The sequence below is a fragment of the Microtus pennsylvanicus genome, chromosome 7 (assembly GCF_037038515.1).
Source record: "Microtus pennsylvanicus isolate mMicPen1 chromosome 7, mMicPen1.hap1, whole genome shotgun sequence".
NCBI classification, from domain to species: Eukaryota; Metazoa; Chordata; class Mammalia; order Rodentia; family Cricetidae; genus Microtus; species Microtus pennsylvanicus.
In genome coordinates, this window is record NC_134585.1 from 62,503,919 (window position 1) to 62,607,039 (window position 103,121).

At 40.3% G+C, this 103,121-nt stretch overlaps 1 protein-coding gene and 1 pseudogene across 1 annotated transcript; one reads left to right on the forward strand and one right to left on the reverse strand.

Moving 5' to 3' along the window:
- Nucleotides 1–6,300: 6,300 nt before the first annotated feature.
- Efhb (EF-hand domain family member B) lies at nucleotides 6,301–81,117 on the reverse strand. The gene is made up of 13 exons (XM_075978952.1): nucleotides 80,284–81,117; nucleotides 76,109–76,171; nucleotides 75,111–75,254; nucleotides 72,641–72,821; nucleotides 52,128–52,238; nucleotides 43,529–43,658; nucleotides 34,295–34,378; nucleotides 33,612–33,679; nucleotides 20,820–20,974; nucleotides 14,847–15,054; nucleotides 11,518–11,730; nucleotides 10,843–11,024; nucleotides 6,301–6,474 (listed from the first exon to the last, which is right to left on the reverse strand). The coding sequence occupies exons 1-13, from the start codon at nucleotides 81,115–81,117 to the stop codon at nucleotides 6,301–6,303; spliced, it is 2,547 nt and encodes an 848-aa protein (XP_075835067.1).
- On the forward strand, nucleotides 39,452–41,031 carry LOC142853538 (regulator of nonsense transcripts 3B pseudogene; annotated as a pseudogene).
- Nucleotides 81,118–103,121: the final 22,004 nt, after the last annotated feature.

Here is a 103,121-nt window from a genome sequence, read left to right on the forward strand (position 1 = left end):
ATAAGGGCATTTTTTACATGTTGTTTAAGGGACTCTATTGCGTTCATAAAGTCAATTTTTTCCACTTCTTCTGTGTTAGATTGTTCAAATACTTCTGTTGTAAGATCCTTGGGTTCTGGTGTTTTCATGTTGTTTTTCAGATTATTGGGTGAGTTCTTGCCTTGGCTTCTGCCCATCTCCTCCTATTAATCCTATCTAATAGGTCTTTTAAAAACCGGATCAGGTTTCCCTGCTGGCCCAGGGCTCCGCTTACAAAATGCCCTCGCTCTGTTTCCTGGTTTCTGCCGCAGGCCAAGAATCCTCTCACCCCTCCGAAGTGTCTTCCGGACAGGACCAGGCTCCCCATTTGCCAGTGACCTGGCCAAACAAAGGCTTACCTTTTTGATTTGATTGTAGTAGGGCGATCTGCTCTCCTTATTGCCCGCCTGACTCTGCTGCTTGCGTCTGCTGCCGCGCTGGTCTCCCAAAGCCTCTTCCTGAATGCGGTGTCGCTCCGCTGCGTCTGGCCGCCGCCGCTCCGCCTCTGTGCGTCTGGCCGCCGCCGCTCCGCCTCTGTGCATCTCTTTGAGCAGTCTTTTACAGCAAATAAAAAAAGAAAGAAAGAAAAGAGAAGAAATAGGAAAAAAAAGATGAAGAATTTGAGGGACCCTGGGTCCCCAGTCTAATGCACCACACAGAGTTTTCGGTGCTAGAGCAGGCTGACTAACTCAGGGTTAGTCCAAAGACAAGTTTACTTAAGGGAAGCAACCATAGCAGAACAGAACAGGGAAGACGCACTGATGAGCCGGAGAGCCGGTGGTGGGAATAGGAAAGAAAACTCTGGTTCAGGATCCCAATCTCTGGAGATGAACTGGAGTGGGAGGGCCTATCCAAGTCATGGGGCACCAAATGTTATGGATTTGTAGCAAGTCCCCAGCAGCTTGCTGCGGGGTCCTGGTGGTGGCAGGTCCACAAACCAAGGTGACTGGTCCCCAGCCACATGGTGGCGGGCTGGTCTCTGGCGAGCCCAGCAAGCAGGGTAAGCAAGTGGCAAGTGGGAGGCACATAAACAGGCACATCGTACAGAATAGAACTGGATATTTATTAGTTGAGTTATGGAGGGGAGGGAAGAAGGAGAGAGGGGGTGAGAGACAGAGAGAGGAGAGAGGGGGAGAAAGACAGAGAGAAAGGGGAAGAGAGAGGGAGAAGGATGGGGAGGAAGATGGAGGAGAAGGGGGCTGAGAGAGAGCCAAGATGGCGAGGGAGAAAGAGAGGCTGCAGGGAGTGGGCGTGGCTTGTCTCTTAAAGGGACAGAATATTACAAACATAACCTGGCTTGGGTGTATACTCATGAGACTGCGGCAGGAAGATCAAGAGTTTGAGGCCAGACCACACTACAGAGCAAGACAGTCAAGAATGTAGGAAGGTATCCAGGCACGTGGCACATACCTATAATTCCAGGAAACTAAAGCAGGAAGGTTAGGAGTTCAAGGTCATCCTCAGTACTTAACAAGGTCAAAGTCAGTCTGGGCTATATAAAACCAGTTCTCCAAAATAGGAAAAAAAAAGACAGCCAAAAAAAGGAGGGAGGAAAGGGAATAAGGAAGGAAGAAGGGTAGGAGGGGAAGAGGGAGAGAGGATAAAGTTTTGTTTCACTTTGTTGCATTTTGTTCAGACAGGATCATTACAGAGCCCAGGTCAACCTTGGACTCAGTTCTGTTTCAGTCTCTGCATGCTGCGATCACAGTGTGAACCACCACATTCAGAAATAAATAATATTTAAAATATAAATTTATCAACTGGGCGGTGGTGGTGCACGCCTTTAATCCCAGCACTTGGGAGGCAGAGGCAGGCGGATCTCTGTGAGTTCGAGACCAGCCTGGTCTACAAGAGCTAGTTCCAGGACAGGCTCCAAAACCACAGAGAAACCCTGTCTCAAAAAAACAAAAAAGTAAAATAAAATATAAATTTATTACTGTGTGTGTATATAATGGGATGCCACACATGCCACTGGCCACCTTTACATAGATGACAAATCAAACTCAAGTCTCCAACCTTGCAAGTCAAGTGCCTTTACCCACTGAGGTATCATTCAGTCCTGATAACTTTTTAATGAAAAGGAGAAAGGAAGTTGAGTATGGTGGCTCACACTTGTAATCGCAGCACCCCAAAGGCTAAGGCAGGAGAGTTCCAATCTAGCTTAGGTTACAGAGTAAGATCAGAGAGAGAGAGAGAGAGAGAGGCAGAGAGAGGGAAGGAAGATGGGAGGAGGGAAGACAGAGAGAGATAGAGAGAGAGAGAGAGAGAGAGAGAGAGAGAGAGAGAGAGAGAGAGAGAGAGAGAGAGAGCACATATGTACAAATGAAAGTGGAAGCTAGGTGCTGTCTTCCCTGTTTTGAGGAAAGGTCACTTTCGAGGACCTGAAGCTTATTGATTCCATTAAGACCCAGGGTTCTGCTTGTCTCCCTTTCCCCAGCACTAGATTTACAAATGCACACCACAGTGCAGTTGGAGACTGAATAATTCTGGTCTTCATGCTTGCATAGCTGAGCTGTCTCTTCAGCCACAAGACTTTGCTTTCATGGTTTTAATTTTCAGTCCAGTATATAATCAATAATGTACAAGCACTTTTTTAAATACCTGTAATGTAGTGCAGTTAAAAAATGACTGAATTAACAAGAATAACACATTATGCTGTACACCTAAAATGTCTAGAGGTAGAGCTAGCTAATAAAAGTAAGACAAGGGATTTACAATGGCATAGTCATCAGAAGACAATACTGCTGTCCTCAGACCACATGAGCTCTTCTTCCTCTCCTTAAGATAGGAAGATTTACTTGCAGCCATGGGCTAGCAATTGAATTTTTAAGCATTACTTTCTCAACAGTCTGACAATATTTCAGTATTTAAAGCCCTATGTTCATCATGAGCTGAACAAGGATAGCAACAGGCATGCTAAAGAAGACCACAATTTTCAATCCAATACAAAAAAACTATGGGTCACTAAAATGATCAGAGTAGGAGAAATAGTCTTCCCTGGGGAAAAGCACACCAACTGATCATCTAATACCAATTGGTCAGTCCTGAAAACATGAAGACAAATAATATTATACAGACTGAGTAGGCTTATATTTAGTAATATACATATATGCATATAAGCACAACTAATGAAAAAAGAGCATAAACTTGAAAGAAAACAAGGACGAGTTTATAGAAAGACTTAAAGAGAATGGCAAAATAATGCAATTATATCATAATCCAAGAAAATAAAGGAAAAATATAGTCTGTACTCAGATGCCCATCACTGAAGCACTCACAGTCATCCAAAGAAGAGCTCATATACCCACATCCAGCTGACATCACATGCCCTGACCTGGAGTAGCAAAGGTTAGCGTTAGCAGGCCACATTGTTCAAGAGCTAGGGTGCTTTCACTAGGAGAATGGACAAGTATGCTTAAATGCCCACTTCAAATGAGGATTATCTTTCTGTTCACATTGTCTGCTCATAATATTTGGATTAGAGTTGGTATGTTTGTAAAGGGGTTTTCAGTAAGCAAAACCCCAAGTGTCTTGTATGATTCCACCTCTATAGTGTAATAAATTGCAACAGTTTAGAAAAGGTACTCAGGATTGAATTAGGGGCTTTGAATATGCTGGGGAAAAAGATCGTCTCATCATATGGAAAGTTAGCTAGGAAATTAAACCTCAAAGAGAGAATGGCACTCTTAATGGCAATGTCATTGTATGTATACCTCCACCCCTACTTTTTATTTTTGACTTTGAGATGGGTCATGGTAAATATATTTCCTAGGTAGAACTTGAATTCATGTTGTAGTTAGGGCAGACCCTTGAACCTGGGATCATCATAACCTCCAGAGTAGCTGGAATCATGGGTCTGTGCCACCAAGAATCACTACATTAAGACACGGTCTACAAAATAACTGACAATTCATAAAAAGCATCAAGAGTTACAAAACTTAGCCAGGCATCATGATGCATGGCTTTAATCCCAGCATTTAGGAGGCAGAGTCAGGCAGATCTCTATGAGTTCCAGGACATCCTGGACTACCTAGTGAGTTCCAAAGCAGCCAGGACTACATGGTGAGACCTTGTCTCAAAATAAAGAGTTAAAAAGCTCAAAGATACAGGATTACTTCAGATTAATGGAAACCGAAGTAAGCAACTAAATACAGCATATAGTTCTAGATTGAATCTGCCCTAAATCAAGAGAAAAATGGTTGCTATAACATTAGAGGAATTTAAGTGAGTTCTGTAGATTAGATAATAATTCCAGATTCAATGGATAGTTTTGGTTGTCAGCTTGAATGCACTGAAAGTTAACTAAAATGCAAATGTGGATGGCACACCTATGAGGGTTTTTTTTTTTTTGGCTTAATATGAAGTTGGTAGATTCACGTCTAATCTTTGAGCCATAACCCAGATCTTGAGTCAGGAAGACACACTTTTAATCTATGTCACACCTTCGGAATACAAAATAAGGAAGATTTGCTCTTTGCCTGCCTGCTCTTGCCTTGTTAGCAAGGCCATTCGTTCCCTGACATTAGAGCCTATTTCTTCAGGACTCCAGCATATACTGAAGACTAGCTAAGACATCCAGCATCGTGAACTGAGCAACTACTGGAATCCTGGACTTTCCTTTCACAGCCATTGCTGACTTAGCTGGACTGCAGCCTGGAAATCATTCTAAGAAATCCCCTTTTCTAATATAATGAGAGATTCATTGTATATGTTTTGTTTTCCTGAGAATTCTGACTAACATGCCAGAGTTTTCCTGATTTTGGAACTTCCACATTGATGGCTGAGGGCGTGGTCCTGTGGTAGTTGGCCATCCAGGTGTACAAAGGTCCTGGGTTAGACCCAGCACCTAGAGAAGGAGGAAGAAGGTAAAGAGGGAAGCAGAGAGATAGGGCACCATCGTCCTGTTTTCTTGGTATTGAGAAGTGAAGCACAATAGGCACAACTTGCTCTGACACAAGAGTGGGCAGGTGGAGCCACGTAAGTAGCTGGACTGGTAGAAGCAGTAATATTTGGTGTTTACTTAGTAGAATAATCTCGCTACAGCTGCTATCAAGCTACCAATGAATTCAGTACTGGAAAGAAAGATTCACATTTGAATTTTGTGGGCTGATTTTTGTGTGTGTGAAGGGCAGGCTCCAGCACACTCCTGTGTAGTAGTTATTACTCGTTACTACTTTTGTTAGTTTTCTGTAGTTCTTAAATTACTCCAAAATATTTTTTCTGTTTTTGTTTATGAAACAGGATCTCACTTGATAGCCTAGCTTGGCCAGGAAGTTACTATGTATCCAAGAGTGGTCTTAAACTAGGAATCATCCTCCAGACTGCATTCAGGGTCAGGAAGCAGAGAAGCAGGAAGATGCTGCTCACAGTCCGGTTGAGTCTTTACTCTCTGGTTAAACTTTCTGGAAACAGACTGTTAGACCCATCTAGAGACACGTGCCCATGTAGTTCTAAATCTACTACATAAGCTGACAAGGAAAATCAACCGTCAAACCATCCCTGCCCCATCCTGGCCTGTGCATGGAATGTTTATCAAGAGCCAGGGTCTGAGTGAAGGAGTGGGTGAGCAAAGTCTGCTGCTGGTACCCTCCTGAAGCCTGTGGCTGTTGTGGGGCAGCCATGTCCTCTTCAGAGCATCAACGACAATGTGCTCTTTGTTCATAAGAAGGTATTAAGAGCCAGATGTGGGAAAAACTAAGGCAGGGCAGGAGGTCTTAAGCTTGGGCCAGACTTGGCTACATTAATGAGACCCTGTCTCAAAATTTAAAAAAGAACTAAAAAGATATTAACCTAGTGGCCATTAAGCAATCAATTGTTAGGTCTTGAGACTTTGTTTCCTACATCCTGTTCTTTCAATAACCTCCTTTTCTTGGGTTGCGTGGAGACCAAAGACACCCTAAGAAGGTGGCTTCTCAAAACAGAGCCTAAACACAATAACAAATCACTAGTAACAAAATATATAAACTTGGCATCACAGATGAAGCAAGTTTCAGATGCGTTAAAATGGTGGGATTATTAGGCATGCTGAATTTAACTTTCAACATCATTCTAAGCTGTGATCATGGTGAGGCTGAAGATTCTCACAGCACTTGTCAAGGTCTTAGATGCTTTAGAATTCACAAGAAGATGAAGTCCACAAGATCTAATTTATCAGTGCTTTAGACAGGCACATGAGATACAACAGAGTGACTGCCAAGTTCCAACATAACAGCAAAACCAGAACATTTTAGATGATAACAGATTTAATGACACTTTTTCTTAAATGTGTGAATTCCCAAAATATCACATGACCGTTTTACACTTGACTAGGCCTGCATGCTGCAGCTCATCTAGAACATTCCTGATGGTCTCAACACAAACTTCTCCTCTGTGGTGTTTTTTTGACGCGAGGTTCCATACATTTTCAAATTCTTCATCAGAAAGCTTGACTCCAATGTTAGTTAATATATTTGAAATCTAGAAACAACAAATTTAAAGCCAGATCAAGATTTATGTTTTAATTTTGTATTTTAAACAATTAAGTAAAATACAATTATATTTAAAAAACTTTATAACATTTAATACAATGGACACTCCCCCAAAGTATGTGTGTCCACATATGCCTATGTGCCTATATGTATCAAAATTCTAGTACTTTTCAGGCATGGGAGGGAGTGCATTCCTGTAGCCCTGAGCCAGTGATGGTGCTTGCTGCCAGGACTGATGGCCTAGGTTTGATCCCTTCATCCCACATCGTAGAAGGAAACAACAGATTCCCACATGTTGTCCTTTGGCATCTACATATACTCAGGCATACATAAAACACACATACAAAATATAAATAGATGATAGATAGATAGATAGATAGATAGATAGATAGATAGATAGATAGATAGATAGATGTATATTTTAAATTTAACCCACCAAATAAAAATTAACTAAATTTAAATGAATAAAAACACCTGGGCATGGTAGTGTGCGTCTCTCATCACAGCACTTGGGAGGCAAAGGCAGGAAGATGCTCTAGAGTTGAAGCCCTACTGGTTTACACAGTGAGACCCTTTGGAAGAGGGAAAAGAATTATTCTATACACCCAAAAAGAAATAAAAAGAAAAGCTTAACAACCTGTTACAACCAAAATGAATATAATTTATCAAGAATCCTAAGTTTGAGGATCTATATAAAAGCTATAATTCTGAAAAGTCAAATATGGTAGTCATGGATTGGGGCTAGGACCAGGGTTAGAGCTGGGACTGAGTTGGTAAAGCTCTTGCCTAACATGCACAAAACCCTGGATTTGATTCCCAGCCTGACAAGTACCAGAACATACATGTGATCTCAACACTCAGGAGGTGGAAAGAAGGATTAAAAGTTCAAGACTACTCTCAGCTACATAGCTGCTTTGGAAGCAAGCCTGAATCACCAGGATGATGATGATGATGATGATGATGATGATGATGATGACGACGATGACGACGACGATGATGATGATGATGATGAAAATTAATAATAATAATAATAATAATAATAATAATAATAATGTGAATAAACCTAAAAGCAATACCATATGCCTGTAATCCCTGCACTTAGTAGGATGAAGCAGGAGGATCATGATTTCAAGTATAGCTTGGGCTACAGAACAAAACCCTGATATGAGATGTCTCTCTATATGTTGTGAATATGTTTTATTACCATTGGTTAATAAAGAAGCTGCATTGGCCAATGGCAGAGCAGAGTATAGCTAGGTGGGAAATCTAAGCAGAGACAGAGGGAGAAAGAAGGCAGAGTGAAGAAACATCAGCCAGCCACCAAGGAAACAAGACATGTTGAAAATGTGGTAATACTACGGCCATGTGGCAATACACAGATAAATAAAAATGGATTAATTCAAGTTGTAAGAGATAGTTGATAGACGCATGAGCTATCAGCCAAACAATTTGTAATTAACCACTCTGAGTGGTTATTTGGAAATTGGAGGGCAGGAGAGAAATGTCTGGTTACAAATGTGTCAATGCAAGGCACATGCATCCACATAAAGCCTGAAAAATCTTTTTTAAGGATTCTAGACACACAAATACAGAATGAGAAACAATTTCTTAGTAGTCACATTTTTTTCAGATAGGCTGTGTTTGCTGACTGTGAGCAGCTGTGTGACTCCTTTAGGAGACAGCTTCCCAGTTCATGCTTGTGGCCTGGATGGCTCTTTTGCAGGTCCTGCTAAGGAGCACCTGAATGTGGTTTATGGGCAGTATGCTGCAAGTTACTTGCTGATGGCATGGACCCACTGCTTCTGAGTTGGGTCAGTAAACATGGCTCCCAGAATGGGTTGTAAACATACCTCTGTCATGTTGGAAAGCCTAGCGGGGCTGAACCAACAGCTCTGGTTGTAGCCATGCCTGCTTCACATTTTTAAACAGTAATCAAAAACTGATTACAGATATGCAATAAAGACAGATTCAGACCCCCCAAAAAAACCCTCTAAACAGTAATAAGTCACATAAAGATGGAAGATGGAAAATACACAGAGACTGAATTATGTACAATATTGTGTTTTCTTTGAATTTTTTGACTATTAATGAACTAACTACAGAGAGAGACATTTGATTGTGGGGACTGCTAACTGAAAGCAACATAAAGGTATCTTGATATCAAAATTTGGGTCTAAGACATATTACTTTGGAAAAGAGGTTCTGCTTTTGTGTCCATAGAAGGTGAGAAGCTGTAGATACCTTCCAGGCTAATATGGTTTGAACAAGGAAGACTTCCCTGAGATGTCTCCAATAAGAATGATGACCCAGGTTATCCAAAATCCAAAACAACTTTAAGGCAAATGGCTGGAATGATGCAGCCTCATGGACTATAGCTTAATGTAACCATAATTCTAAATTTTCTAAGGATCCCGATAAGAATACAAATGCCCCCAATCAGCAGGAAGTAGTATAGAAAACTATGTCCAAATTCTGAAATTACTGTTTATAGATATTTGTTTTCATTTAAAGGGAGTTGGTTATAAATAGTTAATGGTTACAGTCAATCTCTTTCTAAAGAAAAAAGGGATATATGATATAGAAATGAGGTAAAAATGGTAGATTATTAAATCTACTTTAATCCAATAACAAATGTTAATCTCAAACTACATTAGTATGGATTTTGGTTTATTGATACAAATTTAAGGTCAATTTTTTATACTGTATATATATTTCTACTCTTGTTTAAGGTATTATGTTTATGTAGTTCATTTAAAAATGCAATGTATAATTAAAAATACAGATTAATAGTCATCTGTAATAGTCAAACTTCTAGTCATGTTAATTAAGTCTTCTAGATATGCAGAGAGATATTTCAGATGGATAAGTAATCTTCAAACACTTAGAAACCTATAGAATATGACATTTACAATGTTTTAATAACTTAAAATTTGTTGGCCATGAGATATCTGCTCCTGGTAGTGCTAATTACTTCAAGAGAAAGATGGGCATTGAAGAAGCTCCTTATGAAGTTTGCTTTCAGTGTGGCAAGGCTGGCCATTTGGGCAAGAAACTGCTCTTTCCTGGATTGATGACAATATGCTGTATAAACTTTTATTTTTTTTTTTAATTTTCAGTGATTCTGAAAATACCAGGCGTGCTGAGATGAGCTGATGGGCTGTATGTAAGCTGACATATAGGACCCACAGTAAAATGACCGCCAAACTTGCCAAAACAAAATGGGACAGTCCTTCAGGGTTCCTGCTTCACAAAAAAAACTGCCAGACATTCTGCAGGAAAGTGATTGACAAACTGCCAATATAATCAGGGCAGTCTTTAAAATTTCCTGCTTCACTGAAAAGTCTGCCAGTTGCTATGGGCCCAATATTGCAGAGGAACTTTGGGTGACTATCCAGGCAGTTGGATGTCTCTGTCATTTTTAGAGTTTTGGAAGTTACTCAGGTTATATTATATCCTTTTTAGGGTATTTCATGGAGTTGACGACTAGATAACCATAATTGTAGTTTTCCTTAGTTATGATAAAAGATAAATCAGATATGAAACTTTAGACTCACAAAGATAGGGCAGATGCTATATTATTTTCTTTAATTTTACCAAATACAAATAGACTAAATGTTATATCTGTAATTCTTTCTTGATATCTGTTTTGTTATATGTAATTTTACAATGTTAAAGGTAAAACATTCCTTTTTGATTAGACAGAAAGGGGGAAATTATATGGGATGTCTCTCTGTATGCTGTGACTATGTTTTACTACCATTGGTTAATAAAGAAGCTTCTTTGGCCTAATGCAGGGCAGAATATAGCTATGTGGGAAATCCAAGCAGAGATAGGAGAAAAAAAGTCAAGTCAGGAGACATCAGGCAGCTCCTGAGGAAACAAGACGTGTTAAAAATGAGGTAACACCATGGCCATGTGGCAATATATAGATTAAGAGAAATGGGTGAATTTAACTTGTAAGATCTAGCTAATAGAAACCTAAGTCTTTGGCCAAACAGTTTGCAATTAATATTAAGCCTCTGAGTGGTTATTTGGGAACTGGAGGGCAGGAGAGAAATGTTTAGTTATAAAACCCAGTCTCAAAACAAAATAAATAAAACACTAGCCAAGTATGTTGGTTCATTCCTATAAATAAATGCAATACTTTGGGAAGCTGAGACAGGAAAACTACCAAGAGTTGTAGACCAATATGGGCTACAAAGTGAGTTCCAGGCCAGAGTAGGGGTAAGAAGAGAAATGCCATCTCAAATAAAAACAAAAGAAAAGAACAAAACTGATCACAATAATAATAGTAGTCACTGCTAAGTCAAAACTTTTGTCTTTGTATATTTGCATAGGACTGGGGTGATTTCTGTACCTCTTCCTTTGATCTGGACTTGAAGAAGTCCCTCTCAAACACGCCTTTCTGGGAGAAGATGGAGGGATGCAGCAGGGAGTAAGCATTGCCGTCTTCACCATAGTTATTTCTGTCACTGACACGACGAATCCGAGGAGCGGGAATGTCAGATCGAACAGTCGGAACACCATATATGGGGTAACCTAGGTCATCAGTGAGGGCAAAAAAGACACCCTGAAACTCAGTTATTTAACAGTAGCCACCAGTTACCTTTGACCACTCAGCACTTGCAATGTAAATGGTCAAACTACAATGGTTTATGTGTAAAGTTCACAGACTTTACAAAATCAGAGTGTGGCCAAGCACAGCAGGCTCACCTTGGTTCCAAGGACGTGGGAAGCTGAGGCAGGAAGGATAATGCTTGAGCCCAGAAGACCAAGCCCAGGTTAGGAAAGCATTCAACACGCTCATCCATCAGTCTCAATTTTATTAATATAGGTTTCTTTTTTAACTTGGGTCATCATGAACAGATCCGTAAGACATATCTGTGAGACCCCTGAGTACATAAGTCCCAAGGCCTTGAGAAATGTATAATCTATTGCAGAAAGAGGCTAGGAACAGTACAAAGACACACTATGAACATTACACGTCCAGGTGTACTAATTACTTAACTTGACAAAAAAGTGACATGCTTACATATAGAAGGAACAGCTCCAACAGCTGCACTGATCTCAGAAGAAGTTGTCTTATAGTGGTCTGAAACTTTGTCACTTGGTCTCAGGAGTACCCGGAGAGTCTCTTCTGAACTCCCTGGTTCTTTTGGGATGATATCTTCAGGCCGTATCAGAAGAGTTGGTTCAGCTTCTCCCATGCTAGTCTCAGTATTGTCTTCACAGTCTGGTTTACTAACTTGACCTTGAAGCAAAACCAGAGCCAGAGGACAAGAAGGCATAGGAAGAGGTCACTTCTTGGTGCTTGCTGTTCTGTAACAAGCTGGATTATTTGGACCTGCAAGGTGACTCAGCGGGTAAAGGCATTTGCCACCTGCCACCAAACCTGGCAGCCTAAGGTGGCGCCCAGGGACCCACATTGTGGAAGGAAAGAACTGGCTCCCTCAAGTTGTTCTCTGGCCTTTACGTGGGCACTGCAACATGTGCAGCCACATACGTAATACACACGAGTAATAATAATCATAAATTTTAAACTTTGTAACCTCCTCCTAACAGTGGAAATGAGCGCCTGTGGAGCTGTTGCCAGTGCCAATGCTCCACTGTGGAACAGCAAGTTCAGGCCAATGTCAGGTGTGATCCCAACATGACCTGGCGTCACTTTCTGCTATTCCATGGACTTTATTCAAAAAAAGAGTCTCTTTGTTTCGGAGAACCAGAAACAAAGGATCCTTTACCTTTGTTTCTTCCTATACCGAGTAAACACAGAGTCTCATGGAAGCAGACGAGAGCTCCAGCTCCCTCTTCACTAGAGCTGGGCCTCCTACTTAGCTTGAACTATGCAGCTTCCCCCAAGACTGAGTCCTAAAGGGGGGTGTAAGACATACTTGGAACTGAGACGTTCACAAGGAGATGGCTCAGTGGGCAAAGGTACTTGACAATAAGCTTGACAATCGATCTCTGAGTAAGCCCGAGTTCAATCTCTGGGCCCCACATGTAAAGAGACAACTGTTCCATACTGTCCTCTGACCTGTGGCACACATGTGAAGCACATACACACTACATATGTTGTTTTTATAACTAGGTTTTCTGCCTGATATGTATGTATATCAGGTGTGGGACTGGTGCTGCTAGAGATCAGAACAGGACATCAGCTCCCCTGGAACTGGAGCTCCTAATGGTTGTGAGTCACCATGCGGGTGCTGGAATTAGAACCTATACCACAAAGTCATCTCTCCACTCCCCAATATAAAAAGTTTAAAAGATACTCCCACATATTCTTAGTCTAGGTCGGCAGAGCATGCCCCATCCAGAGAAAGGATAAGAACATACTGTGAGCTAGGGGTCCGCATCTCTAAATAACTTCCTACAAGTTAGTGTACAAAGAAAAACCCAGTACTGTGACTGACAAGGCGGGAGCGCGTGCAGTTAGTATGCATCAGGCACTGGGCCCAACCCAACTGCCAAAAGGTGAAACAGTGAAGTAGAACTGAGCCTGCTGACTGACTTGTCAGTCACTTCAGAAAGCCAAGACACCACTGGAGGGCACTGTGGTGCTTCCACGGCCACAGAAGACCGGTCTGGAAATCCACTCAAGGGTTTCAAAGGAGCTCTAAGGGACAGCTCTAGGGGACCTAACGTTTAGGGAGGCATGCCTTGAAAGTTCGAAGCTCTACCCCCCTCCTCCTCCCCGCACCCCCCCTCCCCCGCCATCCCCGTGCGTCCCCCCCTCGCCGCCCCTCACGCGCACACCCACACAGACACACACCTCTAAAAGCAGAAAACTACATCGTTTGGCCAGCCAGGACAGGCTCCAAAGCTACACAGAGAAACTCTGTCTCAAAAAAAAGAAGAGGAAGAGGAAGGGGAGGGGAGGGGAGGAACTGAGTTCACTTCCCAGCAACCACATGGTGGCTCACAACCATCTGTAATGAAATCTGGCACCCTCTTCTGATAAATCAATCAATCAATCAATCTTAAAAAACAAAAAGGCAAATCTCATTGCTGCCCTTCCCCTCAGCCACACATTTCCATCTTCCTGAGTGTTCTCACATTCTTTCTTTTCCTTCCCTATTCATCCCCCACATGAACAAACACATGTGCACAGTGTCCTAGCGCCCTTCATGTGGCTGTGACAAATTGGCGGAAGTCAGAGCCTGAATTGAAGCAGGAACAGAACCAGAAACTATGGAGGAACATTGTTTACTGGTTTCTCTTGCTCATGCTCAGCTACCTTTTTTTAAGATTTACTTATTATTTTTATCTACGTGATTCTGTGTGAGGCTTCATTAGTTTATGTGCACCACGGCGCCAGAGGGCAGTGAGTCCCCTGGAACTAAAGTTACATGCAGTTAAGAGTCACCTGTGTGGATGCTGGAACTGAACCTCAATTGACTGGGAACTGGCCCCTCTGCAAGCAGTAAATACTCCTAACCATTGAGCCATTGAGCCATCTCTCCAGTGTGGAGGCCCAAAAATGTGAGCCTATTTCCACCTTGTCAGAGTTTGGAGGTTGCTTAAAATAGTTGACAAGCATAGCTGCACATCCCAATTCAGGACGTGATTACTTGGTTTTTTGACATTAAGATGGCTCATACAGGTAGATCCATTTCATCCTGACAGATGGTCAAGATATGCAAACATATTTCTGCTCCTTCTTTTGTATTATGAGGTTACCTGGGGAGTGGCTGCCTTCAGGATACTTAGTCTAGGGTAGCTTCACTGCCTAAACAACAGAATGCTAATGATTTGGTGCCTCAAGTGTTAAAGCAATTAATTGTTCAAGTTGTCCTTTGTATTATGTTAAAGAAGTCTTTTGTTGCCTTCTTCCCCTTTTGTATTGGGGTATAAAAGTATATGGAAAATTAAACACAGATGGATTTCAGAATTCATGGGAATGTATTCCTGGTACTTTCTAGGGTTTCTGTTTTTATTATTTTCACGTGTCTTCGTATTCTTTACTAATATTTCTAAATCCTTCTGCCCCTACCCTGGTAAGATGTATTTTTGTCAAGGCCAGTCCCCAACACATCAGCCCCTCAGATAATTTTCTTATACAGCCCAGACCCACCTACCAAGGGAGGGTATTACCTACAAAGACTGAGTCCTCCCCTCATTGGACTGAGTTCTTCTCTTCCTGGACTGGGCCCTCTTACATGAATCATCAGCTAAGACAGTCTCTCACAGAATCTGATCTATGGGCAATCCCCCAGTTTAGAATCCCTCAAATGATGCTGCGCTGTGACCAACTGACTGATGAAGCTAACTAGGACACACAATATTAAAGTATGTTGAGATCCTAAAAACTACAAAAATATAAAACTCTACTTAAGAATTCAGCAAGTTTTCAAGCCATACCTTTAATAATGACCCTCTTCTCATACTCTGTGAGAGGTACTTTGTCTTTCCAGTTAAGGAAATTGGCAAATTCCAGATAGTTAATCAGGCCATCCTGATCCACATCACAGTAATCAAACAGCTGGTTCAGAAGCACCTTGTCTAGATGCAGGTTTGCCTGGTCACAAGCTTCATGCAGTTCTTCTCTGTCGATCATCCCATCTCCTTTCTGTCGACCAGTAAGCAAAAGAGGGTAATATGAGTGTGGTTTCTGATTAAAAAAAAAATGGCTCTAGCACACACACTTAGCAAATTCCAACCTCCACTAAGAGGAATCAAATATTACATATGTAAAGCAAGAGTTATCCTCATTGACTCAACCTGATAGATACACTTCGCAGTTTGTGATCCTAGTATAAGCAGAGTATAATTCAGAACCCTTTTGTTATTGGTCCTGATGATTGATTCCAGGCCCTTGCACACACTTAACACATATGTGCTATGCTCACAATCCCACTTATTTTGATCACCTTTTTCTTTTCTTTTCTTCCTCTTATTTATTTATTTATCTTAGTATTTTATTGTTGTTTCGAGGCAAGGTCTCATGTACTCTAGGCCAGCTTTACGATCAATTATGTAGCTGAGAATGGCCATGAATTCTGGTCCTCGTATCTCTGCCTTCCAAGTGCTGGAATGACAGGCTTGCTCTCACACACCCTGCTTAATCATATCCTTTAAACCAAACTGTGTGCCCTGGAATGTAGCTGTCATAATCATAAAACACGCTTGGCATTTCACTTGAGCAATGTTTTTGCATGTCTGACAGCTCATTACAATTTTTCATGCTGACAGAGTTAACACCTATTTTCTCACCAGGGCCACAAATTGTCCTCTACTTCATTGCTTACCAACAAGGAAAATAGAGATGATATTACAAAGCAAAGAGTAGGGAGGCTTAGTTTTGTTTGATATTACTCCTGCTAACAAAGGAGAGAAGCCACTAACCCCTCAAGTCTACCCTCATTGTAGCATTGTTAAGATTCATTCTTCCAGAGAGGAAAACACCCTTAGTCCCCTTACATGTAATGGTTGAAGGCATAAATGACTACACTACATGTTACTGGAGGGAAACTGATGACAGAGTAAAGAGAAATTTGAGTGGTTCCCTTGGGAGAAGAGGGAGCAGAGTAGAGAGTTCTTGTTAAGGAAGATAGTCCACAGCTAGAACATCTTAACCACTCAGTCCCTCATGCGTTCCTTCAAGCCAACCTTAGATGCACTTAGAGATGATGCTATGGAGCTAAGGATTTCATTTTGTGCTCCACCCCTGTGGGAGGTGGCTTTGAGCAGTGAATTCTGGGTGCTATAAGTGGGAATATAGCTCAAGAGTAGAGTATTTGCCTCAACTGTGTGAGGCCCTAACTTCTATACTCAGCACTGAAAAAAAATAAATTAAAGAGAAAAAAGAATATATGAATGTGTTAGCCCATTAGAAAGATTTAGGTAAAGAATTTGCAAGAGAAACTACTTATGAATGAATCATTGAGCATTACTGGGGCTGTAGCTGCTCAAAGTTGAATTCAGTGCCAAAAATGGCCCAGTGAGACAGACCAAGTGAATTCTAAATAAATTACTGTGACCCTGGAGAAGTTCTCTATGCCTCCTGTTGTTAACACATATTACCTTGACAATGGAGTTATAAGTGGCCTAGATTAATGTAAACTCCTTTATAAATATCTGTATGGTAAGCCCAAGCCAATCAAACCATGAACCTACTATCCTGTCAGGAAAGCAATGTAGTAGCTACTGATGGAATCAAAGAGTTCACAAAGTTAAAATAGATGCTGTCAATATTGACAGCTTTGCTGCCTAATACAAGGCTTGTATCCACCTAAAGCACAGACATTTTATTTTCATTAAACTCATGTTACTCAAAGCTCAAGGGAATGGTGGGGCTACAGGGAGCATAAAAATTTGCTTTATGATTTATATAGACAATAGTGAAAAGCCCAGTTGTAACTCTTAGTCCCGCCAAACTCTTAGCTGTCCTTCTATTCCAGTGCTGTGTACTGTGCACGTTTAACAGCTGGCTCTCAGGTAGGTGGAGAATAAGGAAATCCTGATTCCATTTTTTAGGGTGAGAGTTGTTCAGGTCTTGGTTTTTTGAGACAGAGCCTCACCCAGGCTTGTGTCTATCATCAATCTTCCTTACCCTGGCTCCCAAATGTTGGGACTTAGGCATGTACTACCACACTCCTCAGAAAGCCCTGAGTTGTAACAGTTGCTACACTCCATGGTACAATTCTTTTCTTTCGTTGGGAACATTTTGTAGCTGCCAATATGATACCCTTTGGCTTGCAAACATGGTGGCATGCTCTCTCAAGCCTGCTTATGCTCAAGTGCCATCATGCTGTCACTCCTATGGTTACATTTTCAAGCTCTGAGTAAGTTAATGTCTACAAATATCCAGAACAATGCTTAACGGGACAATATACACTCAATGAATGATACTTATAAGCAAGAATATTCATTTAGGAAACCAAAGTTTGTTTGCTGTCTTGATTATTTTTCTATGAAACTGAATCAGAGCATTCAATAGTTTTGGATTCCATTGCACTAGATCCACATTGTCCTGGCTTCTCAGTAAAACATTCCTTAAGGATGCCAAACACTACACAGTACAGATTAAAAGTTGATGGTTTAAAAGACGCATCGTCATTAAACAATGCTCAGGGATGTGATGTCATCATAAGGAGCCTGCCTAGTGGCTTACTTAGATAAACAGCAGCTATTAAGATCGTATTTCTTATAACTGCATTCAAAATTAACTTTTAAAAAGCAAAGGCAGATGTCCTAGTTAGGGTTTCTACTGCTGTGATGAAACACCATGACAAAAAAAGGGGGGAGGAGGAAAGGCTTACACATCCATATTGCTGTTCATCTTCAAAGGAGGTCAGGATAGGAACTCAAACATGGCAGGATCGTAGAGACAGGAGCTGATACAGAGGCCACAGAGAGACACTGCTTGCTGGCTTGCTCCCATTGTTTCCTCAGCCTGTTTTATAGAAGCCTGGACCAGCAGCCTAGGGATGGCACCACCCACAACAGGCTGGGTCACTCCCACATCAGTTACTAATTAAGAATTATCCTATATCTGATAGAAGCATTTTCTCAATTGAAGCTCCCTCCTTTCAGATAGCTCTAGTTTGTGTCAAGTTGCCATTAAGACTAGCCAGCACAGCAGATTCTGTTATCCGTATTTGTGAGCTGTTTAAAACTGACTGAAGGTCATAGATCTAAATACAAAAAAAAAAAAAAACTGACTGAAGGTAGCTAGAGTCTAGTTCCGTGACCAAGCACTTGCCTAGGAAGTATGATGCCTGAATTTCATCCCAACAGTGCACACACACACACACACACACACACACACACACACACACACAAATTACAACATATTTGAGTCGGGTATCATAGTGCATGCCTGTAATCTCAACTTGGAAGTGGAGACAGGAGGCTCAGAATCCAAGGGCAGCCTGTGCTACAAGTAACCCTATCTAGCCAAGTTTGTATGGGTGTGGGGGTGCTCTGTCAGTCTCTCTCTCTCTCTCTCTCTCTCTCTCTCTCTCTCTCTCTCTCTCTCTCTCTCTCTGTTTCTATGTGTATATGAATAAAATTTTAAATCTGATTACTTTAACTTACATATTTTTATATTGAAAATCATCTTGAAATTGAGGATACCCAGTAGTCATTAAAAACCAGACAAAGCATCAGATATATTTTCTCTTTCTTAATTTAATCAGTAATTATGTGTATGTGTCTGTATGAGGGAATGTGCACATTGTGCAGGGCATCAGATTCCCTGGAGCTGGAGCTAAAACTGAGCCAATTGCAAATACTGGGAACGAACTCAGGTCCTCTACAGGAACTAAGAGCCATCTCCAGAACCACACATACATTTTATTTACTTTTCATTCTTTTCTTTTTCTTTTCCTTTTATTTCTTTGTTTGTTTGTTTCTTCTATTGTGACAGGGTCTCTCTGTGTAGTCCTAGCTGTCCTGGAACTTGCTATGTAGATCAGCCTGGCCTCAAACTCACCTGAAATGTGCCTGTGCCTGACTACCCAATGATGGGATTAAAGGAAGGTGCGACCTTGACTCACTTATACTTTCTTAAAACACATTTTTGAGGGCAAAGCAGTGACTTATAGACATCTGTTGTCACCTATGTGGTTATCATAACTTCTTTACAAAGGGTGGGAGACAAAGACAAAACAGAATTTTGCTAGACAGCCCTATCAACAGGCCTCAAAAAACTTGATTCTCCTGCATCAACCATGGAATACTAACCAGTCCAACATTTGATGCCTCGAATTAGTACAATTTTAAGTGAATATGTTTTATTTTCTGTTTATATTTTATTTTATTGATAATGAGAAGTATTACTCATTAGTGCACAGTTATGTAATTCCCAGGCCTAAAACCAAAGTAGTTGTTCTTAAATAAATTAGCCAGTGAGCAATGGATATTTTTAATTAATTTTTAAAATGAAAAAAAAAGCACACACAAACACTGTGATCAGCACAGGAAGAGAAGGGAGACAGAAATATTTCTTTTTTTTTCTCTTTTTAAAATTATTCTGCACACACACACACACACACACACACACACACAGAGTGTAATTTACAATTTAACGAGATACTTGTACTTAGGAAATACATAAACCCATTAAGGATCAGAAGGAAGAGAAGCTAATGCAGAACTAAGATTTTTAAGGTTTTGTAAAGACTTTTAAGGTTTGTTTTGTATTTCACTCGGCCTTATTCATATCTCAATTAGAGCACTATGCAGTGACATGATTTAGATTCATGTTGCCCTGGATTCTTTATAATTATTTATTGCAAACTTGTGGCTGTTTCTATTAACTTTCTTCTATATGAATAATGGACACAAATTTCTTAAAATTTTTGCTTATTTAATTTTGAATAAAAACTAAATTCATAATTAAAATGGTTGTTATACTCTATACCAACACATATCGTATGTATTGATATCACACTCATTCAAAAATGGTTTTTAGGTTCAGCAAAAAAGCTCAGTGGGTAGGGACACTCATGCCAGACCTGATGACCTGAGTTTAATCCCCGGATCCTACAAGAATCTTTTTAAATCCTCTTAATCTGCCTAGAAAACCAGATACAGTGAGGCACAAAAGGGAGTAGAGGAAAATCAAAGCAAAGTAAGAATGAAAAATAAATTCAAATGCCCACAAAGTTGACTCTGAAATTATTCAATGGGCTGTGAGCTTCCTGAAAAGCAGGGCAAAAAATTTGAAAAGGAACTGGAAGTGCAAGTCAGAGCATGCCACATGCTTAGCATATGTAAAGTCCCAGGTTCAACCTCCAGCACCCAAAACTAAATGAACAAATTACATTTACAGTAATTTAAAATGTTTTAATCATGGCATGGAGGTGCAGCCCAATTGATATGGGGCTTGATTAGCACATTCAAAGCCAGTTGCTAAATCCCCAGTACCACATAAACCAGATGTGGTTTTATGTAAAGTCTTTGATCCTTACATCTTGTGCTACAAAACAACAACTACAAGAGACCCTGTCTCAAAAAAAAAAAAATCAAATGGTCTTGCACCCATTGGCTGGATATCAGTTCCGAGTCGATGGAATTCTATGATTCAGTTAGATAAAGATTGACGTTTCTATGTATAGACACCAAAACTTAAGTATAAGACTGTCCAGTGTCCCCTGCAGATCCGCAGAGCTACATTTTCCCTTGTTCTCAGAACACTGAGAATTACCCAGTTCTGCTTATGTGGAGGACAAAAGTAGCCATTGACCATGCTTCAAACCACACAGTCATAAATGCATTTCAACTAAACTGCACTCACCTCCAGGCCATAGTTTACTAACCCCCCCATCTGCACCAGTCTGCTGGAATTTACCTATGCACCATACCCCCTTGTTCTGCAGGACTACTGGCCTTATCATAGTGCCTGAAAGCCGACAGCAAAGTGTTAAAGTGCTGGTAGTTAAATTTCTTCAAGTGATGACGAGCCGCGGCAATCATGGCTTGCTGGCGGTCTTTGCCACGAAGATATTCACCAGGGTGTCTGTAATGGATGAGATCACCAGCTCCTATTGAAGAAAGAAGTTGTCTTACATTGTGAATCTAAAATATGTCCCTAGTGTTTCCAGAGAAGGAAACAGAGGCAGAGATAGACAAAAGCAGAGAGACCTAGAAACCTCTAGGAATGAAAAACACAAAAACCAATCACATCTAATGCTGGCACTTCCCACCACTACTTCAGTTTTGTAGACAAGGTCTCATGTAGCTCAGGCTGGCCTCACTGAACTCATGGCAATCCTTTCAGTCTCCTAAGACTGGAATTCCGGGTGTACAGAACACACTCGCTCTGATACTATTATGCAGAATACTTCTGTGTATAAAAAGTAGACATAAAAGTTAATGTTTCTGTTTGGTCTTTTTAAATAAGGATGTAGTGCATGCACGGCTGTATGCAGGAATGTACATTCATGAAAGTGCAGGCAAGAGGCCAGAGAAGAGCTTCAGGTATCTTCCTCTATCATTTCCCAGTAACTGTCTTAAGCCAAGGTCTCTCAGTGGGCAGGCAGCTCACATTTACAGGAGAGATGTCAGTAAGTTCCAAGGACCTACTTATCTCTGGCCCACAATGCTGGAGTTACCAATGAGGAGTGCCATTCCTGGCTTCGTACATGGGTGCTAGAGATTCAAACACAGGTCCTCAAGCTATTACAGCAAGCATTCTTACTTCTGAGTTATCCGTACCCCCAAGTCTGTGATCATGAAAACCTCTACTGAAAGTGTAAGTCACAAACAATGCCACACCAGTTTGGAATTATGATTAATAGGGTGGTATTTATTTAAAGGGGAAAAACTTACAGATCACAGCCCTCTGTGCAACCAGGAAGGGAGTCTAGTCGCCGGCGGAGCAGGAAGTGAAGAGAGAGAGCAGAGGGAAGTGGCCACTTTTTTAAATGGAGAGAGACCACGCCCCAATGGGCTGGTATCTCAGCGGCTATAGGCTGGAGGAGTGGGAGGACCTTCCGCAACACCTCCCCCTTTTGTTTAAATAAAAGAGTTCTAAACCTACTATGAAATTATATACAATAAGTGCAAATATCCTATTCTAACTAGCTTAGGTCTTGTATAATAAATAACTTGGCCAAGTCATGAGAAAAAGTAACTACATTTATAATAGTCTTCAACCCCATCGAAGATCTGAGAAGGGAAATAATGTTACCTGGTTAATTAGGAAGTTCAGTAAAACAAGTTCCAAAACATGCAACAAATCACAGAGACAACTGGCTACCTGGGCAATCACCCAAAGTCACGTTTGCAGCGTTGAAGCAACCAACTTTGGCTAAGGCCTAACATAACTGACATACCATTTTCAAAGGCAAGCAACTTTTCAAAACTATCTTACCCTGTCTTGGCAGGATATTACAGTCCTGTTTTATCCATTGATGCATGCTCTGTATCTCTGTCAGTGGTTGAGGTATGGGCATTTCTTTGCGCAAAGGCCAGTTCTGCCAAAAGGAAAGGCTCCAGGTGGAGTGTCTTTGGTGCTCAACATTCTCTCGGGAATAGAGTGGTGTTGCCAGGAGCAATTGTGTCTCACTACCACAAAACCCTGAGTTAGATTAAAGGCCATTTCCTACAGCTCTTTGAAGAAGTTGAAGATTATCTATATATACTGAGTATAATCTCTATATATCTAAAGAACCAGATTAGTCTAATTATATATGACAAACTTAGATGACTATTAATCTATATAATTCTCAATATCTATCTAACTTAAAGACTAAGACAATAAACGACTGTGAAAAAAATGAGGACAATGACCTCCAAATATAAACAATGTATAAATATACATTGCAGTAGGTAAACATATATCAATACACAAACATTATATAAGTATCTTAATCAGAGGTAGAAATGTACACTGCAATATGGTAAATATATACAATATATATCAATACAATATATGTCAATACATAAAAAATATTTTAAACAGAGGTAGAAACATGCATGCATACAATAGTCAATATAATTTAACTTTGTATCAATATACAAGAATCGATACCAATATATTTGTCTAAAAACAGTAACTCACAATTACAAATCTATTATCCCATCATCCCTCTTTTTTTTTCAAAATGATCCCTGAGCTTATAAAATTCCTCTGCCAACCCTCAATTGTATACTAATTATAATCAACCCCTAAATGATGTCCCTAAACCCAGGGGCAAACTTTACTGGGAGAGGGGACGTCGTCCTATAGAATTACTTTCAGCTGTCATAGGGGCGACGTTCTTTCTGGGGGATCCTGTGAAAGTAAAATGATGGTTAAATTTCAAGATCAATGTCTTTTAAAATTGGAAATAGTCTCTGAGTATTTTGTGGAGGTCTGGCCAAAATGTTGTATAAGATGTGCACCATTTCAGCTAACCAAGTTGGAACTGTCTTGCACAGCTGATACCCAAACGAGGTCTTGTAGTAGCGCTATCAGTATCATGACGTCATATCAACCAGGTAGAGTTGTTGTTATGGGGACCATCTTCTTCCTGGAAATTTCAAATGTCACTTCAGGAAAAACTCATTGTTCATTGTGGAAAACTTAAACATTAATCATATAGACATATATATATTCACTGAAAGGCATGATAGATATATTCAATGAAAAGTATGATAGATATGAAGAAAAGCAAAGATGTTTTCTAAACTCATATTTCTTTCTGTCCCATATCATGGCTCCTGACATGAGACAGAAACTCCAGAAACTCTGGGTTTTTCTCTTACTAACAGGCTTGGAATTGGAGAGGGACTGAGCCAGAGTCCAACTTCAAAACCAGCTTTATAAATTTAGAAATATGGTTTAATATATTTTACTTACTCAACTCTTTCAGTTTTCTTGATATTTCCTATTGGCCAGGTATTTTTCCATCTGTCAGTATCCAAACATCCAGGGTCCCTTGAATTTTTCAAAGATGAGTGTTTTCCTGTGGAGATAAGAACAGAACCCTGCCCCCATTTTATATGTTTTTCTTACCACCTGTATGAATATCATCATTGTGGATGAGTTGTCATTTCTCCTTTCCAAGAGGTTTCTCCTCTTCAAATCGAAACTTTATTAATTTTGATGGTATCCACAATTTTTCTTCTCCTGTGGAAACAAGAGCAAAACCCCTTCCCCAACGTAGCACATCTCCTGGCTTCTATTGAGAGGTCAGCACATCTTTGAAATAAATCAGTTGATTTAGTTCAGCAGACTTTTCCATTATCCAATGTCTTTCTGCTGCTGTCATTCCTTTCTCATTAGCGTTAAGAAAATTCAAGGTTAATAAAGCATTATGTAATCTATTTCTGGGGGTATTTTCGGTCCCTTTCTGTTTGTTCAGCATATCCTTTAGAGTACGATTTGATCTTTCTATAACTGCCTGACCTGTAGGATTATTTGGTATACCTGTAATGTGTTTTATATTATAATAATCAAAAAAGCGTTTCATTTTCTTACATACATATGCTGGACCATTATCTGTCTTTATGCAGGTATACCCATGATGGCCATAACTTCCAATAAATGTGTGATTACTGAATCAGCCTTTTCTGAGCTCAGGGCAGTAGCCCATTGAAAACCTGAATACGTGTCTATGGTGTGGTGTACATATTTTAATTTACCAAATTCCATAAAGTGGAACACATCCATCTTCCAGATTTCATTTCTCTTAGTACCCTTTGGGTTACTCCCTGCAGGCAACGGTGTTTGATTATAGAAAGAACAAGTAGGGCATCTCTTTATAATGTCCTTAGCTTGTTGCCAAGTAATGGAAAATTCTTTCTTTAGGCCTTTACTATTGACATGAGGCTTCTTATGAAATTCAGAAGTCTGCAACACACTTCCAATCAATAATTGATCAATCTCAGCGTTGCCTTGTGCTAGAGGACCAGGCAGACCTGTATGGGACCGGATGTGTGTTATGTACATCGGACGAAGCCTATTCCTGATTATGTCTTGTACCTGGATAAACAATGAAGTCAACTCTGTGTCATCTGGTATAAATTCAGCGGTTTCAATATGCAAGATAACTCTTTCTGCATATTGTGAATCTGTAACTATATTAAGAGGTTCTTTAAAATCCCTTAGCACCATAAGAATGGCATATAATTCTGCCTTCTGGATAGAATTATAAGGGCTTCATTCCACCTTACTCAATTCATCTGACTTGTAACCTGCTTACCCTGGTTTATTTGCATCAGTATAGAACGTACGGGCTCCAGTTATTGGAGCATCACGTACAATTTTAGGAAGAATCCAAGAAGTTCTTTTTATGAGGTTAAGTCTACCACTTTTGGGATAGTTGCTATTAATTTCTTCCTAAAAATTAGCACAAGCTCTTTGCCATGGTTCATTGTCTTCCCATAACTTTTTTATTTCTTCAGTAGTAAAAGGCACTATAATTTCTGCTGGGTCTATACATGCTAGTTGACGAAGTCTCAGCTTACCTTTTATAATTAATTCAGAGACTTTTTCCACATAAGTTTTTAATTTTTTACTTGGTTTATTAGGTATAAATATCCACTCTAAAATAATATCTTCCCTCTGCATTAGAATCCCTGTAGGAGAAATTCTGGAAGGCAATATGACTAGGATGCAGCTAAGATTTGGGTTCACCTTATCCACATGTGCCTCCTGTAATTTTTCCTCAATCATTGTCAGTTCCTTTTCTGCTTCAGCTGTCAGTTTTCTTGAACTATTCAAATCTTTATCACCATCTAAGGTTTTGTTTAAATGAACTATTAGATCAGGTGTTATCCCAACAGCTGGTTGTAGACTGGAAATGTCTCCTAACAATCTTTGGAAGTCATTAAGAGTCTTTAACCGGTCTCTCCTAATTTGTGCCTTTTGCATTTTAATTTTCTCTAACCCTATTCTGGAACCTAGGTAATTAATAGAATTTCCTCTTTGAATCTTTTCAGGGGCAATTTGTAATCCCCACCTAGGCAAGACTTTCTTTACTTCTTCAAACATCCTTTCTAAAGTATCTTTATTTGAATCAGATAACAAGATGTCATCCATGTAATGATAAATTATGGACATGGGGAATTGTTTACAAATTATTTCCAATGGCTTACTTACAAAATATTGGCACAATGTAGGATGACTGAGCATACCCTGTGGGAGGACAGTCCATTGATATCTCCTATGAGGCTGAGAATTATTATAAGTAGGCACTGTGAAGGAAAATTTTTCTCTATTTTTTTCTTGTAACAGTATAGTGAAAAAACAATCTTTCAAATCAATAACTATAAGAGGCCATCCTTTTGGTAACAGAGAAGGCAAAGGAATTCCAGATTGTAGTGGGCCCATAGGTTGAATTACTTTGTTGACAGCTCTTTGATCTGTCACCATTCTCTATTTACCAGATTTCTTTTTTACAACAAACACAGGAGAATTCCAAGGGCTGGTTGATTCTTCAATGTGGTGAGCATCTAGTTGCTCCTGCACCAGCTGTTCCAATGCCTGTAGTTTATCTTCAGCTAGAGGCCACTGTTTGATCCATATTGGCTTCTCAGTTAGCCATTTTAAAGGTAGGGCTGTTGGTACATCTAAAGGTTTGGTATTTGCTGTATGTTCTTGTACAGCCTGAATGGCTGGTGACCTTTTTCCATAATACCTCATCATATCCTTCCCAGAATTATGAGTTCCTGAAACTACAGGAATGTTAATATGGGTATTCCATTGCTGTAGCAGGTCACAGCCCCATAAATTTATGGCAATATTGGCTATATATGGCCTTAGTCTTCCTATTTGCCCTTCGGGCCCTATGCATTCAACCCATCTTGTGCTTTGTTTTACACGAGATAGGGTACCAATTCCCAGGAACTGAAAATCTACCTCTTGAAGAGGCCAATTTGGATGCCAAGATTCTGGGGTAATGATACTTACATCTGCACCTGTGTCTAATAAGCCTTCAATAAAGTGCCATTTATACAGAATCTTAGCTTTGGTCTTTGATCATTAATAGAAGTCTGCCAAAATATACGTTTACTCTGTCCTACTGGGTTTTTTGACTCATCCTCCACGCGTAATTCATCATTTAGACCAGTATTACTTTTTACAGCAGAAATTGGAGCTTTTAATTTTCTTGGTGAGGCACGTTCTCCACTGTGACTGGAAATGACTGGGCCACTGTTGACTTAGGGGCCTGCGAGAAGCCCCCCAAGAAATTTCCCGATGATATCAGATTGCCCCGTCTGTCTGTTGTTGACCTGCATTTGTTGGACCAATGCCAGCCTTTACCACATCTCGTACATATACCTGAAGGCTAAGGTCTCATATTTTTGTCATTCCCAGAGGAGATATTATTCCTAGAAATTCTTTGCCTGCAATCCCTTTGCAAATGTCCTCATTTACCACAATTAAAACACCTGGTAGTTTGATGTCTCCTCATTGCTTTGGAAATCGCTTCTCCTACCCAAGATTCATCATTATAGCTAAACGTCTCAACATTCATCGTATGCTGAATCCATTCATCCATAGGTGCTGATCTAGACTTTAAAGGCCCAATTATCTTTTCGCATTCTGTGTTTGCATTCTCAAAAGCTAGAGATTCAAGAAGTATTCGTCCAGCTTCTGAGTCTGTTACCCCTATGTCCAGAGCCTTAATTAATCTTTGCAAAAAGTCAATAAAGGGTTCTCTCTGTCCCTGCCTAATTCTGGTATATGATTCAACCCTTTTTGCTGGATCTTGTATCCTATTCCAAGCATTTAAAGCTGCTTGGTGACATAGACACAGTACTTCATCGTCATAAAGAGCTTGGACCTGTGGATCAGCATATTCTCCTGCACCAAGAATTTGATCTTGGGAAACCTCAACACCTTTTGCTCTTCCTTGCTGTTCCATATGTTTGGATTCTTCTCTGAAATAAATTCCACATATCAAGGAAGGTCCATTATCTAAAAGTGCAGACACTAACTGATGGAAATCATGGGGGGTAGCTCTAGCTTTAGAAGCCCAAGTCTTTATCATTTCCTTTACATATGCATTGTGCAAGCCAAAATTAACAACAGCTTGCTTAATTTCCTTCAGATCATTCATTGCTATTGGTGTCCATCTAGCTTCTTTGACTCCCTTTGAGCCTTTAGAAGTTGACGCTTTGTCAGAATTAAGTATAGGGTATGTTGCTAGAACCGTGGGTAGCCAGTTCTAATAGCTGGTGGAGGCATTGTATCCTGTCCTTGTGCCTCCTTACTCTGTTCACCAGCTGCAATAATTTCTCCAATCTTTTCAAATCTTTTTATCATTGTCTCTCTTAAATCCTGAATCTCCTGAACTGTATATATTTCCAGTGATTTCACTGAGGTATCAATTTTTTGGTCCCCATTCTGCACCTGTGATTCCAAAGCTTTAATTTTTTCCTTCAAAGATAACATGTCCTCCTTAAACTTTTCTTGTATATCATGTAGATTCCCATCTTGGAGGTACATTTTGTCTGTTACCTTATCAAAACTTTGTGATAAAGTCTGAAGGTCAAATTCAACAGCCTGAACCCTTTCAGGTAACTTTCTAGTACCCTTGGATATGGAGTCAATTTTGTCTGTCATAGTATCCACTTGTTCAGATAACCTCTGATTTTCAATAATTTTAATCCTGTCAATTTTGTTCATTATTAGTTCGTAAAGATTCTATCATTCTTAGGAGTGCCGTATTCTTCTGTTCATTATTAGTTTGTAAACATTCTATCGTTCTTAGGAGTGCCATATTCTTCTGTTCATTATTAGTTCGTAAAGATTCAATCATTCTTAGGAGTGCCATATTCTTCCTTAATATGGAAAAGAAAACTGAAACCTAGTAACAAGCAAATTAAGGTATCCCCATAATCATATAAACCTTGTATGACGTAATACATTGTATTAATTAGTAAATATAAATTTACTAATCCATTGTATTAGTGAAAACAAAGCAGTAAAATTTGCATTAGAAACGAAAACTGCCATATTACGTATTATCCAGCAGGTGGTGCTGTTGCCAAGTCGCGATGAAAACGGGGTCCTGTTTCAGTGCCTTAGTAGATGTTAAAAAATGGAAAATGCAAGTTTCTCAACAAAGTAAATGTAATTAAATCAATTTCAGAGACGGAACCAGAAACCCAGAATCCAGGGGTAGAGAAGAGCAACCTGAAAGCCGCTTATGCCTCCACGTGACAGAGTCACCCTGAGGGGTTGCGGCTTTCAGCAACTGAGTGCTCTGGTTCGCACCACTTAAGAGCTGTGCTTGCAAGGGAGATTTAAAAACAACTCAGAAAAGAGCAAATTACGCGGGCAGAGACTACACAGGCCTGTGGAGTTTAAATCCACGTGGGGAGGCAGACGATAGGGTGTGTGGGGACTGGAAGTCAATCTGAGGTGTCTAAAGAGAAAATATAAAGAACTGCAGCAAGAAAAGCCAGTGCGTGATGATTTATATTAAGCTGCTGGCTCCACGCACAAGACACAGGCCACAAGGCCACCACCAACAGGCCGCGGCTGAGGAAGGGAGGCTCTCACCAAGCCAAACTCGCAGCTGGCAGCCGAGCAGGGAAAGGAGAGGTCCTAACACCAAACGTTGGGTGCCAACTGAAGGCATAAGTCACAAACAATGCCACACCAGTTTGGAATTATGATTAATAGGGTGGTATTTATTTAAAGGGGAAAAACTTACAGATCACAGCCCTCTGTGCAACCAGGAAGGGAGTCTAGTCGCCGGCGAAGCAGGAAGTGAAGAGAGAGAGCAGAGGGAAGTGGCCGCTTTTTTAAATGGAGAGAGACCACGCCCCAATGGGCTGGTATCTCAGCGGCTATAGGCTGGAGGAGTGGGAGGACCTCCCGCTACAATATACTAGGCATTGTGGATTGTGCCTGCAATCCCAGCACAAAGGAGGCTGAAGTTCACTAGTTTACTAAGTGAAGATCACTAGTTCAAAGTCAGTCTAGGCAACACACTGAATTTCAAGTAAGCCTTATAACTAAATCCAATATGCTTATAAACACTAGTGTATTTCTTCCCTTTTGAAGTATGCCTCTTATTTTCTGTTTACGGTGTTGAGGACTCCACCAGAGGCCACAGCATGCTAGGCAAGTATTCTACCACTGAGCTCCAGGTCTTCCTCTTCTTTATTATGTATAAAACAAAGACTGCCTTAACCCAAAGTGGAGCACACACCTACCTTGTCTTGGCTAATGTTTTATCAACTCGACACAAGCTAGAATTATCTGAAAAGAGGCAAGCCTGTGGGGCACTTCTTGACTGGTGATGGATGTGGGAAGGCCCATTCCACTGTAGATTGTGACATCCCTGGGCAGGAGGTCCTGTGCTGTGTAAGAAAGTAGGTTGAGCAAGCCCTGGGGAGCAAGTCAGTAAGAAGTGCTCCTCTGTGGGCTCTGCTTCAGTTTCTGTTTTCAGAGTTCCTGATGTGGCTTTCCTCAGTGGTGGAGTGTAAAATGTAAGCTGAAATAAACACTTTCTTTCCCAAGTTGCTTTTTTGGTCATGGTGTTTATCACAATAAAAAACAAACTGACATATACCTGAGGCCAGCCCGAGCTACTCAGTGAAACTAAACCAAAACAAAAGCTTGGCATGTTGTCACGGTTCTGTAATCCATGTAGAAGACTGTGACAGGAGAATCAGGTGTTCAAGGCCCTTTTTTGGCTATATAGCAAGCTGGAGCTCAAACACGAAGAACTTTAAAAAATATTTAAAGACAAACTAGAAGAAAGACCTCCTAACAAATGTCTTCTGCCACCTACAGATTGGTTGATGATTTGCTGGCTGAGAGTGATTTGAAATTATGCAGCTGTGCAAAAGCAGAGTGCTTATGATCTCTCTCTCTCTCTCTCTCTCTCTCTCTCTCTCTCTCTCTCTCTCTCTCATTTTTGAGGCAAGATCTCTCTTGGCTAAGGATATAGATAGAGGTAGGCATTTGTTCACATTGCAAAAAGCCCAAGTTCAGTCCCATACTGAAAAGAACAATCAAAAAAATTTTAGACGTGTTCTCTTGCTCTGTTACTCTAAGACATCCTCAAACTTCAAGCAACCATCCATTCTTAGTCTCTCAAATGCTGGGATTACAGAATGAGCCACCATCCCTGAGGAGGGTACATTACAATTTAAATGTGTTTCAAGATGGGTCCCATGGATAAACAAATGTGTTGCTGTGCACAGTGTAATCCCAGGATTGGGAGAGATAGATAAGACTTATAGCAAGTTGTACTGCCTCAAAAACAAATATCACAAAACAGTTTCTGATTCTGTAAATTTATAGTGTGGCCTAAAATTTCTCCTCTTTATTTTTAATATTTTTTGTATATAATATTTTGCCTGTATGTGTGTCTGTGTCTTACATGTGTGCCTAGTGTTCATAGAAGCCAAAATAGGGCATTGCATCTCCTGGAAGTGAAGTGAGCCACCATGTGAGTGCTGGGAATTGAACCCCAGTCCTCTAGAAGATCAAGTGCTCTTAACCATTGAGCAATCTCTGCAGCCTTCATTTCTTTATTTAATATGTATAGCACAATTAATAAAAATCCAGAGACAGATATTGGGGTTCAACATGAAGGTCAGAAAAGCAAAACATCTGCCCACTGGCTCTTAGCTCTACCTCAGCCTGAAATGGTGATCCTGCCTCCAGGAATCTCAGAATGAGACTGTGTCTGTGAGCTGTCCCTCCCATCTTGTATTCCTCTCTAGCACTGGGATTAAAACTGTGCACCACTACTCCCCAGTTTCTATGGCAACTAGTGTAGCTACTGGGATTAAAGGCATGTGTCACCACTGCCTGGTCTGTAAGGCTGAACAATGAGGCTGTTTTACTTTCTGATCTTTAGAAAAGCCTTACTTATTAAAATACAAATAAAATACCATTACCTTTCCCTTTTTTGTCTAAAATAAAATGGAGGCTATAGCTAATATAAAAAACTGCATGCAATAAGTACAATGACTGTATGCAATACACATAGGCAATAAACAGTTCAACAATGTTTAGTCCATTTGCATCTGACAAATTCAGAGCAAATATGCCATTTCTATTCTATCTTGGTGAGTCCAAAATCTTGTACCTAATTTACTTTCTATCATAATTTGCTTTCTGCCTCAAGTAAACACGGAAAACTATAACTGTAACTATCTATTCTTCAACTCCCTCAGAGACTCAAGAAGGAAATAATACGTAGCAGCATCTTATTTGTATTTTAATAAATAAAGCTTGCCTGAAGATCAGAGAGTAAAACAGCCCCACTGGTCAGCCTTGCAGGCCATACAGTGGTAACACACATCTTTAATCCCAATAGCCACACTAGTTGCCATGGAAACTGGGTGATGCATGCCTTTAAACCCAGTGGTGCACACCTTTAAATCCCAGAACTAAAGAGGACTATAAAACAGAAGGAGACAGCTCTCAGACATAGTCTCATTCTGAGATTCCTAGAGGCAGGATCACCATTTCAGACTGAGGTAGAGGTAAGAGTCAGTGGCTGGCTGTTTTGCTTTTCTGACATTCGGGTAAAACCCAATATCTGTCTCTGGGTTTCTATTAATCACGCTACAGATATATACTTACTGAGCAAGGGAGATGGCTGAGTGATTAAGAGCATGCAATGCTCTTCCAGAGGACCCGAGTTCACATCCCATCACCCACATCAGATGACTCACCAACCATTTGTAACTCCTTTGGTTTACAGGGTACCTGCACACACATGTACATATACTTCCTTACTTGTGTATAGGGTACATGGGGGACATGTGCACAGGCATGAGCACTTAGAGGCTCACAAGTGGACCATGGCACTCATGAGGAGGTCAAAGGTCAACACTTGGGAGCTGGCTGTCCTTCCACCATATGGGCCCCAAGGCTGGCACTGAGTCATCTTGCCAACCCAGATTTTGCAGTATTTTTTTTGGTTTTGTTTGTTTGTTTGTTTGTTTTTAAGACAGGGTTTCTCTGTGTAACAGCCCTGGCTATCTTGGAACTCCCTCTGTAGACCAGGCTGGCCTCAAACTCATAGAGATCTTCCTGTCTCTGCTCCGAAATGCTGGGAATAAAGGTATGCACCACCACAGCTCAGCCAGAATTTGTATTTTTAAGAGGCACCAAGAGACCTCCCTGTCACGATGTAATTACATTGAAATTAAATGAAAAGCTGGCTTATCTCACTGAGTTCACTTAATAAGTTTATATTTATTTTCTATGTAAATCCATATACAGTATTAATGATAGGACCTTTAAACTGTATTAGTTCACATATAACATAAAAATATCTTTCTCATACATCATTAATGTTATAAAACGTTAATGCTTTCACGTCAGAAGCTTCGAGGGACTGGAAACATCATAATGGTAGAGTGCTGTGTCTAGCATGCATCAAGCCCTGGGTCAAGCTCTAGCACTACAAAAATGTCCATGGTGAATGTAGCAGCATATCTTTCTGGGTATGTTTTTCAACAGTTTATTTAGTATGCGTCCAGAGTCAGCATGCTGAGCAATAACAAGACCCCAGCACCTGCAGCCCTTTATGGGGATTTGGGGAAAAGAGATTATTTCAGATATTTCAATACAGATTAAAAGCATAGGGGTTGATAGAAAACGAGACTCTCAGAAAGTCACACCCAGGACCTGGGTGTGGGCTTCTCTAAGAAAGCCACTCCATTAATGGGGATGTGTTAATTTGTCAAGAAGAAAAGTCACATATTTACCATAGTCCTCAGGCTGGAGGCAAGCTCCAAATGTGTGGCCTGGGTCAACATTCATAGTTTCTGCAATTCTACAGGAGAAAGCAGACTCTTTAGTTAAAGTTCCCACCATCTGAAGCTCAACATTATATATGTTTGCCTTAGGCCCTTAACAAACTACCATAGACTATAGTCTATAGACTCTTCTATAGACTACTGTGAAAAATCAAAGGGAAGGCACAAGAGTCTAGTGTTCATTTACATTAACAATGGCTGAAGGTTTTCCCAGCAGACGACTCCATGGGAAGGGAGGGGTGGAGGTGGGGGAGATAGGATTCAAACCAAATATGGTCAAAATATTTTTTCTTATATACAAGAAATTAAGCTTCATACAGAATTCTCTCTCCCTCTTCTCAAAATGTGTACAAGTCTACTGCTGTAGGCAGTGACAGTATTCCACTGACAAACAACAGAAGAATTATTTCCTTATTCAATAAAAGAAATTTAGTAAAATGTAAACCAACATTGGTTTTCAATGGTTAGCCTCCAATTCAATAATATAGGTAAAGATGACCTTAAGCTCCTGTCGTCCTGCCTCTACTTTTCAGTACTAAGATGTCAGATGTGTGCCATCAAGTCTATGCAGATGACCAGAGGACCTCAATTTCAAACTATGCAGATGACATGGACCTCAAGTTCAAACTCACGGGTCTAAAACTCTTCCAAGTTTGTGTTGAAACTTTTCCTTGAAGTTATCAACCCTTTGGGATGTAATTTTAGCTCCTCGTTTCCTACAAAATGAGAAAGTTGTCAGGTATCTTTATTATTAAAATGTCATCAGCTATAAAATATTCACATAGTAAAAGGTATCATAATATCACTGCGCCTTCAATGAACAAGTCTCAGAAGACATTCCATGCTTAACACTACCATGTATTGATGCTTCTATCACAAAATCTGTAATAAAAATACATTTGGTAGATACTCGACAGCATGGTCTGTATAGAAAGTGGGGATATGGTTGAGAGGAAGGTTTGTATAGTAGATATGAGGATGAGTACAAACAGAGGCTTCTAGAAGAGTCCAGAAGAGCGAGAAAAAGTAGTGAACTAAACATGACCCACAGACTGACCAGGACCATGAGAGGAAAAAGAAAGAGGAAGAAAAGAGAGGATGAGGAAGAGTTCAGGCAAAGGAAACCAAGAAAACGCATGGCAAAAATGGCAGGGTTATATAAAAATCAAAAGCTGGGGCAAGGGAAGCCCATAATGTAGAACGGTTTAGGGTAGGGACAGGTGAGAAGAACTGAGAGAAGGGTCGTCTTAGAGGCCCTAATTCACTTTCATATGCTAATAGGAACCGCAGTTCACCATTTGTCCCTTTTTCTTTTGGACCTGGCAGTCTGAAGATACAGCTTAGAGGAAGAACACTTGCCTAGCATGTATGCAGTTCAATCTTTAACACAGTAAATGGGGGGGAGGGGATGAAGAACACTTGCCTAGCATGTTTGCAGTTCAATCCTTAACACAGTAAATGGGGGGGAGGGGATGAAGAACACTTGCCTAGCATGTATGCAGTTTAATCCTTAACACAGTAAATGGGGGGGGAGGGGGGTGTGAAGAACACTTGCCTAGCATGTTTGCAGTTCAGTCCTTAACACAGTAAATGGGGGGGAGGGGGTGAAGAACACTTGCCTAGCATGTTTGCAGTTCAATCCTTAACACAGTAAATGGGGGGGGGAGGGTGTGAAGAACACTTGCCTAGCATGTATGCAGTTCAATCCTTAACACAGTAAATGGGGGGGGTGTGAAGAACACTTGCCTAGCATGTTTGCAGTTCAGTCCTTAACACAGTAAATGGGGGGGGGGGGGGGGGGTCAGAGTCAGTGAAAGAAATATGCCCTGGCCTCAAAACTATAGCCAAAAAGCTAAAATAAAAAATAAAATAAACAGTTTGACCCTGAAACCAGAGTTAAATCTGCCCTTGATTAATTAACTAAGCAGAAAACCAAATAATCCCTGTGCAGGGAAACGGACCAGTCCCTGAGCAGAGACCTAGCCAATCTGAGCTCAAGGGACTGAAATCTAACCAATCCCCCCCCCCCCTGAAAACCTTCGCCCTGGAAAAACTTTGCCCCTAAGAATTCCTATATAAGCCCTGGTTCAGTTTGAGGCTGCCCTTTTTCCACCCTGGCTGAGGCACCCACTCTTCTTCATTGTTCCCTCCCAATAAATCTCTTGAAGGAGGTTTGGGTGAGACCTTCTTTCCCTGGAGCAGAGACAGAGCAGGGTTGTAATACTTTAGCTGGGGAAACCTTCCTCTAACCGAGCAGAGCTGTTACACTCCTGGGTCCTGGAGCCAAATTGTAACAACTTTTCTGGGAAAGCCCTTCCCTGCCAAGGTAGAGTTGCTACATTGGGGAAACTTTTCCCTAGAGCAGGGCAGTAAACTGCTATGCTTACTGTGACCTATGTTATTCCCTAGCTCAAGAGTGCTGGAATACTCTTCAATCCAAGCCATAGACTCAGTATTCCCTGGTCCCCAACCACCAGAATACTCTTCCACCTGAGCTGTAACACTCAGTATTCCCTGGCCGAGTGCCAGAATACTTCTCCTTCTGAGCCGTAACACTCAGTATTTCTTGGCTCCTGACTGGCAGGATCCCTTTCCATCTGAGCAGCAATGCTTACAATATGGAACATGTGAAGGGAAGGATGCTCCCCATAGGATCAAAGTTCCTTTGATGTAGAGATATCTCAAATAAGAATGTTAAAATAATAATTGTATAACCATATACAGCCTTAGTCCTATGCCACTTAAAATGTTAAAATAATGATGAACTACTCTTAAGATCTAAGTATATACGGCCTTACTCCTTTCCCAGTTGTAAAGTGCTTAGTTCAGAGAATGTCACTAAGAAAACTATAAATGTTTACATAAAAATATGTCTTGGGGGCAAGCTCACCTTAGGATACCCACACACACTAAATAAATGTTTAAAGAAAAGCGCAGTTGCTTCTTTGCCACCCGTGATTTTACTTTGTCTGCTGTTGTTCTACTCAATGCCTCCTCGGGTCCCTGACCTCATTTACTGGAGGAAAAGGGAGAGAGAGAGAGAGAGAGAAAGAGGGAGAGAGAGAGAGAGAGAGAGAGAGAGAGAGAGAGAGAGAGAGAGAGAGAGAGAGAGAGAGAGAGAGCAACCCTTTGAGGCAGAACTTTAGAAGCCACCAGGTCACATATACAAACATTGTAAAGAGATTTAGGCAAGACTCTTTCTTTCACCCACACCTGGGTGAGTACTGCCTTCCTTTCCTATAAGTCCCCCCCCCCCCCGCTCCCCCACACACACACTTGTATTTGTATTACAGTATCTTCTTAGGGGCTACAGAAGCAGCTCAGAGGATGAGAGCAGGAGGATCTGGGTTCAGATTCCAAAGAGCCACATAAAAAAGCTGGGTCTGGTCATAAGTGCCTCTGTGAGCATGTGACAGGGGTGGGGAGGCAGATCCCATGAGCTCCCTTTGGCCAGCCAATTTGCCAAAAATGGCAAGCTTCTGTTTCAGTGAAAGACACTGCCTCTGGGGAGGAAGGTGGAGAGCGACAAGGAAAGATAGTTGACAATGTCTTCCTCTGGCCTCCACATGCACTTGGACAGTTTTGTGCATACATTATACAAGTACAAACACACACACATACCCCACAGACAACACACATAAAAACCATAACAGTTTAAAATGTTTTAATCTCTGCTAATAAGTTCAAACTCTGCTTCTCATACCAAATCATTCTGAAATTCTTTTCTGTGGCAATGTCAAAAATACCAGCTTCACTCAGAAAAGAACTCCTCAGGCTGGTGTGTGTGTGTGTGTGTGTGTGTAGCTGCATCCCTCCTGTCCTTACCATGTGTATGCCCCTTTATCTCCACCTAAGAATCAGTAATAAGAAAGCACTCCACACAGTGTTTAGAAATATGGGAAGCAGGGCTGGAGAGATGGCTCCGGGTTAAGAGCACTTGTTGCTCTTGCAGAGGACCCCTCAGAGCCCATGCAGGGGCTCACAACTGTCTGTAACTCCAGTTCCCAGGGATCTAAATCCTTCTTCTTCCCTCTCTGTACACTACATACACATGGTACACGGGCATACATATAGGCAAAACACCATAGACATAAAAAATAATGCTAATAAAACCATTTTTAATGTAGAAAGCAGTGAGGCAACTATGATTAGTTCGTCAGGAGGTTATAGCAGGGGAACATGCCAATCCAATAAACAGAAGCAGAGCCTGTCTCTCTAAAAAAAAAAAAAAGCATTTATATCACACACACACACACACATTAGCTGAGGGCTGGGAAACTAGCTCAGTTGTTCAAGAACTTGCTGTACAATCTTGAAGCTGAAGTTCAGGTGCTCAGAATGCATGTGTCAACATGCCTATAACACTAGTTTCTGAAGGGAGAGACAGGATCCAGGATTCCTAAAGCAAGCTGACTAGGAAACCTGTTAGGGAGCACAGAGTTTGACTGAGCTACCTGACCTCAAAGAATGATCAAAAAATATTATCAATACCACCCTGAGACTCCACATATGCATACACATACATGCGCACTCTGCACATTAACACATGTGCCATACACACACACACACGCACACAGGAAAAAAAAGAGGAAAAATAAGTTTGACTTGCTTAGCATGTTTTGCATGTGGGGTGTGTGTGTGTGTGTGTGTGTGTGTGTGTGTGTGTGTGTGATATAACTCAGTGGTTCATGAAAACATTATAGTCTCATTAGTTATAATATAAAAATCCAAATATTCAGTCATGACAGGTGATTAAGAACAGCCTTGCATGCATTGTAGCCTCCAGTTATGAAGACTACACACTCTTAAGTAATATTTTGTAGTAACAACGTGGCTACAACATGGGGTGGCAGTCTCATTAGAACAGCAATATTCTGCCTGGGGAGCCATACTAGAAAGAAAATGTTACTGATGATCAAAGTAAATTGACAGGAATATGAATGTTTATTGTGTTGATTTTCTGAAGTATGAGTTTGTTACTTTCATAATCATTATCAAATAAGTAAAATTAATTATAAATTCCCCGTTAAACACAGATCCTTACAGTTTCTCTGCTTTTTTTTAATTTTTTATTCATTTTACATACCAACCACAGTTCCCCCTCCCTTCCCTCCTTCCACACCCACCCCACCCCAAGTTCCTCTGATTTTAATAGCATTTCGTGATTGCTCACATTCGGGACTGAAATTCTGAAGAATAATCTTGTGGATAAATAAAAGGAGAAATGTAAAGCAGCCCATCTCTTATTCCTGCCCAAGTGTAAGAGAGGGATCTGAAAGGACAGGGAGTCATAAACAAATGGCCACAACCTCCAGGCCGAGAGGACCACCTATGCAGGAGTAGGGACAGCTGCTGAAGCCACCCTGCCCAGGTTCTCCATCTGTGAACAAAGTGTTCCTGCTTAGTGATGTTCAAGATATGACTAAATTAATAATAAAAAGAATGAGACTTCGCATTTGTGGCTGCATACAGGAACAACACTGGCAGAACAGTAGGCAGTTGGATGCCCAGCTGCATACTCCCTGAAGATGGCAGAAAGCAGAGTAAAGCCAGGTCTTCCCTGAGAGTTGGGAAAGCCGGCTGAAAGCATTGCTCTCCTATGGATGCTATAACAAGTGACCACAAACAGCGGCAAACAACGGAAGTGTGTTCTCTCACAACTCTGTAGGCAGTTGTGGAATCAGGAGGTTTAGTATGCTCACGTTTCCTCAAAGGAGAAACCATTCCTTGCTTTTTCCTGCACCTGTTGTCTGCTGGTATTGCTGGTGTCCTTGGTTAGAACCATGGCCATGAAGGAAGAGAAAGATCACAGGCCTAAGGAGAAGCAAGTGACCCTGTCCACGCCTCAGGATGCCACAGGCAGCGGTGCTGAAGCTACTGCTCAAGACGCCAAAAGGGAAGATAAGCAAGATTGCAACAGGGAGAAAGAAGAAGCTTTAAGCAAAGTGGTAATTCGAGGGTTACCTCCCACTTTGACCAAGGAGTAGCTTCAGGAACATCTTCAACATATGCCTGAGCATGATCATTTTGAGTTTTTTTCCAATGATACTAGTCTGTATCCTTTAAAAACCAAGAAGGCATTATTTTATTCAGGGACCAATTTAATGACTTTGTATTCCTCAACAATAAAGGTCAGGAATATCATGCTATAGTAGAATTTGCACTTTTTCAAAAAGCTGTAAAAGAGAAGATTAAGAAAAGAGATGCAGGGGGCTGGAGAGATGGCTCAGTGGTTAAGAGCATTGCCTGCTCTTCCAAAGGACCCGAGTTCGATTCCCAGCAACCACATGGTGGCTCACAACCATCTGTAAAGAGGTCTGGCGCCCTCTTCTGGCCTTCAGGCATACAGACAGAAAATTGTATACATAAAAAATAAATAAATAAATATTTTTAAAAAAACGAAAAAAAAAGAAAAGAGATGCAAAAGTTGGGACTATCAATGATGATCCAGAATACAGAAAATTTTTGGAGAGTTATGCCACAGACAAAGAAAAAATGACATCTACTCCAGAGAAATTGCTGGAGGAAATAAATAGAAGCCAAAAATTGAAAATTAATAGCTAAAAGGACAACCCAACTTTTGAGACTTCTGAAGAACAAGCAGTGAATGAGAGAAGAAAGGAGGGAGGAAAGGAGGAGACGAAAAATAGAAAGGGAAAGGCGGTGAGAAGAAGAGAGAAGAAAATGGAAAGAAGAGGAAAAACAAAAAGCTAAAGAAGATAGAGTTCCAGAAAGGGAAAAAAAAAACAAAGGATGAACCAAAGATTAAGCTGCTCAAGAAACCAGAAAAAGGAGATGAAAAAGACCTTGATAAAAGAGACAAAGCCTAGAAAATGGACAAAGAGAATCTGAATGAAGAAAGAACCAGTGGGCAAAGTTGTACTCTGCCCAGGCATTCTGTTGTCAAACTGAAGGATGAAGAACCAAAGAGGCCTGATGATGAGAATGCCAGAGATTACAGGGACAGGGATTGGGATTATGAACGAGAGAGGATGAAGCAGCAAAAAGAAGAACGCTGGAGGCAGAAGCAGAAGGAGCGCTATGAGAAAGAGAAGGCTTTCAAACGAAAGGAAGAGGAACTGAAGAGAGAAAAAGAAGCACTTCAAGATAAAGGGAAGAAGAGTGAGAATACAGAATCAATATGCACCTCAGAAAAAGGTGAAAGGAAAGAGGAAGTGGTTAAGACAGATTGCATAAGGAACAAGGATCATCCAGCAATGCAGCTGTACAATTGGGAGCTCAAAGCCGAAATTGACTCTGTCCCCCTGATGACAACACCAAGCCTGAATATTCCCCAGTGGACAGAAAGCAGGAAAGTGGTAGTAGCCATAGAAAAGAAAGAGGAGAGGAGAAGTACCAATGGCCATAGGTGTCCTGAATGTCCAGGCAGCCAAAGCGCACGTATTATGCTATCCAGAAGTGCCTTCAGGGCAAAGGAACAAGTAAAGGGGTCACTGTGCTGGTGGGATGCACCACAGAGGAATGTAGTGTGTCTAAGCAGGAATAAGATTGCAGGCTCAGAATCGGAAGTACAATTTCATTGTTTTTTGCAGTTTTCACAAGTTAATGTTAATGTCTCAGAAAAAGACAGTAGCAAGAACATTGCAAGTGCAACATAAGGGCTTTGTATGACATAAGTGAAAAAGGATCAGGGTCTAAAATCAACGGGTGTTCTTAATCCTGGCTTAGAGTAGCTTAGCTTGAGTGGAGCTGAAACACACAGTTTTGTCGGGGTCTAACTATTTTGCATTGTTGGTGATAACTATTGACTCTGTAGTGTAGAAGCAGCAAGCATGTAATCGTAGCACAAGTGAGTGGAAGATAGAGCAGATAATGGCTGATGGAAAAGATTTAAATAGTCATGTTACATCTATATCCTGTGTCTAAAGTTCTTGTAATTATAGCTTGTTTTGTCTACTTCTGTGAACTTAGTATCAAAAAAATGTAAATGTCTCGTTTTGCCTTTAGCAATTTTTTCCTATGAATAGGTGAAGTGCAGTCTTTGGTTAGCTGTTGACAGTTTGGTATTTGTTCAATCTTAGGTCTGATGAGTTGAATGCACTTTCTCCAGGAAGAAAACTACACTAACATATCTGTTCCTATTAAACGGCAGCTTTCAGTCTTAGCTTGTTTTGTATTGCTATCAATAAATTTTGAATGAAGAAGAAGAAGAGGAGGAGGAGGAGGAGGAGGAGGAGGAGGAGGAGGAGGAGGAGGAGGAGGAGGAGGAGGAGGAGGAGGAGAAAGAGGAGGAGGAGGAGGGAGAGGCAGCAGCTCTGGGAAGTGTTTCCTCAGGGTCAGCACACAGAAGCTATGTTCCAGAGGTGGCCAAGGCTGGCAGTCAAGTTTGGTTTAATGTAAGAATCTCCCAGGTGGTACTGAATTTGAAGGCATGAAGGGGTCATGGAAAGCAGCTGAGGCTTGGCACTGTGATGATGGAGGAGAATCATCTGTCTATGTGTTACTTTCATTGGTTAATAAAGAAACTGCCTTGGCCTTTTGATAGGGCAGGATTTAGAAAGGTGGAGTAGACTGAACAGAATGCTGGGAGGAAGAAGGCAGTGAGGCAGACGCCATGAGCTCCAGCCCAAGATGGACGTAGGCTAGAATCTTTCCCAGTAAGCCACCACCTCTTGGTGCTACACAGATTAATAGAAATGGGTTAATCAAACTGTGAGAATTAGCCATTAAGAGGCTGGAACTAATGGGCCAGGCAGTGTTTAAATGAATATAATTTGTGTGTTGCTATTTCGGGTGTAAAGCTAGCCGTGTGGGAGCTGGGCGGGACAACAAGCAGGCCTGCTCGCCTCATCACTACACTGTGAGCAGCCAGGAAAGGCCAATGGTGAAACTGCAGATGGAATAGCAGTGGAAGTCCCAAAATTAGAGGGGTTATGCGGAAGGTTGAAGATTTGCACCAAGAAGAGAGCCCAGGTGGAGCTACTGGTGAATATGAAACCAGAAGTAGACCCCAGCACTGAGATGCCAATACCATGGAATGACCACCAAGAACAGTGACAGCCCTAGAGTGCACCCAGCTGAAGCCTAGAAGACAAATAGTATGTGCTGCAGAGAGCAGAGCCAAAGGAGAGTGTATGTGAATCCCATATACCGGCACTTAGTAATTTATACTGTTGAAGTTTGGTTTTATCTTTATCTGATTGTGATTGTGCCCTGATTCTTCCCTCTTGAAATAAAAAGGTATTTGACTTCTTTTTTTTTAATTTTACTAATTTATGTATTTTACACCCTGACCAGTTTCCCCTTCCTCCTCTCCTCCCATTCCCTCTCCTCACCTCTGCTTCACGACCCCCATCCACTCCTTTTCTGTTTTTCTTTAGAAAGGGGCAGGTTTCCCATGGGTATCAAGAAAGCATTACATATCATGATGTCTCAGCCTGTGAGGTGCACTTGCATGCAAATGTGTGCATAAACACACATGCACACTTAAAAATAAAAATAGAATCTAAAGCAACAATAAAAAGTAAGTAAAAAGCAAACTAGGGTATGCCTGTAATTCTAACACTGGCAGGCTGAGGCAAGTGGATTGACCCAAATTCTGGGCTACTATAGGCTTCAGAGTGAGTCTCTGTCTCAAAAACAAATCATAAAGCAATTTCAGAACAGCACAAACAAGAAAACAGTATCATGGCTATCTCTGGAGAAACCAGACAGAATGCTGGTGGAAGTAAAGAAATAGCGAGATCAATTTTTTTCTATGAATTTTATGCTGAATGATGTTGATGTATTTAATATCTCTTAAAAATAAATTTTAAAAAAATAAATAAATTTTAAATTGATAGCTATTCAAGTGCATATGCTAAATCTCTAAGGTTTACTGCTAGACCAGGTATAATCACACTTACATTTGTAGTTCATGGAGCCAATATAAAGTTTTAGCCATCGTGCGCCCATCATTAAAATGAGGTGTTGGGACTCCATACAAGTTAAACCTATGGAAACTTTCTGGGTTATATGCTCGGTTCTTTGCTTCTCCTGTGGGTGGTAAGAGCAGGGAAGAAGACTTCTGAGTTAAACACCAAAACTAAACAAAAACAAAACCTTATCTTAGGGATAGCACACTGTGTTCTCATTGGCATTGGATGAGTGGGACAAAGAGTGCAACTGTACCCATACAGAGGGCTGTGCAGACTCGGCTGCAGATGGCAAAGACCCTTCTCTACACATGCTGCAACTCCATCATGGGATGTTACATACAGAGCTCCTTGTGTTCATGTTTGCCAGGTGTTGTGGCATATGACTGTGATCTCTATACACAGAAAGCTGACCTAAACACAAGGACAGTGAGTTCTAGTCCTGCCTAAGCCACATAGTGAAATCATGTCTCAAAAAGCCAAAAAAATAAAGTTGTAAAGCTCTAAATATACATACATACATATGTACATACATACATACATACATACCCATAAACAACCTAAAACCAGTAAGACTAATAACTGAATTCAGGAAGGCAGCAGGCTATAAAATCAACATATAAAATTAACTGTGGGGGTTTCTGCAACTACCAGGGCTGGCAACTGATGATCCACGTTCTGGTTCAACACAACTCAGTAGCCAGTGTTGGGTTAAACTTCTACTGTCTGAAACAGAACAGTTTATTGCATGTATATTTAAGTACAGTACAATTTGGAAAAAAAAGGTTTTTGGTGTAACACACTGCTGTGCTCACAAGGAGGCATAATCACATCAAAAAATTACGTGTCACTTCTTCTATAAGGATACGTGTATTATCTTAAGGTGTCTAGGAAGGATATGGTATGGCCTCAGACATACAAATACTACAGAGGTCTTCTGGGCTATTAGTCACCTCCAATCCTTCTTGTGGACAGTTAGGTATGGCCTGACCCTACAGGTATCACAAATACCTGGCTATTAACCACCTCCATTCTCAGCTTCCTGAGTGGAAAAACAGGACATACATCTCCCCCTTTGAAGAGACTATCCTAGCCGGGTGGTGGTTGCACACGCCTTTAATCCCAGCACTCAGGAGGCAGAGGCAGGCAGATCTCTGTGAGTTTGAGGCCAGCATGGTCTACAAAAGGCAGTTCCAAGACAGGTTCCAAAGCTACAGAGAAACCTTGTCTCATAAAAGCAAAACAAAACAAAAAAGAAAAAAAAAGAAAACAGGAGTTTGGAACTAGCCTGAACAATATAATGAGACTCCATTTCTTTTAAAAAATTATGTTTGCATTTATTTGTAGCAAGCTTTCTTGGTGGACAACCCCCAAATGTTGACACGGAGACTTATTATTATGAAAGTTTGACCTTTTAGCTTATGTTTGTCATCAACTCAAATTAGCCTGTTTCTATTAATCTGCATTCCGTTGTGTGGCTGTTACCTCTGTTCTGTACTGTCGGTCCAACTTCTTGTCTCCTGGCATCTCTCTGGTGTAATCTAAGTGCCCAATCTTAATAACTACTTCTAAGGTTGGTCACAATTTAGACCCCAAACCAAGCTTTAACAGATACAAAAATATTGAAATAATTCCCTTCCTCATACCAGACTACAGTTATATGAAATTAGAAATCAACAAAAGACTAATCTCAGATATGACACAAATACTTGGAGACCCAACAATATGCTTTTAAATGATCAGTGATTCGTTGAAGAAACTAGGGAGCAAAATTTTAAATTCCTAGAATCAAATTAAAACAACAGAACAGAATGCCAGAATCTCTGGAATATAGCTGTCTTAAGAAGAAAATCTGTAGCCACAAAGATCATATTTAAAAAAAAATCATGACTGGATGGCATGATGCAGTCCAGCACTTGGAACACAGAGGCCAAGTCTACATAGCAAGTAATAGGCCAGCCAGGGCTCCACAACAAGATTTTCTATCAAAAGAAAAGAGAATACAGAGACAAAAAAAATACAGCTCAACGTTCGAGAGGAAAAAAAAAAGCAACTAACCCCAAAACAATAAAATCCATCAAGAAATAACAAAATTAATGAAATGCTGATGAAAAGAATATATAGAATTAACCAAACCAAATGTTGATTCCTTGTAAAAATCAACAAGATTGATGGGTCCCTAGACAAACAAACCAAAAGAAAAAGAACACAAAAATTAATAAATTGGTAAAAGAGAAGAGTACCTTGGTAGTGGGGCGCTTGCCTAACATGCTGAGGTACTAGGTACAATCCTCAGAACCCCAAGCAAAAGTTATAAGTTAAATTTAGTTCATGACAAAAAGAAACAAGAGCTGTCATAAGTGACACCGACTTAGACTCCAAAACCTGGAAAAGTTAGAAGAAATGGGAAGTAGCAGTATTTTCAAATGAAATAGTATAAATAAAAACTCTAAAATCTCCATCAGGAACCACAACTGATAAACACTTCCAGCAAAGTAGTAAGATACAAAATTACACAAAAAAATCAGCAGCCTTTCTATATACCAATAACAGTTTGAGAAAGAAGTAAAGAAAACAATACCTTTCTCTCTCTCTCTCTCTCTCTCTCTCTCTCTCTCTCTCTCTCTCTCTCTCTCTCACACACACACACACACACACACACACACTATATATATATATATATATATATATATATACATACATACATATAGAGAAAGATAGTATTGTGTAACTCCAATGAAGCAAGTAAAAGAAAACTTTAAGACATTAAGGAAAGAGATTAAAGAATGTATCAGAAGAGGAAAAAGGTCTCCCATGCTCATAAATAGGTAAAGGTAGGAGGAATATAGAGAAACAGCCATGTTACCAAAAGCAATCTACAAATTCAATGCCATCACCATCAAAATTCCAACACAATTCTTCACAGATCTTGAAAGGGCAATTTTCAGATTCATATGGAAACACACACAAAAAAAGAAGAAAAGAAAAAAGATAGCTAAAACAACCCTAAATAATAAAAAGAACCGCTAGAGGTATCACCTGCCCCCAATTTCAAGTTGTATTATAAAGCTATAGTAATGAAAATCAGCATGGCATTGGCTTAAAAACAGATACTTTGGTCAATAAAATTGAATCCAAGACCCAGATATAAGTCCATGTATTTCTGGACACCTGATATTTGATAAAAAAGATCAGAAATAAACATGGAAAAAAAGAAAGACAGCATCTTCAGCAAATGATGCTGGTCAAGTTGGATTGCTGCACATCAAAAAATGCAAATAGATTTATATCTCTCACCGTGTATACAACTGAACTCAAATGGATTGAGGGTCTGAACAGAAGGCCAGATATCCTGGTCTGATAGAAGACAAAGTGAGAAATAGTCTTAAAATTCTTGGCACAGGAAAAGACTTTCCGAACATAACACTGATCACACAGGCACTAAGAACAACAATTAATATATAGGACTTCATGAAACCAAAAATCTTCTGTATGGCAAGGATACCATCATTCAGACAAAGTGACAGTCTACACAATGGACAAATATCTTTACTAATTACAACAACAGACTTAACTCAATACCTAAAATAGATAAAGAACTGAAAAACAGGACATCAAAGAAACAAATAACCCAATTAAAAATTGAACTACAGAAGTAAGCATGGAGTTTACGAAAGATAAAACACAAGTAGTTGACAAAGAAATGTTCAACATCCTTAGCCATCAAGGAAATGCAAATAAAAACTGCTTTGAGATTCCATCTTACTCCAGTCAGAATGGCAATGAATAATTAAAGCAAATGTCATCTCGTGCTGGGTAATTATTTATACAGTATGGGTAAGGATATGGGAAAAGGGGAGCACTCATCCATTGCTGATGGGAGTGTAAACTTGTACAGCCACGACGGAAATCAGTGTGGTGATCCAGCTATACAACTGCAGGGCCTATATACAAAGGACTCGATATCCTACTACAACGACTCATCCATTTTCACTGCTGCTCTATTCATAATAGCCAGAAACTTTAAACAGCCTAGATGTCCATCATTGGATGAATGAATAAAGAAAATATGATGCATTTGCACAATGGAATATTACTCAGCTGTTAAAAATGAAATCATGAAATTCTCAAATAGATGGCTGGAATTAGAAAAAAATCATCTTGAGTGAGATTAACACAGACCCCCCAAAATAAACATACTATGTATTTACTTATTTATGGATGCTAAGCTATTAAGTTCTCAATAATTGGTTACTATCCATATAATTACTGAGGTTAGGTGTAGACTAAGGGATTGAGGGGAGGGAAGAATCAAGGAAGGGGAAGTAGAATATTTAGTTAGGCATGGGCAAGGGGTAATCTGAATGGGAGAATTAAATGGAGACAGTGAGGAATGAGGGGGTAAGAGAAGAAAAACTGAAACTAAGGACCATTTGAGGCATCATATGGAAACCTAATACGATAGACGTTTCTTAAAATAAATATACATAAGAAAAAATGTAAATTGTGTCACCAAATAATGGAGAGACAGTGCCCCAACTGGACTTTTCTTGTCACCAAATGAAATCTCTAGTGTCAGGGATGGGTAACATCTAATTGAGTTGTTGGTCAAGAGGGCCCCAGGGAAATCACCAAACAAATCAAGCTATTTCTAAGGCTACTGGCTCTCGACAAACTGATGGTAAAGCCCTATTTTTTAAGACAATACGTATACAATCACTGAACATGGTGACTACCTAGAGCCTTTACCCCTGCTGACTAGTGCTTGTCTTAGAAGGTACTCTGCATGGTACCAAAGGACAATGGAAACATCAGCTGAGCTCGAACCTTGAGCTCTACAGTGGTGCCCTGCTACATGATCCACTGTGCAATAGTGGCACAAATGCTGTGGGAGTAGCCTACCACTGTCCCCTTGGATCTAAGAGCCACTCCGTGAAACCCACTCCTAACACTGCTAAAGTGGCCAAGAAACTAAGATAGGCCATGGGCCTAGGGTAAAATCAAATATGATTCTGCCAAAGAAATTTAACAACAAAATGGCTCCTTCTGACATCATGCTATGTTCATAGATCAGTCGCTCATTCAGCCATCAACAGAGAGGCTTCATCTTGCAGTAGATGGGATCCAATATGGAAACCCACAAATGAACAATGTTCAGAGTGAGACTTGGGGACACTCAGGCCTAAATGGGATGTCTTCATCAAACCCTTCCACTCAGGGATCAGCAATCTATGCAGAAGAGGAGGCTGAAAGACTGTAAGAGTGAGCAGGAGGGAGTACACCAAGGAAACCGTGTCTTCCAGACACAGCGGGACTAATGAACTGACAGGGCCTGTGTGTGGCAGCATACACAAGCCTATACAGGGCTACGCCAAATAGGATCCCAGCACTGAGAGGTGAAAGTAGAAACACATTCCCATCTCTAACCAAGTAGCTGTCTCCAATGAAGTCTCACTGGGTATATAAAATACACTTAAAGGCAGGCCCAGCAAAAGACAGCCAAGCAAAATAAATTCAATGATATTTTTGTATACTTTGTTGTCTCATATTAGTCTGATTGGGTATTTTTTAATCTTAGAGTCTTTTGTTTATACATTAAGGTTTATGACTTTCTGTTTTTATGCATGTGTGAGTGTGTGTCTTTTGATTTTTCCTTTTTTGTTTTATTCTGGTTTTATTTTTTGGTTTTTTATTTGCCTGTTTTCTAAAGATATAAAGAAAGAAGGCATGGAATTTAATGGGTGGGAAGGTGGGGATGATCAGGTGGAGGGGTTAAAAGGGGAGTTGATCACAATATGTTATAGGAAGAAATTTATTTTCAATACAGACTAGTGGAATATGTGCTGTACATACTAATATGAAAATATTACAAAATGTTCCATGATACAAAATAAATCGAGCGCAATCATATAAATTTATGTACATATATAAGTATATATATATATGTAGTACACTAAAGTACATACATGTGTCAGGCATGGTAGCATATACCTGTAATCTCATTAATTAGGAGGCTGAAGCAAGAGCATTCCTCATTCAATGACAGCTATACAGTGAGTTTGGGACCAGCCTGAACCACATAGAAGCTATTGTCTCAAAACAGAAAAAGAAAAAGAGAAGAAATTATTTGAAATGGAGAAATCTTTTTGAATACCATATATTCCTATACAGTTTATATTTATATAAGAATTATTTATCATTTCAGTAGTTACTTAAAGTAAGTGTATTTTAAAGATGTTACAGATCTTATTGCCTTTGAACATTGTCCCTATTTTGGGACATATCCCTATTTTGAACATGTACTATTTTTCATTTTATATGTTTATTTATTGAAACAGGGTCTTACTATATATCTCTGGATCTCCTGGTAATCACTATGTAAATCAGGCTGGCCTTCAACTCACAGAGATCCTCCTGTTTCTGCTGCACAAGTGCAGGGATTAAAGGTGTGTGCCACCATGAACAGCTTGTTTTTATTATTTCTAACTATGTGTCTATAGGAGAGTGAGTGCACATGAAGGCCAGAAAGGGGTGTTGGATCCCATTGGAACCCGAGTTATAAGTGGGTAAGAACTGCCCAATATGGGTTCTGTGAACCAAACTCTGGCCCTCAGCAAGAGCAGAGTACACTTTCAACCACTGAGCCATCTCTCCAATTCCTTAAATAAATAATTTTAAATGTATATCAGAATCCAGAAGCTTCATATCCTATTTACCCAAACCTAAATAGTTCAACAGAATTCATTGGATAAGGGCTATAAAAATGCTCAGTTTATCAGCTGTGGTTATCTTGAGTTATATGATACATTTACTTTTTCTTCATTTTTTAATATCTAAACTCTCACAATGAATTTAAGCCTCAGCACCAAAAAAGGTAAATCTGATTATGTAACTTTCAAAAGACTGATGTACTTTCCATAAAAATCAGCAAAATGAAGACAATTTTGAACTTGTTATTGTTCATTACAGTTGTTCTTAGTATAGTTTTAATATTCATATGTGTGTATGTGTACATATGACACATGTAATGCATGTATATATGTGTATGATGCATTGCATGATGTGTGTTCATGTATATGTGCATGTGTTCATGTGTGTGGGTGTGCTGTGGTGTGGCAAGCATGTGGAAGTCACAGGACAGCCTTAGGTTGCATGTTGGTCCTTACCTTCTACTTTGCCTGAAACAGGGTTTCCTTGCTATTTTCTACCACTGAATAGCCAGGCTAGGTGGCCTGTGATATTCCATGAATCATCTAGATGGAAGTTCTAGACATGTATTCCTCTGCTCAGTTGTATTTTACAGCACTACCAAATATGTATTGGTCCTTAAAATTATTCTAGTACTGTGATGCCATTAGACAAGGACACTTAATAGCTGATAATATTATTCTAGGTACCAGGCCAAACATTTTTGCATGTACTCAGTTCTCACAAGGTTACCATGCCACTAATGAACTAAGAAGGGTTGATGACCAGGTATGTAAACTCTCAAGTTCTAAGACAGGATGTGAACCTAACCTATCCAATGCATAAACCTGCACACTTGGCCAAGATTGGTGTTGCATGCCCACAGACCCAGCTAGATGGGAGTTTGAGAAGAAAGGATTAATTAAATCTAGGAGTTAAAGCCCATCCTGGGCAATACACAGTTTCTTCCTTAAATATGGTAACTGGGTGGGGCTAAGATTCTAATAAGAAATACTTAAAGCTAAAACTCACTAACTAAAATAAGAATATACAACCTTTCATCTGGTGTTTCACTTTATTACTGTTGTGTATGTACATGTGTATGTGGGGATGTACCACAGTGCACACGCAGAGGTCAGAGGACAACTTTTCATACTCTGCTTTCTTAAAAGCTTTATGTGGGTCCTGGGGAATAAACTCTGATCGCCAGACTTGCAAGGTAAGCTCCTTACCTAATGAACCATCACTACAACTGATTTTTCATTTTAATAACACATTTATGATTGCATTTCTTTTATTATTGTCCTTGCTGTCTTGAGGCAAGGTTCCACTATAACTAAGAATGATCTAGAATTCACTCTATAGGTCAGAGTCCTCAAACTTACGGCAGTCCTCCTACCTTGGCCTCCTCAATGCTAAGATTACAGGAGTAAGTCAGTATTTCTTCTCTTTATTTTTTCCTTTCTTTCTTTCTATTTATTTATTTACTTATTTTCAAGACAGGGTCTCACTATACAGCCCAGGCTGGCCTGGAACTCACTGCCTCCAAAGTGCTAGGATTAAAGACCTTTGCCACCATCCCTGGCTCTTTTATTGCTTGTTTGCTTTTTTTTAATATATACCTTCACTATGTTATGCTAACCTCACACTTGCAATCCTCTTTCAGCATCTTGATTATAATCATGTAACACCAGCTTAACAAGTTCTATATTTTATGAACTTGATTCATTAGTCTATATGTTCCAAACTACCAAGATTTGTGATGCTACAAATAATAATAAATCACCACCTATTGATCAACCTCATCATCCCTCAGGTGTGTAACTTCATAAACATGCTATGTCCTTTTCATGATAAATCTGAGGGTCCCTTATCCTCAGCCTCACTTCACAATGAGTCTTACCTGCAAAATAATCATGGTGAGAGACAATGTACAAATCATGTCCTTCCTGCCCTTCTTTAAACACATCTTCGAAGGCTTTTGGTGGATTCACAATGTCACTAGCAGACAGCTCTGAAGAAAGAATCAACAAGATCAGTATTAAGGGTTCCTGTCTATTTGTTGTGTATAGAAACTACATCAAATGACAAGTGAAGTCTGATAGTTTCATAAGCTGCACAGAACACCTTGGCGATCTCATAGCCAATATAAGTGAATATTTATCACCAAAAAACAAGATAAGCTAGACATAATGGCACATGCCTAGATTCTCAGCACTTGAAGGTAGAGGAAAACCAGGACTTCAAGGCCAGACTAAACTATATAGTGCATTTGAGGCCAACATAGGCTACATGAGACCTTGTCCTAAAAGAGAGGAGTGGAGAGGGAGACAGGAAAAAGGGAGGAGAAAGAGAGGAAGGGGGGAAAAGTGAGGGATGGAGGAAAAGAAAGAAGAGGGGAGGAGAGGAAAGGGAGGGAAGGAAAAAGGGGAGAGAATGAGTCTATGTATCATTTTTTGCTGTAGATCCCTGAAAATTCTGAAGATCAGAACTTTACTGGAACCATTCAAGTTTATCCTCCCCCATACTTCAACTCCAGGTAAGTTCTCACTCCTGAGATTCTAGACAATTTTGGCTTACATTTATTCCCAACTTCTTAAGAGAATGCAAGCAATTTTGAATTACAAATTAGCAACACTGGTGTATAAATTTCAGCAGCTGTAACTTGGAGCACAAATATTCAGTCTGTTTTAATATGAATCTCCATTCTCATCATAGCCGGAGATAACAGGGAACTCATGGAGCTGAGAAGAAATTCCTCTTCCCCCAAACCAATCCTCATTCTGCATACTGTCTTGTTTCACTTACTAGTCTTCGAATGCTGGGGGTTGAATGTGGGACCTTATGCCTGCTAGGCATGCCCTCTAACATGAAGCTGTGTCTCTTCCCCTTGGTTTTTTTTTTCAGACAGGCCCTCGATTGATAGACATATCTCCTAGGCTAAGCTCACACTTGAGATTGTCCTCCCTCAGCCACTTGAATGCCAGGACTACAAGCATATTCTCCATCTCAGTTTGAATTAAAAGTATCTCTCACAGGTTCATGTGTTTGAGTCGTCGCCCTGCTAGGAGCACAGTTTGGGTAGGCTGCCAAGTAAGTGGGTTGCTGGGCACTAAAGCCCAGCCCCACTCTACCCTCTACTTTCTCATCCATGAACATGTGGGGCATGCCAGCTACATACCTCAGCTGCCATGAACTCCACCATGCCTTACCTAACATAAGGAGCTATATGTCCTCTCAAAACTTGAAACCAAATAAACCTTTCCTTAAGTTGGTTCTGTCACTTATTCTGCCTGTCACTGTAAGAAGAATGGTAACTAATGGATTACTCAAAATGCCCAGATTACTCAAAACACTTTATTAAAAAAAAGTTTTCTTGTTTGAGATAGGATCTTGGTGTACAATGTGTTGCTTTCATTGGTTGAATAAAGAGACTGCTTTGGCCTTTTGATAAGGCAGAAACTTAGGTAGATGGGAAAGACAGAACTGGATACTGGGAAGAAGAGCAGAGTCGGGCAGATGCCATGAAGCTCCGGCCCAAGATGGACGTAGGTTAGGATCTTTCCCGATAAGCCATGACCTCATCTGGTGCTACACAGATTACTAGATATGGGTCAAAGCAAGATGTGATAGTTAGCCAAGAAGAGGCTAGATTTAATGGCCAGGTAGTGATTTAATTAATACAATTTTTGTGTGGTTATTTTGGGGTTTAAGTTAGCTGGGTGGCAGAATGCAGCCTGCTCCTCTTACAACAGGGTCTCGGGATGCCCTTAAACTCCGGATCTTCCTACCGCTGCCTCATAGATGCTGCTATTAAAGACTAATGTTGTAGTGCCTGGCTACTCCCTAATCATCTTTTAAATGTAACCCCACTCCCTCTTCACATGTCCTGTCAGCCTGTTAATCTAGATTAGTATGTTAATCTCAAAAGTCTGTTTTGACTTTTCTGTCAGGAACTGAATGAAGTCTGTGAACTGGTAGATAATGACATCAGAACCTGGGGATAGAGCTGGATGATAGACTACCTGCCAACCTTGTATGAGATCCCAGGGCTAATCTCCAGCAATGTGATGAACATATGTGCACACACACAGAGAGAGGGAGAGAGAGGGGGGAGGGAGAGGGAGAGGGAGAAAGAAAGAGAGAGAAATCATGTTCAAAATAATATGATAAAAGCCACTGTGACAGCACATGCCAGCAATCCAGGAATTCATTGGGCAGAGTTAGGAAATCTGAAGGTCCAGGTCAGTCTGGGCTATGCAGTGAAACCTTATCTTAACAAAAATTAAAGATAACTGGGGATATAGCTCAGAGTTTGTAAAACACTTGCATTACTTCTTCAAGGCCCCAATTTCAAACCCAAGTAGAGGAAAATGCCCTATAAAACACTACTTGAAGATTTTTAGATGTTTGTTTCATTTTTAATGTACAAAAACATTGTATGCCTCTTTCGTGGAATAGATATCTTGAATGATAATTCAAGCCCCACATTGTAGCTTACATCTATAATCTTAATGTTTGAGAAATAGAGACAGAATCAATGTGAGTTTGAGGATAGACTCCAGAGTAAGTAAGAGCTCTTGTCTTGAAAACACAAAAAAAAAAAATAATTAAATTGAAGATGACCACTTAGTTGAACTCAAGGATGACTATGGCCTTCAAGTGTTCTGACAGAGATACTGCACTCTGTGTTCATATTTCAGGGTCAAACTGACTAGCGTGGGAATACTGAGGGTGCGAGTGGGGTGCTCCAAGTCTTTAATCCCAGCACTCCAGAGCAAGAAGCAGATGTAGTTTAAAAAGTTTGAAGTCAGTTTGGTCTACATAATAAGTGCCAGGCCTGGCAAGGCTACATAGTGAAAGGGGCCCTGTCTCAAAAAGAAAGAAAAAAAGAAAGGAAGAGAGGAAGGAAGGAAGGAAGGAAGGAAGGAAGGAAGGAAGGAAGGAAGGAGAAATACAAAGAAAACAAAACAAACATCTAGAAAACCCCTGGAAGGTTCTCACAGAGGGTTCCAATGGAAGTAATAATGGCCTATTTTGCTTTCAGGGATTCAATGAAGCAAACAGAAACAGTGCTTTTTGGATGTATGAATCATTACGCCCATTGATACACATTCTGAAGCATTGGTTTGGGGCTTTTGTTTGTTTGAAAAGGGGTCTCATGTACAGCCCAGGCTAACCTCTCCCTTGCTATGTAGGTGACGATGCCTTGAATTCCTGGCCCTCCTGCATCCTAAGTGCTAGGATGACAAGGGTCTACCATTACACCCAAACGAGTATTAGAGACTACTTTTTCTATTTAAAAAATGTACACTAATCCTATTTGAACCCCTCTTTGCTGTTCAATTTGCTTTGGATCCCATCTTCATCCACCGTTCAAGCAGAGAATCCTGACTTTGTAAGTTTTACCCCTTAATAAATGCCTGTCCATTTCTTAGTTCTGAGCTAGTATGGGATTCCTTTTTTAAGTGTCCAATCTCTCAACCATCACCTCTTAATTTTTTTCCCAGTTAGTTTGTACTTTGACATGGTACCTAGAGAAAGACACACAGAGAATGACTCTTGAAGCACTGCATGTAAAAGTAAAAAAAAATGGTATCTCTCTCCTTCCCTCCCTCTCTTCTCTCTCCCTCTCTTCCACATTCCCACCCTTCTTGCCTTTTTGTCATTTTTTCTTCCTTTTTAGGTTCTTTCTAAACCTAAACCTTTATAGGATTTCTATGTGACAGCCGAGGCAGTAAAAAAACAGGTTTTGCAGTGGAGAGACAGTTGAATACAGCAGATATAATACAGTGACAGGAGAGACTCAGAAACAAGCATCAGGATCGACTGAGGGTCCCTGGATAGCTATCTATGTCGAGCTGTCTTTTTCTTAGTTACTGGTGATCAAGCTCAGGTCCTTGCATACCTGTGTGTTAATCTAATGGGGCAGAGTGTATCTTCAACTTTCATTGGGAAGAGAGAACCTGAATTAAGGAAATACCTCCATCATAATGGCCTGCAAGCAAATCTGTGGGGTATTTTCTTAATTCATAATTGATGTGGGAGAACCAAGCCTATTATGGGTGGTGCCACCCCTACAAGTGGTTCTGAACTGCATAAAAAAGCAACCCAAGAGGGTTAGAGAGATGGCTCAGTGATTAGGAGCATGTACTGATCTTCCAGAGGACCAGAGTTGGATTCTCAGGACCCATATTGAGTGGCTCACACTTATAACTCCTCTGGCCTCATAGGACACCTGAACTCATGTGCACATATCCACACACAGACATACAAATATATAAAATTAAAATAGGAGTAAAAAATCCTACTTATATACCAGGTGGTGGTAGCACATACCTTTAATTGCAGCACTCAGGAGGCAGAGGTAGGCAAATCTCTGTGAGTTCAAGACCAGTCTGGTCTATAAGAGCTAGTTCTGGGACAGCTAGGGCTATTACACAGAAAAATCCTGTCACAAAAAAAAAATTCTACTTATAAACTAGGGACACAACTTAGTTGGTAAAGTACTTGCCTAACAGGCAGAAGACCTGGTTGGCCTCCAGCAGCACACAAAGCAGGTGGGTAGTGCATGCTTGTATCTAAGCACTCAGGAAGTATAGACAGGAGGATCACAAGTTATTTACCCTGTCTCAAAATAACAACAGAAACAAAAACATTATTTATAAGAACTTTTAAGAATTATATGGGGCAGTTAGATGGCTCAGAAAATAAAGCACTTGTGCAAGTCTGGAGACGTGGGATAGAGCATGGGAGCCCATGTAAAGTAGCACGCCTATCATGGGCTAGAGCATGGGAGCCCATGTAAAGTAGCACGCCTATCATGGGCTAGAGCATGGGAGCCCATGTAAAGTAGCACGCCTATCATGCACATGCGCATATGATGATGACGATGATAGAGACAGCTGTAAATATATTAAAGAGTTCACAGTAGCCAGGAATGGACTATAACAAAGGTCTATTTATTTGGGGACAAAACTCACAGTAAGGATAGAGATTTGCAGTCCTCTGTGTGTGCTGGAAGCTGGGAACCAAATCCAGCAGAAAAAGGTACTGTGCACAATTTTTGCCTGTGCTTATGGTATCTCAGACCATGCCCAAAATGGGCAGATACGTAAAAGAATATTGGCTGAAGGAGTTCCCATAACACCTTCCCCTTCTGTCTAAATAAGAGGGTTCTAAACCTAATACAAAAACTATTGACAAGCTCCACCAGGAGCAAATCCAGTCCCAGAAGCCAACCCAGACCTGAGACACTGGCAGAAAAGGACTGAGCCAGTGACCTGACTCAGAGTCAGTGATCTCCACTGGAACCGGAGTGGGACTTAACCAGCTACCTAGGACAGAGAGTGAACAAGCTCCACTGGGAGCAGAAACCAGGAGCAATGAAGGCATAGGTCACAAACAATGCCACACCAGTTTGGAATTATGATTAATAGGGTGGTATTTATTTAAAGGGGAAAAAACTTACAGATCACCATCCCAGACAACAGCCCTCTGCACAACCAGGAAGGGAGTCTAATCGCCAGTGGAGTAGGAAGTGAGAGAGAGAGGAGAGGGAAGTGGCTGCCTTTTTAAAGGGAGAGAGACCACGCCCCAATGGGCTGGTATCTCAGCGGCTATAGGCTGGAGGAGCAGAAGGACCTCCTGCACCAGAGCAAATCCAGTCCCGGAAGCCAGCCCAGTCCAGGGACACTGGTGGGTCAGAACTGAGCCAGCAATAGATCCAGAGTCAGCGATCTCTACCAAAACAGGTACAGGGGAGTAACGGCTGAGTGAGTGTGCTAGAGCCAGAGATGACTGAAGGTCTGGACATGAATCTGGGACCTTCAGGTGAATAGACATAAGGCAGGACCCTAGTGGTTCTGGGCATGAGTCTAGGACCTCCAGGAACTAGGCCTGAGCCAGGACCTCTGCCAGTCTGGGCGTGAGTGAACCTGGGACCTCCAAGGGAATAGGTAGGAACCAGAGATCTCAGTGGGGCCAGGCATGAGTCTTGGTCCTCAGAGGGAGTAGGCTGAGCCAGGACCTCTGTGGGTCTGGGCATTGATCTGGGACATCAAAAGAAATAGACAGGAACCTGGAACCTCTGAGGGTCCAAGCATGAGTCTGGGACCTCTGAGGGAGTAAGCAGGTCCTCTGCGGGTCCTAGCACACCCGAGCCTGGGACCTCTGAGGCAGTAGACCAGAGCCAGAAACCTTTCCATGTCCAACTCCCACCCAAAGACTTCTATAGGAGGGGTCCCAGACCAGGATTTACAGAAACAGGGCAAAGTCAGAAACCTAGGATAAAGTAGGCCTGAGACAGCAAACTCCAAGGGAACAGAGTAAAGCTTAGGAGCACTGAGTTATCTCCATGAACACGAAGTAACCAACGGGGTAACAAGAACTGCGACACTGACTGTACCACAGGGAACAACCATCTGAGCTTTGGATCCACTGGCACCTAGAAGATTATTCAACAGATTCTCAGACAAACACCAACTACACCTATTAGAGAAAAAGATGAGTAGAAAAGGTAGGAACACAAGCAACATTGCAAAGAACAACACAACACCAGTAAAACCTAAAGAGCCTACAATAGCAAGACCTGAACAACCAAATATGAATGAAGCAGAAGAAAATGACCAAGAAAATAACTTCAAGAGAATGTTTGAAACTCTAAAAGAAGAAATGAAAAATTCCCTTAAAGAAATGGAGGAAAAGACAAACAAAAAATTGGAAGACATCAGCAAATCACTTAAAGAAACCCAAGAAAAAGAAATCAAACATAAGAAAGAAACTATTCAGGACTTGAAAACTGAAATAAAGGCAATAAAGAAAACACAAACCGAGGAAATTATAGAAACAGAAATCATGATAAAATGATCAGAAACCACAAATGCAAGCATAAACAGCAGAATACAAGAGATGGAAGAGAGAATCTCAAGCACTGAATACAATAGCGGAAATAGACTCATCAATTAAAGAAAACATTAAATCTAACAAAAGTTTAACACAAAACATCCAGGAAATATGGGACACCATGAAAAGGCCAAATCTAAGAATAATAGAAAGGAGAAGTTCAACTCAAAAGCACAGAAAATATATTTAACAAAATCATAGAAGAAAACTTTCCCAACCTAAAGAAGATATGCCTATGAAGATACAAGAAGCTACAGAACACCAAATACACTGGATCCAAAAAAAAAGTCCTCTTGCCACATAATAATCAAAACACTAAACATACAGAGTAAAGGAAGCTGCAACGGAAAAAGGACAAGTAACGTATAAAGGTAGACCTATTAGAATTATACCTGACTTCCCATTGGAGACAATGAAAGCAAGAAGGTCATGGTCAAGCATTATGCAGACATTAAGAGACCACAGATACCAGCCCAGACTACTATACCCAGCAAAATTGTTGATCACCATAGGACAAAACAAGATATTCCTTGACAAATCTAGATTTCGCCAAACCTAGCTACAACCCCAACCCTAAACAAAATACACAAACTAATGAAAAGACAGAGAGAGAATATCCAAACTCAAAAATCAGAAATGAAAAGGGGGACATAACAACAGATATGGAGTAAATAGAATCATCAGGTCATATGTTAAAAACCTGTACTCAACAAAATTAGAAAACCTAAAGGAAATGGACAACTTTATGCATAAATATCACTTACCAAAATTAAATCAAGACCAGATAAGCAAATTATACAGACCTATAACTGCAGAAGTAATAGAAACAGTCATCAAAAATATCCCAACAAGAAAAAGCCCAGGACCAGATGGTTTCAGCTCAGAATTCTACAAGACTTTCAAAAAAGAACTAATACTCCTCAAATTATTTCACACAACAGAAATAGAAGGAACATTGCCAAACTCTTTTTATGAGGCTACAATTACCTTCTACCCAAACCACAGAAAGACATTACTAAGAAAGAATTACAAACCAATCTCACTCATGAACACTGATGCAAAAATACTAAATAAACTACTGACAAATCGAATCCAAGAACACATAAGAACCATCATTCACCATGATCAAGTCCACTTCATCCCAGAAATGCAGAGGTAGTTCAATATATGAAAATCTGTCAACGTAATCTACCATATAAATAAACTAAAAAATAAAAACCACATGATCATCTCATTACATGCCAAAAAGCTTTTGACAAAATACAACATCCCTTCATGATAAAGGTAATATACATGATAAAGGCAATATACAGCAAGCCAACAGCCAACATCAAACTAAATGGAGAGAAACGCCCAGTGATTCCATTGAAATTAGGAACAAGACAATGTTGCCTACTCTCTTGATATTTATTCAATATAGTTCTTGAGTTCCTAGCTAAAGCAATAAGACACCAAAAGAAGATCAAGGGGATACAAATCAGAAAGGAAGAAGTCAAACTCTCACTGTTTGCTGATTATTTGATAGTTTACATAAGCAATCCCAAAAATTCTACCAAGGAACTTCTAAAACTCATAAACACTTTCAGTAATGTAGCAGGATACAAGATTAACTCAAAAAAAAATCAATAGCCCTCCTATACACAGATGATAAAGGCCTGGGGAAGAAATCAGTGAATCAACACCCTTCACAATTCCACAAATAGCATAAAATATCTCAGAATAACTCGAACCAAACAAGTGGAAAACTTGTATGACAAGAACTTTAAATCACTGAAGAAAGAAATTAAAGAAGACACCAGAAGTGGAAAGATCTCCCATGCTCTTGGATAGGTAGAATTAACATAGTAAAAATGGCAATCTTACCAAAAAAGCAACCTACAGATTGCCCAGAAAAATTCTTCAAAGACCTCAAAAGAACAGTATTCAACTTTATATGGAAAAGCAAAAAAAAAAAAAAAAAAAACCAGGATAGCCAAAACAATCCAGTACGATAAAAGAACGTCTGGAGGCATGACAATCCCTGACTTCAAACTCTACTACAGAGCTACAGTACTGAAAACACCCTGGTATTGGCATAAGAACAAACAGGAGGACCAATGGAATCAAACAGAAGACCCGGATATCAGTCCACATATCTTTGAACACGTGATTTTTTACAAAGAAGCAAAAAATATTGAATGGGAAAAAAGCATATTTAACAAGTGTTGCTGGCATAACTGGATAACAACATGCAGAAGAATGAAAATAGACCCATATCTATCACCATGCACAAAACTCAAGTCCAAATGGATCAAAGACCTCAACATAAATCCAGCCTCACTGAAACTTACAGAAGAGAAAGTGGGAAGTACACTTGAACGCATTGGCACAGGGAACCACTTCCTAAATATCACCCCAACCGCACATACACTGAGGGAAACAATTAATAAATGGGACCCCCTAAAACTGAAAAGCTTCTGTAAAGCAAAGGACATGGTCAACAAAACGACAACCTACAGAATGGGAAAAGATCTTCACTAACCCCACATCAGACAGAGGTCTGATCTCCAAAATATACAAAGAACTCAAGAAATTGGTCACCAAAAGAAAACATAATCCAATAAAAAAAAATGGAATACAGACCTAAACAGAGAACTCTCAACAAAGGAATCTAAAATGGCTGAAAGACACTTAAGGAAATGTTCAACATCCTTAGTCATCAGAGAAATGCAAGTTTGAGATTCCATCTTATACCTGTAAGAATGGCCAAGATCAAAAACACTGATGACAATTTATGCTGGAGAGGTTGTGGGGAAAAGCGAATACTTCTGCATTGCTTGCTGGTGGGAATGCAAGCTGGTACAACCCCTTTGGATGTCAGTGTGGCAATTTCTCAGAATATTAGGAAGCAACCTTTCTCAAGACCCAGTAATACCACTTTGGAATATATATCCAAAGGATGTTCAATTGTGCCACAAGGACATGTGCTGAACTATGTTCATAGCAGATTTGTTTGTTTGTTATAGCCAGAACCTGGAAACAACCTAAATGCCCCTCAACCGAAGAATAGATAAGAAAATTTACACAACGGAGCACTACACAGCAGAAAAAAAAATATTGAATTTTGCATGAAAATGGATGGAGGTAGAAAACATTATTTTGAGTGAGGTAACCCAGACAGAGAAAGACAATTATCACAGGTACTCACTCATAGGTGGTTTTTAAACATAAAGCAAAGAAAATCAGCCTACAAACCACAATCCCAGAGAACTTAGACAGCAATGAGAACACTAAGAGAAACTTACATAGATCTAATCTACATGGGAAGTAGAAAGTAGAAAAAGACAAGATCTCCTGAGTAAATTGGGAGCTTGGGGACCTTGGGGAAGGGTTGAAGGGGAAGGGGAAAGATAGGGAGGGGAGCAGAGAAAAATGTAGAGCTCATCAAAAAATCAATAAAAAAGGAATAAAAGGGTCAGTAACAAGTCTAAGCTATCAGCCAAGCATTTATAATTAAAAAAAACTATTGACAATAAGAACAAATATTAAGTGTTTTTCAGATATAAGAAGAGGTAAAAACATGCAAAAAAAATTAGAACAACAACCAGCATGAACAATATCAAGCAAGAAACATATGCTAGATGTACCGTCTCAGGTAATTAGCAAATAGCATAGATTATTTCAATAGTTATTCTACCCTGAGAAGTCTAAGTCTTATATTAAAAATGGCTTGGCTAAGTCATGAGAGGAAAGTAAATGTGAATATCTAGTCTTCAACCCCATCAAAGACCTGAGAAGGGAAATAATATTAACTGAGTAAGCAGGAAGTACATCAAGCAACTTCCAAATGGTACAAGAAATGACAGAGACAACCAGCTACTTTGGGCAATCACCCTATGTCTCATTTGCAACATTGGGGCAACCACCTTTGGCTGAGTCCTACAGTATATAACAGACCCTTTTCAGAGGCAGGAAAATTTGAAGACTATCTTACCCTATCTTGACAAGGTTCAGAAGTCATTTTTGCTTGTATCCTTCTTGTCCAGATTGGACTCTATGCATTTTGTCAGTAGTCAAGGCAAGGGCAGTTCTTTGCCCAAAGGCCAGTTTTGCCAAGAATAAAACAATCTCCAAGTAGAGTGTCTTTGATGCCCAGCATTCTCTTGAGAGTAATCAGTGTTGCCATGAGAAATTGTGTCTCACAGCAACAGAATCCTGAGTTATTAAAATGCCATTCTCTATAGTTCTTTGAAATGTTTGAAGATTACCTATCCATGCGGAATAAAACCTCTGTGTGTTACGGGAGGTCCTCCCACTCCTCCAGCCTATCGCCGCTGAGATACCAGCCCCTTGGGGCGTGGTCTCTCTCCCTTTAAAAAAGCGGCCACTTCCCTCTCCTCTCTCTCTTCACTTCCTGCTCTGCCGGTGACTTGACTTCCTTCCTGGTTACGCAGAGGGCTGACAGTGATCTGTAAGTTTTTTCCCCTTTAAATAAATACCACCCTATTAATCATAATTCCAAACCGGTGTGGCATTGTTTGTGACTTACGCCTTCATTTGGCGCCCAACGTTTGGTTTTAGAACCTCTCCCGGCTCGCAGCCGCGAGTTCGGCTTGGCGGCCGGAAGTTCGGCTTGGCGGCCGCAAGTTCGGCTTGGCGGGCGCTTGTTCAGCTTGGTGGGAGCCCTTGCTTCCTCAGCCGCTGCCTGTGGATTTAAACTCCACAGGCCCACGTAGTCTCTGCCCGCCTGGTTTGCTCTTTTCTGAGTCGTTTTTAAATCCCCCTTGCAAGCACAGCTCTTAAGTGGCGCGAACCAGAGCACGCGGTTGCTGAAAGCTGCAACCCCTCAGGGTGACTCTGTCACGTGGAGGCATAAGCGGCTTCCAGGTTGCTCTTCTCTACCCCTGGATTCTGGTTTCTGGTTCCATCTCTGGAATTGATTTAATTACATTTACTTTGTTGAGCAACTTACATTTTCCAGTTTTTAACAAATACTAGGCGGACTCTGAAACAGGACCGTGTTTTCGTCGAGACTTGGCAACAGCGCCACCTGCTGGATAATAGGTAATATGGCAGTTCCCGTTTCCAACGCGAATTTTACTGTTCTGGTTACCAATACAATGGGTTATATCATGCAAGGTTTATATGACTATGGGGATAACTTAATTTACTGGTTACTAGGTTTTAGTATTCTTTTGCATATTCTATCATTTAGGAAGATCATGGCACTCCTAAGAACCATACAATCTTTACTAGAAACTCATGCAGGTCAGGAGATTAAGGATTCAAAAGAGACAATAATAAAAAGACTTGAAATGATTGAAGAAATGATTGGAGCTGGTGAACAGAGTAATAAGGCACAAGGACAGGATACAATGCCAACACCAGCTATTAGAACTGGCTTACCAAAGGTTTTAGCAGCATACCCTATACTTAATTCTGACAAAGCGTCAACTTCTAAAGGCTCAAAGGGAGTCAGAGAAGCTAGATGGAGGCCAATAGCAATGAATGATCTAAAAGAAATTAAGCAAGCTATTGTTAATTTTGGCTTGCACTCTGCATACGTAAAGGAAATGATAAGGACTTGGGCTTCTAATGCTAGAGCTACCCCCCATGATTTCCATCAGTTAGTGTCTGCAGTTTTAGATAATGGACCTTCCTTGATGTTTGGAATTTATTTTAGAGAAGAATCCAAACATATGGAACAGCAAGGAAGAGCAAAAGGTATTGAGGTTTCCCAAGACCAAATTCTTGGTGCAGGAGAATATGCTGATCCACAGGTCCAAGCTCTTTATGATGATGAAGTACTGTGTCTATGTCACCAAGCAGCTTTAAATGCTTGGAATAGGATACAAGATCCAGCAAAAAGCGTTGAATCATATACCAGAATTAGGCAGGGACAGAGAGAACCCTTTATTGACTTTTTGCAAAGATTAATTAAGGCTCTGGACATAGGGGTAACAGACCCAGAAGCTAGACGAATACTTCTTGAATCTCTAGCTTTTGAGAATGCAAACATAGAATGCAAAAAGATAATTGGGCCTTTAAAGTCTAGATCAGCACCTATGGATGAATGGATTCAGCATACGATGAATGTTGAGACATTTAGCTATAACGATGAATCTTGGGTAGGAGAAGCGATTTCCACAGCAATGAGGAGACATCAAACTGCCAGGTGTTTTAATTGTGGTAAATTAGGACATCTGAAAAGGGATTGCAGGCACAGAATTTCTAGGAATATTATCTCCTCTGGGAATGACAAAGATAGGAGACCTAGGCCTTCAGGTATATGTAGGAGATGCGGTAAAGGCCGACATTGGTCCAATGAATGCAGGTCAACAACAGACAAACAAGGCAACCCGATACCGTCGGGAAACTCCTTGAGGGGCCTCTCGCAGGCCCCCAAGCCAACAGTGGCCCAGTCATTCCCAGTCACAGTGGAGAACGTGCCTCACCAAGAAAATTAAAAGCTCCAATTTCTGCTGTAAAAAGTAATACTGGTCTAAATGATGAAATCCATGTGGAGGATGAGTCAAAAAACCCAGTTGGACAGAGTAAACGTATATTTTGGCAGACTTCTATTAATGATCAAAGACCAAAGCTAAGAGTCTGTATAAATGGCACTTTTATTGAAGGCTTATTAGACACAGGTGCGGATGTAAGTATCATTACCCCAGAATCTTGGCATCCGAATTGGCCTCTTAAAGAGGTAGATGTTCAGTTCCTGGGAATTGGAACCCTATCTCGTGTAAAACAAAGCACAAGATGGGTTGAATGCATAGGGCCCGAAGGGCAAATAGGAAGACTAAGGCCATATATAGCCAATATTGCCATAAATTTATGGGGCCGTGACCTGCTACAGCAATGGAATACCCAGATTAACATTCCTGTAGTTCCAGGAACTCATAATTCTGGGAAGTATATGATGAGGTATTATGGAAAAAGGTCACTAGCCATTCAGGCTGTACAAGAACATACAGCAAATACCAAACCTTTAGAGGTACCAACAGCCCTACCTTTAAAATGGCTAACTGAGAAGCCAATATGGATCAAACAGTGGCCTCTAGCTGAAGATAAACTACAGGCATTGGAACAGCTGGTGCAGGAGCAACTAGATGCTCACCACATTGAAGAATCAACCAGCCCTTGGAATTCTCCTGTGTTTGTTGTAAAAAAGAAATCTGGTAAATGGAGAATGGTGACAGATCTAAGAGCTGTCAACAAAGTAATTCAACCTATGGGCTCACTACAATCTGGAATTCCTTTGCCTTCTCTGTTACCAAAAGGATGGCCTCTTATAGTTATTGATTTGAAAGATTGTTTTTTCACTATACCGTTACAAGAAAAGGATAGAGAAAAATTTGCCTTCACAGTGCCTACTTATAATAATTCTCAGCCCAATAGGAGATATCAATGGACTATCCTCCCACAGGGTATGCTCAATAGTCCTACACTGTGCCAATATTTTGTAAGTAAGCCATTGGAAATAATTCGTAAACAATTCCCCAAGTCCATTATTTATCATTACATGGATGACATCTTGTTATCTGATTCAAATAAAGATACTTTAGAAAGGATGTTTGAAGAAGTAAAGAAAGTCTTGCCTAGGTGGGGATTACAAATTGCCCCTGAAAAGATTCAAAGAGGAAATTCTATTAATTACCTAGGTTACAGAATAGGGTTAGAGAAAATTAAAACGCAAAAGGCACAAATTAGGAGAGACCGGTTAAAGACTCTTAATGACTTCCAAAGATTGTTAGGAGACATTTCCAGTCTACGACCAGCTGTTGGGATAACACCTGATCTAATAGTTCATTTAAACAAAACCTTAGATGGTGATAAAGATTTGAATAGTCCAAGAGAACTGACAGCTGAAGCAGAAAAGGAACTGACAATGATTGAGGAAAAATTACAGGAGGCACATGTGGATAGGGTGAACCCAAATCTTAGCTGCATCCTAGTCATATTGCCTTCCAGAATTTCTCCTACAGGGATTCTAATGCAGAGGGAAGATATTATTTTGGAGTGGATATTTATACCTAATAAACCAAGTAAAAAATTAAAAACTTATGTGGAAAAAGTCTCTGAATTAATTATAAAAGGTAAGCTGAGACTTCGTCAACTAGCAGGTATAGACCCAGCAGAAATTATAGTGCCTTTTACTACTGAAGAAATAAAAAAGTTATGGGAAGACAATGAACCGTGGCAAAGAGCTTGTGCTAATTTTTTGGGAGAAATTAATAGCAACTATCCCAAAAGTGGTAGACTTAACCTCATAAAAAGAACTTCTTGGATTCTTCCTAGAATTGTACATGATGCTCCAATAACTGGAGCCCGTACGTTCTATACTGATGCAAATAAATCAGGGAAAGCAGGTTACAAGTCAGATGAATTGAGTAAGGTGGAACAAAGCCCTTATAATTCTGTCCAGAAGGCAGAATTATATGCCATTCTTATGGTGCTAAGGGATTTTAAAGAACCTCTTAATATAGTTACAGATTCACAATATGCAGAAAGAGTTATCTTGCATATTGAAACCGCTGAATTTATACCAGATGACACAGAGTTGACTTCATTGTTTATCCAGGTACAAGACATAATCAGGAACAGGCTTTGTCCGATGTACATAACACACATCCGGTCCCATACAGGTCTGCCTGGTCCTCTAGCCCAAGGCAATGCTGAGATTGATCAATTATTGATTGGAAGTGTGTTGCAGGCCTCAGAATTTCATAAGAAGCATCATGTCAATAGTAAAGGCCTAAAGAAAGAATTTTCCATTACTTGGCAACAAGCTAAGGACATTATAAAGAGATGTCCTACTTGTTCTTTCTATAATCAAACACCGTTGCCTGCAGGGAGTAACCCAAAGGGCACTAAGAGAAATGAAATCTGGCAGATGGATGTGTTCCACTTTATAGAATTTGGTAAATTAAAATATGTACACCACACCATAGACACGTATTCAGGTTTTCAATGGGCTACTGCCCTGAGCTCAGAAAAGGCTGATTCAGTAATCACACATTTATTGGAAGTTATGGCCATCATGGGTATACCTGCGCAAATAAAGACAGATAATGGTCCAGCATATGTATCTAAGAAAATGAAACGCTTTTTTGATTATTATAATATAAAACACATTACAGGTATACCAAATAATCCTACAGGTCAGGCAGTTATAGAAAGATCAAATCGTACTATAAAGGATATGCTGAACAAACAGAAAGGGACCGAAAATACCCCCAGAAATAGATTACATAATGCTTTATTAACCTTGAATTTTCTTAACGCTAATGAGAAAGGAACGACAGCAGCAGAGAGACATTGGATAATGGAAAAGTCTGCTGAACTAAATCAACCGATTTATTTCAAAGATGTGCTGACCTCTCAGTGGAAGCCAGGAGATGTGCTACGTTGGGGAAGGGGTTTTGCTCTTGTTTCCACAGGAGAAGAAAAATTGTGGATACCATCAAAATTAATAAAGTTTCGATTTGAAGAAGAGAAACCTCTTGGAAAGGAGAAATGACAACTCATCCACAATGATTATATTCATACAGGTGGTAAGAAAAACATATAGAATGGGGGCAGGGTTCTGTTCTTATCTCCACAGGAAAACACTCATCTTTGAGAAATTCAAGGGACCCTGGATGTTTGGATACTGACAGATGGAAAAATACCTGCCCGATAGGAAATATCAAGAAAACTGAATGGGCTGTGTAAGTAATATTAAACCATATTTCTAAATTTATAAAGCTGGTTTTGAAGTTGGACTCTGGCTCAGTCCCTCTCCAATTCCAAGCCTGTTAGTAAGAGAAAAACCCAGAGTTTCTGGAGTTTCTGTCTCATGTCAAGAGCCATGATGTGGGACAGAAAGAAATATGAGTTTAGAAAACATCTTTGCTTTTCTTCATATCTATCATACTTTTCATTGAATATATCTATCATGTCTTTCATTGAATATATATATATGTCTATATGATTAATGCTTAAGTTTTTCATAATGAACAATGAGTTTTTCCTGAAGTGACATTTGAAGTTTCCAGGAAGAAGATGGGGCCCCATAACAACAACTCCACCTGGTTGATATGACGTCATGATACTGATAGCGCTACAACAAGACCTGCTTTGGGTACCAGCTGCACAAGACAGTTCCAACTTGGTTAGCTGAAATGGTGCACATCTTATACAACATTTTGGCCAGACCTGCACAAAATACTCAGAGACTATTGGCAATATTAAAAGACTTGATCTTGAAATTTAACCATCATTTTACTTTCACAGGATCCCCCAGAAAGAACGTCGCCCCCATGACAGCTGGAAGTAATTCTAGAGGACGACGTCCCCTCTCCCAGTAAAGTTTGCCCTTGGGTTTAGGGACATCATTTAGGGGTTGATTATAATTAGTATACGATTGAGGGTTGGGGGAGGAATTTTATAAGCTCAGGGATCATTTTGAAAAAAAAAAAAAAAGAGGGATGATGGGATAATAGATTTGTAATTGTGAGTTACTGTTTTTAGACAAATATATTGGTATAGATTCTTGTACATTGATACAAAGTTAAATTATATTGACTATTGTATGCATGCATGTTTCTACCTTGTTTAAAACATTTTTATGTATTGACATATATTGTATTGTATATATTTACCATATTGCTGTGTACATTTCTACCTCTGATTAAGATACTTATATAATGTTTGTGTATTGATATATATTTACCTACTGCAATGTATATTTGTACATTGTTTATATTTGGAGGTCATTGTCCTCATTTGTTTCACAGTTGTTTATTGTCTTAATCTTTAAGTTAGATAGATATTGAGAATTATATAGACTAATAGTCATCTAAGTTTGTCATTTATAATTAGACTAATCAGGTTCTTTAGATATATAGAGATTATACTCAGTATAGATAGTCTTCAACTTCTTCAAAGAGCTGTAGAAAATGGCCTTTAATCTAACTCAGAGTTTTGTGGTAGTGAGACACAATTGCTCCTGGCAACACCACTCTATTCCCGAGAGAATGTTGAGCACCAAAGACACTCCACCTGGAGCCTTTCCTTTTGGCAGAACTGGCCTTGGGGCAAAGAAATGCCCATACCTCAACCACTGACAAAGATACAGAGCATGCATCAATGGATAAAACAGGGCTGTCTTATCCTGCCAAGACAGGGTAAGATAGTTTTGAAAAGTTGCTTGCCTTTGAAAATGGTGTGTCAGTTATGTTAGGCCTTAGCCAAAGTTGGTTGCTTCAACACTGCTAATGTGACTTTGGGTGATTGCCTAGGTAGCTAGTTGTCTCTGTGATTTGTTGCATGTTTTGGAAGTTGTTTTACTGAACTTCCTAATTAACCAGGTAACATTATTTCCCTTCTCAGATCTTCGATGGGGTTGAAGACTATATAGATGTAGTTACTTTTCTCTCATGACTTGGCCAATTTATTTATTATACAAGACCTAAGCTAGTTAGAATAGGATATTTGTACTTATTGTATATAATTTCATAGTAGGTTTAGAACTCTCTTATTTAAACAAAAGGGGGAGGTGTTACGGGAGGTCCTCCCACTCCTCCAGCCTATCGCCGCTGAGATACCAGCCCCTTGGGGCGTGGTCTCTCTCCCTTTAAAAAAGCGGCCACTTCCCTCTCCTCTCTCTCTTCACTTCCTGCTCTGCCGGTGACTTGACTTCCTTCCTGGTTACGCAGAGGGCTGACAGTGATCTGTAAGTTTTTTCCCCTTTAAATAAATACCACCCTATTAATCATAATTCCAAACCGGTGTGGCATTGTTTGTGACTTACGCCTTCACTCTGTGCATCTAGAGAACCTGACTAGTCTAACTTTAAGTATGATAAACGTGGGTGACTATTGACCTGTAATTCTTAACACTATATAGCTTAAAAACTACAATTAAATAATCTTTAAACAAATATGCAACAAATGAGGACAATTACCTCAAACTGTAAATAATATATATAAATATCTTGATCAGAGATAGAAATGCAATATGATAAATATCCTAAGATTGCATCAATATACAAAATATCTTAAGCAGAGATAGAAACATGAATGCATACAATATGACATAATAATTTTATGTATATACACAAATATTGTAAACAGAAATGGGAGCATATTAAATATAACAAATATAATTTGAATTTGTATCAATATACAAGAATCTATACCAATGTAAATTTCTATAACTAATAGATCACAAGTCGATACACTAATTTACCTAAAATTCCTTTTCCATTTATTCCTTTTTTTTTTTCAAAAGAGATCCCTGAGCCTACTTCATTTCTACCCCCAACCATGTACAATTTATAACCAATCCCTAACAGATGACAATTATCCCTAACCCTGAGGACAAACTTTGTTAGGAAAGGGGATGTCATTTTCTAGAATTACTTCCCACTGTCATGGGGGCAATGTTAAGTCTATGGGATCCTGTAAAAACTGAAATGATGGTTAAATTTCACAATTATTGTCTGATACAATTGCAGATAGTATCTGAGTAGTAGTTGGTAGGGTTTTTGTTTTTTAAGTTCTTATTTGAAGTTCTGGCCAGAATGTTGTAAGAAGGTACACAACTCGCCACATTAGAGTCATCTTGAGCAGTTTATAGCCCAAAACCAATCTTAGAGTGGTGCTGTCAGCATAATGGCATCATCTGAACCAGGTGATATCATTGTTGTGGAGCCCCATCTTCTTCCTGGAGACTTCAAAGATTACTCTAGAAAATGTATTCTTCATTGTGGAAAACTTAAACATTATTCATATCAAAATGGAAAGTTTGAATTTCTATAGACATGTGTTTAAAGAAAGGTACCATAGAGACAAAAATAGGTAGAGGGAGAAGCAAAATTTTTGAAAGCAGAGTTTTGATAACCTTAGTCCCTAGGTTTTATCTTCCTTCTGTCCCACAACAGGTAGCTCCTGACATAAAACAGAAACTCATAATTTTTTTCTTTTTTAACAACGTACTTGGATTTAGAGAAATAGAGTCACCGTCCAACTCTAATGTCAGCTTTGATTTTTAAGTGGGTCAGGACTGCCATTATACTGAGAAGTAGGGAGTCTAGGTAGTAAGATTTTACCCTGCAAAGATGCAAAATTGAGCTTGTAGTTAGGGGCAGAGAGGATGTGATGTCCACCGTAAACAAGGCTAGCTAATGATGAGAATGATCCAACCAGAAAATAGAGCCTGTTTCAAGATGATGAACAGCTTTCATTCTTATTTCTTTTCTTTTTTTTTTTTGGTGGGGGTGTTGAGACAGGGCTTCTCTGTGTAATAGACCTGGCTGTCCTGGAACTCATTCTGTACACCAAGCTGGCCTCAGGCTCAGCAGAGATCCACCTACCTCTGCCTCCTGAGTGCTAGGGTTAAAGGCATGTGCCACCACCTGTGCCTGGTCGCATCTTTCATTCTTAACAATTCTTCATACCATCAAGCAAAATATACAAGTGACATACCTGATCCAATTTTATACAACATATTTTCCCACCTCCTCCCACCCCTTAGTTTTATTACCTCTGATAACTGGTGTCCCAAATGTTGTGTTGAGTATATCCATTCCTTTAGGCAATCCTGGTGTTTGATCATGAGATTTTCCCAGTGGTGCCCGTTGATTGCTAAAATATATAGATTCTTTTTTGTCTTTAATTTTCTGTTGAAATGTGGTAATGGGCTGTGGGTTTACCAATGTGCTCACCTAAAGAAATCATATAATTTACAACTATCAAAACAAGTATATGTAAAAATAAAAAGATAACAAAATATGATTAAAGTGATATCTCGTCATCATCATTGGCTTTGCTCACCTTCCTATGAACCATCAAAATCAGTAATGAAAATTTTAACACACCAGATCTAGAACATGCAGCTAGGACTATAATCTCAGTTCTTGGGGGGACTGAAGCACGAGGATACCAAGATCCAAGATAGACTAGGTTACAGAAAGAGTTCAAGGCCAGATGGAGATATGATTGAGAATTAGAGTACTCATGGTACTGTAAGTTCATGCCCTAGATTCAGAGAGAGAGAGAGAGAGAGAGAGAGAGAGAGAGAGCTCAACAACATAGCACTTGCCTACAGTCACAAGACCATGGGTTCTATCCTCAGTACTAAATAAATAAGTAAATAAATAAAATCTTTCAAAGTACTTAAAAAGTCTACAGTAATACTAAAAGGATTATGTGAGGAGTTCCCAAGTGATTGACTCAAACACTCAAGAACAGCAGGCATGACAATCACAGGACACAAACCATATGCATCCCAGAATGGGCTTGATGACACAGTACTGTAATACACTGTAATACTGTAATCCCAGCACTTGGGTAGTATAAACAGGAAGATTGAAGCCAGCCTGGACTACAGAGTAAAAAAAAATGCAAATAACAAAAGATAAAAACAATAGAAAGCACCAGGGTATGGTGGCATATGTCTTTAGTTCCAGTACTAGGGAGACAGCGGCACATGGTTCTGAGTTTGAGGCTAGCCTGGTCTACAAAGCTAGTTCCAGGAAATCCAAGGCTACACAGAGAAACCCTGTCTCAAAACAAAACAAACATACAGAAATATTTAAGAAGATAGAACGCAAGAAACAGGGAGATAGGAAGAGAAAGAAGAGAAAGACGCTGGACACAGTACATTGTCTCAAAAACAAACCAAAAAGGGCCGTAAAGATGCAGTCATAAGTAAAGGTGTTGTGGGATATTTATACACCTTGTGAAGATATATTGTTATTATTGGTTTAATAAAGACTGAACATCCAATAGCTAGACAGGAGGGGTGAGACTTCCGGGCAGAGAAAAGAAGTAAAAGGAAGAGATAATCAAGCTGGAGAGAAGATGCCAATATGGGGGAGGGGTTGAGACCAGACATATAGAATGAAAGAAAGGTAAAAAGACATGAGACAAAATGGAGATTAATATAAATGTGTTGATTTATGTTATAAGAGCTAGTGGACAACATAAGCCAAAGCCTAGCTTTCAAAATTAATAATAAGTCTCCGTGTCATTATGTAGACTGATGACCCCCACAAGAAAGCGTGATACATAAAAGTACTTGTCACAAACACCTGCCGATTTAAGTTTGATCCCCAGGATCCATGTAAAAATGGAAAGAGAGAATCAACTCTATTGTCCTCCCTACATGCATGCCCACACACATATCACACACCTCCAGTGACACACACGTAATTATTAATTAATTTTTTAAAGGTAAGGGAGCATGTTGCCAGGATTGAAGATCAGAGCTTATTCCCCAGAAATCACTTGATGGAAGGAAAAAACTGACTTCCCCAAGTTCTCATCTGACCTCCATGCATGTTCTCCACTCACGCTGTAGCACATGTATACACACACATACACACAAATGTGGGGAAAGGTTTTTAAACAAACAGACAAAAAAAATAGATTAATCAGTGTTCAAATAGAAGGTTGGCGATTGGCGTCAATAGTAAGTAGTGTATAACCAGCTCACATGTGACCCTGAGTTCCAGCTTTAGACTCACAAAAAAATAAATAAATAAAATTAAACAAAAGGCAGATAACAGATACAGAAAGACAGACAGCTGGCAAATAATAAAGTTAGACAATTATAACCAGATTGCCAGTACCAAATACTTTCTGATCCCGTGTCCACTCAGGATCTATATATACTCTCTATTGTGCCTCTAGGCAAGAACAGCCAATCCTGTTCTCTTAAAGGCTAACATGGTGTGACATTTCTCTTTACTGGGGAAATGGGACGCCACCGCCTCAGACCATCCGAGGAACAGTTAAGTCTATGGTTTAACTGTTTCTTTCACACGTTCTTAGTTGCTGCTGCTTGAAAACCCAGTTCATTGGCCAAGATTAGCGTTTTTAGAGGACAGAATGAGGAAAGAAAATACCCACAGGAATTATAAATTTCACTTATACCTTTATCTGTGCAACTTTCTAACTTGGTAAATTAATAATACAATGTAAATTAATAAGGAAGAAAAAGAAAGGTTTACCGGTATTGAAATTTTAGATCTTATTCCATGTGTCAAATAAGGTGCAATTTGGGGATCATTTGCTCTGCCATAAAATACTCTTTCTTCTCCAGGAGGTGGATATCTGAAATTGAAATATTTCTTTGCCTCTGGGGGAGTAGTAAGCTGGAAAAGGTAAGACAAGGAAATAAGACCATGAAGCACAAGTTCTAAAACACCAATTCAACTTCTCTGAACATCACCACCAAATGAGGACATGTTCCTTAAAATCTGTTTACTGATGGAAATACAGTACTTTAAACATTATAGTTTGAGGGGCAGAAGAGATGGCTCGGTCATGCAAAGCATTGTTGTTCTTATAGAGGACCCAGATTCCATTCCAGCATCCATATGGTGGGTCAAAACTCTGCAACTCCAGTTCCAAAAGATCTGGCAATCTATTCTGACCTCTGTAAGCATCAGGCACGTGCATGGTACACGGTCATAAATGCAGAGAAAACACTCATACACATAAAATAAAAATCAACTTCAAAGTACTTTTTAAGATTATAATTTAGGGGGCTGGAGATGGCTGAGTAGTTCTGTTCCCAGCACCCACATCAGGTGCTCAGACATAACCACCTACCATTTCAGCTCCAAATGATTTAATGTCCTTTTCTGGCCTCCATGGTTCACTGCATTTTATGTGGCATATATTCACGCAGGTGTGTGTGTGTGTGTGTGTGTGTGTGTGTGTGTGTGTGTGTGTATCTATGTGTAAACAGGCAACATCCAGGTTACAGCTCATCTCATTATTCCTACTGATACACATCAAATCCTAGAGTTTTTCTGGTAAACTACAGGAAATGTAAACTTTTTCATTTTCTTGGACAAAATCAACAGATATTATCAAAATACAATAAAATATAGTAGGAGTTCAAAATTGACTGCATTAAATCTGTGCACTGGTTCACGAGAAAGACGGTCCAGTCTCCTGTAGCTCTTACTCAAGGTACAAAGAAAGACTGGGAAGTGCTCACCCTGGGAAGTTTTTCCGTCAAACAGGTTGCAACTCTGTATCCAACTGGCTTAACTTTTCCTGCCTTAGAGGGAGAAAACATTGATCATTTTAGAGTTTAAAAGGTATATTAAAAGAATGGACTTGACATCAAACTTGGCCTGTGCCTCAAATACTACAAAGGATATTTTTTTAATCACGATAAAATAAACAATTAAGTAATTAATAAGCAAACAAAAGGCAGAAATTCATCCAGTAATTCTGAGACATCCTGAGGCATTTACTTGCCTCAAACAGGGTTTCTTTTTCTGCTTTGTTTAGGTCTAGGACTGGCTTTGTAGTATAGGTGAGTCTGAATTCCTAATCCTTGCCTACCTCCTCAGTGCTGGGATTGGGATTACAATTGTGTATCATGTCAACAAGGCATTTTGTTTTTTGACAGGGGGTTTCTCTCAAATTCATAGCAATTCTCCTACCTGAATCTCCTGGGGCTGGGATTACAAGCATTACCATGCTCAGCCACAAACAATCCTAACATTTTTCACTGGTTAATTTTTTCATGTCCAAATCTATGAGTGTATTTGTGTGTTTCCAATACAATGTTTTTTAAGATGCTGCTCTTCTTACATAGCCCAAGCTGTCCCTAATTCACAATTCCCCTGCCTCCGCCTCTAGACTTGCACAAAGTCTCACATAAACCCAGAAAAGACATTTTTGATATGTGAAGGCATATTATTTGTAGCTTAGTCCCTAGAGAGAAGAATAAAATCTTACTTGGCTTTGCCCACTTGTTTCTAACTTGGGTTTTATCTAATGAACTCCCCGAAAAACAACACACACACACACCCCTTTGCCTTTCATTTCAAAGTGGCTGATATTTTTATATGTACACTGCTCTTTTAAAAATTTAAAGAATTGGAGACTCAGCATGGTGATTCATTCCTGTAATTCCAGCACTTGAGAGTCTGAGGCAGGGACATTCTCAAGAGTTCAAGGACAGCCTGAGTTACAGTAGTAAAATCCTGTATATTAATAATTTGTATATTAGTTAACTTCTATTAATATACAAAACTATACCAATGTAATGTAAATTATCCATAAATAACTCACAAGTATTCACTCTATTATCCACTATTATTATTCCTTTTTTTTTCCAAACATAGTTTTCACCCCAACCCTCTATCTAGTACAAGTGATAATCAACAACCCCTAAACAATGTTCCCAACCTTAAGGACAAACTTTTTTGGAATAGGGCATGTCATTCTCTTGAATCGCTTCCCGCTGTCATGTCTCTTAATGGAATGATATTTATTTATTGTAGATTAGATCTATGTGTTCAACTATGTTCATAGCAGCTTCGTTTGTTATAGCCAGAACCTGGAAACAACCTAAATGCCCCTCTATCGAAGAATGGATAAGGAAAATGTAGTATATTTACACAACCGACAGCTCGAATTTTGCAGGAAAATGGATGGAGCTTGAAAACATCATTCTGAGTGAGGTAACCCAGACAGAGAAAGACAATTATCACAGGTACTCACTCATAGGTGGTTTTTAAACATAAAGCAAAGAAAATCAGCCTACAAACCACAATCCCAGAGAACTTAGACAGCAATGAGAACACTAAGAGAGACTTACATAGATCTAATCTACATGGGAAGTAGAAAGTAGAAAAAGACAAGATCTCCTGAGTAAATTGAAAGCATGGGGACCTTGTGGGAGGATTGAAGGGGGAGGAGAGGCAGGGAGGGAAGCAGAGAAAAATGTAGAGCTCAATAAATAATCAATAAAAAATGTATTGTTCATTATGGAAAACTTAAACATCATTCATATAAACATACATTCAATGAAGAATACGATACAGACAAAATAGGCATGGAGAAAGTAAAATTTTTCCTAAAGTCTTCCTTCTGCCCTATACCACATGCCCCCCCCCCCATATGAGACAGAAACTCTGTATGTTCCTTTTAACAACAAGCTTGGATTTAGAGAAGTAGAGAGCCATTGTCCAACTCCAAAACCAGCTAAATATATATATATATATATATATATATATATATATATATATATATATATATATATATATATTGTGGTGGGAGCACATTCTGCTCCTTCAGCCAACAGCCTTTAAGATACCAGCCTACTTGGGCATAGTCTCTTATACTGTAAAAGCAGCAGTAAATGTGTGCCCACTCTCTTGCTCCTGGCTCCTGCTTCTGCTGCTAAACTCTATTCCTATTCACACAGAGGATTGTTGTCTAGGACAGTAATTTGTATTTTTCCCCTTAAATAAATAACCCTTTTATTATTCATAATTCTGAACTGATGTGGAATTGTTTTGTGACTTATGTTATCATCTGGCACTCAAGCTACTTCAAAAGGATGATGGGCATTGAAGAGGCTCTTTATGGGGTTTTTTTTAGGCATTTGGGCAAGAAACTGCTCTTGCCTGGACTGCTTCACTGGACATGTGGTACCCACAGAGAAATGACTGCTGAACCTGCCTAAAGGTGAGATGGTCCTTCAGGGCTCCTGCTTCATGAAAGAGTCTGCAAGACATTCTTCAGGATACAGAAGAAAATGACTGAACTGTCTTGAAATTTCCTGCTTCATGAAAAAGTCTGCCAGATACTATGGGCCTGAAGGCTGAAGATGGATGCCCAAACAGTACAGAAAAATTTTGGGTGCCTGTCCAGACAGCAAGATGTCTCTGTCATTTCTAGAGTTTTGGAAGTTGCTTACAATGTACTTCCTGTTTACTTAGGTAATATCATATCCTTCTGGAGTCTTTGATGGAGCTGAAGAATTTATAGTTATAGTTGTCCTTAGTTAAGATAAAAGATAAAGTAGATATAAATATTCTAACTGCAATTCTTATTTGATACTTGTTTTGATATATATAATTTTGCTATGTTAAAATTAAAACCTTCCTTTTTATTTAAACAGAAAAGGGATATGATGTGGGAATCCCCTCTGTGTGCTGTAATTACCACTAATGAATAAAGAAACTGCCTTGATTTGTTGATAGGGCAGAACTTAGGTAGGCAAGGAAGACGGAACTGAATTCTGGGAGGAAGAAAGCAGAGTCAGGGAAGCATCATGGAGCCACCAGAGACAGACACACTGAATCTTTCCCAGTAAGCCACTGCCACGTGGCGACGATATACAGATTAATAGAAATGGGTTAAATTAATGTAAGAGCTAGCCAATAAGAAGCTAGAGCTAATGGGCCAAGCAGTGATTTAATTAATACAGTTTCTGTGTGGTTATTTCAGGGCTATGCTAGCCGGGAGACAAGAACAAACAAGTGGGCCCTCTCTAACAGTTCATCATTGAAGGAAGTCAGGACAGGAACTAAAACATGGCAGGAACCAAGAATGGATACAGAAGCCCTGGAGGAGTGCTGCTTGTCGGGAATCTCCAGCTTTGGGCTCCATTCCAAACCCCATCAAGATGTTCACCTGGACACCTGGCCCCACTCCTCCCATTCCAGGTCCCCACCCTCAGAAAGCCTACCAAAGGTAGAACGTTCCCCCCGTAGCCATCCAAGAGACAGGCAGATCTCTGAGTTTGCGCCCAGCCAGGTCTACAAGAGCTAGGACTGCAACAGAGAGAAACCCTGTCTTGAAAAGCAACCAACCCTCCCCCCGAAAATAGTAATACTCTGAACTGGCTAGTTTTATGTCGACTTGACAAAAGCTAGAGTCTTCAAAGCAGAGGGAGCTTCAGTTGAGAAAATGCCTCCATAAGACCAGGCTGTCAGCAAGTCTGTAAGGCTTATTCAGTGATGTTTAGAGAGCTCAGCCCAGAGTGGGTGTGCCATCCCTGGGCTGGTCACCCTGGGTTCTCTATAAAAGAAGACTGAGCAATCCATGATGAGCAAGTCAGTAAGTAGCACCTCTCCATGGCCTATATCACCTCCTGCCTCCAGGTCCCTGCCCTGACTTCCTTTGCTGGTGAACTGTGATGTTAAAGTATAAGAAAAATAAACCCTGTCCTCCACAACTTGCATTTGGCCATGATGTTTCATCACAGCAATAGAAACCCTAATTAATCCCAGCGAAAACTTTGTTATTTGTCTCTCCAAACACAAACAGGCCTCACCACTGTATTATTTCAGTAAGACATGGCTACCACACATACAAGAGGAAATTCTAGGAAAAACAAAAAACAAACAAACAACAACATGAACTTACACTTGGCCAGCAAGGCATCCGGTCAAAGAATTTTCCAGAATATATGGGTCTGATGTGCCCTGGAGCCTCCACTCCAGGTTCCATGGCCGTGGGTTCCTTTTCCTCCTCAGGTTGTTGGGCAAATGGGCACTCAGAAGGTTCTGTTACTAAGCCTATTTGAGGCTCTTCATTCTTGGATTCACCTGGTTCCTGGGTTTGTGGCAACCCAATGTCTACCTCCTGGGAGGGCTTCTCTGCATAGGGGTTCACCACAACACAGCTGGGCTCTTTTTCCAGTTCTTTTCTGAGTTCCAAACCCACAACAGGCTGCTTTTCTGCTATAGCCTCTGTCCTTGCAGGTCCACAGGTGACAGGCGTCCTTGCGCTCGCCGCCTGTGGACTTGCACACTCTGTGCCCAAAAGAAAACGAGGCAGAAGACCCTCGTTTTCTGACCCCACTCTTCCTGGTAACACACCCAGAGGTTTTGGTCTCTGGAAAGGGGAGCCCCTGTGGCATCCTAAAGTATCCAACTCCATAGGCGTCCTAGAAAGAGCACGTCTTTCTAATCCTACTCCAAGAGCATGGCAAGTCGGCGATTTTGTTTCTGGTGATGCCATCCTCTCCCTCCACCTTGGATTTTGTTCTAGTCTCATTTCAAGCCCCAGGTCCGTGGAAGATTTTGAATCCCCAAGTGCCCTCTCTATTAAGTCCTCCTTTTTTTCCTGGGTGAGTCCAACCTTCATGATTTCTGGTGTCCTCATCCTTCCCAGAGAACTCATCTTTAACGGGGAAGCTGTGTTTGGCTCTAGGGAAGTTTGCAAAGCTTTAGGAGACCCCACTTTAGGAGTACACATTCTCCCTGTACTGCCTGCGGACTGTGTCTTGCCTGCTGCATTACACGTCAGGGAAGGAGAGCAGAGTCTGTTTACCTCGTTACCTGGGAAACAAACGGGGCGGGGCTTGGCGAGCAATTCGCGGTAACCCAACCCGCCCAACTCTCATTCATAATGCCTCATTCCTTTTTCCCAAACCCCGGTTTCTTTTTCGTTTTTTTTTTTAAGAATATTATTTTAAATTATGTGTATACGTGTGTGTGTGTGTGTGTGTGTGTGTGTGTGTGTGTGTGTGTGTGTGTGTGTATAGATGTCCTGAAAACAGATGCGTTGGGGACTCAGACACTGAAGTTACAAGGAAGTGCGAGAGCTAAGAGCCAACCAAACTCTCCGCGAAAGGAGAAAGATTTTAACCGCTGAGCCATCTCCCCAATATCAGTCTGTGTCCACGTCGAATCCCCAACACCTCCCCCACACACCTCCGGGTTTCTTTTTTTTTTAATATTTATTTATTTATTATGTATACAATATTCTGTCTGTGTGCATGTCTGCAGGCCAGAAGAGGGAACCAGACCTCTTTACATATAGTTGTGAGCCACCATGTGGTTGCCGGGAATTGAACTCAGGACCCTTGGAAGAGCAGGCAATGCTCTTAACCACTGAGCCATCTCTCCAGCCCCCCGGGTTTCTTTTTACTATAGAAGGACAAAAAAAACTTGAGGTGATGTGGCTAATGTTTGTGGAGTTCACTTCAGTTTCCCAAGTTATACAGTCCTGTTAGGATGGTTTTAATAGACTGAGCCAGGTATGGTGGTGTATAACTGCAATCGCAAAACTCAGGAGGCTGAAGCAGAGGGGTGGTTGTGAGTTCAAGACCAGCTTGGAGTAAAAGAAACAGGGAAAGAGGAGCTAGAAACAGACAGAGAAATAGATTCAGTTCTGAAGGCTATTGGCCTCTTCACTGGTGATCTGGGATCAAATACTTTGTGGCAACAGCTTCTTTTAGGTGTTCCCTTGCCCACAATTATCTCCAGTGCTTAGAGTTATCTTAGTGTTAAAGAATCAGGAATGGGCACTGCCAATTATCACATGCCTTTAATCTCAACACTCAGAAGGAAGAGGCCAGAGGATCTCTGTGAGTTAGTTCCAGGCCAACCTGGTCTACAAAAGAGGTCCAGGCCAGCAAGGCTACTTGTCTACTGAGTGAGACTCTGTCTCATAACCACGATGCCTACAAAATAAATTTTTTTTAAATCACACACACACTCATTCTCCCTACTGTTGACACTGCAGCCAAACAGCCTCTCCTCTACTTAGCTCTATCTGCAGCGCTAAAGAAGGGTTGCAAGGCCAGGGAGACAGCTCACCACATAAGAGCATCTTCTACCAAATCTGACACCCTGAGTTCTACTTGCAGGACCCACACACTGACTCTCCACATGTGCCCCATGGCAACCTCTCTCACCCCAAAATAAATTAAAATGTAATAAAAAATTTTAGAAACAATTTTAAATTCTAGAAAGTTATATTTCACAGTAGGATTATACAATTATCTTCTTCTTATAGGAGCATTTCAAAGTCCTTAGACAACTAGGCTTCAAATTATATTAAGTGTCCCTGTTAAAATTTGAAGGCCAGGCATAGTGGCACAAGATTGTAACATCAGCACTCAGAAGAGAGTAGCTGCACATGCAAGGCCAGCTTAACCTGCATAGGAAGACCCTATCTCCACCAAAACAGTTGAGCTGTAACACAGTAACACATACTGTATTTTATAACATGACAGCTCAATTTTACTGCTTTTAAAGGTGGGATAGTCCATTAATTGGAACTGCATATTTTTTTTCCTTAGAGATGAGATATACTGTAATCCAAGCAGGCCTCTACCTTAAAATTCTGTATCAGCTTCTGAGGACTAAGGTTATACTTACATGTTGTCAGAGCTTATATCAGTTTCTTTTCTCCTGGAGAAGGGGTTAGAACCAGGGACTCACACATGCAAGGAAAGTGCTCACTCACTAAGTTATACCCCAGCCTTTTTACATTTTGAGACATGCTCTGTCTAAGTTGCTTAAGGTGGCTCTGAATTCTTTCTGTAGCCCATGTTGGCCTTGAATTTGTAATCCTGCTTCTTCAGCTTCTATAGTAACTAAGATTATATATAAGACTGCAAGATTTTTGTTTACTTGTGAGTACATACATAGGTACCTGCAGAGTCCAGAAGAGAATGTTGGATTGCTCCAAAGCTGGAGTCACAGGGAGTTGTGAGCTGCTGACTTGGGAGCGTGGATGTGCTGCAAGAGCTCTGTGAAGTTTAACCACTGAACCATCGCTCTATCTCCACACACACACACACTGCCCTTTTGTTCTGGGTTTTTTGTTTTTTTCAAGACAGGGTTTCTCCGTGTAACCCTGACAGTCCTGAAACTTGCTCTATAAACAGATTGACATCAAACTCAGAGATCTGCCTGCCTCTGCCCCACCCCCCAGAACTAGGATTAAAGGCATACTCCACCATCTCCTAGCCAGGATAAAATTTACATGGAAGAAATTGTCAGGATGATACTTATTTCTCTGCATGTTAAACCCCACATGTCAAATGAATTAAATTTCAACAGAAATTAAAAGACTGTTAACTGAATAAACAAAGAAGGAAGAAGACAGAATACCAAATGCAGCTTCCCTTCCCCTCTACCCACAGCTCCTGTGGATTCCACACACCTTCCCCTCCTAATCTCCCTCTTCCTTGCTGCTCTAACTCCAGCAGGCAGACCACTCCTGCCAGGAAAACAGGTAGGCTGTCTGTAGATCTTCCCCTCTCCTTCTGCTCCTTTAAAGTCAACTCCCAGTCTCATCCCCATCTCTATAGCACACCCTACTCACTGTCTTCCCATTCCAAGCAGACACAATAAGCAGATCCTGACTGAACACTTTGTTCTCCTCCCCACTGCAATCCCCTTCAGACCCCTAGCCTAACCCCATTCCTAAGTGTCAACTATCAATACCCAGAAACACATTTTATCTGCAACCTCCAGTGGCCACAACTATCAGGTCCAAAGAATATTTCCTATCAAGCACACAGCCATCATACTCTCCAAAAATCCAGACAAGAAACAGAAACCAAGGAACAAAACACCTAACCAACAGAGACAAATCTAGAAATCATCACCTAGACCTATAGTCATCCCTACCCCTGATGCCTAAAAGTCAGTGTAAAAACCGTCATTAATGGCCAGGACACCATGTCTCCCCTAGAACCAAGCTATCCTACCACAGCAGGCCCTAAATGCTCCAACAAAGCACGAGAAAAAGACCTTAAAACTGCCTGTATGAAGATGATAGAGGTCCTTAAAGAAGAAATTAATAAATCTCTTAAAGAAATCCAGGAAAACACAAACAGTGGAAGGAACTATATAAAACTGATTAAGACCTGACCTGAAAATGGAATAGAATCAGTAAAGAAAGCCAAAACTGAGGGAATTCTGGAAATAAAAATTTAGGAGTTTTTAAAGGAATTGCAGAGGCAAGCTTTACTAATAAAATACAAAAGATGGAAGAAAGAATCTCAAGCATTGACGATACAATAGAAGAAATGGTCAAATACATTGATCAGAGAAGATTTTAAATCTAAAAAAAGTCCTGACACAAAACATCCAGAAAAATCTGGGATTCTAGGAAAATATAGGAATAGAAGAAGGATAAGAATTGCAGCTCAAAGAATTTTTTTCTTTGCAATGGCTAAAGAAGTTCCATTTTATGTTAGGCATCCATCTTGGTACCCACTGGCTGTTTGTCTCTGACTCCAGTCCCTGAAAGATGAGTTCCCAGTAACCGGAACTCAGTGACCTCCATCCAGAAATCTATCTACTTGTTACAATATGACTAACTGCGTTTTTGGCTTCTGTAACTTGCTTACACAGATACCCAAAGATTGTTTTGAGTTGCCTTAATCACTTAACTTCGCTGAACATAGCCAGTTTTACTTACTTACAAAGATAGTGAAGGTCTTTGTGTGTTTTTCCCTTTTAAAAGTCTTTCCCCATACCCCTCCTATACAGCAATTTCAAATTTGACTCAAAGATTGTTCATCCTACTAGAAAAAAATCTACAAATTTTTAATTACAATTGGATTGAGTCTACAGTATTTTCCCAGGGGTTATAAATTCCGTTACATTTGGAGGCCCCAGTGGGATCCCTGGGAAATCCCAAACTCAGAACCAGAGGTCTGAGCTAGGCCCCAGAGGAAGCATGTCCAAGGTGGACTTGACATACCCTGGGGATCTCAGACTGCAACTGGCCCAAAGTTACAAATTGAAAAGAATTGCTGGCCAATGTACTACTGAAGTACTAATGAAGCTTGGGCAATTGGTGAGTTTTCTATTCTGTTTGGAGTCTGACATTTGAAGAGACAGAAGACAAGCTCCGACAACATTGTAGACCCAGTATCTGGGGCAGACTGTCCTTCTTGTTTGGGTGTATGAGTGAAAGAGATCACCATGTCTGGGTTCATCTGTTTATTTGTTTGTTTCCAATTGTGTTGTTGTACTGTGTTTTTCTGTTGTTCTCTGTTGTCTGTTCGATATAGGACTCAACACAACCAAACTTTCTGTGAGCTCCATGAGACATTTTCAGGATTTCTGTAAGGTAGACTGTTCCTGGCTACCTCTACACTAGCCCCACTGAAGTTTACTCTGTCTTTTCCCTCTCATTGGCTCACAGGAAGCTGCTACATAAGTTGCATGGCTATATCAGGAACTTCTCTATGCCCTCCTGTTTGAGACACTGTGCCTTCACTCTGTGTCTGAAGGATGCCTTTTTCCAGGTTGCCCTGTCTCCCATCTGGCTCCTATCTCCATCCATGGAAGTCTGGCTGAGGCTACTCCCTAACTGCTGGGCTGGGGTGATATGGGTGTCTGGTGTGCAGCTCTGGTGGGCATCATAACCCCCCTGTTCTGCTGTCTACAACTCTCTGTGCTGCTGCAGGTGGCCTGCATCCAGAATTTCTTATCTCTAAACCTTCTTTGTACTCTGCTTGCTCTGTCTCTCCCTCTGTAACTGGATTCAGTTTTGTAGGGTATGTTTAACATTAAAATATTGTTTTATGGTGTTCTACATTATTTAAAAACTGACTCAGAAGTTGGAATGTGGCTTCCCTCTTCCAACCAACCTAAGAATAATAAGAATAGAGGAAGGAGAAGGATCAGCTCAAAGACCCAGAAAATATTTTCAATAAAATCATAGAAGAAAAATTTACCTAATGTAAAGAAGGCAATGCCTATCAAGGTACAAAAAGCATACAGAACACCAAATAGATTGGATGAAAAGAAAATCCACTTGGCACATAATAATCAAGACACTAAGCATACAGAACAGAGAAAGAATATCGAAAGCTGCTAGGGAAAGAGAGCAAGTAACATATGAAGGCAGACCTATCAGAATTACACCCAACTTCTCAATGCAGACTCTAAAAACCAGAAGGGCCTGGATAGATGTGTTGTAGACTCTAAGAGACCACAGATGCTTGCCCAGACTACCATACCCAGAAAAACTCTCAGTCACCATAAATGGATAAAATAGGATATTCCATGATATCTGGGCAGTGGTGGCAAATTCCTTCAATCCCAGCACTCAGGAGGCAGAAGCAGACAGATTTCTGTTAATTCAAAGTCAGCCTGGTCTACAGAATGAGTTCCATGACAGCCAAAGATATACAGGGAAAGTCTGACTTGAAAATAAACAAAAAAAAAAGAAAAAATTGATTCCATGATAAAGTCGGATTTAAACAATATCTATATACAAATCCAACCCTACAGAATGTCTAGAAGGAAAACTCCAAATTAAAAAGGTTAATTATACCCATTAAAACATGGGAAATACATAATCTCAGACCAGCAAAATCAAAAGAATGAAAACACACACATAAACCAACAACAACAACAACAACAACAGAGACAAAATAACAGAAATTAATAATCATTGATATCTCTCAATACCAAGAGTCTCAATACCCTAATAAAAAGACATAGACTAACAGAAAGGATTGCAAAAACAGGCTCCACCATTCTGCTACATCTAAGAAATACACCTCAATATTAAGGATAAAATTACCTCAGAGTAAAGAATTGCAAAAACATATTCCAAACAAATGTATCTAAGAAACAAGATGATGTAGCCATTTTAATATTTAATGAAATGGACTTCAAACCAAAACTAATAGAAAGAGAAGAGGACCCTGCATACTCATCAAAGGAAAAATCCAAGAAGATGACATTTCAGTTCTTAACATTTATGCCCCAACACAAAGCCATCCATATCTGTAAAAGAAGCACTACTGCTGGGTACAGTGGTGCACACCTTTAGTCTCAGCCCTTGGGAGGAAGAGGAAGAAGAAGAGGTTCTCTGTAAATTTGAAGCCAGCTTGTTCTATATAGTGAATTCCAGGATAGCCAGAGCTATGTAGAGAGACCCGGTCAAAACAAACAGAGAGAGAGAGAACTACTACAGCTTAAACCACATATTGACATATTGAAAGTGGTAGACTTTAACTCCCCACCTCTCACCAATGGACACGTCACCTAGACAGAAACTAAACAGAGAAATACTGGTGCTAACAGATGCTAAAAACCAAATGGACCTAATAGATACTTATAGAACATTTCACCCAAACACAAAATAATATACCTTCTTCTCTGCACCTCATGTAACTTTTTTCAAAATTGACCACATATTTAGATAAAGTAAATCTCAACAGACACAAGAAAATTGAAATAACTCCATTATCCTATCACTCCATCACAGATTAAAGCTGGGTATCAACAACAGAAAGCTTACAAATTCATGGAAACTGAACAGCTTTCTACTGAATGAAAAATGAGTCAAGATGGAAACAAAAAAAGAAATTAAAGACTTTCTAGAATTCGATAAAAATTAATACACAATATATCCAAACTTATGGTGCTAAGAGGACACTAAATTTCTCCATTTAAAGAAAAAAAAAAAACCCTGAAGAAAAATCTCACACTAGTGACTTAACAGTGCACCGGAAAGCTCTAGAACAAAAAGAAATAATCACATCCAAGAGGAGCAGACCACAGAAAATGATCAAACTCAGGACAAAAATCAATAAAATAGAAACAAACAGAAGAAAACAAAGAGTCAATGAAACAAAGAGTTGGTCCTTTGAGAAAAATCAACAAGATAGACAAATTCTTATCCAAACTAACTAAAAGATGGAGAGAGAATACCCAAATTAACAAAATCAGAAATGAAAAGGTGAACATAACAACAGACACTGAAGAAATCCAGAGAAACATAAGGACATATTTTAAAAACATGCACCAAATTGGAAAAATCTAAAAGAAATAATTAATTTTCTTGATAGGTCTCCCTTACCAAAGATAATTCAAGATCAGATATGCAATTTAAACACCAATCTATATGCAATCTATAACACCCAGTAAAACAGAAGTAGAAATTAAGATATTAAAAGTCTCCCCCCACAAAAAAAAAAAAACCCTGGGCACCTTAGTTTTAGAAGAGAATTTTACCAGCTTGTTAAAAATAAAAGTTAACACCAATACTCTTCAGAGTATTCCACAGAACAGAAACCAAAGGAATATTGCCCAATCTGTTTTATAAGGCTATGGTTACCCTGATACCCAAACCACATAAAAACCCAAAGAAAGAGAATTGGAAATCAACTTCCCTTATGAATATAAGTGCAAAACTTCCCAATAAAATACTTACAAACCAAACCCACAAACACATCAAAAAGTGCATCCATTATGATCAAATAGGTCTCATCCTAGAGATGCAGGGAAAGTTCAATATATGAAAATCAGTGAATATAATCTGCTGTATAAACAAACTAAAAGAAGAAATCACACGATCATCTCATTAGATGCAGAAGAGGCCTTTGGCAAAATCCAGCACCCCTCATGATAAAAGTCCTAGAGCGATTAGGGATACAAGGGATATACCTCAACATAATAAAGGCAATTTATAGCAAGCCTCCAGCCAACATCAAATTAAATGGAGAAAACCTCAAAGCAATTTCTAAAATCATAAATAAGACATGGGCTGGGTGGTGGCAGTGTACACCTTTAATCTAAGCACTTGGGAGGCAGAGACAGGTGGATCTCTGTGAGTTTGTGGCCAGCCAGATCTACAAAGCAAGTTCCAGGACAGACACCTAAGCTACACAGAGAAACCCTGTCTCAAATAACCAAAAATAAATAAATAAACAAAATAAGAAAGACATGGTTATCCACTATCTCCATATCTATTTAATATAGTACATGAAGTTTTAACTAGAGCAATAAGACAACTGAAGGAGATCAAAGGGATACAACTTGAAAGGAAGAAGTCAAAGTATCTTTATTTGCAAATGATATGACAGTATACTTAAGTGACCCGAGGAACAGCTGATAAGCACTTTCAGAATAATAGTTGAACACAAAAATCAGTAAATCTAAATCAAATTCAGTAGCCATCCATATACAAATGAACTGAGAAAGAAATCAGAGACACACCTTTCCCACTAGACTCAAATAATAGTTTAAGAGGTCCTTCTGTTTATGTGTTGCTTTCACTGGTTAATAAAGGAACTACTTTGGGCCTATAGCAGAGCTGTAGGGGAAGAAAGCTAGGTGGGGGAAACTAAACAGAATGCTGGGAGAGGGAAGGCAAATGGATGGATCTAGAAAAAAAAATCCTGAGTGAATTAACTGAGACCCAGAACGATAAATATGGCATGTAATTGCTTGTATGTGGATATTAGCCATTAAATAATAATAATCAACCTACAATCCATAGACCCAGAGAGGTCAGCTATAGTGGAAGGGACTAAGGGGTCACATGGATCTCCATGGGAGAGGGGACAAATAGATTAATGTTAGATTGGTGTGATAGGCAGGGGAGATAGGAACGGGAGCATCAACTAGAGAGCACAAGGGGAGACAGGGTTGAAGAAAAGACTACAAAGACAAACAGCTGGAAGGGAGGGGAATTTGAGGGATGGTACGGAAACCTAGTACAGTGAAAACTTCCTCCAAATATATGAAGGCAATCCTAATGAGGTCTCCTGTAATGGGGATATGGAGTCTCAACTGGCCCTCTCTTGTCACAAAATTCAGCTTCTAGTACCAGAACTGAGCTTCAGTCAATTGAGTTGGCCAACCAAGTAAGTCCCATGGAAATCCCCAAACAACCAGGCTGTTGCCAAATCAATGGGTTGCTTTCTGCAAACTGACTATGAAGCAACCTTGGTGAGGATAATTATACCCACACTACCCACTGAACATGGAGAAGTTGAGCTAGTGCCTACAAGGACTCTTCGCCCCCATATTCTAGTGTCTTTAGCATAGGCGTGTATTCTGAAGGCTACCAAAAGAGAAATGTGGACACCAACCCTGCCACAAAACCTTTGACCTACAATCTGTCCTACCTGCAACACATGGAAAGACAATGGTGGCCAGCGGTTACTGGCCTGCTTTTCCAGCTCCGGCCTGACCGCCATTCTGTGTCCGCAGACAACAGCTCTGGTGCTGCCGCTAAAGGTAGCTTTAACTAAATCTCTATTCTTCTATTTATAAATAACATCCAAGATTCGAAGGCTGTGGTGAAATCCTGCTGCCTCAGAGAGACTGATTCGCAACTAGCTAACCTCCCCTCCTTGCAAGCATCTCTGAAAGACTCATGTTTCCATTCCGCCAAACCAGAAAAGTCTGTACCACTCCAAATCCCTCCCTACTACTTCCTGTCTGTCGTTTCTGTTGCCTGCCTCCCTCCCTCCCTTTCTTTCCTTCTTCCCTCCTTCCTCCCCTCTGCTCCCTCTCCTCCCTCCCTCCCTCTTTCTCACTCGCTCACTCCAGAATGCTTTTAGATGCTCAATGATTACTATCTGTCAACTGCTAATTCAGTCTCCTGACCCTAGGTTAATTTTATTTAATTAATGAAAATGCAAACTCGGGGTTCACAGTGTGATCAAATATCCTCCAACACCCAGCTCATGTGCTTCTTCTGTCATTGCTTTGTTTTCTGGCTTAAAGTTAAATGTCTTAGTTACTTTTCTTATGTCTGTGACAAACTCCCTAGCACAGCAACTTTGAGAAGAAAGGATTGATTTTGACTCGGAGGTCCGGCTTACAATCATTGCAGGAAAAGCAAAGCACAGTGGCTTAAAAACAACTGCTTGTGGGCTAGAGAGATGGCTCAGAGGTTAAGAGCACTGGCTGCTCTTCCAGAGGTCCTGAGTTCAATTCCCAGCAACCACATGGTGGCTCACAACCATCTGTAATGAGATTTGGTGCCCTCTTCTGGTTTGCAAGTATACATGCAAGCAGAACACATGAAAGAAAGAAAGGAAGGAAGGAAGGAAGGAAGGAAGGAAGGAAGGAAGGAAGGAAGGAAGGAAGGAAGGAAGGAAGGAAGGAAGGAAGGAATATAACTGCTTGTATTGCATTTATAATCAGGAAGAAGAAGGTGTTTGCTGGAACCTATTTGGAAAGTTGGGAGACATGGCAAGGAGGTATAACATTCTCAGTTCTCTTTACCTCCTCCTTATGGATCAGACATAAGCTCTTAGCCACTGCTCCAGCATGTCTGCCTGCCTGCTACCATGCTCCTCATCATAATGGTTTTTTTTTTTTTTTTGGTATTTTTCGAGACAGGGTTTCTCTGTGGCTTTGGAGCCTGTCCTGGAACTAGCTCTGTAGACCAGGCTGGTCTCGAACTCACAGAGACATCATAATGGTTTTGATGATCATAGACTCCAACCATCTGGAACCATGATCCCCAAACTGCATGCTTTCTTTTGTAAGTTGCCTTAGTCATGGTGTTTGTCATAGCAATAGAAAAGCAGCTAAGAGAGAAACTGTTGAATGCTAGTGTTCAACAAGCTTTCTTCTTTATATAGCCCAGGACACTAGGCCAGACAATGGTGCTAAAACATATAGGATGGTTCTTCAAACTTCAATTAACCCTATCAAGATAATCCTTTACAAGTGTACCCTAGAAGATTCTAGATCATGTCAACTTGATAATCTTTGTTAACTACCACACTATTTGTTTTCAGTGAAAAAAATGCATTGCCTCAAAAAAATTACAAAAAGGTTTAGCTCAGTAGTAGAATGCCTAATATGTGAAGGATCTGGGCTCCATTACTTCTGTCACAAAAAATAAAAGATGAAAATAAGTCAACTGGGCATGGTGGCTCATACCTTCAATCTCAGCTCTAGGAAAGTTAAAAACAGGGTTTGGGAGAGACAGAGAGAGAGAAAGTAAATGATACGGAAGCTCTGAGTAGTTGATAGAAGCCCAGGAAGTGGGAATTTATGATTAAGTGTCTGGAGAGTTGAAGGCAATATGCACACTAAACCCGTGTTTTAAGTCATTATAACTGCAGTGAGGTCCATCCGTTTTATAGCTTGCTTTAACAAATTCTATTAATTAGTAGAATTCCATATTAGATATTAAAATATGGGCAATTGTTAATTCTCTCTAGTCATCTGTGGTCCAAAAAAAAAGGAAAGATGGATATGATATGAATGGCAATTCAACAGCAAAACCTTATCTTGGCATTTCATTTTCTTTAAAATGATTATTAGATAGAACCCATTAGAAACATGTGGAAGGGGGGCTGGAGAGATGGCTCAGAGGTTTTAAGAGCATTGCCTGCTCTTCCAAAGGTCCTGAGTTCAATTCCCAGCAACCACATGGTGGCTCACAACCATCTGTAATGGGGTCTGGTTCCCTCTTCTGGCCTGAAGGCATACACACAGGCAGAATATTGTATACATAATAAATAAATAAATTAACTAATTAATTAAAAAAAGAAATATGTGGAAGTCTCTGCTCTAATTCAATCAACTCAATAAATACTAGACAAACTAAATAAAGACAAAATCAGCAGACAGAAATGAATGAGCATGCAATACTTTAGAACAGTGCTTCTCAACCTGTGGGTTGCAACCCTTTGGGGGTCAAACAACATTTTCACTGGAGTCACCTAAAACCACCAGAAGACACAAATATCTACATTATTATTCACAACAGTAGCAAAATAACATGAAGTAGCAACAAAAATAGTTTTATGATTGGGGGTAACTACTACATGAGGAACTGCCTTAAAGGGTCACAGCATTAGAAGTGTTGGCAGAGTTTTTCTGTCCTGCCAGCAGCTCCCAAATAAACACAGGAGGCTTAATTTTAATTATAAATGCTCGGTCAATAGCTCAGGCTTGTTACTGGCTTACTCTTACATTTTCAATTATCCCATATTTCTTACCTATGTTTTGCAACATGACTTGGTACCTTTTCTCAGTATGGCATTCACATCTTGTTTCTCTCTGTGTCTGCCCATGACTCCCCAACTCTACTCTTTTTTCTTCCAACATTCTCAGTTTAGTTCTTCCACCTAACCTTATCCTGTTCAGCTATTGGCCAGTCAGCTTCTTTATTTAAAAAAATCTGAGTGACAAATCTTCACAGTGTACAAAAGGATTATTCTACAGCAAGGAAGTTTGAGAACTACTGCTCTAGAATAACAAAAATATCATAGTAATTCATGAACTGCAGTCTAACATGTTATTTGTGGGGTTTTATAAAATATTAATTCAGTTTTTAAACATGTCTTTGTTTTGGGGGTAGAAGGCATAGAAATGTCAAGGTGAGTATATGATAGTCAGAAGACAACTTGTGAGAGTTGTCCTTCTATCATGTGGGCACTGAGAATCAAACTCAGGTGATTAAGCTTAGCAGCAAATACCCTTATCTTCTGAGACATGTCTTTGGCTCTGTGAGGTTATCTAAGTAAAACATTCATCATGCTTTTTATCTTATGGGTTGAGTAGGGTTTAATAAGCCTATTTTAATATAGGGTCAAGCACAATGGTTAAGGAAAAGAGAAGTATTGAGAAGGTAGATTGTTTGGGACTACAGACCGTTAGACCCTGAATTTTCTATGACCCCTTGCCTGCCAGAATAAACAGCTTGTTTTCCTGTGCTTGCAACTGCTCTGAGCATGAGACCCTCATGGGTTACCGATGGCAGGGGAGTGGTTTCTGGTGGGCTTGCAGCTGAAAAATTCCGAGGGCTGGGACATGGCCATTGGTCCAGGAGAGCACGATATAAGCTGCCCTGGAACACAATAAAATGGGCCTTCTTGTTTCAAGAGTGATCTGTCTATGTGTGTTTTAATCTCCAGTCCCTTGCCTGACTCATGAACCATCCTGTAGTGCAGGTGATACAGTAGATGAGCTTATTGAAGAAGGGCTATGGAAAGTAAGGAAAACCCAAAAGTATAGGCTCCTCAAAGAATTTTCCACTCAACATTCTTTTATTGTTTTTAAAACAAGTTCTTATTATGTAGCCCTAGCTGATCTGGAGTGCTGGTATTAAAGGTGTATGCCAACATAACCAGTCAATAATCATCATTCTAAATGTAATTAAGTTCTCAGATATTCCTGGAGCATGTGTGTGTGTGTGTGTGTGTGTGTGTGTGTGTGTGTGTGTGTGTGTGTGTGTGTTACATATATAAAAGATTTTTGAGAGGACCTAAAATAAATATAAAATAATATACAACAAAAATAACTGAAGGGTTTAGTCCTTTAAAACTTTAAAGGAAATGAATGGCTAAGGAAAAGCTAACTATAAAATGTAGCCGTCTTTAGACTCACTATAGAGATTAAGCATCTATAGTGAATTTCACTTGATATAGATTAAGATAATTAAGTCTGGCAGAAGTTTCCTTGGATCCTATCTAAAGGAAAAGGTATCCTGGATTACTTAGACCAGTAATTATGAACAGCAATAGTGTTCCAGATAGAAAGCCTAGTGAGCAAAGGTGCTGAGATGGGTGGTGTAGGAGGTTCTTCTCTATTTGTGTTGCTTTCATTGGTTGAATAAAGAAGCTGCCTTGGGGGGCTGGAGATATGGCTCAGCGGTTAAGAGCACTGATTGTTCTTCCAGAGGACCTGGGTTCGATTCCCAGCAGCCACATGGCAGCTCACAACTGTCTGAAAATGCAGTTACACAAGATCTGACACCTACACACCAATGCACATAAAATAAAGTTAAATAAATTATTTTTAAAAAAACTAGTTTACTTTATAAAAAAAAAAAGAAGAAGAAGCTGCCTTGGCCTTTTGATAGGGCAGCCCTTAGGTGGGTGGAGTAGACAGAACAGAATTCTGGGAGGAAGAAGGAGAGTCAGAGAGAGCCGCCCACCATGAAGCTGCCAGGTCAGACATGCTGAATCTTTCTTGGTAAGCCACAGCCTCATGGTGACATATAGATTATTAGAAATGGGTTGAATCAAGATGTGAGAGTTAGCCAATAAGAGGCTAGAGCTAATGGGCCAGGCAGTAATTTAATTAATACAATTTCTGTGTGGTTATTTTGGGTGTATGCTAGCCGGGTGGGAGAGAACAAGGGTAGCAAGATGGTTCAAGGGGCACTGCCACTTGCCACGAAGCCTGATGGCCTAAGTTCAATGTCCAGGACCCACATGGAAGGAGAGAACCAACCCCTGTAGGTTGTTCTCTGATCTCCACACCTGCACCCATGGCATGCATGTTCTAACACATGCTCTATATTAATTTAAATTTTTTTAAAAGAAATAGAATGAAGGAAATGTAATTTGAAATCAGAGTTTACAAATTGGCTCCATTAGCAATGAATAAAATACTGTCAAACACTGTTGAGTCAAAGTGTGCCTGGAAATCTAAGAAATGGGTGAGCTTAAAAGGCGTGAGTATATGTTAATTTCAGTTCTTATGAACACCACCAAGGCCTACGCACTGGAACTAGACAAAGTTTGGACATTGTATACATTTGAGTGATGGTTTATGAATAAAGGTTGAGAAGATGCTGCTGTTCCAAGACTGGGCAACTGTTAATAAATGGAAGAAGGTTTCACAATTAGGTTTGCTTCCCACACACCATTGACAAAACTGAATTAACATATCTAATTACATTTCCTGACTTTTCCTGGTGCTGTTTACAAGATATTGACATGACTAGTATATTAGAACAAGCCCTTTGGATAAACTGTCACATATGACACATTCTGCCCTTTTAGTTAGTGGGGAGTTGATCTCAAGACTGGCTGTTCAAGGGTTCAAATCATTTCCATTGCACAATATGGAATGAGCAACCACAGGATACCTCTGCCCAGGTCCACATCAAGGAAACCGGGTTTTCCAGATATGACAGAGATATTGCACAAGTGAACTCATAGCTTAAATGACTGCATGCATAACACTTGCAACATGACCAAGCCAGTCAAAGTCCAGCATGAATAGTGGACAGACTCACAATGTTCTACTCATAGTTGCGGAACCACTCGCAAACTCACAGCGGCATGGGAAAGTCAGTTTCTTCTGATATATCCCCTGATAGGCTTTCCATGTTCTAGAAGATGGTTCTATACTCATAAACATACTGGCAGCACAAAATGGACGTGGGAATGGAGCAATGGATCAGTGTTTAAAAGTATTTGTTCTTCCCCAGGACTGGGGTTCAATTCCCAGCATCTACATGTTGGCTCACATTCATCTATACCTCCTCAATGAGATGAGGACATGACCACTCCAAGGTACTTAGGAGGAAGTTTTTATTGTAGATACGAGGGAGAATGCAGCCAAAGACTTGTAGAAGAGTCCAGAGCCAGGAGAGAAAGTAGTAGAGTTGGCCATGAGAGTATTTTGTGTGTGTGTTGGAGGGGGTGAAAGAGAAGAAGAGGAGAAAGGGCAAGAGGACCAAGAACTAAGAGCAGAAGAACAAGAGGACAAAGAACGTGAAACGGCAGAACTACATAGGAACCAGAAGCTAGAGGGAGGGAAGCAAAGGTTTCCTTAGCTGGACAGGTTTAGTGTGGTGGTGGTGGTGGTGGTGGTGAGAACTGAGAGGAGCCACAGATACTGACTGAGCCTGGATGCCAACCTGACACATTGGTGTGCTCATAGGCACTGCAGCTATCCACTTGTTTGAGTTTCTTTGGGACCTGAGATCCTAGCCTAGTTGATGATAAACTATAATCTCTTCTGTACCTGCTTCTCAGCTGAAATTACGGTGTCATTGTTAGGGGCCGAGGAGAACTGCAATGTTGAACAAAGGCCAGAAAGGGGGAAAAGCTGGGGACATCTATTTCACTAGCTGCCCAGGTTCTGTGGGACCACCTGGGACTAGTCAAGTGAAGGCAGCTTTGGAGCAGTCTGGAAGCACTGGTTCAAGCCAGGAGTTACAGATCATTGGAAATTTGTCAGAAGCATCTAGTTTACATCAGCTTCCAGAAGTTCAGGGCCTTCTGATTCTGATTTGAAGCAATTCCTGTCTTCAGATGACTGGAAATCTGCTGGGACAGATTTAGATATAGACAGATATAGAATAGGGATGGAAGGCAAAGTTAAGGATCTTAGGGGAAACTCTATATCGGGGTTACACTTGAAATTTCTAGATCTGTGGTCCTGGTAGTTGGGTTGTGGAAGTAATCCCAAGGCTAGGAGCAGAGAGAGAGAAAAAAGACCCACCGTCAGAAATAGACAGTAGGTGGGGAAGCTTAAGCTGTTGATTGACAGGACTACCAATCTGGAGTCCATTTGACCAGTGACACATGGATCCAAGTCGTGACTCCCTGAGGCTTACAAATTTTTTTAAGTCTACAAGAATAGATAAATTTTAGATATACTGACATTACCACTGTTTATAATCTGTAGTAAATCCATATTGTAGTAAAAGCAATAAATTCACACCTTTCAGTCATAACAAAAGCTAATGATTTTGAGTTAAAGGCATGCACATTATTTCTTCTTTTCAGAAGATTGGACGTATAGATTGGACAAAGATGTTTTCAGTACAATGAGAAATACTTTTAAATCTATTTTAGACAACAAGCTAAAGAAATTTTTAAAATGTGCGCTTGGAACTCTGATAATAGTAGTCAGAGCTTTACAAGTGCTAAACAAATAACCTATCAGAACTCCACTGGTTAATGCTAAAACTCTGAAACTTTTGAAATCTTAGTATAGCCATAGCAGAGAGGGAAAGAAATCCGAAACATTTAAAAGAGTTTACATACTTTAAATCACTTTCTTAGACCCTCACAACTTATTTAAGTTTTAAGTTTTCACATTCACAGACCTTTGCAGCTTATATTTACATACCTTAAATTATCTTTTTTCTTTTCTCTTTCTTTCTCTCTTTCTCTCTTTCTTTCTTTCTTTCTTTCTCTCTTCCTTTCTTCCTTCCTTCCTTCCTTCCTTCCTTCCTTTCTTTCTTTCTTTCTTTCTTTCTTTCTTTCTTTCTTTCTTTCATTCCTTCCTTATTTGAGATAAGGTTTCTCTGTGTAGCCCTGCGTGTCCTGGAACTTACTTGGTAGAGCAGGCGGTCCTGGAACTCTACCTCCTGAGTGTTGGAACTAAAGGTGTGTATCACTACCACCGGGCTATTCAACTAACTTTCTTTTTTTTTTTTGATAAAGAAAATATTTTTTTTATTGATGAAAGGAGAATAAAAAAAAATTCCACCTCCTCCGAGCCTCCCATTTCCCTCCCCCTCCTCCCTCAACTAACTTTCTTAGACAGTCACAATTTACATCAACTTCAGACCTTTTCTTTCCATCCAATCATTTATTATGAATCACAAGTGGATGATTATTGAGAGCACTCATTACAAACGAAGTTCATTTAAACAAAGGAACAGTAAAAAATTACATTGAAACCTTTTTGAGTTTATCTTTCAATGTCAGCAAGGTCAGAGGAAGATGGATTAGAGCAGGATGTATAATCCAAATGGCCTCTGTATCAATTAAAATGACAGAGACTTACCCACTACCTACAAGGTTACCCTAGGTTTCCAGATGGTTTTTGGGGGGCAGAGTTTGGCTGTGTTTGGCTGTCACACACGGTAGCATTGCATCTTCAGCTACCATGCAGGACAGCATTGACCTTCAGCTGCCAGACACAGAAGCTCAGAGCGATTTTTCTGCAGAGGAGGAACTTGGGAAAACTGACTTACTTTGCAATACAACAGCGTCCACAGCCTGGGCAGGGCCCTGATGGTAGGTGAGACTTGGGCCAGTTCTTTGCCCAGTGATTAGCAACATCAGAATACCCAGCTGGAGTCTGTCAGATCCAAAATAAACCCAGGACAAATAGTTAACTGAGGTGCCTATTCACATAGCAAGTGTATGCTAGGTTCACTTAGTATCTGTGGCTCCTCTCAGCTCCTCATCCACCCCCTAACTAAACTTCTCCAGCCCATTGTCTTCTCTTCCCTTTTCTTAGCTTCTGATTCCTGTATAACCCTGCCATTCCTACCATGCGTTCTTCTGGTTCTCTTTGCCCTTTCTCCTCTCTCCCACTCCCCATCCCACCATGGCCCAGTTCAGTCTGTTGGGCATTTTCAGTCTACCACTTTCTCTCCTTGCTCTAGACTCTTGCAGATCCTTAATTAAGTTAACAAAGACAAAGAGGCTAGACGTATATCTTTAAGTCAGTTACGGTTTAAACTGAATAAAACTTAGGAATTTAAAAACATTATTTATTGAACAGTCTTTATTCATCAAACATACCTTGTTTCTTATTTAACATTTTCTAGAAGCCTGCTTTTGAACAGTTAGCAAAAACATAAGTAGCTAAACATACATCTCTAAATCAGTTTCTGTTAACCCAAGTACACCTATATAACCTTAGGAATTTAGAGTCACACTAAAATGCATCCTAGTCCAAAATATTTTGGTGACACACTGTTGCCTCATTACTGTAAAAATGGACATACAATGATAAGAGGGCTCAGTAAGACTAAGAAGATTTATAATTGTTGCTTTAATTGGTTTATACCATGTGGTCTTCTTAATCAAGATGGTGGTGAAGTTTCATGAAATGGACTCTTTAACCTCAGTAAAGTTGGCTCCCAGCCACAAGATTCCTCCTATCCTGATGAGGGCATCAGCCAAGATGGAGGCAAGTCACACAGTTGTTAAATAATATAGTTGTTATTTTAAAACATTTCTCTAAACAAGAGTTGAATCCAAGTTTCAATTACAATAAGTAGGTCTATTTTTCTAAACAAGAATTGAATCACATACATAGCACACTGTAGTAATAAGTTACCTGTGCATAGATTTTTAAAATATCAACCTTCTGTTACAGGTTTCAAACTAACTTTTTGTTACAGATTTTTTTAAATCATACTCAATGAACTTACAAATTCTGAAATAAAGAGATTTCTTGAGAGCAGAGAGCAAAGAAACCACAGAGATAAAAGATTTTCAAAAGTGGAAAGTAGAAAAAAACTAGAGAAAAGAGACTTTTGGAAGTGTAAAGCAAAAAATTTTAGATATGAGAGATTTGGGAGTCATTTGTACAATACCAGAAGTTATTACCAAATGTAAGAATCTGGGAACCAAGGGTGTCATTTTGGCCATTAAGCAAGCAGTACTCAGGCCAAACTGTTTGCAGTAACACAGTACGGTTTTAACGAAATTCCTCAGTCTGAGGGGGAAACTGAGTCTGAAAAGGAAAGGAGAAAGGGTTGAAAACTAAACTCCATCCAAGGGAAGGTTCCAGTAAGCTCCAAGAGGGGGTTGAGAGACAGAGAACAGGGTTGCCATGGTGACAAGGATCCCCAACAGAATGAGGATTTCACCATCATATAGGCCCAGGAAGGGCATAGAGAAGCTGCAGAACTTCTAGGAGGACAGGGTCTCAAATAGAAATTCCACCAGAAGGAGGATACCAGTATTGTAGAGGACCAGAAGGGTGTAAGGAAGCTGTTGGAATTAGCTGGTAGCTCCTAGGGGGAGATGAGAACAGGGTGACATTTATATAGGCTCAGAAGGGTGTAAGAAGACACATGAGGGGCTGGAGAGATGGCTCAGCGGTTAAGAGCACTGACTGCTCTTCCAGAGGACCCGGGTTCGATTCCCAGCACCCACATGGCAGCTCACAACTGTCTGAAAATGTAGTTCCACGAGATCTGACACCTTCACACCAACGAACATAATAAAGTTAAATAAATAAATAAAAGTTTAAAAAAAAAAAGAAGAGACATGAGATACGGAGGGTAACTGACGGGGAGGAAGTAAGGAAGGGGTCACAGGCAGGACTCGAGAAAAGTATAGTAGAAAGAAGAGAAGCTGCTACGTTGCATCTCCTAGGAGGAGGCAAGGAAACTCCAGGAAGGAGCTGAGATCAAAGGGAGCCGAAGAACAGGGTAAATGTGTGACAAGAAGCCTCAGCTGGATTTGTTGACTCCTTACCAATCGGTGTTATTGTTTATAAACATATGGTGGGAGGGAAGGCCGGTTCCACGAGGGGCAGTGGTCCCGCTGAGGGTCCCCAGAGGCCTCAGTGGGTCCCTTTGGCAGGTGGGAGATCACATGGGTGAGAGACAGTCAGATACATCATGCAAAGAGAGTTTGAGTATAGAGTTTATTTAGTGGGTTATGGTGGGGAAAGTGAAGGGGGAAGGGAGAAGGGAGAAAGGGTAAAAGGGGAAAGGGGAGAAGGAGAGCTACAGTAGTTACCTCTTTAGAAGAGGGATGGGAAGAGAAAGAGCAGGCTAAAAAAGGAGGCAGGTGAACCAGCTTCCCTCAGCAGAAGGGGGGGGGAGGTTGGAAGTGGGCAGAGCTTGTCTCTTAAAGGGACATGGTACCCAGGTGACAAGAAAGGCTAGCAAAATAGTAACTGGGAAGAGTTGATGGAGGGTGGGTTTGTGGGGGAGGCAAAGAGGGTGGGACAAGTGGTGAGAGGGAGAACTGGGTTGAAATGTAAATTGAAAATTTAAAAATACATATATATGAGTATATATATATTTCGTGTGTGTGTGTGTGTGTGTGTGTGTGTGTGTGTGTGTGTGAATTTTAAACCAGTGCATTCCCAAGTGGACTGAGAGATATTATCAGATAAAAATGTCATAGAGCAAAGCCATCATTTTCCATAAGATAGAGGCCCAGTAGGGTGAGAGGAGCTTTCTGGCACACCACTGTGTCTTTGGTAGTAGTTTAACAGAGATAAAGCAGGAAGCTCCAGGGTGGTATTTAAAAAGTAGAGGAGAGAGAAATAGAGCAGTTAGGAGAAACTTCTAAAGAGGTGGACTGGAAGAGGTTTTTGGGATAAGAGGGGGCTCCAATAGAGGCAGAGGGGTGTTTGGGTGGAAGCCTCACCCCAGTCCCTGGCATGTTTGGGTGTAAGTTCCATCTCAAGTCCCCTCCCCTGGAGTTGCCTCAGTTCAGAATCCACCTCCAAGAAAGCCTGCCAAAGGATGACCCTACTGCAGAGTTGCTTAAGACCACTCCCAGTATTTAAACTGCTCCCAAGAGAACAAACAGGTGGTTTTCCGGTCTTCCTTCCCTGGCTCCTCTATTGGGGGGGGGGGGGGGGGGGGGCTGGAAGGCCAGCTGGGAGCCTTGGTATCCATTAAACCTGGGCTTTTTCTAATTCTGTTTGATTTGGTCTGATTTGAATTATTACATCAGTGGAGTTTTATCAGGGTGCAGAAACTTTGCAAGGGATAAGTGTCTTAGTGGAGAGATGTCCAGGTGACTGGCACCCAGGAAAGTGTAGTAGGCTCCAGGAGCCAGAGAGGCTGAGAAGACACCAAGTTGTAGAGAAAAGACAAAATGGCTAGAGCGAGTGGAGGGGGGAAAGTAGCTGAGGAGATGGACTCTAAAATTTGGAGTCAAATATTGTGGGTGACAGAAGCCAGCAGAAACAAATGACCTTAGGAGAGCAAAATCAGAAACTTGGTTCAGTTAGGAGAGGCTGAGCCGCTTGGGAGGGGGCACATATATGCCCCTCCTGGGTTTAGTCACCAGATGAATTAAATGAGGACATAAACACTACAAGGTATGGTTGAAAACTTTTTTATTGTGGATATAAGGGAAAGCACAGTCAGAGTCAGAAGCATCTGGAAAAGTCCAGAGCAGGGAAAGTGATAGACAGAACAAGGCCAGCAAATTGAAGCAGGCCATGGAGTGAGGGTGTGGGCAAAGGAAACCAAAAAAGGAGACAACAGAGAGGGGG

Bases quoted from the DNA above. Each gene is read 5' to 3' on its own strand.
- Efhb (XM_075978952.1), bottom strand. From the start codon at position 81,117: ATGTGTACTCCTAAAGTGGGGTCTCCTAAAGCTTTGCAAACTTCCCTA. The intron at 72,822-75,110 runs GTAAACCTTTCT...TGATTTCTTTAG, and splicing joins GATCTAAAATTTCAATACCG to GTGAGCACATTGGTAAACCC. The intron at 11,025-11,517 runs GTAAGCATGTCA...CTGATGACCTAG, and splicing joins TGGAGCTGTTCCTTCTATAT to GTTACCCCATATATGGTGTT.